Genomic DNA, 119,013 nt, shown 5'->3' with positions numbered 1-119,013 from the left:
TAGGGAGTCGAATGCTTTTTTAACGTCGATAGCTACCACTAGACGGGGATCACATGAGGAGGTGCTACCTATAACATCTTCGGACAGCATTATAAGCTGTCTAGAGTAGAAAGGCGCCTCCGGAACCCAGTTTTACGTGGATGCAGTTGGCCTGTTGTTTCTAAATGTCATTGAATTTGTGCGAGAACCATTCTCTCCATAAGTTTCATTATAATAGAAATAAAAAACTCCGTCTCAGATTCTTTATTTGCCTGAGTGGCTTGCCAGGCTTTGGAATGGGTACCACCCACGATGCCTTCCACTCACTAGGCAGCACAGAAGATTTTCAGATAGCATTGAGCCAGTCGAGGTTCTCCTTGTGCACTTCAGGCAAGTTGCGATAGGCCGCATAAGTGATCCCATCCGGACAAGGTGCGCTGGTTATTTTGGTTTCCTGAAGAGCTGATAGAAGTTCGGCCATTGTAAATGGGTCATTTAGACTGGTTTTCATTTCAGTAGGCCTCATGCGTGGGATAACCGGCGCTCTTGGCTTCACCTTAAGCGGGGGTTGTTGAAAGAAAAGTTGGCCGCAAGATCACAAGATTGGTCTCTGTGATGCCCAGTCGAAGAGCTATGTTCTGGCTCGCCGTTTTGTTCTTTCTTTTGTCCTGCATGCCGCGATATGTTGTTCAGACTTTGCTGAGCCCGGTCTGCGCATTGAAGGAGGCACAGTGCCGATGCCAGTTATCCCGGGAGAGCTGCAAGGAGCGTTGACGTGACTTCGCAGTCGCTTGGGTAAGGCGCCATCTACGCAGAGGTGTCCGCCCTGCTTTGTGAAATTTCTGGAACGCTTCCTCACGGCTTGCACATAGATTTAGCATATGTAGGTCGGGGGTGGGTGCACCGTATCTGGATAGAACAGATTTTTTTTTGGCTTCCCGTAGAGCACTACCAAAGCGCCTGTAGATAGGATCTGCCGGATCGGTTTCATTTAGAATGGTGCGAAACTTATCCCATTTTACGAAAGTGGTCTATCGTTTCTCTGGTATCGCTTGCAATGCTTGAAGTTTTATCCATATTGGCAGTTGCTCAATTCTCAGTGGGTCTTGTCTGGTCTGCAAATGCCTCCAAGGTTGGGAGAAGCCCAAGTGAAGTCCGGTGTCGTGTCTCGCTGCGACACGAACACTGATATGTGCGTAGGGACTTCAGGGACGTTGAAGAGTTTTAGGCGTGTATGCCGCATAGCAGCAAGCAGCTGGGTTCCTCTGATTTTGTTGCGGGGATATCCCCATGCGGTGAGCCAAGCGTTAAAGTCTCCACCAATAAGTACTGAGTGACCTTGCAGGGTCTGCATGAGGGAGTTCACGCATGTTACGTCTTGCTGCTGTGCCCCATTGGTCTCCAGTATTCCGAAACAAATGTAACCGTCTGCCCCTGGAGATGACACCATTAATCTTTGTGGGCGTTTCGACCGGAGCGGTGTAGCATCAAAAGCCATATTCATCTAACACGAAACACCTAACCCCTTTGCCTCTTCAGTCCCGAAATATCTGCAATAAAATCAGCGATTACGACAGCAGCGTAGTGCCATCGCCACAAACGCGCTGTCGCAGGACAGTGCGAGGGAACCTGAGCCTTTCTGAAAGGCTGCAAAGCAAAGGCATTAATCTCTAGTTCAATCACTGACACGCTTTCTTCCACATCGCTTTTTCTGAGAGCTTCGTAATCTTGCCGCTTGACACTGTTTGGCGATTCGCTCCCGCCTTACGTTTCGAATGTCTTCGCCCGATCTGTCTCCTAGAACCTGCGCCGCAGCCGGTCCCTTTTTAAAGTGCCTGTTATAGATAAAACGCGAGTTCTATAAGGTCTAGCACTTCGTAATGTATTTTCGAAAGCACATAGACCATTGGGACGCTTCATTTGAGGTCATAAAAAGAAATTAACACACACGTACGTCTCGCTCTTGGAACGATCGCGCCCTAAAGACATGGCATAGAAAAATTATTAGCCATTCCACTCTGCAAATTTTGAATGACCAGAAAATCTTTTAAGCTAAGCCAATTGCTCAAGATAAGGCTGGACTGGCAATGATATTATTTCAATACAACCAACATTGCGCTGGAGTCTGTTACCACACTGCCCGCCATGGCCCACCGTCGCACTAGCCCCTTTGCGGAGCCCGTGCCTTTAGAGCGGAATAAAGACCGGCTGGATGGCCCGCGCTTGATCTGCCTTGTTAGTTGACTCGATGGCTCTTTGGAGTACTGAAGGTAATTCTTCGAAATTTGCGCCGTCTGGGTGTCGCCGGTTCGGCCCTTTCTCATATACGCTGCATTGGGCATATTGGTATTCGCTTGGGTACATATGGTTTAGCGCGGCCGGTGACGTGACCGACGCCATTTGTAGTCTTCTGAGAGCCGTTGCCTCTTCGTGACCAAGCGCTCGGTGGGGCGGCGGATACCCTCTTCTCGTCAGCCGCATGTTCTTAAGCGCTTCGTTAACCCCTGGCTCTGTCTCTAATCTCCACCCACCATGCCAACTCGGGACGACACCCCACGCTAGGGTCGCGGTGTGTTATTGTGCGCGCCTCCCTTTGGGCCGTTTTGCTGTGGTTCGGTGCGTACGGGGAGAATTCGCCAGCGTGACCCGGGAGACATCTGATGTTTACTATTCTTTTTTCCTGGACACCTGTTTCTTCGATGACCTTGGCTGCCTTACCGTTCACTCCGCCATTCGCCAGGTTGCGGATGGCCTCTTGCTAGTCGCTCGGGATCCTGTCCCAACCAGCTTAGGCATCGCCAAGGCTATGACGATCGCTTCTGCCTTCGTGGCGTTCACGCACGTTGCGCTAGCTGAATTGGCCACCCTTCCCGTTCTTCCGTTTATACTTGCCATCGCATACTTGCCTTGGCCATAGTCTGCCGCATCGACGTACCGTGTTTGCGGGTCGTTACTGCACTGTTCGATTATGTATTTGGCCTTTGCGCGCCTTCGTTCTTGATTGAGTTCTGGGTGCTTGTTCTTTGGGATAGGACTCACAAGGACGTTCTTCGGCCCCTTCTAGTCTAGGTCTCCGAGTTGTCTTGCCGTGATCTGGAAGTCGTAGCCTAGGATCTCGGGGATGGCTCTAGCCATCTTGGTCGCTGCCAGTCGTTCTGAGTGTGTTTCTAGCTGGCCTCGATGAGCTCATCCATCGTATTGTGGACGCCCAGTTTTGGCAGTCGTTCTGTGTTCGTCGATTCGTTCAGTCCTAGTGCCCGTTTATGCATTCTTCGGATCAGGATGTCGATCTTGGCCTTGACGGTCTTCGTCCACATGTGGTACGCCGCCGTGTATGCCACGTGGCTGATTGCGAAAGACTGCACCAGTCTCGTGAGCCCCTCTTCGCGCATGCCGTCTTTTTGTCGATACGCGCTGGAGTAGGCGCAGGTACTTGCCGTTTTGGTCGCCAATTTCTTCACAGGTTCTTTTTGTTCCCATTGCCGTTGATCACTATGCCCAGCATCCTAGTCTCTGACACTTCGGGGATTCGCTGTCCCGTCTTTGTGGTCAGCTCCAGGCGATCGCACTCCCTCGGGGGCAGCGCTGCCAACCCACCTTGTGAGGCGAGTATACCATGAGCTCTGACTTTGCGTCCAACCGGTCTTCCATGGCCGAGATCGCCTTCTACAACCTTATCTCGATGCTTTGTCTGGGCTCCGGCCATCCATAGGTTGATGTCGTCTGCATAAATGGTGTGTCATACGCCTTCGACGCTCGACACTGCTTCGTCGACTCGGATCATGACAATATCAAACAGCTGCGGCGAGATCACCGACCCTTGAGGCATGCCCACGCTGCCTACGTCTCGTTCTGGTAAATCGATCTCTCCCGCGTGTAGCTCGATCTTGGGACACCACAGGAAGTCCTTGATGTACTTGTAACCTCGCTCTCCTATGTTGAGCCGTGACATTTGCGCCAGGATGGCCGAGTGTCTCACTCGGTCGAAGGCGCTCTGGAGGTCGAGGCCCAGTATCACCCTGGTGTCCCTTAAATCGTCCTGCATGATTTTTTTGCTTCAGGTATAGCATCGCGTCGTGGGTGATCAAGCCTCTCTCCGTGTCCGATCATCCCTATCATCGTGTCCGGGTCATCGTTTTCGGATACAGCCCCTATTCTTCGAGGTAGCCCTGCCACCTGTTCCTCAGCACGCGCTAGAGGACCTTCCCCACGGACGACGTTAGCAAAATGGGCCGCAGGTTCTCGATGCTCGGTTACATAAGCTGGCTGGTTGGTTGAACATACTGAATAATATGAGGCGCTAAACAACGGGGACCAGCAGAAACACGTAGACGCAGACAAGGCGCCCCTTCCAACAAACCTTTATTAGTGAAAGACCTTCGGTTAAATGCACAGTTCTGACGTCATGAAAACGGAACACCAACAACGTGTGCAATCCTACACGTGTCCATCTAAGAACTGAAATTATTGAAGTGATAATGCGACCGACGGTGTACTGTTGCACTTGTTTCCCGCCTTGTGAATGAATTAAGTCTCCGCAATCTACCTTTCTTGCCTATCTCTGACCCATTTTAAAATCGTGGCCTGTTTGAAGAGCGGAGTGCACCCTGGTGCACTCTGCAGGGTACAAAGGTGCACTCTGCACGGTACAAACTGCATTCCGCTCATCCGCCTGATCTTTGCCCCATCCTTTTGCTCGCCTCGCTAAGCACATTGCCCACGTGCGTAGCCCTGACACATTTGGAATACCAGCCTGAACGTATTCCAGGCCCCCCGGAACCCCATTTTAAGGCAGCCCGGACATTGGCCGCTTCAAATAAAGTTTGATATCTCTCTCTCTCTATCTCTCTCTCTCTCTAGCTTCTTTGACGCTTCTTAATATTTTTTTCCTCTCTTGCCATTTCCATTGCCGTTGCTTCTTGCTATGTTTGTGGTTCTACTTGTTCTTGCTACTGTTGCTGCTTCTGCTGACTTGGTTGCTACTGCTGCGTCGGTGGCTGCTATGGTGCCGAAGTGGTTTCTACCGTCACGGTTGTTGGCCCAGTTTGACTTCTACACTCCGACAACAGCAGAAGAATTCTGCTGTGGTTGCTGCTGCTGTTGCTGCTGTAGGTGCGTTTGTAGACTCCCCAGCTTCGTTTCCATTTCTGCCAGATTTTTCGCCATTTCCTCTTTGGCTACTCTCAGTTCCTAGCAGCATTGGTTGCCGCAGTACTTGCACCTGTTCGTAGCGATCTTGTCTCCTTTGATTGCTTTAGCCCAGCGCTGTCCTTCTCGTGGTTGTTGACCGCCGTGCGAGGCGCTGCGGGATGATTGACGTGGCTGTGACGTCGGTCATCGTGACGCACTTCGTGACGCACGGCGGTGGGACCAACTTCGCGACGCTTGCGGTGATGCGCTGCGCGATGCGTGGCGTGATCCGCCCGTGCAACATCACGTCACGTCACCCTGCTGGGTGAAAGAGCCTGCCGAAAGCACGCGCACCCTCCGTTGTTCCTCGCCGTTTCTTCTCTCCCATCTTCGTATTCGAAACACGAACGCGATCACTGATCTCACTCTGCATGCCTTGTAACCAGTGGGGTGGCCCTTGTCACATAGCGTGCTAATGGGGACGCATTTCTCATCATCTCTTGGTTGCTTGCACCGCACGCCAGGCAGTCTCTTGCGTTCGGAGTCCGACATGCGTCACTGCGATGGCCGACCTTGCTACAGAGTCTGCACGCCTCGATTTGTTTCTTGTACAGGCTACACTAGTAGAGCGTTGACCCGTACCTCACGTACCTTGGTACCTTTTCGCTTTCGAAGGCGACGATGACCTCATCGACGGGCCGATACGCTTGGCGACCCCCGACGTTGGGTTGTGCTTAGTCAACCCTGCTCAAGGATCTCGGCCTCGCTGTCTTCCTTCGGTATTCCCTTGATGACTTCTTTGACCAGGCCGTGTGCGGCCGTCCCGTACACGTGGACCTCGTACTTGGTTCCCTGTACCTCGATCTCTCGAGCTCGGATGTACTTCTCTGCTCGTTTTACGTTCGGTGTACTGATCTCAATGATGCTCTTCTGGCAGTTGGGGCTCGCCATGTCTTCGGCCCGCTCCGTCATTTCGATGCCTGTGGCCTAAATGATAGCCGCCGCGACGCAAGCTGCGCCTCTTCTTGTGATGTCTAGCCTGCCGCGGGGACAATGGAGGATCTCGATCTCTTCTGCAGGGATATCCGGCACGCGGGCGGTCCGAATTACCTGCTTCCTCACGCTCTTGCCTCGCGTAGCTGTGCTGATAAGCTTAGAATTATCAGTGACGGTAATGGCGGTCGGCTCACCTTCCGCGTCTTGTTGGTCCGGCTCCTGGTTTTCCTGGTGATCTCGTGAACTCCGCTGGCGTCATTTCCTCCCCTTCCACATGTAGGCACATCCGGGTCGTTGACCCCGTCCTTGATGACGCAGTAGCTGCGTCTTCTTCCATCATGTTCGGAAGCACGCCGGCGGCCACACTTAGCAAATGCTCAATGCGTTAGGCTTACCTTCACCATGCAAACGGCAAAAAATTGCGAGTTCCATAAACGAAGCTTGCAAGGACTGAGGCTTGGGCATGTTGGTTCATGACTAAAAGAAGGGGAACAGCGCAAATTTGACAGACACGAATCTGTCAAATTTGCGCTGTTCCCCTTCTTTTAGAGTTCCATAAAGTGGCGAAAAGCGCACCTTTTGTCGAAAGTCCGCTATCGATGACCGCTACCTTCGCGCACACACTGGTAACAAAAGCGCCGTGATTAAACCAACCAGCACTTCGTAATTGGAGAGTAAAAACGGATCCGACGTCGGCATGTTCGCAGTACTCGGCGACCGCCTTCCTCATGTTACAAACCCTCGAAACTTCTGGTAGCGTTCCTCTGGCCGTCTACTGCATCCGTGCTGTGACTTCGCAGCCCCGATGGCAGTGCCAGCAACCACGGTTCGACAACTGACGTTTACCCAATTCCTGGCGCCGACGACTTCTACTGCGAAAGCTTATAATCTGTAGTTTTTCACAAGCGGAGGAGTGCAGAAAGGGGGATAGGAGACAAAGCAAGGCAAAGCAAAACCGACGCTAAGTCAGCACTTTGTGCATTCCCGCAGGGAAAGCGTGTAATAGCTTCTACGTTACAAGAGAATGGGTGGAGAGAGGGGCATAGTGTTAAAGAATAATGGACAGAGCCTTCAAAAAATACCAGTACACGCAGGATACATCAAAGTTCAGTTCCAACTCATCCCTACAACGGCGCTTGCTTCAAGCAGCACCTTTTTTTTTTCTTTCAGGCCAGTTGTGTTTCCGTTAGCTACGCGCTGTCGCCTCAAAATCGAGTTTCGCCCGACAAACTAGGTTTAGCCGCGTTCAGCCAAAGCAATCTGTATATGCATGGCTGCTGTGGTATTTATGTATCTCTACCGATGCGCAAAAAACTTCAGTTGGAGTGGCCGCCGTTTACACCCTAAAAAAATAAAATTGCTCATACTTTTCGCTATATTTTCCTACGTCGCGTGTTACAAAGCTTCGCTGGTCGTTTTTCTGCACGGAGTAGAATGACTCCTAATTGTTTATAGCAGGAATAAAAGATGAAAAAACAGGTGAAACGTTCAAGCAACTTTTATTTATCTTGAACATTAAAAGCAGGTAACCCTATGAAACATACACACACTCACCCACTGTAGTTTTCGCACTACTGAGGTTGAAAATGGGCCCAAGTAATGCCTAATCAACTCAAAATTCGTATTTATGCTATGGAACTGCTTGGCTTCGGGTCAAAGTCAGTTTTGTACTGCGTGCCACTGTGTTGGTGGCAGCGAGCTGTTCCGATGCCTCGTGGTACAGAACGCGTCACAATTTAAACGCACGTGGTATTGCTGGGGGGCGGGCGTGTTGTAGGATCCGAAGAATACGTGGTGCCGCATCTGAAAAGCTTTGGTTGCAATGTATGGCAGACTACATAAAAACCTATAAATGTATGCGAGCGAGCGCATACGCACACACACAAAGACACACAGACACACACACACACACGCGCACACGCGCACACACACGCACACACGTGCATACGCACACCCACACGCATACGCGCAGACGCACACACACACACACATGGCTACGTACAAGCACACGCACCCGCGCACGAAGACACACACACATGCAGATACATGTCAATACGCGGTAACGTGCACACAGACGAGCGCACGTCCACATGCACCCACAGCACGGCGGGAGCTTTGCCTCAATAAACCCCTTTTCCGAAGACCCCTATTTCATAACTGCGCCCGCGGAATGCTACACATTGCTTTGAAGTATACACACTGACAATATAGTCCCCACTTCGATAAAGTGGTAGTACCAAGTAATTGAATAGGCCCGGGGAATGCAGGCAAGAGAAGGGACACGAAGTGTATCGCTACACCAAGGACCTGAGTTACACAACATGCGACGAATGCACAGGCCGGGGTAGTACGGCTTTTGGGTGTGCCTTGGTGCCTACGCGAGGGCTTCAGAACCCGTGTAGGTACAATACAAATGTCTGAAAACTATCGTAGGTTGAGTATTTACAATGCAAACCCCATTGTGGGGTGCCGCGACCAGCCCGCGTGCAAACCTAATGTGGGCATCGATGCCTTTACTGGAACAACGTATCTTTGCGTAGGATAACATTCAGTTTTCAGAATGAATAAAACTAACCTGTAAACTTCTACAACCTTCTCAAAAGCTGCCGTTTTTTTCTGTGTATCTCTAAACTTATATTGTAGAAGATATTTAAAAATATTCTTTGAAACAAATATTTATACCATTTCATATTTCCTTCGAGTTTTCTTCGAGCAAATGAAGCACTGTTCGCAGAACAGTGTATAAGAGACAAGAGAAACATGTTTAGTGGCTAAGGTGGTCGACTGCTGAACCAGAAGACGTACTTTCGATCGCAGTCGCGGAGGCCATTTTTCTGACGAAGACGCAAACAAAATAACAGAAGTCTCAAAAGGACAGATGTCCGTTGAAACTGCGGTGCATGCTAAGTTTCCCGGTATGCTTGAATTCCCCCGTGGACCCCCAATACCGGCGACCTCGTAGCCCAGGTGTAGCGCGGGTGCATCAAACGCCCCAATTTCAATATGTCAATTCAGATACTTGTCGCTCTACTTGAATTTCTCTCTCAAACAATATGCTGGAATCCGCAAATTTCAAATAAACCGGCTCCGCCAGCTACTTCAGCGTGAAGCCGTGGTCATGAACGCTAGCTGTGAGGGCATGAGAACATACGTGAAAACAGGTCAGAAGCAGCGGAAAAAAATTACTGCCCTTCCACTCTGCGAAGAAGGATGACCTGCAAAGCTGGACGCAGTCCACGGAGTGCACTAAACAAAACATGTTTATCGCAATTTGCGATGGAGCATACTTACTAGCTAATTATTTGAATGAACCTTTGAACGATCGAAGCTTTGTTCTTGGATATAAACATGGAACTGCCTGTGTCCCTCCCGCGACGTAAGCATCTTACTGTTTGTGTAAGGCCGGGTGCAGAGTGTTGCCGCAAATGTCGAATGAACTTTAAAGAATTACGTCATTTCACGTCTCAGCAAACCGAACTGCGTAAAATGCCATTTTTTACGTCCATAGATCACGATTCCGCTTTTGAGTTGGTACAACAAGGTCGAGAACTGGGCCAGTTGGTATACATTCATTCTGAGGGATCAGCGCAAACTAGACAGGACAAAGGGTAGGACACACACGAGCACTTACTAACAACTGAAGTTTTTATTAGAAAACGGGAGAACATATAAAGAAGCCTGCGTACTAACACACCGTGACATAAGCCATGCGCACAACACTCTTGCTCACACTGAAGTTTGTAGCTCATGCGCGGTCAAGGTAATCAACTTCACAATCCAGCAAGCACACCGAGGGGGAACTAATGCAGTCATCACCATTCTTTTTGATAAAGAAGGCTTCGGATATCTCCCTTGTGCGCGCGTCTTTGTGTGAAAACAAAATACTTGTCCCGTTAGGTTTCGGATAACATCCATGCTTAGAACAATGTGACGAGAGCTGGGAAGAAGGCTTGCCCTTTACATCTGAAAGCTTGCCCTTTACAGCGTTGCGATGTTCCCGCAGACGTTCATTTATACATCTCCCCGTCTGTCCAATGTATATCTTATCGCCCGACAAGGGAATGCAGTACACGACGTTACTTCTGCGCTCAACAAACGGTGATCGGTGATTTACGCCACACCCCTTTTGCACAGCCTTACTTTTTCTTTCCGCCTTCTTGTCAATTGCGGGACAAAGATTTTCTAGCTTATTTTTGGCGGAAAAAACAACGTCAACGTTAAATCTCCCGGCTATCTTTTTAACCCTGTGCGAAAGAGCGTGAATGTACGGAATAACCGCAAACCACTGGGGCTTTTCCTTTGCCTGAGTGCACCTTCCAGAATTTTTCTGTTTTGAAAGCACCTTCCTAGCAGCACAATCAATAAAATGATCCGGGAAACCAGCCTGCCTTAGTCTATTAACCTGGGACGCAAAACGGGCCCCCATACTGTGCACACATGACTTCGTTACGGACGAGTTCAAGCTGTTTACAGCTATTCCCAATTTTACCACCTTGGAGTGGCAAGAAGAAAAACATAATAGAGGTTTTTTTGACCTAGGCAGGTAAGTCCAACACACATGCTTATCCTGGAACGAGAGTGACAACTCTAAAAACTGAATAACGCCTTCTTTGGAACACTCAGTGGTGAAGGCCAACCCATGACCGTTATCCTCAAACGCACTCATGATACGAGACATTTTTTAGATGCAGAGCATCTGATTCACTCGCCTTGTCCCTCCGGCGTCGTCGTCGTTGTCGTCGTCGGCGTTGTCAACCCCTCCCCCATTCTCCTCGCCTCGCCAGCTGCGCTCTCCGCCGCTCACCCCCTCTCCTCTCCGATAGCGAACACTCTCTCGCGAGGGGCATTGGATTGGATTGGAATGGATTGGATTCGCTTGGCTTGCCTTGGCTGAGATCGGATTGGATTCAGATTGGATTGGATTGTGTTGGATTGTGTTGCCTCATAGCCGCGGCACGTTGCGTCATAGCCACGGCAGACGACGCGCTGGGGCCCGCGCATGTGCAGTACTCTGTTCCGCGGTTTCGTCTCCTTCGGGCGTGCTGCGCATATAACCGGTGTGCCGTTCTCCGGCGAAGCAACATCCACGCTTGGCTCAAACACCTAGAGTCCACGCCGCTTTACAAGTACGCCAACGTCGTCATCGACTGGGACCGGCTTACGCATTCCCCTCAACGTTATGCGCGCTATAAAACGCGGAACCTTCGCCGCTCCGCCTATGCGTCGCATCTACACAGGGGTTCCCGCGAGGGGAGGTGGGAGTTTTTGCTTAAAGTTACTGTCCCGGACAACCAAAAGGTAATCATCGACATAGCTAATTAGGTATGTCGATGATTACCTTTTTGTAACGGTCATGGGTCATGGGTTGGCCTTCACCACTGAGTGTTCCAAAGAAGGCGTTATTCAGTTTTTAGACTTGTCACTCTCGTTCCAGGATAAGCATGTGTGTTGGACTTACCTGCCTAGGTAAAAAAAACCTCTATTATGTTTTTCTTCTTGCCACTCCAAGGTGGTAAAATTGGGAAAAGCTGTAAACAGCTTGAACTCGTCCATAACGAAGTGATGTGTGCACAGTATGGGTGCCAGTTTTGCGTCCCAGGTTAATAGACTAAGGCAGGCTGGTTTCCCGGATCATTTTATTGATTGTGCTTCTAGGAAGGTGCTTTCAAAACTGAAAAATTCTGGAAGATGCACTCAGGCAAAGGAAAAGCCCCAGCTGTTTGCGGTTATTCCGTACATTCACGCTCTTTCGCACAGGGTTAAAAAGATAGCCGGGAGATTTAACGTTGACGTTGTTTTTTCCGCCAAAAATAAGCTAGAAAATCTTTGTCCCGCAATTGACAAGAAGGCGGAAAGAAAAAGTAAGGCTGTGCAAAAGGGGTGTGGCGTAAATCACCGATCACAGTTTGTTGAGTGCAGAAGTAACGTCGTGTACTGCATTCCCTTGTCGTGCGATAAGATATACATTGGACAGACGGGGAGATGCATAAATGAACGTCTGCGGGAACATCGCAACGCTGTGAAGGGCAAGCCTTCCGATGTAAAGGGCAAGCTTTCAGATGTAAAGGGCAAGCCTTCTTCCCAGCTCTCGTCACATTGTTCTAAGCATGGATGTTATCCGAAACTTAACGGGACAAGTATTTTGTTTTCACACAAAGACGCGCGCACAAGGGAGATTTCCGAAGCCTTCTTTATCAAAAAAAAAATGGTGATGACTGCATTAGTTCCCCCTCGGTGTGCTTGCTGGATTGTGAAGTTTATTACCTTGACCGCGCATGAGCTACCAACTTCAGTGTGAGCAAGAGTGTTGTGCGCATGGCTTATGTCACGGTGTGTTAGTACGCAGGCTTCTTTATATGTTCTTCCGTTTTCTAATAAAAACTTCAGTTGTTAGTAAGCGCTCGTGTGTGTCCTACCCTTTGTCCTGTCTAGTTTGCGCTGATCCCTCAGTTTGAGTTGGTAGTCTGAACATAGCCTAACACACAAACCCAATCCGCTCGACCGCTAAGGACTGCGGACAGGTCCCATCGGCCGCTTAACGTCCGCGTTTATACGTCGCACCAGCACAACAGACATGCCATCAATCAGTACGGGCCTCCAACCTATAGCTGCGTGTGTACGCCGCCCACCTCCCTACCACTATTCTCCCCTACAAACCTGCCCACTCATAAACCAGCCACTGGTCATGTGCGCGTGCTTAGAACTGACAAACGCTGTCGAAAATATCCCCTGAAAGCCCTCTGGAGCGGTGATATTGGCGCGTGCCCGCGTGCGTGAGCCAAGAGGACAAGTTGCTGTTTATCAAGGAGGGGTTCGCCGCTACTCGATGAGCTGAACTTGACGCGGTAACGGCAGTGCCATCAACCTTCAGTTGTTTTTGCGCCCATTCGCGCGTGTGTTCAGGCCAACGTTTGAATTCTTGCTCTTCTTCCTCCAAACGAACGGCATCCATTTGTCCCATAACGATTTAAAATCTGGAAGCCCTTGAGCTCTATTCTCGCGTACAAACATGTGGCTGTCCGTTTTCCTTCCCCCTCGTATGAATCTTACTGTATGTGTAAGATGGATGTGCAACACATCAGCCGACAGCCAAACCACTAGATTAAGGAGGACAGCCGACTAACCGCATTCAACCATGTAATTTGGACATTTAAATCTCCCACCAGCACAATCGGCTTTTCATCGGTAGTGGCATGAAGCCTAGCTGTGGTGCACGCCCCCCTTTTTCAACCCGCAAACCGTGCACGCATAAACCGGCAACCGTTGATGGCGCATACTTAGGCGTGAAATACACTGACGAAAATGTCGCTCGGAAGGCCTTCCAAGCTGAAAAAGAAATGTGGGCTCATGCAGGCGTTCCAACTGGGGAAGTTTCTCTTCTACCGGGAGAAATGCACAGCTACTTGGCGAAGTGAATTTTAGCGGAAACGGCGACGGCGGGTTTGGTCGTTTTAGGAGACAGCCCTTTGGCAGCCGTTACCTGGGCTTCGCTTCGCAGGAGTGGCGTCTGTTTGTCCGCGTAATTGAGTAAGCGAACGCAGCAGTGACGAAAGAAGGAAAACGGACAGCAGCGTCTAGCGAAGGGTGAAGTGGAGTACGACACGTGCGGGTGCGGTGTCGTCTCTCTCACTGCCTTTTCCTCACACATGTCTCATGCGTCACCACTCAGGAGCGCCCTCCCCCTGACACTTTCCCCAGACGCTGTTCCATTCTCCGCTAATCCAAACCACGTGACGTTTCCACGGAAGGCTCAAACACGATATGCAAGAACATGCTCACTGCTCTCTTGTGCGGGGCTGATCCGAACCACGTGACGTTCGCGCGGGAGGTTCAAACACGATTTGCAACATGCTTGCCGGTGGTGACGACGCTCTGCGAGGTACCAGAAGAGTAGAGCACGCCACCGTACGTTCGCTGATCATGGAAAAACTGCCTGAGACGCGGCAGAAATGCGCCGTGACCGAGAGAACTGCAGCTCGCACCCGCGCACAAATTCAATATTAGGAAGTGTAGTAATCGACAGTTGATTTTTTACGTCCATCCGGGAATCTGCTTATTTTTCGCAATCATCTCATAATCGCACTACCACCGTTAGCTGCCGATTGCGCAGCTTGCCGAAGGGGCATCGGTGGAGGCGAGGGGGAAAATTGTTGTGAAAGAGGTGTCAGTGGTGGTGAGGAGGAGCCCCGGAGCAGTGCCGAGTAAACCGATGACACCGGAATGAAATCTGGGGGGGGGGGGTTAGACATAGACTGCTTTGCAGTAAAATAAATACCCCTTCCTATCAGGCAAACCACGCGTGTCAGACAGTTAACAATAGTCCACCAATATCATGCACCCAGCCTTTCCCACCTTCAGCACCCGTGTGTCGGAAACACTTTTTGAAATTGTGAGAAAACCCTCACCCAGACAACTCCCCACATGGTCTGTAATCTGGACAACAGGGCACAGCGTTCGGATCGAAAAGGGCCAATGCGGGAGTCACTTCGAGCTAAACTATTCGGGCCTTACACTACAGGAGACCAGTCCGCCGTTTTAGTCGGAGTCCCTCTTACCTACGGGGAGGTACTGTAAAGCCAGTGTTCAACCCCGCTCTTCAAGCCGTAGCAAACAAACTTAACTAAAAAGGACGCAATAAAATGTAGCCTACTGCAAACAGCCTCCTCATATCATTCTACACACTGTCCACTGGATATGAATCCATACACGCACGATATTCCCCATATGCGGCCAAGACAAGAAGAGCTGCCCACAGAATGTCACACGCTGATATCCGTTCCTCAGAGACTCTCCTGGAATTCGATATCAACAACCGAACACTGGGCCGCCGTATTGTCCAGTACGGCCGCAGACGTCGAGCGCGGTCTTTTTGAGAGTGCTGAAAGATAGCCAATCCTTTGGCGCACTAAAATTAGGCTTAATGTTACCTGTGAGCACAAGGTTGTACTTCTACCACCAACACAGCTCAAGCGCTTAACCCTGGCATAAATACAGAAGAGGTTAGAGTTCCGGTGCGTCACACGGTTACATTACAAAACGGTATGCTAGATTACAAGCGGGATAACAAGCGGATAATTTGTTGATCAGATGTTAGATACAGGAAAACGCTTCAGGCACCAAGATCACTGCTACATTTCAATGCCATTGTCTTGCCACCTTTGATTACTTGTTTCAGGGCACCGCCGAAGTGGGTATACCGTTATTTAGTTAAAATAAGCTGTAATCAACGTTAGTCCCATTCATAGAGGCTCCGTCGGCTACAGCGTATTTTAACGCGCGACGAATAAGCCCCCATTGTTCCCAAAAACGACCTGTTTAAACTAGAGTAATAACTACAAACAAAATGTCAGCATTTACCAAAGTGCGTATGAAGCATTGATTGATTGATTGATTGATTGATTGATTGATTGATTGATTGATTGATTGATTGATTGATTGATTGATTGATTGATTGATTGATTGATTGATTGATTGATTGATTGATTGATTGATTGATTTAACGCGCCGACGCTACGCAGGCCATGAGGCGCGCCGTAGTGGGGCGCTCGGGATTAATTTTGAGTACCTCGGAATTCTAAACGTGCGCCGCAATTTCGAACACACGAGCGGTTTCGCTTCTCGCGTCCATCAGAAAAGAGGCTGCCGCAGCCGCGAATTGAACCCGCTTCCTTGGACTCAGCCGCGCAACGGGATAGCCACTAAGCCACCGCGGCGGGTGCGTATGAAGAAGTACGTCAATATGGTAATTCAACTAGCTGCAGAAGAACGTAAATTACACTCGTAAATTACACTCTAATTTTTTTAACGCGTAGCAAGCGTGAGTGTCGGCGATTTTTTGCACGCTTGTTCCAAGGGAGATGTGCTTTCACGCTGAAAAATCACGCTTCCTAAGCGTGATTCGCGCGATATGTAACGCTTCCGAAGCGTGAGTTAAGGATATTTTTTGCACGCTTGTTTCAGGCGTGGGGCACAATCACGCAGAGCGCTCACGCTTGCCATTCGTTACTCGCGACGTCATAACGCTTACTGAAGGTGAAAAGAGGATTCGTATATACCCTATGCGGCATTCGCTAGCTTTGTATAACACGCCTCTCTGACCAACAGGAATCATTTAAAATAAAGCTGAAAGAAGACAATAGTTGCTGTGCCGTATTTAAGGTCTGTGTAGCTTCGATCACCCACCAAACCCATAAATACGACAGAGAAAACGTTAGATCCTTTTAGCTCTCTTTCTAAGTGATTTCTGATGGTCAGAGAAGCGACCTATACACAGCTGGAGAATGCTGCATCAGGCATGTAGAAATCCTGTTTTTTCGCCTTCACTAAACGTTAGGAAGGTCGGCAGTCACGAATCGACAAGCCTCGCATTACGATTGCGGCGTTAATTCTTTATTATACACGGCCCCAATCTCAGTAGGCTAAGTAGAACAAGCGGGCTTAAGATTGCCTATGAATTTCGGTTCTCATAAAGACTAAGCACCGTTGAAGGCGGTGGAACACAAACGTTCATTAAGTATTTTGAACAAGTGTACCAAGCGAATCCCATCAATTAAGCTTGTGGTGCGTGCAGTGTGTCAGCGTCATTACCTACATGTAGGTGAAGAAAATTAAGTGAGAACGTCGGTGAGGATTGCTGCGAAGGTCGAGGTTTTGAATCAAAGCTAAGGGACGACACAGAACAAGGAATTTAAACAAATTTGAAATGTGGCTGAAACCCTTTATTCACAATAACTTACAAGAACGCTTCCATACAGAGAAATCCGACAAATAAAGACAGGGACTATAAAATGGATCAACTCTTCATGCCGCTTTATAGCAGCGTGTGAGCGTTGCTACGACCTTAACTCAGACGAAGTGTAATTACATCAGCAAATCACGCACCATTGTGAGCGCCCATGGAATTTCGTCGATGCCATCATGTCTAATTGCTACCGGAAGGAATCCTTGCAACTGCCCAAAAGCAGACGGATACGTCACGTCCTCTATGTAATACACACACAAACACAGCAGCAAAACTTTTTCCAGTGACGTGCCCAGTTGCAACCTCATGATTTCTCTGGGTTCTGCAGCGTACCAGCTGCTTGTAGTCGCCTCATACAGCGCACTGGCAGGCAAACGATGTCGACGGGTGAAACCTGGAAAAGATAAAAAGCCGCTTCAATATAATAGTTATACACGGTGTCCCTGCTGCCATGTACCAAGATTTTAAAAAAGCAATGGCGTAACTGGAAGAAAACCTAGTGCTTAATGTTTCCAGGGCAGTGGAGGTGCGGCCAGTAATTTTTACGTTAGTGATATTTAATACGCTGATTGTAATGTATTGTTGAACTTGAGAAGTGCTGTCCCAATCCAGAAAGTGTCAATGAGACACTTGAAGGTGCCCACGAGGAACATCTAACTGCAGCACTTTCCGCGATTTACTAATTCTGTACTCATTTATTTTGACTGGTAAAGAAACCCTGCGAAACATGAAAAATACCAAGTGACTGCGGTGCAGTCCTCCTTAAAGCAACTGCTTCGCGTGTCACCCGCGCGAAGAGATAGCGCATTACCTTGATAATGACAAGCACAGAAGGAGCAGCAACAGCAAGTTTCAAGGGGCGCCGTGGCAGATAAGGCACAGACAAGGTCGCGATTTCTTGTTTCTTTCTCTCTTTTATTACATTATAACTGAGAGGAAGCCTGTTTGAGGGCAATGCTTTATGATGCGGGCTGAAGCACAGTCACGTGGTATTTTTCATTTTTCGCGGGCTTTCGTTATCCGTCCGAATAAATTAGTACGCAATAAGCACGTCGCTTAAAATGCCGCAGTGAGATGTCTCTAGTGGGCATCTACAAGTGCATCATTGACACTTTAACGTTTCGGACAGTAGTACTCAAGTTCTAAGATTACTTACAAATTATAATTAAATTTCATTAACAAATAAATTACTGGCCGCTACTCCACTGTACTGGAAACATTATGCACTAGGCTTTCTTCGCGTTAAGCCGTTCCTCTTTTTTAAAAATCTTGGTGCATGACGGCTGGGACACCCTGTAGAATGATGCTTTCGAACTGCCATACAGCACACAAACTGGTGCCGTGATACGCAGCATAAACGCGCCCGGTTCTGTAAAATTGGACGCGATTTTCAACGCTTCGTAATGTGCACGTCGATTGTGTGAACCGTTACCGTTCATTTCTGCTATGGGGCCGCTGTGGTTTGGGCGGGTTAAGTTTCGAAGTGTCGGCGGCGGGCGGACGTACCGTTACTAAGGGCTGTACATGAAAATGTAGATAAGTCTCAGGCGCGACATCATACGATTACTGAAGTGATAACAGGTTCGATTTTTCTTTTAGTACAGTGGCGCTGATAGCTTTAGAGTACTGGTTTCAGATAGAACCCATGGCGCGGCATCCGATACTTTCAAACTTATTTTCAGAAAAAGACAGGAGGGGCATCTTTATAACAAATTAAAACTAAGAGAGGCTTGCAAAACATGGCTTCGATGACATGCCCGTCAGCGGGGAAGGAAGACACAGAAAATGCAGTAGAGGTAGAAATAAGAGGAGTACAGAAGGAAACAATGAACCATGAAACTCGCGTGCAGTTCTGTTTCGGTTACGGAAGTAAACGGTTGACTATGTGTGAAGAGTCTCGTATGCGTTGTCGTAGCGATCAGAATGTCCTCGAGGTACGGATATAACTAGGGGAGAATATTGCGCTGTCAGGAGGGAGAGTGCCATGGTTTAAGTTCCAGGGTTAGTGGTAATGGTCCTTGGAGGAAAAATTAACTTTTCTGCTATGAACAGCACTTTGGTTTGGCGTTAGTGGCGCAGTCCACCAATAAATATTCCACAGTTTCGGGCAGGCCATAATTGTCACAATATGAGGTTGAAGCCTGATGTTTACGATGTGGGTGAGGGATTGTAAACCCTGCGATAATGCGTAATCTTTGACACAAAGTCTCTGTGCAACGGAGTAGTAATTCTTGCAGTTTCATCTATGTTTATGCGTCTGTACAATGCAAAACATCCGGACGCTGCACCTAAAAGAACCTTTAGCGGTTCTGTTAGGGCGGACTAGTGCATTGTTCATTGCTGAGGCGTAATTTTTTCTCAAGAAGTCTTCCTTCTGCTCATATGTCGGCACCGGCGAGCATCCTCATCCGCTTTATGGTTTCCCACGATGCCCATGTGGCCTGGGAGTCACTGGAGTGTCACAGCACGGCAAGTGAAGTACGCCAGATGAACCAGATACTTCCTTTCGCGGTGTACATGATCGTGAAAGCTGAAAGAGCTAGTGCAATTCAGCGTCTGAAGAGCTGATTTTGAAGCGAAGAACATGGTCCACCATGTCGGCAGCAGTCAAAAAATGGATCGGATGCCTTCTTTGATTTCATAAGACAGAGCTGAAGTCAACAAAGTTTGTCCTTCCAGATGATACGACCGTGCTTTGTCAGCTGATTGAAAAAAAAATTGTTCATGAACCATCTTTTGATGCTGCCGATTTTTGTGTAAAAATGTCACTCGTTTCAGAGTAAAATGTGCTATTGTACGAGCGTGTCATATGTAGGCCATCGTAAAGTACGCGCTTTATGTATTCCATTTATGGAGAGGGGAATTCTTTTAGATGCGACGCATCTCTTTCACTCGCCTTGTCCCTCCGGCGTCGTCCGGCGTAGTCCGCATCCCTCCCCCATCTGCGTGTTAGCGCTCGCCGGCGCTCGCTCCGTTGCCGTGCCAGCTGTGCGTGGGTGTGGGTGCGGGTTAGCGCGCAGCTTGCGCTGGGTTAACACATGCGCATGCGCTGCTATGCGCTGCTCTCTCTCATTCCGCTGCATACAAACGTGGTAACTGCTCCGCTCCGCTCAGTCGTTCCGCCGCCGCTCCGCCGATGACACCCTCCAATGACCACCGAAGATTTGAATGGAGACTAACAGGCCAGCTATCGCGATGGTCGGCACAACCGTAAAAAATTTACACCACCTTCCCGCGAGGGGAACCAAGAGGTAGATGCGACGCATTGGGGGTGAACATGCTGCGTAAAATATGGACTCACAACAACAATGGATACGCTAACATAACGGAAACGCAACGGAGACCCCCCATGCGTCGCATCTACCCCATGGTTCTCCTCGCGGGAAGATGGTGTAAATTTTTTTTATTTGGGCCCATGACAGAGTCAAGTGTGGGAATCCAAGCGGAAATATCTGTGGTGCTTCAGTTCTGATAAAATGGCAATATTAGTCCTTATAGCTTGTCAAAAGTTGGAGTTTTCTTCATCTGCAATGCGTGCCAATAGAATGGGTTCTTGCCTACAACGTGTGCCTCAGGTGAATCTGGAGGATTTCTTGAACATGTGACACATCGAAGGCTAGGTAATCGGCCTTAGCAATTATTTGAGAACACCCCGAGACTTTAGTAAGGCCGAGGCACCCTGCAAGGTCGTTATGCATCGCCGCTTCAAGCATACCCCTTCACAGCAGAATAGACCTGAAACAATCGTTTTCCGAGAGTTGCCAGCAAGATGTGGAATATTTTGTATGCAGCGGAAACTTGCAGTAGTTTTCTGGTCACTTCCGGGGTCACAAGATATTTCGTTGCAATACGTTCCCAACGCACCTTTGGGTCTGTACAAACTGCACAGCTCTGCCCCTGATGGACTTGTTTTGGTGCTTTTCCTTGTAGGAATGAGGTCACTATTGAAGGCACGTTTCTTAATGGGCGTTTCTGGTGCCCGTACACGGTTTCAAACACGGAACATTCCAGTCTCGATATCGCTATCCCGATATTGTCGCAAATGGATGAGGCAGGACGTTCCAGTTTTGCCACTCCAGTTATCGCAAACATGTGTTGATCTGTCCCACGGCGCTGTTCGTGAGTTGACAACGACCGAAAGGCTTCAAGAATTGGTGGGTTCAGATTAGTGCCGGAAATATACTGGTTGGTATGGCTGCATGCCCAGAGTGTGAAACATTGTCGGCACTGCGCGAAATTGTGAGACAAAGTAGCATAAAAGTAGACGAACTTTCTGGTTGTGTATATATACAACGCAACATTATCAGCAACATAGGCGTGAAACGAATTCAAGTGGTATTTTGTTTAATTATACAAGGTGGGGATGCCCTCAAGGATAGCTCGTGTCTCCAGTATTTGTGCTCCCAGTCAGTGCTACATTTGCGAAGTTCCATTTAATTACTTAGATTCCAAATTTGGTGTTCGAGGCGCTAAAATAAATGTGACGTACCAGGAGCCCTTTACTTTTGAAATGATTCTGACCACCAAATAACCTTTACCGTGCGGCAAAATATCCACACACAGACGTTTTAGTTTTCCCACTCACCCATAAAACCTTCTGTCGCTGGCGGGGTTGAACCCGCGTCCACAGGCTTGGCAGCGGAATACCTTAGCCATTGAAAACAGCGGAGTGTAATTTTGCTATTTAAAACAGAAGGCACTCGACAAAGTTATCAAACAAGAACTCCGGGCCTACTGTACACTCTTTAGAGCCCTGTCCTCTTAAGAGTTCGGATTCCTTTCGCCTCCTCTGGAAAGAGCGGGGCAGTGCCGCCTTTTTCTGTATAATATATTTTTTGTAGTTATTCACATAGTGCTGGACTAGTGCTGTTTTCTTTCCTACCTAAGTGTATCAATTATTTCTGTGTATAGCCGTCAGGTGCGAGCAAGGCCTAGTACGGTAAATTTATTCCACTCGGAGTTTTTGTAAAACGAACATTCACACGACGCCGTATGTCATCAGCCACAGACAGCGGCAGAAGCAGCTACGGACGGAGTACATTCGAGACTAGACTCCAAGCCGTGGGCGGCGGGACCAGTCGGCAATGCCAAGCAGGGGTGGGAGAAGCATCCCCATGCATCCCAACGTGTACGGTAGCCAAAAACGGTAGCAGCCGGATACGGTAGCAGCCGAATACGGTTGCAGCCGATACGGTAGCTACCGCATATGGTAGCTGCCAAATACGGTAGCAGCCGGAAACGGTGATAATCAAGACCAAGTTTGAGAGTCGACGCAGCTGAAGATAATCGCAACCACCCTCGAAGCAATTCGGCAACCCGCCCACAAGACCAGAACGAGCCCGAACAAGTAATCTGGGCCCAACGGCTCTCTCCCACAGCTCATGCCCAAACTACCCCTCCGAAACCCCCAATGTTACCCCAAAACCGCAGTTATTCTGTGCAGTGCAAACATGTGTCTCAACTACGTGAGCCACAAAACACGTTATAAGGGCCATTCCGGGCTCGCTTATAAATACTTGAGCAAACAGAAGTAACAACCAATACAAAATCTAAGAAACCGATTCCACTCACAATACAGGCCCCTCCCTTTCTACTCTATGACGGAAACACAACCACTACCCCTTCCATCACCCAAAAACTTCAAAACATCCACCAAGAAAATCAGTTTCTACAGCAAGAATACTGGTCACTATGTCCGATCACACTTTCCTCCGACAGGATACCGCCACGGCCGAAAAGTCCAGCACAGCAATCGATCACTACGAACTGGGAACCACACGTCAAGAGAAGTCTTCTAAAGGGCCCATTAGAGCCCACAGCCGAAGCGTCCCATACTCCCGCACTCCTGACAACTTCATCACCGCAATCCTTTAGATGGCCGGGCCCAGTCTAGTATTATGACCTTTCTTCGAAGGAACTGCCGTGGTCATAAGCAGAAAGCAGATGCCTTAAATCAATTTATTTACACGCTTGACCCTAAACCTGTGAGTGCCACTTTGCAAGAGCCTAATTCATCTGTTAAACCTGTGGGCTACGCCCCTTACGCCTCCATCGACACGTCCCCTGAACTTACTCTGGTGCATAAATCCATCTCAGCAATTCATCCCTTCACCCCGCTACGGGGATGCAATGAAGTTCTCATAGAGGTCATCTCTCCTTCGACTAAAATTAAATGTAGCTTTTGTTCACTGAATGTATATTGCCGCCCTCCTCAAAATACCGTGTATAGTTCCACCACCATAAGAGATGCAAATCTCCTTGTGACACCGCTGATCACAGCCGCTAACTTCCACGTCGCCCACACGCCGTGAGGTTACACGTAACAAACAAAAACAGGCACCCTGCTGGCACAGGCCGCAGAAAATTTTCCACTTATCTTGCTCAATCATTACGAATCACCCACCCGGACCGGCGCAGGTACTGGCAGGGACACAACTCCGACTTATCCTTTTAGCAATGAATCTCGATGTCATCTGGGCTTACGAAAATGTGGGCTCTGATCACGACATAGTTCAACTCACCATCCGGAATAAGCATTACAACATCAAAACAGGTGTGGCCCGTAACACTAATTAGGACGCCTTCTGAAAGGCTACATCCTCCATCTCAATTGATAGCACTCAACCCTTTACACTTGGATTGACGAGGTCACCCAAACTGTACGGGCGCACACCAAAAGCATCTCCACGCCCCATCAAACACCCAGCGTCGACCACAAACCCCTTCACATTTGGGAAGCGTGTCGGAGCCTCACCAGGCAATGGAAACACCAACTCCACAAGCCGACTTCGCCATAAAATTACCGCACTAAATCAAAGCGTCAGTGTATGTGCCAAGCAACTATCGAAAGAGAATTGGCTTCAGCTACACGAGAGTCATGAAGGGATCTAACCACACATAAAACGTGGCACTTACTCTTGCATCTGATCGACGTGCTATCTAGCAAGAGTGAATCCCAACGAAGCATGACTCGGGCCATACATTTGTTTCAAGGTTCCCCAAAAGTTATTACACAAACCTTAGCAGATCGATTCCTCGACACCTGCAAGAACGCTTCCGCACCTCCACACACGGGCCTGCCGAATTACCTACTCGACAGGCACTTCTCAGAATGCAAGAATAACGCTCCCGGACCAGACTAATAACTTACGGGCTTCTGGCAAATCTGGACGGCGACCCTCTAGATCATCTACATCCCCTCATTGATACCAACTTCTCTTCTGGTGGCTTTCCTCCCCAATGGAAAAGCGGAGATACGCTTCATACTTAAGCCCAACAAATCACCTTGTCTGGACAACTTGCGACCGATATCCATCACGTCCCGTGTGAGTAAGCTGGTAGACCGCTTATACTGAGACGTCGTCAACAATTTCTTGACGACATAAGCCTCGTCCCCAATACAATGTATGGGTTCTGCAAACACCTCAGTACCCACGACATATTCCCTCGTTTGAAGGAAGAAGTCTTGGCGCCATCTACCCGTCGCTCTCCGAGGGCCACCCTAGCACTTGACCTTGAAGGCACCTTCGATAACGTTTTACACTCATCAATTCTCTCCCTGCTCAATCAGACTGGATGTGGCTATCGCGTCTACTCCTACATTTCAAATGATTTAACCAAAGGCCACACTATCCTCAAAGTTGGCGATCTCACGTCGTATCTTATATCCCTTGGTGATCGAGGCCCGTCGCAAAATTTTGTTATGTCTGCCCTTATGTTCAATTTTGCCTGACTTGACTTCCCCAAACAATGGATGCCATCCCCAGGATCATCATGCTCTCTATGCAGATATCACCATATGGACAGATACTGACTCTATAGGAACCATACAGGATGCTTCCCAAGGAGCCACGGAAATTGTACAGTCTTACGCGTCGTCTGTAGTTGTTCAATGTAAAACTCAGAAGTCAGAAATAATAGTTTTGTGCAAGCACCCACCACCTCTAAATATTGAGTTATTTGCTCACAGGACATCAAGCGCAGCTCTGCAATGAACATTCTTTGTTTCACCATAGAAGCAAACACACGCAACAATCTAAAAAAATCAAAACCATCAAAGACTTTCATTCAAGTCACTACCATCCTCCAACGCATCTCTAACCGCCATTGGGGCCTGAAAGAGCAATATATGATCAGACTGCTTCGAGTACTTCTAATCTCTAGAGTTACCTACGTTGCTCCATACTTCGCCTCACCAAAGGACACGTGGACTCCGTCCACAAGCTCATACGCAAGGCATTCTAACAAGCATTGTGCCTGCGTATGAACACCTCCACTTAGTGGCAGCGTCAAGTGGTGCTTCGTGAGCCCGGTCATCTTTATCTACTCTCAACCTGCCTGTCGGAGCCTCTCTTCTCGTAGGGTGGCCTCCCAACTTTCTGTGTGCTCTCGAAACATCAGCCACAAAGAAACCTTCCCTCGTCCGGACACTCTTCCACTGTACACTTACGGGCATACCCGTCACCAAGCCAGCGCACTCTCCTCGCAGACCCGAGAAGAACAAGCGAAGTGCATACCATTGGTCACAATTTAGGACCTTATACAGTACTATTGACTCGGCAGACATTTCCCTCAACCTCACTCCAAGCTTTTAAAATAGGAAGAAACGACTCTTCGTCGCATCTAAACGAATACCTTCGTCCATTCAGTTCGCTTACACCACATGTTTCCCACTCAGTTTCCCGCGCAATGCACTTTTTGCTCTTATCCTGGCACACTAGTCAACGTTTTATTAGGGTGTTTCGCATAACCCGGACCTCCCACTATTTTCTTCACCCCTCCCCTACCTTGAGCAGTGGGAGACCATCATTACCCGGACCACCTAGGCGTCGAGCAACTTCTGGAGTCTAAGGCATCGTTCGCCCGGCCTTCACTTGGTATCCCGGAGTAAGACGCCACTCCTACTTAATGGGTCTATAAAGTTTGCTAGTACAACTACTACTACACGTCACCTAGCTGGAGGTTTCCCACGAATCATGTTTTGTTTACCGGCGACTACTGTGGAGTGTTCCTAAAGATATTGACCTTGTGGTTTGAAGGGTAGGCAAAAGAAAGGATATGGAAAGGAAAGGATAGGAAACGATAAGGAATAGGTATATTATTAAGCATTGGAGGGAGCTCACCTCCATGCAACCCTTTGCGTGGTAGGTTGATATAGAGGGGAAATAAAGAGAGAGAGCCCAGTGTTAAGAAAGAGAGACAAGAGAAGAACTACAATTTCTAGAAATTCAGAGCATTGTGTACTAATGCGAAGCATTCTTATTTCGCTTCTCTAGAGTGAGTTCTTTATAGCGAAATATGGCTCTGACTAGTGAAAGTATTTGTATTATTTTCTTATTTTTAGGTGTTCCTTTGTTTTTTTCGCCAATAAGCGTGCAAGTGGTCTTACAGAGCTAATTAAAGTTTTCTTCGAAGATGAAAGGCGTACTGCAGAGTTTATTGGTGTACGCTATTTTTATTCGTATTTCCAACGCTGTTTTCCGAACGTTCTTGTTTAGTTTTTTTATTGGGGAGATGTGTAAGATGCGTAGTTTTCATTCGGTCACATCATTTTGTAGTAGTAGTAGTATAAACGTTTATTTGCCACAAATGGTGAAGGAGCGGAGGATAATCTCCTGCATTGGTCTTGAGGTGATCGTCCCCTTTGGTTGGCCTCCCTAGTTTGGGATGCCATGACCTGCCCGGGTCACCAGACCACGCTGGTTCTCCAGGACCACCCTGGTCAGCACGGCCTCCCACTGCTCCGGTGATGGCGCCAAGACCTCCGGTAGTTCCCTGACGCCCTTACACACCCACATCATGTGGTATAGGGAGTTGGGCGTTCCGATGCAGAACTGGCATTCGAAGCTGTATAATGTGGGGTACATTACATGCAATTGTGTGGCATGTGGAATGAATTGGTCTGAAGTCTTCGTAGTTGTTTAGATTCTTCTCTGGTGAGCTTTGGATGTGGAGGTGGGTATTTCGTTCTTTTAAGCCTGACATGTTCCAAGATGTATTTGCTTCGTTTGGCAACGGGATGGCTGTGCGGCATCCCGGGCAAGACGTGTGTTCCCGACAAGGCAACTGCCCGGATTGACAGGTCTCGGGCTACGGCGTCGGTCGCAACGTTACCTTCTAGTGATTCGTGCCCCGGTGTCTACACGATGTTTATGTCTATTGGGTTTCGGCGTGCTTGATTGCGCTTGCCATCACCACAGCGCCTGAAATCAAATAGCAAAAGTTCTCACAGAGTCTCAAGCAGCCTGCAGGGATCACCAAACATGACGAATTTCTTAAAAGGTGCTTCGAATATTATCCAAGACATCATTTTTGTGAATTTTTTTATTTTGCCTATTTTTATGTTTTTAGAATTTTTATCAGACAAATTATCTTCATTTACGCTGTTGTATATATTAGTTACTTTTGCGAAAAATTTATTGTTGTAAAAATGCAAGCGTTGCAATGCCGTGGCTGTGGGTGAAAAGAATGCTAGGCTATAAAATCAGAAGACCTCCTTGTAACGACGACGATGGTTGAAACGTGAAGCCTTGTTGCGTGCTAAAAGCAAACGGCAAAGTGCTAAATTCATGCCGCTGCAATAAAAGTCAGAGCTTTAGCGATCAATGTGCGAACCATCTTGGAGTCACGATTCAAGCGTCCGTGATCAAAGTGACAACTTGCTTGGTGTCAAAGTCCAAATTCAGAATACCCAAGCGAACCCTTCACGAGAAAGCTGCGCCCACCCACCCCACCCATCGTCGTTGTCCAAATTACAAACTGCCAAAATCCAAACCTGAAGTCTTCTTCACCTTAGCCAAAGTTCAGATCTCACCCCCACGCTACAGATGCAAAGGAAATGCTGAGCCTTCCTGGTGCAATTGATGTCGGCTTCAGAACGCGAGGGAACAACGTTCGATGCCCACAACCCGAAGAGTTTTTCTTGTTTAATTATCATCATCTTCACCATGTGCCCTTCCTTAGTGTAAAGCCGGCTTTCCCGCGGTGCATTTTACTGACAAAAGCACGAGCAGCGAGATGACACCTTTGCTTCAATGCAGCGCTTAAAATAAGGACTCATATTTCGGTGCTATCCCAAATTCTTTCTCAGAACGGTCGGTTTGTTAAAAAGATTGAAGATGTTATGAATTTGCAACGCTTCGTGAACATTGCATGGAAATTAAATCGAAACGAGGAGCAGGTTCAACCTCAAAATCGTTTATTTTTATTCAAGCTCCACAAATAAAATCGAATAAATTTGCTTTACCCGAGCGAAATTCCCCAATTGAAATTGTTTTATTTACTGCCTTTATCAGTACGTTGAACTTATTCAAGGATATTGTAACACTCACCCAGACCATGAACATGAGTAGGAAACCTAAGTCTTAGTCGAAGTCAAACTCCGTTTACACGTAGATAATACAAGCTGAAAAAAGGTATTTGCTTCGGTTGTGTGAGCGTAAATAACAGAACACTAGTACGTGAAAGTAGCTCTCCAAAAAAGACTGCCCTAAATGACTACACAGAGTGAAAAAGTCAGATAGATGGTTATCTATTACGCAATTAGGGCTTCTTTAAGGCAAGAAACTACCGTTATTAGCAACTGTATTTCTTAGGTGAAATCAGGAAGTACAACCAGTCTAACACTCACGAATTTGAAACATCACGGTACTCCCAACAAGCAAAAGCGTTGTTCCGCCATTCTGCAAGCTTGTGGTGTTATTACACTGATATTAGTAGCACCAACTGCGAGCACAAGCTTGCATAAATTCCTACCACACAACTGAACCCCCTAGGTACAGTCTTTGTGAAAATTTTGTGGGCCACGGCGACCGTGGCCGGAGCAAGCGAGCGGCCAAATAGGGGCGCCGCGCGTGCCGCTGTCGGCTGGTTGCGCGGCTAAAGAGAGCGAGGGGAACTTTTGCTTTTGCTTTTGTAGTGTGTCCGGCGCGACAAGGGCTGCGCAAAGTGCCTGCGCAGCGAAGTGCGCCGGCTTAGAAGAACCGGCCTCGCTGCACTTGCCGCGCTACGAAAGGAAGCGAGAAAGTTCCCCTCACTCTCTTTAGCCGCGTAACCAGCCGGCAGTGGCAAGCGCAGCGCCCCTGCTCAGCTGCGCGCCTGCTCCGGCCACGGTCGCCGTGGCCCACAAAATTTTGCCAAAGACTGTACGTACGCTTAGCTGCTCAGTACAAATTCACCGAACATATTCGCATCAAACTCAGAGTTGCAGAATTTCGCAGTTGGCGTAGAATACTTCTAGGTTGTTCCGGGTCCAAACTTTGAATCGGCACGCCACTAAATTTAAACAATAACCCCTCTGAATTACAGATATATTCACTATAAATGTTTGCTTTGCTCGCCGCAGTGGAAACAGCTTTATCTCAGCAATGATCTAACAATTTTTTAAAAAATACGACTGCAAGGCATTTTTGTGATATCTGTGAGCTCTTATGTTCTAAAGTTGAACATAAAATATCAATATGAAACATGTACATCACCTCCCTTGACGTTTAACTTAATGTGTAAATTTTTGGTGTATAAGAAGCATATTTTTATTTTGTCAGACAATTTTTTGGAACTTTAAATTTGTCTGTTCTTATTTTTTGTTTTCCCAAATTTATTCCGAGAAATTATGTCATCCAACCTGAAGGAGTAAAACTCTTGCTTCCCAAAAATTTGCATTTTTGCGTAAATACAGGGCGTCACATGGTCCAGGTTGTGGGGGTACTCTGCGAAGAATGCTACACATTAAAAGGTGGTGGTAAGTCAGGCTACCAAAGTGGTCAGTATCACGTCGGTCCGGGCTACAGCTGATCCGTGCGGCCGGTAGTCCCCAGATAAAGGAACATCTGGCCAAACACTTCCCACTGGCAGGCGGCGTGACCCCTAAGAAGTCGGTCCTCGATGCCGACACTGGGGAGGACTTGACGCTGGAGCACTCTATCAAGTCTGGTGTCGGCAGTGCGGGGTAAGGTAGAGTATAGCGCAGAGTATAGTGGCAGAGTATAGTGCTCCAGCGTCTCTCATTGCGGACAGTCGAGACATGTGGTGGAATATTTACCCCCCCACTGCTTCTGGTGCTCAGTGCCGTAACAGCAGTCGAGCTGAATTCCCAGCAGAGGGTTCTGCTGCTGATGCGCAAAGGCAGTGATCAGGGCGCCAGGCTATTTACAACCCGGGGGTTCGGACCAGCGGATGGGGGCCAGAACAGTGCGTGCCTCTTTGAAGTCGGTGACGACCCGGGAGGCTGAGGTGCGCTCTTCGCGGGCAACCATGGCCAGGGTTTCAGCATCCTTGTCGCCCCGGATGCTACAGTGGCACGATGGACCGGCATGTCGCAGCATCCGGGGGCCACCGTTAGCAGCTTGGCTGCAAGAGAGCGCTCCGGTTAGCCGCTGCTATTAGTGGATTGTTGGGCTGGTGCCTTGTGTCCGTGATGATGACCGCACTGGGGTGGCCTCAGCCCTCTCTCGAGCAGGAGGTCAGCCACCAGGCGCAGTCGGGCCCACTCCTCCCGTTCAGAGGATGCGGAAAAGCGCAAGGAGCAACCTCGGCTGGTGCCCGCCTAGGGCACCACGCGCACTGCCCCTAACGTGGTGAGAATACCATCTGAGACTTGAACCCAACTCCCAGCTATCCCTCGAGCACGTTTACTTAATGGGGACGCCCCTGTTAACATTCCTATGGACTGACTACTTCAAGACCGACGGGCCTAAAACCATCGGGCACCAATGCAAATAGTTTTGCAGATTCACGAAAACGCTTCAAACGGTCTAGTTTGCTTTTTTTGGAAATACGTCTCTACTGTACCGTAATAAAAACAAAACTCTCTGTTGGTACACAGCTAGCGCCATCTAGTGAAATCTGGATAAAACAAATGTGTTTTCTTTTTACTTGTTTATTTTTTTTTTAAATTGATGAATTTTTAAAGAAACAAGCTGTGCGCTTAGGGACATTTTCATGTATCTGTAAAACTTTCTGAATGGTCGCACGCTGATTTTTAGCATTCCGGTCATAAATCAATAAGTCCCATACGAATGTGGTCAGGTGAGTCCCCTTAAAGCCACCGACTTATGACTGCTTTGAAGACATCCTTTCTGGTGGTAGCCGTTCTGCCCTTAGCGGGAACCGGATATCAATGAACACTACACTAGGGTATATATTACCAACAAATTCGTTTATGAAAATTGTAGCTATGGTAGTTGTAAAAAGAGCAGGAACATTAACAGCCTTATCATCTGCGTAAAAGATTTGTATTGGCCACAGCATGCATTGCAAGACGTGTGGAGAAAATAACGCAGGTACTAGCCGCCGTCGGACGCTGATAGCAATCGAGCCGCATAGGAACAACGGCAGTGATTGGCATACCCATCGAGTGCCTATGTCATGGTCGAGTGCTCATGCCATGATATGAGTTAATAAATGATACGAGCAGATGGAGCAGGTGACAGGAGCAGCCAGTGAAGCCAGAGGACGTGGTGAGTGTGATAACATTCAGACAGTAAGACTTGTTAAAATGATGTTTCCTTCCATCTGGATTAGGATTCAGAGCGTCTCTGAGCTCTGAGTGTAGCATTGTTAGTTTTGACTTTTCAATAGAAAATCTACCATTATAACGGCTAATTGCCTCACAAAATGGCCACCCCCAAAAGTGAACGAAGAAAAGTATTTGAGGTAAAAAACAGGGTCAACTTGGGTCTTCGTCTCAAGCGGACCATGATACACCGTAATGAGGGAGGAGCACGCACCTCCGATCACGACACAGCTCGACGGAACGGTTTGAATAGTGGTGAAAACAATCAGTATATTCGGGGCCTAGGGTATGAGAGGTGTTAGAGAGGAGTTTTAGGTCAGTAGCTTCTGCGGAGTAATTACAGAAACAGCAATTAGCGAAACTACCAAATTACCTTCTCGCCAAATGTACACCTGACTTGGTGATGCGAACGCCGTTAATTCTTTGATAAATATGATAAGGATATTGATACTGATGATAATTATAAACAAACGCTTTCTTCTTGTAACGGGCATCGGTTGTCACCAATCGAATGGCTGTTTTAGTCCAAGTACTTACTTCTGTCTACGTTCGCTCCCTTCCTAGTGGTTCTAATTCCCGTTTTCCTGCATGCACTTGCATATTTTTTGTTCCTCCCTCCCACCCACTGTTCTATATTCTCATCTCGTTTATTACTCCGTGTGCGAAATCATGTCTTCCCTACTTTCTTCCCCCACCATTCCATCCACCTCTTTCCTGTGGCAAGGAACGCCATCACGAGGCATTTACTGAAAACTTGCGACACGCCAAACGTTAAACTTTCAACTTTAACATGACCACTCGGTACGCGCACCTCGGCGAAAATTTAATTTTGCTTGACGTGTTGTAAGACTCAGCGTTGCGGCTACGTAACGCCAAGCCTACGTGCAGGCCTATACAAGGTTGATTGGCCAAGGCCATGGCATGGGTCGGCGACTAAAACAGCCTTGCGAATGCTTGACCCAGCGCTTCACTTGGGGCTTCGTCTTGCATCGGGTGCTTTCCGCACTAGCCCTGTCGAGAGTCTGTATGTCGAGTGGGGCAAGTGGTGCCTTTACAACCAACAGACGTACATGGACTTGCTTCATGCTTTTAAAATTTCATCACTGAATAACCATCCTTTTTATCCTGTTTTTAACGATACATCCACATCTCTGCTGTTTGTAAATCGCCCATCCGTTCATCTGCCCTTCTCACTTAGAGTGAGAGAGCGAGCCTTGGATCTCAGCGCTTCGTTATTAGATGTGTACAGATCATCCTTTTCAGACATTTTACCGCCTTGGAAAGTTCGCCCTGTGTCTTGTGACCTTTATTTTATGAAACTTGACAAAAATCGGGTACCGCGAGCTGCAATACTGCAGCACTTTCTATCTTTGCAGTTTAAATACCCATGTGCAGAATTTTACAGTGACGCTTCTAAAACCTCCACTATGGTGTCCTGCACTGCTCATGGCCCGACTTTCAATGCAGCCAGAACCATGAGCTTCACACAACAATTTTTTCACCAGAAGCGTATAGAATTTTACTGATTGTACGACGCGTGCTTGAAAACCAAATTTCCAATTCCATCATCTATACATATTCCCTGAGTGTTTTTCGCGCACTATCATCACACAAGCCCCCCAAAACCACATAGTTAATCTTGTATTCAACACTATCATGTATGTGTATGCACACAAGCATGAGCTGCTCCTCTGCTGGGATCCAGGACACACTGGGATCGCTGGAAACGAGTTGCAGACGAGAGGGCCGCTGCTGCTGCCTGCACTCAGGAACACTGTAGACATAACAACCGTGCCCATATATAGACCTCAAGCCACACATAAGACAACACTTGCGTAGAACATGGCACACACACTGGAGTGAAGACAGATGACAAGTTACATGTTATAAAACCACGCTTGGGAGCATACACCACTGACACACGCAACAGACACACGGAAGTCGCCTTGGCTAGGCTACAGATAGGGCACACCCATGCAACGCACTCGTATGTACTCACAGGATCTTCAACACCCCAGTGCAGCAGATGCGCAGAACCCCTATCCGTAGTTCCCATGCTCATTCAATGCGCAGCACTTCACACAACGCGACGCGAACACTCCCACAAATTACACCGACTACACGTCCCACTACACCCACCGTTTTTCTTGTCTGACGATCCCATGTTTTCTATCATTGGTTTGTTTAAATACTTAGAAGAAGTTAAATTTTTAGACCTCATTTAATACCAGGCGTGATCACTCCGTGGCCCTATATACCAGCCATGCTCATTGTCGTTTTATGATTTTACTTGTGTTTTTTCTGACTTATCTTAGTGCTTATGGTTTCACATCTCATATACAACCATTGTTTTGGCGCTCTTTGGCCCAGTTGGCCTTGCGCCATTAACATCCAACCATCATCATCATTGGCCAAGGCCGTGAGCTATAGTGCAAGAAGAAAATACGCCAAAGATAAAGAGTGATGCGGATAACAACAGGACACGTTCAGCCGTATCAACACTATTGATTTCGGATACCCTACATCATAAAGAGGCCTTGGGTGTCCTTGTAAATTCTTCTTTTGTGCCTTCTACAAGTATGAACTCCGAGTGATTCGCTAGCTTAGTTCAAAAGGTAGATAATTGCTACCTCTCCGTACTAGGCTATGCAACTTTGGCAATTTAGGCCATTTTACTCTGAAAAAGCGATTTCAGCGTCAATTTCTTTTTATTTTAGAAATAAGCCAATGGATATTGCAAACATTCACAGCTGGACAAGTACAAAAGCATCAAAAAGGTAACTGAAACATTCACTTGTTTTCTTGCGTTTTTTTATTGCATGTTAAAATGCGCTCAAGCGTAACGGTAGTGCAAGGACATTACAGAGTCGAGCAGAAAGGAGAATGCACTAAATTTGCCGCGAGCGCGAATTGGCTAACCATTATAAATTTTTGGTTGCATGTAACACCCACAGTCTGGTTCGACCATATTTACGGCAGGCAACGTTTCTTTTTAAAATGAGTAAAAAATTTTAAATATACTCAAAGTTGGTAATCGGCGTTTACAAATTCTAGTTTACATACCTCTATATTAGCGCGTACACTCCAGCGCTGTCGCCTCCCTTCACTACGATGTCCACGGGGCTCGCAAAACACCTCAAATAAAGCAAACGTCCAATCACAATAACAGCACCCCCAGTTGGCGACAGGTTCCACTTCTTAATTTTGTTCAAAATATCAAACTTCGTTGCCAAGTCGAGCGTACGACAGGGGTTGTCATTATAGTTGACACAACGCTTAAAAAAAGCCTCTTGCGTCTACAACACATACTGCTCACGCGGCGCTCTTTTGAGAGCGCCTAGTGAACGGCGCTGTCAAACAAAAAACATTGAGGGCCTCAAAATAGAACAGATGCGTAAGCTTGCTCGCACCTCAACTGGCCCACCGCTTTGTAAACCATTCCCTGGCTCGGTTTTGATGACGCCGACATACTACAAAGCACGGTGCTGTTTCGGCGTTTGAAAATTGTGAATTTTATTATGAAAACGCAGTCATATCTCTACGCTTTTTATTCCTACTAACTTGCGATTAACCGATATAATGGGTTTTAGATCCAATTGTCGACCAATTGCGTCCAGTGAATTGCATGTTAACTGGGTGGGAATTGCCCATCACCACTAATTCACCTCAGTCCGAAATATGCGGCTTCAAATTATCAAAAGTCGATTGTTTCAGCTTTATCGTGCAGGTGAAGCACAAAAAGCCGCTTGGGCCACGATATTTTTAATTCAATTTCCCAAGGGATTGTTCACCCAAGGGTAGTTTTTGGGACACTGGGAGCATGTCCTCATGTAGCGCTCTCCTCCAGGTGGCGTGTTCTTGTACGAGCACGTAGTCGGCCTGGGACAGGTGCTCGGTCCACGGACGTTCCGTCCCGCACAGCTGCGCTTAGCGTAGGCACTCAGCGGCTTCGGGTCCTCCATGAAACGGAGGACTTCGGAGGCCGTCACCAGGTACACGTCATCCTTCTCCAGCAGCCAGTCGATGAACCGCAGGTAGCCCACCTTGCGCTCGGGGTGTCGCAGATACGCTTCGTGAAGAAACACAGGAAAAGGGGCCCGGTTGGTGGTGTAGAAGTACTCGAAGTTCGACCTGCGCGCAAGTAGACAATAAAAGCAGGAGCTAAGTTTACAATTACTACGTTGGGGTGTGTAGAATAAGCTTTGAATAGGCAAATCTCAAAATTATCAGCGCACGATCGCGACGTCTGCAGAAATCGCGCATGTCGTCGGCGAACCCGTGGCGTGACCCATCGTGCTTTGCGTTGCAGTTTAATTAAATAACCTAGTATGCAGCCTGCCCATGTTTAAATTCTACTACCTTCTTCTCTATGTGGACAAGTCAGTTTGAGAATAGCATTCGCCGGTAAATGAAGATTCTGCCGCAGGCCGCTAGATAACCTGCTCCTTTTTGACATAACAAAGGCCATATTTCACGGTGATTCTACCGCTTGTGATTCTTTGCGGAGTACCGCCACAACCAGGACCATGTTACTCCCTGCATTTTCACACACATGTAGATTTGTCGGAAGTCCCACCTTTATTCGTGAGAATAGCGTAATTCGAGATAACTGGTGGGACAGAATTTTCTAAAACCAGAAAAAAAGAAAAAAAAAAGACATATAGCGAAATTTGCGAACCGTAAACGGCCCTGCATATCCACAAAAAGATTATTAGGCTGAAATAACCCCATTATCGTTATAATAGCGTAAATGGCGATAACCTGTCTGAGAGAATTCTGAAAAACCAAAAAATAAGAAACATGGAAAAATATAGCCGCAATAACGAGCAGTGTAACGCCGCGCATTTCCACAAAAATGAAGATTTCGCTGAAGGAACACCTTTAATCGTTATTATAACGTAAGTGGATCCTGGTTCCCACAAAATTTTGAAATCAGAAAATTCAAAAAGTAGACAAAATATCAAAAATGGGTAAGAGTGTGACTTCCTGAAATCCCGCAAAAAAAAAACATATGGCCGATGCAGTATTTTTAATCGTTCTAATAACGTAATTGCAGATAATTGATCGGACAGACTATTGAAAAACCAAAAATAAGAAAAGTAGAAAAAAATGCGAAAAGGACGAACCGTGCATTTCCACAATAATGCACATTTGGCAGATCTGACACCTTTAATTGTTCTGCTTATATAATTAAGGATACTTGGTAGGACCGATTTCTGAAAAACCAAAAATAGTAAAAATAAAAAAATTGCGAATATTACGAATGGTGCAGCGCCCTCAATTTCCACAAAAGTGCGGATTTGGTAGATGTAGCCCGTTCAATCGTTATATTCGCGTAATTGGAGATAATTGTTCGGACTAAATTTTGAAAAACCTAAACATTTGACCGAAGAGAACTCACAGTGTAGGCATGCAGCGTAGGCATGCTACGCGTCAGTAGACAATTCTGCGAATTTCTGCAGGTATTTGAGTTCTAGCCTACTTTATCATTTCGAATGCAGCTTGCACAATATTTCCACATTCCTATTTATTTGGGAAGGGTTACAGGTTGGGTTGCAGCCGGAGAAGTTACATGCTTGACTAGCCACGAGTCACGCTGCTTCTGGATCTCTGTAATGGTATGCTTGCATCGCCGTCAGAGGCTTCGGAAGTGTTTTGAAGTAAGGCAACTCAGGGCAATCTGTGATGATTATGACGATGATGATGAATCTGTTCTTCAGGAATCCAAAGTGCGTTTTTTCGAGGTTTAAAATGGATAGCCTTTTCAGAGAGGTCCGGGTTGGCTTTTCCAATTGAATCGTTAATGAAGCGGCTTGTATTTTAGGTAACAGCTCCCTATTTACTTAACTTATCCTATTCAATGCAAAAGTCACTTGGTCTACCTAAATCTACATACGTAGTTTAAAAGCGAAAGCCTGGCAATGCTTATCAGTGATTCCTTTACTGGGTTTGGGCCTGTTGGATTTAACTTCTTTGCATTTCGACGCAAATTGGTGGTCTGGGTACACCAGAAAAACAGAGTTCTGCGTGGCTGGCCTGCACCTGTTCACGTCACTGCCGCAATGTTCACTTGTGACGCGGGACGCACTTTCTAAGTTTTCCTCCACGGCCGACAATTTTTAGAGGTTGAACTCTGAGGATCCACAGTTGGGCCTTGTGGCCCTACTGCGGATACCCGGCTTCAATTCCGATACGAAGTAATACGTGTTTTGCTTTCGTATTCACAGTGACGGCCATTTTCTGCACTATATGACAACTACAACAAGAATAATGATGGTTCTTCACACAAAATCACAGTTCAGGTTTTCGGGTGTGATGATTTAGGGTTTTGTGGCGCAAGGCCGACGAGGGCAAAGAGCGCCATTTCGGGTATATATTTAAGGTCATTCTTTGCTTTGCCGTGGCAAAGTTATCGTACTGTGTGCGTGGAACTCAAATTTCACTGGTAGGCACCATCACGTGCAATTCAATGAATATCCTAAAAAAAGTATGAGACGGAAATCATTTAGTCATTCTTACGGGAACATGCAATCTGTAATGATTGTAGCATGGAAGTGAGAGATACAGGAAGAATTTGGAATGACATAACCATTAGCCAAGGCAGACGGTTCGTACGCTATTACAAAATGGCTCAGTCGTACTGAGCCTTGTGCTTTGAACTAGTACAACTGGTTTTTTTCATGGGGCTGGTGTATTACAGCCATGATTTTTCTAATCATGCCTATATCGCGGATGATCGAGCCTCTTCTTTTAGACAACCGCAAATTATCGAGTCCACTCCCCCATACCCGCCCTTACGGAGACCCTCGTCACGGTTGTTGCTTGCGTTGTACCTGTTGCAACCGCTACGCAAGCCGATATTTATTTTCTATATACCAATACAAATTGTGCATTGGGTGAATAAGGGAGCGCATTGGTCCCACGGGTATTTCCACTAATGTGATCGCCTTGCTCGCAGCAAGGTTCATGTTTCTAAGAGACAATACGACGTCATTTTTATCGAGTACTACCTGAGAGACCCCTAAGGGACACCAAACGTTGATAGCACACGCAAACATTCTCAGTGCTTCATTCCAAAAGGATTTCTTGAGTACAAATGAGGCTACGCTACGTGCAAACAACAATACCAGAATGACTCATTCTAGTACCAACAGCTCTCTCGCATTAGTGCAGGATCCGGCCACCATAGCGCACTATTCTGCAGGAGCCTTCGCATGAGCCTACGACCAAACCCACGTTCCTCTCTTCAGCAGCTGTAAAGCTGCTGAAGGGGGCGCCAATTTGGTATATGTACAAAAAAAAGGGAGCTCAGAATCCCCGGAATGGTACAGGCCGCGGCTGGAACCTATACCTCGTCACGCTTTCAACTTCAACATTTTCAAGAAAGGGCAACCTATACCTTGGCGAGTAGGACTAAATGATTAGTTAACAAGTTCAGTGACCGGCGTTCCTTGCACACCTACGAAAGCCAGAAATGGCAAACTGTGCAATTATATATAGGCAAGACAACGATGGTATCGACACCAAATTGTTCAGAATACTTCCTGCAAAAAAAGTAGGTTAGAAACTCAACCGATTTCTGCTGGAATGCCAGGCGAACCTGCGCTCGATAAAAGTGCATAGCTCAGGGACTCTATCTGATAAAGGGGAAGCGCATGAATGCCTAGTGGTCTTTAGACTATTATGTTGTAGAGACGTTGGGCCCCTAGGTAATGGTAACTGCATAGCGGCAACCGACGTTTTCACCCAACACGCGAGCAGCCTGGATTTAGTAAACGCCATTCAACAATTATTAGCATCTACGCCATGAATTACACAGTACACAAATGTGCAGAGTGTTATATGTGTTGTTATGTAGCAGCTACATATTACTGAAGAGCCTTTGATGCCGGAGATACTTGACTTCAATAAACGAGCTCGTGCACAGAAACCCTGCTCGTTCCACCGAGATATAACGGGCAGCATCGGAGTCCGTGACGTGCAACAGAATGGCAACTTTTTGTAGCGAAAGCTACAGTACGCTACCTCGGGCAGTCTTCTCGGGGGGGGGGGGGGGGGTGACAAGTTTTGAATTGGGGAGCTAGAGGTAAGAGAGAGAGAGATGAACTTTATTTTGTGCCCGGTGGAAAAAGGAAGAGGTTGGAAATCCTCCTCGGTCTTCTTCCCCCTTTTAGGCGACAGCCCGGAGTCGGACCCCGGCGGCGTCTTCAGCCATCCGGACGAGTTCGACTTGCACTTCGGGATCGGAGCTGAGCAGCGCGGTCTCCCATTGCTCTAAACCACACCACCTTCCGCAAGCGCCCGAATTGGAGCAGCGCCCGATCGCGGGGAGAAATAGATGAGGAGGGCACGAATAAGCACGCGGAACCCGTGCCGCCACCTAGTGGAGGAAGGCGAGGACGCCGCCGGCGCAGCGATAAATTCGCGCGACGAAGGAAGGCGACGTGCGCGCAGAGCCGTGTGTGATAAGGCAGAACGAGCATCCAGTTGTGGTCGCTCGTACAGCGGCAACGCTTAATTACGCCGTGAGCCGAAAAAGAGGAAACACGCTACTGTTGCTTCCAGCTCCGCTTACTGTTCGCTTAGTGTTACGTCCAACTCTTACTCGTTAGTTTGAGCTTCCTTCATTGTTTGCATGGCACGCGCAAGATTTCCTTTCATAAGAACAGCCAAAAATACGTTGCCACAAAACGAACCATACATGAACATGCCACCTCTCCAAAATATATAAACGCCTGCCTGTACTGCTATTCCGAAAGCTTGGTTAGGAATGTCAACGATACGCTCGAACGTATAATGTGGTATTGTAAAAAGTGTGGATGAAACTTCTACAAAGCATTCTATAGAAGCTGTGAAATGAAGCTACGTAACAAGTTTGAGATAATTACGAAGAAATTGGGATTGCTTCAAATGCATAGTATGTCACCTGCAGTCTATACAATGAACTGCCTGAAAACATGGATGAAGATAACTTTCCTGGAAGATGGGGTTCATTATATGGGGTTCTTTATTTATAAGATGGGGTTCTTTGCAAGCCATCCTAAATATTTGGCCATTGCATATACCTGTTTTGAAAAAAAAATGGTAAATAATCCTTGCATATACTTCTCGTACTGAGTAAGGGTATACCTCTAAAAACGTGGGTGAATCCATCCAGATGAGCTGAAAATGATGACAGAAATCGCGCCTAACCACTGTTGACGAGCACAATAGTTTGGAAGACATATAACTCACACCCTAGGCGGCCATGGGCTGGGCATGTAGCGCAGAGAACTTCCAACAGGATGGTGACTACTTATAGACAACACGGCTGCCTGAAGAAGAAACTAAAAGACAGTGCTCAACGCCCTTGTCTATAACACAGAGTTCAACTTCAATTAGTCACCTTTCAAAACTGCGACTCAAACTTTTCACAAAAAACGTTGAGGTCAAAATATATGGTTAAGACTTCAGAATGACACAATAGTTTTCTTCAAATGGTTTCCTGCCGATGCAAGATAAGTCTATAAGTAGGAAACCTGTGATTAGACAAGTTTGTTGCCCTCTGTAGATGGCGGCCAGCATATCTTGCACCCCTCGGGTTAACGACGACTATGGTTGAAAGCGAAGCTTCATCGTGATGAATTCTTTGGTTGGCCAACCCCGCACTGCAAGTATGAACTGCTCTGAAGGTACCATATGTGTCCAGAAGCTCCTCCCAAGGGGCCAGGAGCTGCTGGACACACATAGGGTCTCAGAAGAAGGTTCCACACCGTCTGGTACCTTTGTGCGCTAACCTTTACTAAGGGCTACGTAAAATGTGATTCTCTCTCTCTCTCTCTCTCTCTCTCTCTCTCTCTCTCTCTCTCTCTCTCTCTCTCTCTCTCTCTATTCTGTAGGTCCGCAACACTTTTCTAGAATACCCACAGCAACTGTCGGCTGGGAGCACCGTAGGCCTAACGTTTGGGTTTGGGGTGTACTGCGCGAATCAGCACATGCTGCTTGGCGTTGGCTTCAACCATGTTGAAGTAGAGAGGTCGGATAGACGCCGACTTCGTAACGCGAGGGACCCAGGTTAGATTCCGGCCGCGGGAAGCGTTTTTTTTTCTGTCACTTCAACTACGGCCATCCATCTTCATCGTCACAGAAAGTTGGCTTTCCTGCACGGTGTATAGGCGTACAACGACATCAGTGAGGACAGTGAAGCTTCGCGTTAATAATACGATGTATGGATTAAACAGGAACGTTCCAGAACAACGAATGAGCTCAGAGAGCGCAGAGTATTAGCAGCACATAGTCCTGGGTTTGTTTTTGTTTTTATGCGCACTTCAGATTTTGTTCTAGCGTGCCCACAAACAAAGTTATTAGGTTGACGATGATGATGACGATGGCAATGATGGCGTTGACCATGACGGCGGCAGTAATAATTTTTGTGTACATTATGGTGTTGAATGTACACAAATACGTTAAAGGAGTACTGATACGAAATTTTCATGTTACGTTTTTTTCGCTGCTATGCGTGCCTACCAGCCCACTAATCATAGAATGACAGATTAGACGGTCGAGCGCAGCGTAAACATTCATTTACGGCGTGGTTTTTCCGTGCCAGTTTCGGTTTCGACAAAAAAACGCCTAGCGGCCGCCATGGCAGGATGTATCACATGGCGTCACCATTCTTGCCGTATCGCTGCCTCTCTGGAAGCGCGAGCGAGCGAGCGCACGCGCGCGCCCAGACCGGCCGAGGTCATCGCCGTCCCCACAGGCCCGGGCAGCATGACGTCAGTCCCAAAACTATGACGTGTACACACGCCTGAGCAGCGCGCGCCAACCACAGCCAGCGCGTCGGCTTCGTCACGGGAGCCCCGACGTTGGCAGTTTGAGGCAAGTAGCAGATGATGTCACGTCGGCCCGCTCTGGGCTTTCTCGTGCGAGCGAAGATTAAAATGGATTTTAAATACGTTTCGCTGAACGGTTGCTGTTGAAACTGCTGGGAGATATCTACTGATAAAAAGGAAGCGTTTAACATAGTTATCTCAGCTTTGAAATTTCGTGTCAGTACTCCTTTAAGGAAGTCCTGCCTTAAGGCCAAAGGCATACTAGAGAAGATTGTAAGCCGCTTGAGTACCAGCAGTGGTAATATTACGCAGCACTTCCTTAAGCTACTTACAAGTTTGACGATCTCAAGAACACTGCTGAGTTGGTTGCAAATCCCCAAGAGGGCACATTGATCATCCAGGATGAGCACCTTCTCACTTGCAGTTGTCCGCGCCTAACTGCTGCGTTTGCAAATTTATCGCACTATCCCATACAGGCAGAAAGACCACAACACGTTCATTGGGTGGAAGGTTATGGCTGGTCCAGCATGCCGCGTGTTCTTTTCTGCCCCTTCCGCGAACCACACTAACTCCCCAATCCGTGGAAAAGACCGCCATCAGTTATCAGGTACGAAGTTCTCTGTACTCAGGTCGATTCCTACTTCTGCCACTGGTTACAGCAAACTGGCGAAGCGGTTCCAACGTTTAGAGTATAATTACTGTACGCATAATTTTTAATCTATACACACCACTGGAAGATGGCTCGACTGCTAAGTTGCACAGAAGTCGTTAAAAATTTATACATTGTCAAGATTGCAACAAAAAATATAACGTAGCCCGTTTTTCCCACGCTATGATTGATGCGTACTTGAGGTATTCGAAGGTGTCGTTGGCGGTGTCAGGAGGCGGCGCGCAAGTGTCTGCCATCACGCAAGGGTGGTCTTCATTTGATGACTTCGCAAAGAACACGTTCATGGGCAGCACCCAGAGTCCCGGATAGGAGCCTTGGGGACAGGGCAGCACGTTGCAGCTTCTCCGGAAGCCGAAGTTCATCGTGTACGGGTAGAATGGGCGTTCCCCTCGGCCACGGTGGTGTGGAAGCGTGCTGTCGTACCTGCATCAGAATATATAAAGGTTGTCATCAAAAAGCGCGTGTTGTACAATTTTCCAAGTGCCTAAAAGTGTATACTCAACGAGAAAGCCTATCTGGTCGCCTTTAACGCTTGATATACACACCTTGGTCCCATAGGAAAGTAAGAACAATAAAAATCGACAGGCTCTTTATACATCCAGACCACTTCTTGTGCAACCCTTAAAAACCATCTTCATAGTAATGGGTTATTGTACAGTAGTAAAGCAAACATAAACATGTTTGGAGTACGACACTATATGCTGTTACAAGGGGGCCTATCGAGCTATTCAGGAAAACGTCAGTTTGGTTCATATTTTAAAGAAGATAGTGATCATTGGGCTATTTAAACGCAAAATGTTCGTCTGTGTGTCATGTTCCTTGATTCGGCCGCCCGGATAAAATAAAGGTGTTGTTGAACAAAACGTTTATATAGGCCCATTATTTCTAAATTTTTAAGTCTGGTGTAAATGGTCGTACTAGTCAAAATTGTGCAGAAAAAATCCTCATTAAGCATATCAGGGGTAAAACGTCTATAGTAGTGATATTTGCCGTGTTCTCCAAATTAAAAATACATGGCCCCTCAATTTTTGCAATAGCAAATAAAAAAATACGCTTTGCCCCGGACTCTAGCTAAACTATGGCTCCTGGCGGCATTCAAAAAATCTTTCTTATTTTTTTTAATTTTTATAATTTCGTCCGACCAATTATCTGATTTGCCTTATTATAACGTTTACATTTTGTGAAACTTTCGTTAAAATCTACATTATTGTGGAAATGCAGGGCGTTACACGGTTCGCCATTCTTCGTGAATATGTTACATCTTTCTTTTTTTTTAATTTTTCAAAATTTTGTTCGGCCAATTATCTCCATCTACGCTATTATAATGATTACATATATCCACAATATTTAGGAAATACAGGGCTACACGTTTCGCCATTTTTTTACAATTTTTTATATTTTTCTGATTTTTTAGTGTTTCAAAATTTCGTGCGCCCAGTTATCCCAATTTGGGCAATTATGGCAATTACAGGTGCAACTTCCTTGATATCTGCATTCTTGTGGAAATTCAGGTCGTTACACGGTCGTGGCTGTGGTGGTTCGGGGAAATGAATGCTACGCATTAAAAGTTCAACAGTAACAACATGTTTAGTATATTTTGTGTGGAAAGCGCGTGGAGAAGGGCCTTAGCGTGGAGTGTATAGCTGCGGCAATTTTGGATTGATTTACTAAGCAGGTGCTGGAGGCCACTATGGTAATTAGACAGCATTTGTGACGAATCCAGCAGACATGCGCGCATTTTTTTTATTTACAGTTTTAGATGAAATGGCAGACCTGAGGAAAGGAAGGCAAAAGGTGTTCCAACAACCAAATGAGGCCAATCGTCCATTTAAAAGCAATAAAGAGAAAAATAAAAAGTATGAAAAGTGATTAAAATGGAACAATTCTCTGCACATAATAGGATTTAAAGCGTGAAAGCAAAAGTCAAAGTATAACGGCAAACACCGCCTGCATTAAAAATAACAGAAATGGTACAAGTTAGATCCAGTAAGCATTTCGAGAGGATCCGTGTCGTCCCACTGGTTCGTCTTTCTAATCTAGCATTTCCTGTAAATATTTTAATAATTATAATTTTATGCGTCTTCCACAGCTAAAGAGAGAATTCCGAGGCATGAATTTAGACTGTGCGGTATTTCAAGCGCTGACATCTGAAAATCATAAGTGGAGCTTTAGAACATTAGAGTTCTGGACACTGAAAGTTGTTAACGGTGTATTTCCTCGGGTATTTTTTTTTTCAAATTATGCTTCAACGGCTTCACTTTGTCATGGTATGTAAACGTTTATTTGCTTCTGTGATTTGTTTGTATCCTGAGCAAGCAGTGTCTGTAAAAAGATTTCGGGTGGTGTAATTTATGAAGCAATATGTCATGTTTTACAGAATGGACGGATTTTTTGTCTTAAAGGATCCATGAAGACAAAACACAAGTTTGTGTTATTCGAAAGATTTCGTGTTTTTTAATGCCCCCAGTGCTTGTTCGAATGCAAACGATGCTTTATTCACTGATAAGTTAAAATTTTGATTTCCCCGCTAAATTGTGCGTGGTCTGCAATGACATCACAGGCCGTGTTTACCGTTAGTGAACCTATATGGCGCCACCACGCCGCGGCAAGCCGTTTTCTGCCTTTGGTTTGTTAGTGAACGTATTTTTACCGGGCTTGTTTTGTTCATGGAAACGTTTCGTAAAACATGGTGTTCGCTTCACAAATGCGGTCACGTACGACATCGTCGCTGGCGTCAATCGGTCAGTGTCGTCTAAAACAACCACAAAGCCCCGCAGCCCTGTGCAGCTAAACCAGTCATAGAGAGTGCGCGCAGTACCAACAGCAGCATGCGCATCGCTACTTGTATGTTTACGTGTGCTTTCTTAACTTCCACTATTTCTCCCCCCATTCTTAGGGCTTTCAAAAGAATGTGCCCTAAATGTAAGCGCAAATAGCTCGTTCGACAAGCTTGTAAGCTCTGCCTAATTGGCGTTCGCTTTTGCCGCCCTCCGCGAATCGCAGAGCTGTCTGGTGTGACATCATAAGTTCTGTGGCGGGAAATGAGCTTCTGGATCGCTAGGCCATTCCCTTTTTCCCTAAGTATGTAGCCTATTTAGGCGAAGGTTACGTTGAAAGTGCTGTCAGTATGATTGTAACGAGGCAATCTTTTGAATGAACCAAACTTGTGTTTTCTCTTCATGGCTCATTTAAAAGATTCCTAGTGGTAATAGTTGATTTCTGAGGTTGTCGATCAAGTTTTCTTATATGTTTAGTACGTATAGCATGTTTAGTTGTTTTCTCTGTTTAGAACCCGACATGTTGCTTTACAAGGATATTGTTTTCCAGGTACTGGCAGTGACGCCTGTTAATGGCATGTTCTGCCACTTTAACAAAAACTGAAGAGACCAAAATAGGCCTGTATTTAAAACGTTAACGTCCAGAGACATCCCCTACAAAATAGGCCTTCTCGGCAAGTGTAAACTATTGAACCGAACTTACGTTGCTCTTTATAAGGTGCTTGATGGCGAGAAACAGATATATTTAATGGAAGGCCCTATAGGGCCAAGAATGTAGCGCATCATGCGGATAAGGGCCAACCACTGATGGTGAGCTTTGCTGGGGCACGTGAACTTTCTAGCCTAATGCCGCCCTCGCTCTCTTGGTCGCTCACCGCCGCGGCGGAAAAAGTCGGAAGACAACTAATCGAGAAAATTAGTTGATTTGGCTAGTTTGTGCACATGTACGGTGAGCTTTCCAGGCGCGTTGTGAGGTTCAGAAAAAAAAGGTGGTTCGGAAAGGTTGAATGGCGCGAGTTGCGAAGTCTGCATCAGGGTAAGAAAAAAACATTCCTGGGAAGGCTCAAAGAGTGCTTCCAAAAAGGATTAAGAAGCGCATGCCGGTAAAGACAATGGCTAGAGACTGGAAGGTGCTTGGGACGGAGCTGTCCAGGTGACCCTTCTAGTGCTGACGGTTGCAGTCACAAAGTTCAACAAAAAGGTAAACACAAGATGAACTGACGGTCACCTAAGCTCTTGCGTACACAGTCCTAGAAAGTTCTTAGCACTCCCCAAGTTTTTTCTTTACTTTTCATTTGCAAAAAAAAGCTGGAAACGCTGATTTGAAAATTCCCGTTTGAAAATAGGCTGAAAAATGTCCGCAGCTTGATACGCTAACTACCACTTCTGCTTCAGTCATGTTCCGATGCCTCTAATGTGCCCTTACGTATTTTCTGCATTGCAATGTTATCCGAAATTGTCGTCTAATCATTCGACAATTTATGACCATGCTTATCAAATCAATTTACATTGGAAGATATACCCAACCGTTTCTGTTCACTTGCGATGTAATCGCTGAACCGAGTTTCGGCAAGAAGTTTCTGAAATTGCGATATGTGTAAAATGGTTCTGGAAAAAATAGTTTTTACTCTCCTGGAGAAAAATTTCAGGGTCGTGGATTTAAACTTCCGCATAGGCAGTGTCCCAAGAAATGATATTTTGCGTGACAGTCATGATTAAGTACGGCTTGCAGGGCTGGTCAGAGCCAGGCAGAACATGGCAAGGCGGTGTGCAAGCAGTTGTCCCCAGATTCCCGCAGGGACTGAGTGTCGTAAGCTCCGCTCTTGAAATGTGTGCGAAAACATGTTTGTCTTGTCAACTAAGGCATTCAAATATAAGAATTCTTCCCCATTTAGCTATTTGTCGAACTCTCAATATACACACTTTCGTCGGCGCTCTGCCAGCTCCAGCTATCAGACGTGGATTTCTCGCACCCTGAGAAATACCCTGACGCCCATACAATGGAGTTTTAAGTTTCCCTAATTCAGCGATGTTTTTTTTTTATGTGGAGGAAACCTCAATCCCGCGGTTGCTGATTTTAAGCCTTTACTTGACTCATAAAAGTGAGTCGCTATTCAGCAATCAATGTGCGGAACTGTGCACGAGCAACAGTACCCGGAAAACACAATGCGCTCTAATGAGGTTAGCCAACCCGTGACCTATATAACCGCCTGTCCCGTTATTATTTGCCGAATGGACCTACCGTAAGTGCTTGTGCAGCATGCTGAATCCCTGATCTCCACCGGTGAATAAAAACGGTCCCCTGAAACCCACGACGTCGGCGGCTGACACATTTGCGAAGGCCGTCAGCATGGTCCGCTGGTCGAGCACCTCACGTTCCCACTGGGTGCTGTTGATGGTCTGCCAGTAAGAAGGGTCCGTCCGGTGGCTAAAAACAGTGAACAAAAACGGTCTTACACAAATTATAAGCAAGCGGCACATCTAGTGGCGCCATTGGCAGGAAATTCTTGGGGTGAGGGATGCGTGTTCGGGCGCTTGGAAATGGAGTTAGGCAGGGCCTGCAGGCGATAATGAGATATCTGCCGCTGTCAGCAATGGTTAGGGGAAGTGTCTTAGCCTCTGTGCTGCGGCTGTCACGGTGGAAGACTGTTGTAATGTACTGCTGTCATTGCGGCAGGTGGGAACAGTGATACCTTTGAGCGAACCAGCGAACAAAACATAAGAGCCCGAGGTTCGCTCCTCTTACGCAAGTATTAAGGTTTAGTGGCACCGGAATTACGCTCGTATGCTATTGCGAGAGACTTCCGGGATTAATGTTGGGGGGGGGGGGGGGCAGAAAATTAGTGTGTCGCTTTCAGGAAGGGTTGCAGCTCTGCACTTTCACTAGCACTGCAAATTTCGGAAGGAAACTTCTGTGTTGCTTAAGAAAGTGGTGACTTCGTACGAGCAGGTACAATTCGTGTGCTAGAAATTACTGAAAAGTGGCGCTGCTGCTGAGGCTAACTTCGCTATAGGAGTTACAAGTCTGCCTCATCTCCCTCATTATTTACGCCATTCCATCTAACTCACTGGCTGATTGCACAAGCTATGCGGCAAACGCAGTTTTCCGAAAGAATAGATAACCTCGATTTGTCACTGCACATACAATATGACACTCTACCAGCTTTTTGACTTTCATTAGTACTGCAAATACAGATGATAGTAAAAGAGGTGGCGGAGCGTGAGGGCGCAACTTAACCAAATTTTATCGTCTCTACCTTTTGCCCAAGGTGGGGGGACATGCAAAATAGGCCGGTCCAGACGCTCGGTAGTCAGAGCCAGATTACAGTGCCGGGGGCCCAGTTCAAACAGAGCGAAAAAAACAAAACGAGGTAGGCCTCCGCCCTACTTCCCCTTCCCGCCAATCCCAGTCAGGCTGTTTTCTTTGTCCATCAGCTGGATCAGTTCAGTCGCTGCAGGCGATGCATGGTTTTGGACGAGTGCAAGGTTTTTACCTCAGGCTGAAGAACTGTGAGATGACTTCAGGATTATGCGCATCACGCAACGAACAGCCTTTTCGAAGCATTCATTCTCAAAATACATATTTCCAGTTTCAATCAGAGGAAATCAACAGGAGGCCTTAACGTTTTCTAACCAAACCACCAAGTCTGCCATTTTTTTTTCAGCCCTCGTAGGGGCCCCCTAGGCGCGGGGAGCCCGGTTCATTTGAGCCTTTGAACCATGGATAATCCGTCCCTGTCTGTAGTTGCCATCGCGGAAGAAAAGTGCTCATGCACATGGGCACACCGGCCTGCTATAGGCAAACATTATAACAGAATATTACGTGCAAAAGACACAGAAAGGCGCCCTGGGAATAATATGTGACCCACCAAGAATGCAACAACATAGCTACATTCCCGACCACTAAATCAGCTTCAATAAAAACAGTAATTTCGGCGCTGCCAGAAATCTGATAGACACAACTCTTTGTTGGCAACTGAGGAGTGTATTATTGGTAAGCACATATACGTATTCACGTGTCCTATATAAAGTTGGGCGACTGTACCCAGAAATGGTTTTGCGCCTTTAGAATTTTTTTATGTGAATACCAGTATGTCCAACCACCGTAATTTTTCTCATTGGATTATGTATTCGCCAACATTTTTCGAGAATGTATACCAATCATTGAAACTGAAAACATTGTGATGAACAAGCTCAGGGAGTTTATGAAAAAAAAATGGTTGGATACTAACTGGCCACCTCTACATGACGGATCAATCGGCATCGACTTCGAACCGAATGCTAAATAAAAGCTCCACGAGGAATAAATGCACGTCTTCCTAGGAGAAAGAACCTCCAATTGAACCTCGCGACGTAAAGCTGCTACTCTAGTATGACCCAGTGCACATTGAATAAATAATGCCGCAGGCTCGGTACTTTTGGTTCCCCAAAAGCGAATTCTGGGTGCAAAAAGTGGCTTTAAATTAAGAACCTTCCTTGAATGCGACATGCAGAGTAGGTGAGGGGAAATTCTTCTGTGCCTTTTTTGAAGGTATAAATGCAAGAATTCTGAAGAATCTTGTTCGCGCCGCCGTTGTTATGAAACTTTATCGATGTTATATCTAAGACCCAGTTTAGCATAGTAATCTAAGCAACCACTCTGTCTTCGCTATTAGGACTAATACTATCAGCTTCGTCATTGCAAAATTATCGTTTCATAATAAAATCGTGGGCTCCGGCACTGACCTAATGGAATGCAGGGCTATCTCATTGCCCCAGGAGTGTAGCTGGTTGACGGCTTCGTAGTCGAGGTATTCCCCGGACACGAAGAAAGTGGCTGCTATAGGGCATCCGTTCTGCTTGTTCGTTCGTTTGGAATTTTCGAGGAGTTCCCGGTAGAAGGCCATGTTGCCGACGTTTACAGCGTCGTCGAACGTCAGCATCACAAATTGGGGCATATCGTCGACTTGCAAACCGGCTGGAGGAGCATCGCTTGCGCACACGCAGCGAGGTCGTTTGCAGACCGTGTCGTCGCATTCTCCGGCTCCTGATGTAAATGGGCACAAAACGTTTAACGCACAAAAGAAACTTGGGTATTAGGCGGGAGTTCCAGCCTCCTGCCAGTGCTCAGTCGAGGGGGCACTGAAAAAAATGATTTTGTACGGCGCTTCAAACGAATCAGGTGCACGGCACTTTCGCTCACCTTGGAAAGAATTACTATTCCTTGTTAAACATTCAGCCTCTCCGCGGATGCTTCTGTGCAACACTCTTTGTTATAATTATAGACCGAGGTTCGATTGCTCACACCACTTACAACAACGAAAATGGTGGCATGACGAACGTTTGCTCTTGAGGGGAACTGAATCACTATCACAAATGTACGCGAATCCTGCTTTTGCGATATTGTGAAATCATGATGTGGCCTGACATGCATACTTGGGTGCGCAAGTGTTGACCTAAGTTGATCCTTATCCGCTTTGTGACCAGTCTTTACGTACGGTCTTAATGGCAACAACGGTGAAATGCGTTCAACTACGTATGTACGTATCCCAATGAAGTTGTATAGAAGTACTTGTAATCATAAGAGACATCCTGCGCTATACCTCGAGAATCCCAACGTTAAGATGATGAATATACGTTCGGTACACGCATAAAAAACTTTTGCTTCCTGCCTGACATACATAACGTTTCCTGACGAATTGGCATGGATAAAAAGCATAGAGAACGCTAGAAAATCGAAACACATAAACTTAGCCCAACTTCTATTTCAAAGTTTAGAGGCTGTTGCGTTACCTGTGAAATGTCATGAAGCAGATAACAGGTGGTTTTTGATGGCCTCGTTTGGATTGTTCCACAAATTGTTTATGGCTTATTGCGAATTCTCGCAGCGCCTGAACTTACCTTAGCGTGAACTATGTAGAAAATATTGGCATGGTAGCCGTTTTTTGACTGTCGCATGTGCCTTTACCTAATATGTAAGTCTGCTTCACGTTATAATAGACCAGTGGGGATTTAGTTTCATCCCCCAAAAAAATGCCACCATCTTCCGCGAGGGGAACCCTGGGGTGATGCAAGGCATCTAACGGGGTTCAATTCGCGTTTCCGTTATGGTTACCCAAATGTGGTTGAAGTGTAGCGAACCTTAAATGATGCTCAATCACACGTACATTTCCAATTACGCGGTAGCAGGCATGTTAGTGTCCATTTCAACTCATCGGAGCGGCAGTCGGAGCAGTAGCAGCAAGAGTGACTGACGGAGCGGCTGAGGAGCGCGCTGCAGATACCGCGGTTATATAGCTGCTCTGCGAGAGAGAGTGATGAGGGAGAGACACGCATGCACACTAACGCACAGCTGGCATGCAGAGGAGAACGTGCTAACGCAGCTGGCGGGCGAGGAGAAAGGAGGAAGGTTGAGGACGGGCTGAGAGAGAGACACGCATGCGCACTAACGCACAGCTAGCAAGGCGAGGAGAACGTGCTAACGCAGCTGGCGGGCGAGGGGAAAGGAGGAGGGTTGCGGATGGACGCCGGATGGAGGGACAGGCCGAGTGTAAGAGATGCATTGCATCTAATAATTTTGAATGAACGCAAGCCTTTCGGAGTGTAAATGCTACCACTAGGCTGGCTGGCAAATCAAGAAACATGCGTTACCAGCAAGCTGCCGACAATAACACTGTTGAATATTTAGGCTACCACGCAAGACACTAAGCCAGGGAAGAGGGCACTGCAGAGGCCCCTGCCCCGCTAACAAGCATATAGGCAACGCAAGAATGTTGTCCGCATTCTGACTATATACGCTGCTGATTCTAGAACCGGGGCAGTCACCTATATAGGGCGAAGCGAGTGTTGCACAGCCTGAAGCTATCCAGTGGAGCTCACGCATTGACCCTAATCTGCTACTAAACAAAGATGCAAAGTACAATTGGCTGCGTAGCTCTAAACTGCACTGCAAAGATCGTCAACTGACGAGGCTCTGATGCCACCCCGGCCATGCAATTTCATATCCTCTATCCTCTCCTGTTTCGCTTCTCTCGCTACAATCAAAATGGATTGACAGATTTGAAACGCTTTGCATCTAAGGATAAATGTATTTTGCAGGTCTTTTACTCGGAAAGGTATAGCTTGTTTCTGTGACAGAGATTTTGTTCCGGGCTGGCTCTCGGTTTTCGTAGTGCTACATTATGCGAACTTCACTCATGCTGTGATACGTATTTTTCCTGAAAAAGACCAGTTCACGCAAAAACTGCCTTGGGATTCACATTGTCCCCCCTGGGTTGTAAGGTACAATTTTTATGCGCACAAGCGTCCAATTCACTATCTGCAGGGGTAAGATTTCTGCGTATAGCTCTTTTTTCAAATCGTTTTCCACCATTTGAAGGCGCTGCTGGTGGCGTGGCAATGGAGACAAACACGATGAGAAATACCTATACGTGTCGGGAGCTCCGACATTAACAGCTACCAAATGAATTGTCGTTCCATGCCGATGACCTCACGCACGTCTTGGAGCGGCAGCAGTGACAATCAGATCGGTTGTTCGTTATTGCGGCGAGACCGTTGGCCACTGTGGTGCTTCCTCTCTGAGACAAACGTTTGAACTGCTTTATTTTAGATGCGACTGCTTCTCATTCACTTGCCTTGTCCTTCCATACGGCGTTGTTATCCGTCCACACCCCTCCCTCTACACTATAAAAAAAATACTATTTAGCGGCGCCCCGTTTCGATGCCACGACCCTGTGGGCGGAACGCGAGGTACATGGTGCTCTTCCCACTGCGCCACAAAAGCGAGACAGTATCAAATGCTACGAACGCGCGTTATATCCTTGACTCATTCAAAATACGTCGGGATGCTACTGATACAACACATGATGGGGCAATGATTAACACTTGCAATAAAAGAAAAAATTCCCGCATTTCTCCGAGGGGAAGAATGTGAAAGTGCGAATGCACGAGTTGAATTTGCGCGGTTCGGTAATGTTCGCGAAAGAGAGATCACACACACACACACAACTACAAAGAAAGAAAGATGCATTTATTCACAGACACCTATTTGTGTTGTCGTTGTAATTGATCGATAGAGCGGATCTCAGCTTTGAAATTTCATGTCAGTACTCCTTTAAGCAGGTGCATTAGCCCTTCTCACGCCCGATTCTTGGCCAATCCCCCACGTGGGTATGTGCCATGTCAGCGGCCAGGCAGCGCGCGCCCATCTTCCCCCGTTGCCAAGGAAGACGAGGAGATTCCTGGCCAATCCCCCACGTGGGTATGTGCCATGTCAGCGGCCAGGCTGCGCGCGCCCATCTCCACGTGCGCGGACATCGCCGGTGGACGCAGGTTCAGGGTCGCTTAAGAAGTGCATTCGCACTTAAAAAAAGCTCCCACTTACAGCAACAATGATAGAGTAAAGGTCGTTGCGACAGCGAAGCCCCAAGCATATCACTTAGAGAGATTGACCTAGATTGGCCAATAAAACATAATAATATTCATAAAACATAATCATCATACGCGTTCCCGACACGTTTCCCGCGATTTCAGATTCAATCCAACGGAAACACCGAGTGAACCCCACGATGCGTCGCATCTACACAGGGTTCCCCTCGCGGGGAGGTGGGCGCACTTTTTTTCACTCGGGAAGTTAAGGGTAGCTTCAGCGGTACAAACTGCTGTTAAGCTATACTGAGCTAAGGGATACGAACGTTACTGAAGTAACTATGTTGCTCAGCTTGACTCAAAGCGCTTACCTTAGGGAAAAACACGTATAAAATTCACATTGCGACAACAACACCGTAACACTACCATGACAAGAAAACGCGTTTATTGCAGTATCTGTAGGGCCAGAATATCTTCGAGCAACACTTTTCCCATATGGTTTTCACTATACAGCAGCGGCCACGATACAATGCCGACTGGGGCAATTACAATTTTAAATACTCCAATGTATAGCAATACCTCGCGTACCTGTTGGTGGAGGAGGTGTTTCAAACAGATCTGTGCTGGACTCTTTGGTGGACGTCCTCGGCAACTCTGTTGTTTCTGCACCTGTTGTAGTCTCATCTGTAAGCGAAGTTTCAGCTAGCTGATATACCTTCAACTCGCAAAGTGGTGATTATTTTTTGTTGCCAGGATTGGTTATACGCCATCCTTATCAAGTGATGCGAAAGTCACTACAGTTACTTTGACGCTCATTGTTCTTCAATAAAAGTTATTTTCGGTAAAACAACAAAGCCAGTTCCACGCATTTGAAATCTTCTGAAAGAGCAGACCTGACTTCTGCAACCTGGTGGCCACTTCAAGGAGGGGTAGGGGTCACTGAAAGCGCCACTCGCACGGTAAGTGCGTACTGGAAGTTGACCCACGGAGGTGGGGTATTTTATTGGCACGGATTGGGTGGTAGAGCGCTGCGCGCCCTAGCTCACGAATGAATGTCGCACAATAGACTGCCGTGGCATCGTGCTGGGAGCATATCTGGGACCGCGGTTAGAGTTCGAACGTGGCGGACGGGCGGTGAGCGAGTGCGAACGGAGGAGTGGCGTACCTGCACGGCAAACGTTTGTTTCACTGCGGCATTAAAATAAGGCGACCTCGTCACGCTCGCGGCCCCATCTCGACAGATGTGGCAGTCGCTCACAACGCCACTCGCCGCGGTGTGTATAGGACCCGTGTACTGGAGTTTATAGCGCGTTGGCAGGGCCGCCGAAAAGCAGCCCCGTCAAAAATCCTATGATTGTCAGACCGAAGGAGCGGCTGTACGAGCCAGAGATTCCGCTGCAATTGCGAAAACGTCGAGCAAGCTTTTCCACTGTATGGTTTGTTTTATGGCTCCCACAACATTTTCAAAAAGGTTGCGAACAGGCTGCCGAAAAAAAACTTTATTTCGGTTCCCTTGATATGGAGCGGAAAGGCGCGCAGTGCGACGTGGTCTGTAAACACACTGATCGATTTCTGGCCATAAACGTTCATTTTGCTGTTTAGTAGGATCTTGTTTCTGGGCAAGCCCGCTATCAGCTTTGGTGCGGACCTGTGACAGCCGGTGCCCGGCAAAACTGGTATAGGCAGGATGAACTTCGTCGGGAATGAAAACAGTGCACCAGCATATACCCCAGCAATCTTCCCTGAGTGCTACGGAATATGGCGCAGGGTAACGGTTGGCACAAAACTGGTGGGATTCCACAGGAATCCATCACAGCTAAATGAATGGGCCATAAATATGCGCGTCAATCATCATAAAGCAGAGAAGGTGTTTGTTGATGGTTTTGTTTTTGTCGCTGAGCTTGCACCTACCTAGGAATTGTAGTATTACATTTCGATTCTGCTTGAACAATCTGTACATGTGTATTTCATTTCTGTTCTGTATTACACTGCTCATCGGTACTTACCCCTTGCTAAGCGTAACTCCTGCTTGGACAGACTCGGCGGCTGCTTTGACGCAGATATCACGGCCAACATATACGACTGTATAACATATTGTGGACTGATACAAAAGGAACACCAGAGTTGATACCGGTGCGAAAATGACGAAGTAGCTGCTCGGTGTTCCAAGTTATGAGTTGACGAACATAGCAACTGCATCAGCATGTTTACACAAGCCCTGGAGCCTGCCCTTGCGCGTGCAAGTTTCCCCGACTGCTTCGCTTGGATTCACCGACCTCTTAATAAAGTACAGTAATGCTGAGCCACGTGTTTACAAGAGAAATCACAACCGTTTATCGTACCCGCCTTTAACTAAATGTAGTAGCCCAGCCGCCCCACCTATTCTGTGCCTAATGCCATTGCTGGAAACATCGGACGGCTCCATTGCGGTCGCTAGATCTTCCGGGACTAAGTAAACTTTGTTTGCGGCGTACAGCTGGCGACCACGTTTTACGGCTTTCTTTTTTAAAAACCGTTCCAATATTTCCCATCTCTCTAAAACCGTTAGAACCAGTGCGCTGGGTTGAGAAATCACTCATCGCAGCATAGCACGGCCAAGCGCGGCAGCGCGCAAGCGATGTGAACACCATCCGATCAATGTAGCGAGTGGCCGTAGGTGGCGCTAGTTGTTCAGGCGCCGGTGCCGCCACCATAGCAGTGCGCGCAATCTATACGCACTCGAAGCTGACCCATAGAGGTCTGGTAGTGTCTCGGTGCACGTTGCCTCGCGCCGCATGCTGAGCTTGCGCATGAAGGATCATCAAGGCGGTGGAGCCATCTGTCGGCACTGCGGGATACCTTCGCAAGCCATCATCTTCATCTGGCGCGAGGGCCGTCATCGCGGGGTATTGGGAACCCGTAAACAGTTCGGCTGCTGAAGTACGTATCAATTTGACATGGTCGCACCAAGATGGCATCCAAAATTCCGTTGTGTCCGCTCTGGTTGTACTCTCCTATGTAAAGACAGTTTCAGCTGTTATGTATTCTACTTGGGGAGGGATGTCTGGTTCCTGGGAAGTGGTTGTTACTAAGCCATTCTGAGCTAGTTGATGCGAATATAACTAAAGTTACTATGCTGCATGTTGACTAAAAAAATTATTTTGTGAAAAACGCGTATAACAGTCACATTGTCACAGCAGGATTGTAAGGAACACCACTCTGACGGAAAGCAGCGTCTGCTGGAGTATTTGTGCTGCAGAAAACGTGCGTGCAACTCTATTTTCTAATCGTTTTTCACCAACCCGTAACAGTGCCGGTGCCGTGGCGGTGAGCACAGACACTATTTGAAATATCCCAATCAATGCCAATAGATTGCGTTGCTGTTGGAAGGGAAGTTGTTACAAACAGATCTGTGCCTTGATTTCTGGCTAACACGATCAGGAACTCCGTGTTTCCGCAGTTGGTGTATTCTCTTCTGTAAGGAAGGTTTGAGCTGTCTTATCTTCCAGTTGGGAAAAAAATGTCTAGTTTCTACAGGCGAGATGGTTCTTAAGCAATCCTGTGTTAAGTCACGCGAAAATTACAACGTTACTATGTAGGGCAAGAATACCTGCTGCAACACTTTTTTTATGTCGTTTTCACTATAGAGCTGCGATCATGATACAATGCCGATTGGCACAAAGACAATTTTAAATACTCCAATGTATAGGAATACCTCGCGTACCTGTTGGTGGAGCAGTTGTTTCAAACAGATCTGTGCTGGACTCTTTGGTAGACACCCTCGGCAACTCTGTTGTTTCCGCACTTGTTGTAGTCTCATCTGTAAGGGAAGTTTCAGCTAGCTGTTATACCTTCAACTCGCAAAGTTGTGCATATTTTTTGTTGGAGACATTGGTTATAAGCCATCCTGATCAAGTGATGAGAAAGTCACTACAGTTACCATGGTGCTCATTTTTCTTCAATAAACGTTCTTTTCGGTAAAATAACAAAGCCAGTTCCGCGCATTTGAAATCTTCCGAAAGAGCAGAGCTCACTTCCTCTACCTGGTGGCCACTTCAAGGAGGGGCAGGTGTCACTGAAAGCGCCACTCGCACGGTAAGTACGTACTGAAAGTTGACCCGCGGAGATGTGGTATTTTATTGGTGCGGATTGGGTGGTAGGGCGCCGCGCGCCCCGGCTCACGAATGAATGTCGCACAATGGACTGCCGTGGCATCGTGCTGGGAGCGTTTCTGGGACCGCGGTTAGGGTCCAAAGGTTGCGGACGGGCGGTGAGCGAGTGCGACCAGAGTGGCGTACTTGTAAGGCAAACTTTTGTTTCACTACAGCATTAAAAGTAGGCGACCTCGTCACGCTGGCGGCCCTACCCCGACAGATGTGGCAGTCACTCACAACGCCAATCGTAGCGGTCTGTATACGAAATCAAATCTCACCCACGGAGCCCTTGTTGTTTATCGGTGTATGTGGCCCTGTGCCGCATGCCGAAATGGCGCATGAACGACCGTCAAGGCGGTGGAGCCATCTGTCGGCATAGCGAGGTATCTTCGCAAGCCATCACTCTGACCTGGCGTGAGAGGCATCATCGCGGAGTATTGCGAGCCCGTAAATATTTCGGCTGTTAAAACGCGTATCATATTGAAATGGATGCAACTAGATGGCAATAAAAACTTCGGTGTGACCACCCTGATCGTACTGTACTCTGTAAACACAATTTCAGCTTTTATATCTTCTATTTGGAGGGAGATATCTGTTTCCCGTGGAAGAGATTTTCTTAAACCATCCAGAGCTAGGTGATGCGAACATAACTTAAGTTACAATGTTGCATTTTGCCTCACAAAAATTATTTTTGATAAACGTGTATCACATTTACATGGTCACCACGGGATTGTGAGCAAAACCACCCTGACGGGAAACGGCGCCCGCTGGAGTATTTGTGCTCGCAGAAAACGTGTGTGCAACTCTATTTCCAAGTCGTTTTTCACCAACCCCCAACGACACCGGTGACGTGGAGGTGGGCACGGACACTATTTGAAATAACCCAATCAATGCCGACATTCTGCATACCTGTTGGCGGGGTAGCTGTTACAAACAGATCTGTGGTTTGATTTCTGCTGGGCACGCTCAGGAACTCTGTTGTTTCCGCAGTTGGTGTAGTCACCTCTGTAAGGAAAGTTTCAGCTATCTTATCTTCCACATGGCAAAAGATGTCTAGCTCCTAGTGGCGAAATTGGTCTTAAGCGAACCTCTGCTAAGTGCTCGAACATCACCAAAATATTTTGTTCTTCATTTCGCTCAGAATTTTAATTTTAGAAAAACACGCATCAGAACATCGTCACAACACAATTGTAAGCAACACCACTCTGACCGCGGGAAGCATGTACTGCACCCTCAGTAGTAGCAGGAATCTGCCTGGTGTTGCCAAATCGTTTTTGACCATGCGATACCAGTGTTGCTTACGTGGCAATAGGCATGAACAAAAATTTATATATCCCAATAAATACAGATAAGCTGTGTCCCTGTCTGGGAGCAGAGTGTAGAAATAGATATCTGCTGTTCTCTCTGGTTTACACGCAATGCTTTTTCTTATCACTTTCCTCACTCGCGGTAATGTCCTCTGTAAGGGAACTTTCAGCTGCCAAATCTCCTACTCAGGAAGTCATGTCCAGCTTCTGTGGAAAAGATTGTTCTTAAACTCTCCTGTGCTAACTATTGCGAACGGTTAACTGCTAACTGCCAACTGCTAACGGTTGCGAACAGGCAAGACGTAACTGGAGAGGTTTGCTAAATCTTAGAGCAAGACTTTCAAAATTTCAGTTGACCGCCTGCACATTACCAAGCAGGCTTACATCTATGACGTCAACACTGGTGGTGTCGTACTAGCTAGCAGATAGCTAAAGTGCAAGATTGGAATATCACGTCGCTCATTCAAGTCATCCCCATATTATCGCTATCCTCTACTGGCATCCGCAGCCTAATGCCAAAAGGGGATTTGTTATGTTCCTTCCTATACGATTGTGACTTCGATGTTCTTGCCCTCACCGAAACCTGGCTGTGTCCTGACGTAACCGATCACAAAGTTCTTCCTGATGGTAGCAATTTCAACATTTACCGAAATGACCGTACTAATAGGTGGGGCGGAAGAGTTCTCGCAGTAAAAAAAAACTTGGCAATCTTATGCATCAAAGTACACTCTAACATAGAAATTATCTGGGTAGCTTGCATAACCAAGTCCGCCACACAGCTCATCGGGAATTGTTACCGACCTCCTGAATGTAACCATTCATTTTTGGAAGAACTGCGCAGTAGCATCACTGAGGCCATCACCTCTGCCACACCGATTCTATCTATATGCTTGGCGATTTCAATTTCCCCGCGATCGACGGGAACCAGTTGTATTCTTGCCGCATGTCTACATAATTTATCAACCTAACCTTAGACTTTATCTCATCCGAAACTGTGAATCAGCCCACTTGCGTTTCTAACGCCTTCGACCTAATTCTCACCAGCGCTCCTGAAACAGTTAATACCGTACTGCACATAGATGGATTCAGCCATCATAGCCTGCGTGAAGTAACCCTTAGCATTCGACTACCTTTCACTGGAATTGAAAAGAAAAACAATTCGTGATTACACTAAAGCTAACTGCAGCAAAATCAACCCCGAACTAGAAACCTTCTACAATGACATATTCCTGCCATTCCTTTCTAGTCGTGACGTCACTGATAACTGGGTGATCTACAGAGACAAATTATGCGCGCTAGCAGATCGGTACATTCCCCTTGTTTCAGTGAAAAATGATAAAACTAACCCCTGATTTACTATATCCATCCGACCGCACAGAAATAAAAAGAAACGTCCATACCTTGCGGCAAAACGACTTGGTACGCCCTCGGCATGGCAGGTGTACAAAAATATGAAAACCCACCTGTTCCACGAGTAAATACGCTAAACAAAAGTATTTCTCTAATGATTTGCCTTCCCTTCGTAAATCAAAATCTAGGAAGTTTTGGAAAGTAATATACCCAGAACACGATGTTCAACCGATTTTCTTGCTAGATTATCACCATGCTCCCCTCTCAGATAGTCATTGCACCTCAGCATTTCACACATTCTTTTCATCTATTTCCACCCGGGAAGACCACACCGACGTTCCAAACGTTCCTGATCTCAACATATATTACACTCGACCAATCAAAATAACGCCTGAGGGTATCGCACTTCTTGTCAATAATCCTAAGCAATCTACTTCAGGGGAATTGACGATATAAATTACAAAGTTCAGAAAACACCCTTTCTGTTTCTGTTAACATCCTGTATCACCTTTTTGGACAATCGTTAGCTACAGGCGAGCTTCCCATTGAATGGCAGATTGGTAAAATAGTCCCCGTGTTTAAAAGCCGGCGATAAACGTTCACCCGAAAGTTACCACCCGATTTCTCAAACGTGCATCTCCCGCAAACTTCTGGAAAATATAATCGCTTCTCATGCATTCCGGCCCTTAGAATCTAACCAATTCCTTTTTAACAACCAGCATGGATTTGGGAAAGGTTTTTCGTTCGAAACACAGCTTCTGGAATTTACGTCAGAACTAAATTGCAACGTGAACAATAACCTTCAGACTGACTTTATTTTGCTCAATTTTTCAAAAGGATTTGATCGTGTGCCCCACTGTAGTCTGGTTTTTTTTAAATTATCTGCACTTCGATTAGACTCTCTCACTTTTTCTCTTGGCTTCGAAACATTTTTTCGCTCCGCCAGCAGTTCACGTAATAAACAATTTCCAATCCCCTCTTTCCCACGTAACCTTAGGTGTACCACGGGGGTGCGTCTTCGGCCCCTGGTATTCTTTAACAATGAGCAATGAACTTTATTGACATCATGTACATAGTACACAATGCCGGAGGCCGGCTGAAGAAGCCAGCTCAAGGACAGCTTGACGGAGCTGCGGGGCCCCGTTTTGGCACCAGCGTATAACAGCGTTCTACAATACAAAAAAAATAGGCCGCGTAGAAACATGGTATGCCTCGCGCCATTGAAAGAATGTAATAAAACACAACAACAAAAATAATAACAACCACAACAATAACAACAATAAGAGAAGGAAAAGTAAAAAAAGAAAAAGGAAGAAAGAAAAAAGAAGACAAGAGGAAAGAAAAAAGAAAAAAAGGAAAAAGAAAAACGAAAACAAGAAGAAAGAAGAAAGGAAAAGAAAACGAAAAACAAATAAAGGAGAAACAAGGAAGAAACAGAAAAACAAAAAGGAAAATGAAAGAGAAAAAAAAGAAAAAGAAAATGATTATTAACGATTGGCCAAACATCACCTAATGTCGCAGCGAATTTTCGCCTATGATTGCATTTTACATTTGTCAATAACCTCTGCCGACGACCACTTCAAACTGCAAAATCACCTGAAACAAAATAATGACTGGTGCAAAAAATGGCTGATATCGCTAAACAAGCAAAAATGCAAAATTATCTCTTTAACACGCAAGCACGATATTTCTAGTTATTCGTACAGCAACGATGATTACCCTCTGTCGCACACACCATCGCACAAGTACCTTGGTATTAATTTCACACCAAATCTTTCCTGGTAGCACCATATCACCACGACATGTGCAAAAGCTTCAAAATCATTGGGATATACTTACGCCGCAACTTGCATAGCTGTCTCTGCCATGTTCATCAGCTAGCTTATCAGACCTTTGTTCGCCCACAACTTGAATTCGCCGCATCCATCTGGTCCCCATACCAAAATTACCTAATCAACATGCTTGAAGCGAGTCAAAATAGGGAAACCCGATTAATATCACGAAATTACGACTACCATAGCGGCGTAACGGAAATTCAGCTCTGCCTTTCTCTTCAACTACTGAGTACTCGGCGCGATATTTCTCTTCTATGCCTGTTCTGTAAGCATGCTTACAGTAATACACCATTCCCACTTCACCTCGATATACCTTCCGTTACAGCTCGCATCTGCATAATAACTTGTTTCACCCGATTATATTGGTTAACCGTCGCCTTTAACCCATCGGCTCTTCCTCACGTCATCTGTTTGTGGAACGATCTCCCGAATGACATCGCATCTCACTGAGACCCCAAAAAATTCCGACAACTTGTGCACTCTTAAGTCATAGAAACTTAGACTGGTTTTTTTACAACTATTTGTGCCTCCGCCTGTATCGCTTTAATGTGATTATATTCATTTGTTATTATTTCATTTCCTCCCGGTTAGAGATTACCGTCATGTGTCGTTTGGTAACACAGCACGCATTCTTCTTTTTTTTACAACTTCACACTTTGTGACCATCTGCATTTTTGTACTGTATAATTCATTTATACCTACGAGATCAAACTCTGTCATCGCCCTTTACAATCCTGAGTTTTTTTAAACTAGAACAACTTGCTTCTGCGCCATACTAAAGATAATTTTTGGCTAGGTGTTTGCAAGGAGTTTTCTACTGAGCTGTATTGCGCATATCAGTATTTCTATCCACCAACAATGTTCCCATGTGCAACTTCAAATGACCTTTTTTGTACCTTGTCTTCCTTTTCTCTTTACTGACATATAACCTGTTATTTGTTGTTTCGTTTTTTGTTCATTCGATGTTTGATCTTATCTTATAATTCTGTCGCGACACTCACCGTTTGTTACCCCCTTAGACAATGTCCTAAAATAAGGGCCTTTAAGGTATTTTTAAATAAAATAAAATAACACACTGATGTTACTATACGTCATAAAGTGCCTCAAAAATTAATTTAGCCAGAAACGCGTATTGTAATCCCGGGCTCACAACAGGGTGTAAGTAACACCACTCTTACAGGAAGCAGCGTCTACTGCAGTATTAGTAGGGACAGAAAACGTGCGTGCAACATCGTTTTTTATCTTTTTTCACCATGCAGTTGTGGTCATGGTGACAGGGCGATGAACACGGACACAATGTGAAATAATTGTGTGAAACAGTGTGAAATAATTGCTTAAAATTATCAAGACATTTCTACCATTCCTTTTAACCATCTACGCAGCATCTTTACACTCAACTCATGATGTTGTTATTAGCATAAATATATTTCTCTTTCTTGCTATTGCATTTTGCAAGCTTACTACTTTTCGAAACCTTGCTCAGTATGTATTTTGAGTGCTGTTTATAGTCACTGCATATATTGTATATACGTTGCGTTTTTTGTTTGTGTGATTTTTGTTAATATTAGCCAATGCCGTTTGCCACCTGTCTGCACCGGGGGGCTGGGGCTCGTCAAGCTGTTATTACGGATTTTTTTCCGGCTCCCTTTGCGCGAAAGTGATTTGTTTGTTGTTTTTTCGCGCAAGAATAAAAATGAAATCAAATCAAATCAACTAACCCTCCCTCTGATCAAACGCTCTGGCATTCCCGGCTACCAAAATAAATTCTGGTTCAACGCCCATACCTTGCGTAAGTTTGGAGGCACCAGTAGTGATAAACAGATCTGCTGTTCTATCTTCTCCCGTGGACTCTTCCGGACTCTCGGTTGAACTCGCCCCGATTGTAGTCTCATCTGTAAGGACAAATTCAGCTGTTATATATTCCACTTTTGCATGAATGTAAAGTTTCCATGGAAGATACAGTTCTCAAGCCACCCGTATACTTTTTTAGTGTTCAATTCCGCGCAGGTTAATCTTTTGACTCCGTGAAATATTTTGCCTAAACTTTTTCAGTTTCGAAAAGTACCCAGGAGACTTGCATGGTCACCACGTCTTTCTAAACAAAACTGCTTTGACAGCCGGCAGCCGGTATTCAGTACCGCACGAAATCGCACGTGACCATGCGCACAGTTGCAATTTGGCATTCCCGTCGTTGTCAGGAGGCCTAACATCCTCGGCCACTAAATTCAATTCTTTTTCACCAAGGTAACGCCATAAAAAATGGGTCTCGAGTGGGGAAAAACACCTCTGTTCTACGTTCTCTCGTGGAGTCCCTATTCCATTTGAAAAATCCTTGGTTGTAATAAAAACCCGACATAAAAATTCTCTATTAGGAACATCTTACCTTCAGTGTGCAGAGCGGTATGCTCAAATTAGTATCCTCGGCTTCTACCCTAACTATTCGTGTCTGGAGGAGCACAGGGTACGGCGTCAGGAGCACTCTTATTCTAGTATTTATCATGAGTATGCCTACCTATATCTTGATGTCTTTGCACTTGTTTGCCAAGTACTGCGTCATTAATCATCAAATGCAACCAAAAAAAGACAAAAATTGCAATTGAAATCTACAAAAATCAAATAGTGTGACTATTTGAAAAGGACCCTACAATATTGAAAAGTTGGTCTGTATGCTTTTTTTGCCCACAAAGCGAACCCTCACTTACGCCTATTAAATTGCTGAAAAAAGACAGAAGATATTGAACAGCAGAAATGCTGCGATTTACTTCCAAACCGTATTTACGATTTAGTATACAGCTGACAATCCTCTGCGCTATATCACTTACAACCATCTCGTCTTCGATGCAGTATGTAGACCCGCAGCCCGAGGAATAAAAGGTCTTCCTTAGAAAACTTTACTAACACCAATTATTCAATATTCTAGAAGCGTTTGGGAACCACACATAAAAAAATACAGCTGTTATAAACTTGATGAAATACAGTGGTAACTGGCAGGTGTGTTAAAACGAATCCCCACACCTATTCCCTAAAGAAGTTATGCCAGTTTGAGAACCTAGCGCCACTTCAGCTGAGAACTTAATTCGAAGATTCAAATTGCTGTTTAACGTTACTCAAGGCCAAGTACATATTAACAGAGATGACTACTTCGTGCCTGCATGAACTCATGAACGACGGGCCCTCACAGGAGGCATATTCCCTCTCCAGTCGTGATCAATGACTGTGTCACGTTCAGTTTCTTTGCTGCGGCCATAAATTATTGGAATTCGCACACGACTCTCTTGTAACGTCGACATCGATAACCGCCATTACTGAAGGTGTAGACATCCCACATTTTGTAGTACCTCACCATGTATTGTCGAATACACATGCTTTTCTTATTTTAGGTGAAAACATTTGGTTTCTTGAGAGGCGATCCGGACCAGCTGGAATTGCGCCTCTGCTTGCAGAAACCATGTCGTCAGGTTGCGTTCACAAAATTGCTGCAGCCTAACGGTAGTGGCTGAGACTGCTTCGCCGGCTTCTTTTGAAGGGGTCGAGTCCTGGTTCTGGAGGGACATGCCTCTACATTACACTGTGTTTATGACGACGGAGTGCAAAATGATTTTTCATTGTTTTTTGTACTTTCTGGGATCAGCTGTGTTGATATGCCTTTTACAGCCTAAGACAGGTTTTGTGGGTCTGGACTTGTAACTCCGTCACATTATTTATTCCTTTTTGTTGTTGTGATTTTACACTTCTGTAACAGCCATAACAAGGGAAACAAACTAAATACTTGAATGTAGGCAAAAGTAAAGCAATGAATTAAGGCCTTTTAAGACACAGCAAGACCTCACACATTTTTCCTTTTGCGCTTCATTTTAGATGACATCAATTTTTTTTGCTTTGCAGAGGTTATATTTTGTGTAGTGAGAGCACATTTTTTGTCGACTGAGAGCAGAATACGTTACATATGTTTTAAAGTTTTAGTATATAAATTGGTTTATATAGTGTTGCTTATGTCTCCCATAAAAAGTAGTAGTTTATAACTAGAAGTGTGAAGCTTTTAACTATTAAAATACAGAGCCTTTCCAAATGAGAACAACACTTCTTTTTTTAAATAAAGCAACCTCTCGACAATCACGCCTTTGTACCCACTGAATGTTTCCTAACGCGAGCCGGCCCAAAACACTTCTAAATTGTCTCTCTTTCGGCATAAGATTACCGCCAATAAGTCCATTTGTTGAGCTCATCCGCAGCTTTGAACTCTGGCAAGACCCCCAACCTTTTCCCAACGAGCAAGCTTGCAGGAGACAGTGGACAGTAGTTTTAAAGATTTTCAGTGTAATACAGCATCCGTTTCGGATTGATGTGTGACCGACTCTGTGTAATCAAATAAGGCGCCTGGGCAACATCTTCTTAAAACAAACTTTCATAGACCACATTAGATCTTCTTGAGGCTATCCCGCCAAAGAACACTCGGCCAGATAAACTTCGGCTGTATTTTTAACGCGGCAAAACCGGCCCAGACGGGCAGTTGTCTTCTAAGACACATTTATTGAAATGCATAGGAACCTGCCAAAAAATTGTGCCATGTCGCCCTGGGACAGAAACGTGCGCCTGGCACAAGTACTGTTTTTTGTCTTTATGTAGGCAATTATGTCGAGATGAGCAGATTTTGTGGCCGGAAAAGTGAACAGTGCATCGTTTGTCTCTCTGCGAACATTGCTTTTTGACGTAGAGCTGTGCAGCAAAATCAACTCCTCTTACGGAGAAGGGAAAAGCTAAGGGCGTTGCAGTCTTTGGTCAGCCGAGGAGTGTCTTGCGATATAGGATTTGGCTGCCATCTTTGGTAGACAAAATATTGTCGTATGAAACGTGAAGACAAACATAACTTTGGAAAACTTATAAACACGCTATATCTGCTTACCTCCGTCTTTCCATGGAACAGACGATAACCGTTGTCGTGAAAGGTCGGCCGCCAACACGCTCGATCCAAGCCATGCATACAGCAACCAAACTACAGCGCAGCGCAATAAAAGACTTTTGCTGCAGACGAGAGGCATGATGCTGTCTCGGCAAGTTCTGAACGAAATCTCCTCGTGCAATGAACCTCCCTCTTATGCTGGCGAACCAGGCTGACGTAACGGCGTCGTGTTAAACGAAGTCACTGAACCTAAAATAGATCAAATAAATAAAACATTCTTGCGGACTTATCTCCGCCATTGAACAACTTGGTGCGACCGCTCGTGTTATCACCCTTACTGATAAAATTTCTATGCTCACGATTTTATCACATTGTCGTGTTAAACATACGTTGCAATCGAAAACACAAAGTGCAGTGGGTGGATGTTAAGCTATGCTCGGCTGTTCGAGAATCAATTATTAGTGCTAAAGCGTGCATTCAAACACGTGTATCACAGGCAGCAAGCGGGATCTGTGAAGGAGGCTTCCCCGCGTACCACTGTTTTCATTCAACAAGCAAATACTTCCGGGCCCCGCTAAAACGGCGGTGAACTGCGAAGCACGTGACCTACTTCTTTTATCAACGTTTGAGTAAGGATCAGTTGATAAGCCATCCACTTTAGCGGCTGTTGTTGCGGACGTCGACTGTAACATTCTAAGGCTTCCTTGTCATGTGTCACTGGGGAATTTAGAGGGTGTGTATGCAGTGTTGAGGTACGTCCTCGAACCAAAACCGTGAGCTGGTTATATCCGCAAGACTGACAAGACCATCCAGATGAAACTGGTAGGCAAATGTATATCGATTTCTGTGACTGCTGGCAAGCACCGAAGCTTTCACCGCATTTAGCGAAAAAATAGATACGAGAAGTAAAAACCTCAGTGGTTAGTTTCCTTAGTAACCAGAGTTCAATTCTCAGCCCTACATAGAATATAAAGTACTTCAGAAATACGACTGCTGTATTTTGTCTCCACATTTTTATAGAAGCGGAAGCGATTCACCGATTCGCAAGTGCTCGCAAGTGCTGTCGTGCCGGCGAGCCTCACGTATGAGGCTGAATATGATTATAGGATTAGCGGAGCGGAGTCATCTGCCATTAGCCAACCCAAAAGGATGCTCCGTAGTACATGCCTGTCTCTCGTTTTCAGCTGTTCTGTCACTACGGAGTAAAATACCATTTACTTACGTCATGAGTCAGTCTACTGGCCACGGAGGTCATGTTAGCCAACCACTGGTTAAATGATGGCAGTATACTGCCACCGATTGTATATGTAGTACAAAAGACGCTACACTACCAACCTACCCTACCACAGCCGCAGCAGCCAAAGAAGCAGCCATTGCGCTAGGAGCCACTGCTTCCAAACACAATGTTAATGTACTCGCTGACTATCAAAAGTCCTACTCCAAAAATTCAGTGCCGCTGTACTGCCAGCCGTATGTGTGTCTTTCAAGATCACCTCAACCTTCCGAGAATCCACCTCAAGTGGGCACTCGCCACTCTACTTCGATGAGCTCCTTGAGATATATTATCCGTGCAGTCTCCGACCGATAGCCTCTTCACCCAGACAACCTTCTAGCCCTCCTACCCTTCCAATTTCATCACTCACGGCCGCCACCGGCCGCACATACTTTTCGTTTTATCGTCGCCGAACTCACCATGATGCTATCAACCGCCGAACGCTACCAACAGGCCTACACTCATGCCACCACATTTCTACTTCCCAATAGCATTTCTTCTATGCCAACTAATTATCGTCTGACAGCCTGTACCACCTGGTATGAGCATACCAGTCACCCTAAGTTTTATTGCCCTACCGTACTTACGAGCAGTTGGTAGTCCGGCTGCCAAGACCGGAGTTTTTGTCCCCCAAGAGTCTAAGTGGTCAAGTTGACCAACCCAGTGGGTTTCCGGGGCGCAGTTGCCCGTACGTGTGAAGGGTCAATGGACCAATGATGCCCCCCTGCAAGATGCAAGAGTAAAGGGGTCCACCATCTTCCGTTTAGCACGAAATTATACCGATTGCGGCCGCTTTTCTGATGGAGGCCAAAAGTGACAACGCCCGTTCGTTCGCGATTTTGGCGTACGTTAAAGATCCCCAGTAGTCGAATTTATTCTGGAGCATTCTAATGCGGCGCGCCTCATCGCCTATGTAGCGTCACCGCGTTACACGTCATCATCGATCAATCAACAAAATTATACGTTTATTTCTGCTCCTGTTGTCGCAAGCCGCCGACCGAAGCGCTTCGACACTTAACATCTCCGTTTAGATGCTTTGGGCCTCACGCGCCGCCATGGCGTCTCTCATTCCTCCTGACCCTGTTGTAAGATTGCTTTTCGATAAAGGACAGTGTCTCAGCTCAACCTGATTTGCGCTGACTCCAAAGTGCTGTTTTAAACGGTGTTCGTCTTTTTGCAATGCTCACACTTATCTTTTCCCGAAAAGGGACGATCGGTCCAGTCAAACAGCTGGGTACACTTGTTTTTATTGCACCGCATCGGCCTTGTGTCCACACGCGCATAATTTTAGGGGGAATACGCTTCGTATTCATCCCTCGCCAGAACTAATCTCAACAAGGACATTTTGCTTCTCGGCCGACCTCTAGACTGGAAATGATCGCTGTTTTGACTACCTCGGAAGGCATTGGTGCAGTGGCTCAAATTGTTACAGTTCACCGAAACAGCATGCCGAAATTGAAGATCAAACAATTCTTACCAGCTGTGATACTCAACCAGCGGGCCTAATTGTGCTTCGCGGCTAAAATGTATGCCTTGTTGGAACGTGTGCTAAACACGAACTCCCCGCTTGCGTGTTAATCTACACTAATGGGCAAATGAAATGTGAATGCAAAAATATAAACCATAACACCCAAACCTGAAAATTACTGTTCGTCGATGTTTCTAATGGCACGCTATTAGCCCATTTGGAAAGCCACATTTCCTGAATTTTTTTTATAATTAAGCCATGCGTTATTGGGACTTACAGGGACAGAAGTAGCGCTATTTGTACGTTCAGGTTTATATTTTTCTATTAAAATTTATTTGTTTATGACTGTATCCTCGTTCATGCTTTTTATAAAAAACTGCTGCAAAAAGCTCCATCAGAGTTTTCATTGTACCATTCGCGATATGCAAGCTTACGAACCATGGTGGCGGGAGGGGTACTGGAAGGCAAAACCTGTTTTGGCGGTTACTGCTTTATCTGCATAACAAGCAGTTGCTGTTGTTGCGGGATCTACATTTGCATTTGCGGTACCGTAATCTACACGTAGAAGTCACCTTGTTTTTACACTATAGCTTTCGTGGAAGGCGAACCGAACTTTTCTTTTTGTAAACGTAAAATTACCCCGATGTGATAGCCAAAAAAACAGAGAAGGAGACAGAGAGAATCTCCGAACTTTTCTTCAATCCTGGGCAAAATAAAGTTTTTCTACTGTCACTACTAACCATACATATAGCTAAGGCTGAAAGTTGGGCTAGTTGGTGTTGACCAGGGAACCATTTTACCAGCGAAAAACGGACAGGGACCTAGAAAGAACTAGACGGGACACTCGCTGGACTAGCGAGTGTCCCGTTTAATTCTTTCTAGGTCCCTGTCCATTTTTTGCTGGTAAAATGGTTCCAAGTGCATATAGCAGCAGCGGTAAATGTAAAGCACTACGTTAAAAGCAGGGACGTGCACTTCGCAAACGCGTCGTGAAAACTGGCGTTTTTTGAACCTAAAATAAAAAAAAATTACGCCCACCTCCCCTCGCGGGAACCCTGGTGTAGTGCGACGCTGAGGGGGGTTCAAGCGCAAGCGGAGAGCAACCGTTGACCGAAAGGCCGCCGGAGAGCGGCACACCGGTTATATGCCGAGCGCGCCTAAAGAAGAGGAGACCGCGGAGAGAGAGAGTACCGCACATGCGCAGCACCGCGCGCAGCGCCGCCCACCGGCGGAGTGAGAGCGCGCTGGGCCGCACACGCTCTCACCTGGGCACGCGCCGGCGCCAGTGCGTCTGCCGCGGCACAATCCAACACAATCCACTTTAATCCAATCCAATCCAAATCCAATCCAATCCAATCCAATCCAATCCAAGTCAAGCCAAGCCAAGCCAAGTCAAGTCAAGCCAAGCCAAGCCAATCCAATCGAATCCAATCCAATGCCCCTCGCGAGAGAGAGTTCGCTATCGGAGAGGAGAGCGGGAGAGTGGCTGCGGACAACAACGGACGCACGCGGACAACAACAGACGCACGCAGGAAGGACAGGGCCGCCGACAAGAGATGCTCTGAGCGTCGCATCTAAAAAGGCGGCCATTACCGGCCGCCGAACGTGACGTATGGAAGGAAACGGAAGCGGACACGCGATTACCGGCGGCCTCTCGCAGGAGCGTCTGAATCCAGGTCGGAGGCGGCGCAGTTCGCATTGTTGTGTCCACAACGAAACGTCCAGCGCATACTTCCGTGGACATTGAAATTGTGGGCTGAGAGAACTGTGACATGGAGAAGATAGTAGCTACCAACCGAGACGCCGTAGACCGTCCACCAGTATATTTCCACTATTCTTCAGGGATTCATAGCCTTGGCGTGGAGAGCAAAAAAATGGTGTCCTGACTGAAAAAAGCTGTTTGCTCGTAACATATTGATGAATTCGATGATTGGTCGAGGTAGCTTTATAAAATAAACGCAGTTCCCTGACCATGTCAAACAATAAAAATAACGTTTCGGAAGCGCTGCAGCAGACTGTACCCAAAGGAGCCGTAAGGCTCCCGAAACGTGATTTGTATTGTTTAACATAACAAGAGGCCAGTTCTTAGTCTCATGAAAGATATTGAAAAGCAGCATTGATTATCCTAAACATTAATGATCATCTCGCTTTCTTTGAAGACCAACCTCGGTAGGGCGGTGCCGCATAACAATGTTCTTACTATCTCTCACGTGCGAGTAGGTTCCTCAATTAAAGCTCACTAACTCTCACCACTATCGCACAATAGTAATCGAATTCTAAAACGGGATGAAACCGTATGAAAGCTGAAAAAGCTAGATGGTGCACTAAATATAAAACGAAATGAAGATATCTACCTTCCGCTTTGTGCTGACATTATACGTGCTTTTAACACCTTCAACATCTTTATTGCATGTCAGCTTTTGAGATAACATTTTACTTTGGCGGAAAATAAATCAAACACCACGGAAAAAAAACTTCGGCATTTGCATGACTGGATACTTGGACAAATGAGAAACAACTAAGCTCCCGTTAGGTGTGCAGCTAAACAAATATCAAGAAAGCAAGAATGTTAGGGCAAAATCTGTTGTTGCTAGCATGCGTTAACATTTTGGCCAGCTGCCTTTCCTACTATTTACCTTTGCATGTACCGTTGCCCTACTGCATTCCGTTTCACACGTGCAGTATTCCCCTGGCTCCTCGCAAGTGGCGCCTACTCTATTGCAGGTGTTTTTTTTATTTCGTGCGGCCTGCAATTCATCAATGAACAAGATAAATCGGTGGCAATTGAAACCGCACATTAGAGAGTTGGTAACAAATTCTGGTCTTTGTGTGCAATGCACAGATAGAACATTTTTATGTTGCGATAGATGCACTCCCCACGAATGTTATAGATTTTACATTGGAGTAATTTTTTTTCTCGTTCAATCAAATCGCACTCAGTAATTCGCGAAGCAAGGCGGGTATAGAGTTCCAGCTTTTTATAAAAGGTCGAATTTCCTTTAAGATGCCTGCCTCAGAAGGCAATTGTAAAGTTAACTTTAAAAAGACCGTTCAACTTTCATTTCTAGCGGCAGTGCACGTTTTATGACTATGTTCCAACCTTACAAGTATAATTTGCTTGTATTTCGCAACTACCGCAATCAATAATTTGCAAACCAAGAAGGTTGTCGAGTTCCAGCTTTTTTTCTAAAAGTTCGACTTTCTTTTAAGATGCGTGCGTCAGAAGGCAATTATACAGTTGTTTTTTAAAAAGGTCTCAAGCTTCGACTTGTAATAGCTGTGCCCGTTTTATGACTATGTTCCAACTTTAGCCGCTATAATGCGCTTCTATTGCGCAACAAACATCAACTTGTAAACAAAGTGTGAGAAACATCTGACTGACCAAATAGGTTTATCGCCAATCATTTACTATAATATCCACAAAAATGAATAACGCCCGTTAGAGGCCAGGATGGGGAGGAAGCGTGGTTTCAATGGCAATAGAGTTTTTTTATGTTAAAATAATTCAGGTACACAAAGAAATTTGGCCAGGCTGATATTGCTTTCGAGATACACTGCACTTACTTTAACTGGCGCAAGACGTTTTTTTCATCCGACAGTACTTGTACAGACTGTGGTTACAGAATATAAGAAAAAGGTCACGCGAAAGGAGCTAAAATTTCTCATTATTATCAGCCGCATAAAATTTGGTGGAGATGGCAAAAGCGGTGTTCCATCTATTTCGAGGTTTCCCAAGGCTTCACAACCAGAAAACTTTCCTTAACCACGGCAATTTTTTGCAGGCTAGGGCACGCTGACACATTTACTATTTGTTCTACCCAAAGGAAATAAACCAGATACCTTCAGTGCTTATAAAAACACGTAAGCTTTGTAATCACTTTCAGTCCGGAAAATTGCCGGAAGAGACAGCAAAGTGGGGCAAGAGTGGTTTGACCCGGGAGGTTTTGCTGGCGAAAGTGCTTGAACTTTGTTAAGTTCGGCCAAGTAATCAGTTGAATGATGCAACAATCCAAGTTACCACTTTCTGAGACACAGTTTACAGTCATCGCGTACTACCTACATAACTACCTACATAACCCTACACTTACATTTTTCAGGTCACCAAGCTGCGCTCCTTAATGACAGCGGTACCTTTTGCTGTTCAAGACAGAGTGCAACAATAAAGTGGAACTTTGCCCAATTATGGGTGACTATACGCCCGGAGCTTCGCATTGGCTGCGCCGACTGCCGCCGCTTCTCCTTGGCGTCTACCGTATTTAACCAGGTATAGGTTTGGGCCAGTCGGTATATCATACTTGAACACTCAATGCGCAAACAGCACGAAGACGAAGAAAGAAGACGAGACAATGCGCAAAAATAGTTATCGTCACTTCATGCACGAAGAGTTATCGTACCACTGTGAAACGTCAATGTGATATTAACCGCAAGACCAAGTTCGTTAATTGCTGTGTCATCCCATTAGAATGTGGCAAGGAGTATATTGGGCAGACTGGGTGTTGCTTTAACGAACGATTGTGTAAGCATGCCAAGAACGTGCGTCACGGTGCAACTGGACATTTGGCCACCCGCTGTCGTGACCACTGTTGTACGCCTTTGTTTCATAAGAGCAGCATTATCGCCAAACGCAGGAGTCAACGGACTCGCTAGACTATTGAGGCACATGAGATCACTTGTGCTGGTGATAACTGTGTGTGTGTGCCCTCCTTCACGCTGACAGAGAAAAAATGTACTTTTTAAGACAAGGTGATTCTTTGTAATGATTTGACAGTCTGAACACATTCCCCAGTAGTGTTGTGTGGAAGATAGTTTAAGGTGACGGGAATACTGTGGTGTATGTAAAAACACGTTTCTTTCTAATAAAGTTAGTTGCAAGCTTGCGCATGGTCTCGTCTTCTTTCTTCGTTTTCGCGTTGTTTGCGCATTGAACGTTCAAGTCCACGGAATGAGTGCTGCGTGACTGATATGGGCTCATGCAATGTTTTGGCTACCTTTCGCTTCTTTCTGTACTTCGGAACACAAAACAACTGGTTATGGTCATATCTGTGAGCAAATAGTACGTTTAGGACACTTCAATAAACAGTTGCGGCTTGGTTGAGTGCTGGAACGCCTACAAAAAGCTAGGCAGTGACACGGTCTTTGTGCTCCCTGATCACTCTTACGAGCGTGACGCACAGCAGCAGCATATCACAACGGCTACCGCAGAATACGTCAGTCACAAGTGAATTCTATTGTAGCCTCCTATACACGTAGTACAGGCACAGTCGGAGGTTGGGATTGTCTTGCAGCCTGGACAACGAATGCGGCATCCTGTCTAAGTATACGTTGTAGACAAATCTTCCTCGGATATGTTATTGACCAATTACCTGACAACCACAATTGTGATTTTTAAGGGAGTATAAGCCACGCTAAAATGTTAAATATAGTGCAAGGTTATGCGTTGTTAATTATGGGCATATTTAAGCCTTATAGCAAGTCGGAGGCAAGTTAACGAAATCAAGGAGTAATGAATGTTCCGCAAGTCGGAAAGAAACAGAATAGCTCGTACGGGATTGAAAAAAAAATCCAGTGCAGCTTCGGAATTGATTCAGACGTTCGTCTAAGCAGTAGCCAGACAGGACTAACGAGACCCCACTAGATGCGAAATGCACCGCCTGTTCGCAGGTTCGCGGAGGGGGAAGCTTATCGCTGTGTCCGAATGCGGAATGAAGCCGAGACATGAACGTTTCCCTAATCTCACAGACAAGCTGTGCGTTCACTGACTTTGTGTTCTGCGACTTCAACGAACGTCTAATCATTCGGCCAATGCATTTTATAAAGTAGGTGGTATGCAGTTCACAAACGATAAAAGCTGTAGTTAGAAGAGTGTCAAATCTGAAGCAGCCCTCTGATTTTATTTTGGGGTGGTTTTTCCAGGCTCCCTGTGTCATATGGTGTCCTTTTGAAGAAGCGTGTAATCGCGGACCCGGCTTACTATGCAAGCCCGTCAACGCGCTGCTCGGGGAGGATGTATAAACGAGATGGTGAATGTTTACGAGCGCTTACCTAAGGAGAAGACGACCCAGCACAAAATTCTTTGTCGGGCGCCGATTCTTGGGTATAAGGTTGTACTATCCACCCAAACTTCTTTCGTAGAATGTTCGTGCAACCTATCTCACACTCTATGTCCATGGTGGGCATCAATATCCGAGGTATGATATCGGCAAGCGCAGCCCGTGCAGTCAGGTATGAGAGCCTACCGCTAGATTATGTAAGCGCATAAACCCATTTTGCATCATAGTATATAGGCGCAGCATGACCATTTGAGGAAATGTTGCTGACGGAGACACTGTATATTTATGGGCAGTGGAATTGCAATCAGCTCTATGCATAGCTGTCTTCGTGACGCTTTCTGGAATGCACACCTAGCGCATATACAGACCGAATGTAGCCCACTAAGATCGCGTGAGAAACGCTTAAACTCAAGTAAATATACCACATTTGCGAACACAGTAACTGCAACACATTATTATGTATTTAGATTAATATGTGCATTATATATTTTATGTATTTAATATATATTTACTGTTTGGATATGCATGAAAATGGAAAATCTCTGTCTTGAACGCGCCCCCAAAATCAGCGGAGATAGTCGGGTGTCCCGCGGCCACATTCGAAACGTGTCGCTAGGGGGATTTTAGTGGCTTCCCTTGAGCCAGCGCTCGAGCTATGTACTTGCTCTCAACTCTGGTATCATTGCCCAAACAAAGGTTTATTACAAGCAGTAATTTTTGGTATAATATAAAAGACAGTACTCTCTATTCCCTTGAGGCAGCGCAGATTGAAGGATTTCATGACGAGCCGCACCACTATTTCACTTCCACACCCACCTAATGTGCACGTAGAATGTGCAAATAATGGGCACCTAATTGTCCCCCAAGAAAACAGCGCTAGAAAGGGGACTACACAAAGGGCACACAGACGCGGGGCTTTCCTGTTTTGTAACGCCGTTATCTACCAACTCGCCCGCTTTCAATCTGTGTAGCACTTCACCTCTTTTCACCGGTTGTCGCGATTTCGCATCACACAAATGGTTAGCCGAGCAACCAGAATAAAGAATCGGTAGGTGCATCCCCCGCGCTTAGACGGAATCTACACACTGATGGCAACATATGAAGCAAGTGGCATCCTATACCTAACTTTAAGTAAAGTGATGATTGCCCCCATTCCAACGGTTTATGCCAATGATCACCGTTCCTCTGTGGCCGTCCATTTCCACCCATGTTTACTTAATGAATGTTGTATTTTGATTGCAATAAAAATGTCGCCACATAGGTTATTTGTTGAAAAACACATGAAGCTTCCGTAAATAATTGGTTTACGAAGAAATTTACCATGTACTGTTATCTATTATGACCTCTCGTTTTGCTTCTGTGCGATCGCCGTAACTTTCTTTCGAAAAGCCCGCAAGAGTAAAAGGTCTTCTGCGGCTTCTTGATAAGCAGACTAGCAAAGCGAAAGCAAAAATATTTTTTATGCCTCACCGAATATTTAGGCTAGAACAGGGTAATCTCGCATGATCGAATAATTGCACTAAAATTGTGTCGAGGCCAATAGGTTGACGAAGTATAATAAACTTCCCGTTGAACATCCCGTTGAACATATACGAACGTATATCCCGTTCAACATATACATAAACGTCCCATTGAACATATACGAATGAAGGCATTGTATCCGGTTTGTGATATATCAGTAGATTTATAAAGCCGTACAATATCTGAGATATCTGATTCGCTTAGAGGCACCACCTAAAGGATGTATTAAGGAGCTAAATTCAAGGATACACTTGTTGTAGGCCACATGCATATATTTGGAGGCGAGCTGAGGTCACAGCTGTTTACTTTTCGAACCCTCGACTGACATTGCTGACTTCAATCTCTTATTACTTATAGGTAGACGACGTCCAGATATCCTTAAAAGCACGTTAATGTCAATCTGCGAACGTCAAGTCCAGTTTGGTCTCAAAAACTTGCCGGCTGGGCAGACAAGGATGGTTTTAAACATAATCCTGGGAAAAGCTCTTTCGTTGTGGTTTCTAGGAAACATAGGGTTCATTCGGATCCAGACATCACTCTCAGCGGATTGTCGATTGCTGTGAGCAAACAGCGCGTTTTTGGGTAGTGTGTAGGACAGCAAATTCACATTCAATTCCCCCATCAAGGAACTTAAGCATAAATGTCAGAAAACAATCACTATCCTTAAGAGTCTTTCCCACCAATCCTATGGCGCCGACAAAGAACCCCTGCCGGCCTGTATACTGCATTGGTTGGCTCTCGTTTGGACTGTGGCAGTGGGTTGGATGGATCGGTAACTAACACAGCATTGCGAATTTTAAAACCACTGCTTAACACGAGGCTTCGTCTTGCGTCGGGTGCTTTCCGCACTAGCCCCGTCCAAAGTCTTTAATTAAGTTGAATGTACCAAGTCGTGCCTTGAGAAGTAACAAACGTACATGGACCTTCTTTATGCTTTTAAAATCTCGTCATAGTACAACCATCCTTTTAGTTCAGTCTTTGATACAGCCATTTCCAAGCATCTTTTAAACCGCTTATTCATCTCTTTCCCTTCTCATCCAGAGCCAGAGTGGATTCATCAAAACTCTCTGTCTCCTTCTTAGATGCCATAAAAACGTCTGTCACTAATTTTATATCCGCATGGCATTTTCCTCCTATATCGTGTACACTTATCTTTTATGCATATCGACAAAAACCGATAGCCAAGAAGTGCGATCCTGCAACGCTTCTTCTCTCTGCAGCACAAATACAAGTTAGCAGAATTTTGTACTGACGCCTCAAAAACTGACACCATGGTGTCAAGCACTGCGCATGGACCCAGCTGGAATGTTAGTAAAACCATCAATGTAATCACTAGTACCTTCACAGCATAGGCTTATGGTATACTTCTTGTATATATTCACATTCTCCGAACTAAAATTCCAACATCCATAATCTATACTGATTCAGTAAGTGTAGTGCGGCCGTTGCCATCACAGAAATTTTCTGTAAAGTATGTAGTCAATCTTCGCATTAACACCATTAGGTATTTATATGTGTTAGATTTAGAAGTGAGTGTTTGTGCTGGGTGCCAGACCACTGTGGAGTTGCGGGGAACGAGACCCCCGAATAAATGGCCATTGCTTTTGCCCATTGTACTACAACAGTTGACTTAAGAACACTACCCTACACCGACATGAAGCCCCACATTAGAGTACACACTTCTCAAAGCCTGGCAAACATACTGGATTGAACAGACAACAAGTACGCGTAATAAAACCGCGCTTGGGACGTTACACTACTGACTCACGTAAGAGATACACAGAAGTAGCTTTTGCTAGGCTACAGATAGGGCCCACATACACACACTCGTATCTGCTCACGGGGTCTTTAAAACCTCTGTGTAGCGGGTGCGGAGGGGCCCAATGCGCAGTTCACATACTCATTCAATGACACAACACGACACAAACACTTCCCACAGCTATACAGACTAGACATCCCCCTACACTCAGCGTTTTTCCTCTGTTTCGACCCCATGTTTTCTGACAAGCGCGTCTTTAAATATGTAGCAGAAGTAACAATTTTAAACCTTTCTTCATACCACGCATAATCACAGCCTGGCCTTGCATACCAGCCATCCTCAATGTCTTTTACTGATTTTATTTGTAGTATTATTGAGAGATTTTAGTGTTTACATACATAACCACGGCTTTTGCGCTCTTTGCCCCAGCTGACTTTGCGCCATTAACATCCAACCATCATCATCAAACAACTATGAAGTAGCGCAAGGTCAGAGATTCGCTGCCCAGTAGCCGTTTAGAAAACAATATTTCCTTGAGCTTGGTAGCTACTGTGGCACGGGGAAAGAATTTGAACGAAAACGAGTGCAAGAAAACGGGGTGTATGGTGTCAAAACTATTTCATTGAAAAAGGCAGGTGTAGAACTTCATGTTCCATTCCTGATATAATAGTTCGTGTAAACAGCCGCAGAACCTCTCACATGACTAATCGAGTTAAGCGCACAGTCTAATAGATCTGTAGAAACGCCGCATTAGAGGAAACACCTCGTTTTTGGCCTGCATAAATATTAACCAGGCTGTGGTTACAGCTGCTTACCTTTGCATGTGCCATCGACCATCTGTAGCCCAGAATTACCAATGCAGTCCCCTTCGGGCTCTTGGGCAGGCGACCATTTAGAGCAACAGTTTCCTGTCTAGCAGTGAATTTATTATGAGATAATCAAATTTTAATTTCTGCACGCAGGGAAACACTCTAGATACTTAGAAATGTTTACGGAATTTTTTGCCTAGAAAATTCAACTATAAAAATTGATCAGGGCAGCCGACTTTATTGCATAAGCATAAGAGGTATATGTACGCTAGAAGTTAGAGCCCAAAATAATGACGCCGTTAGAAGCCTCGATGCGTAGGACGACGACGATGGTTGAACACGAAGCTTTTTCGTGACCCGCCGTGGTGGCTGCGTGGCTAAGGCGTTGTGCTGCAGAGCCCATAGTAGCGGTTTCTTTTCCCGGTCGCGGCCGCCGCTTTTCCGATGGAGGCGACAAGCGAAAACGCCCGTGTGTTGGAGATTTTGGCGCACGGTAAATATCCACAGGTGGTCAAAATTAATCCGGAGTTTTCGTCTACGCCGCGCCTCATCGCCTGTGTAGCGTCGGTGCGTTAAACCCCACTGTCAACCAGTATAAGCTTTCTCGTAATGGATGTTTTTTTTAGTCCCCTAAGTTTTCCAAACCGCTTCGATCAGGTCAAAATTGAGTAATTGGATAGACGCCGGCTTTATAACACGAAGAACCCAGGATCAATTCCGCCCTCCGGTAGTGTTTTTTTCTTTCACTTCAGCGTTTTCGCGTTGCAGACACCAGCAGGGAGAACACTGAAGCTTCGCTTTAAAAGAACACCGGAACACTTTATATAAATGCTTTCACTCTTTACAGCGCGTCTGGAAGTACTGCGAAAGCTACAGTTATCGCCAAAACGGAGCAGCGCTGCGTGTTTTGCTCGTCACAGCTGCTCTGCTTTTGTGGCTTTTGTATTAAAGTGGCTATCGAATGCGTTCATCGCAGCAACTGAAGGAAACCTGGCCATTAGCGGCTACACAACTATTATGAAGTAATTAAAGCAGTCGAAGAATGCCAAGACGGGAATAGAGAGAAAATTAATTTATGCAAGTTTCAAAGATGTCTCATGGCCACAGGCTTGTAATTTTTGGCTAAGCTGCTTCGCTACCCCCTAAAACTAATTGCCAGATCTTCTGATTTACTACGTTTAGGACTTAGGATTTAGGAGTTACGTTCAGGATTTAGGATTATGAAAAGATTTGACAAAAGTGTTTAGGACCCTTTTATTATAATTAAAGTACGTACCAAAAACCAAAGTTTCCCTGTCAGGCAACGATTCCAGAAACAACAGCGCTCATTTGAAATGCCACGGCGCAAACCATATTTACATTTGTTGTTGTAAACCAAAAAGATGCTCACAGAATGATGTCCAATGGACATATATAACATTTAAAGTCACTTTCGGCCACAAAACGGTAGCCAAAGACAAGAGTGTCTTAGGTATGTCACGAAATATATTTTGATAAGATAGATGTTGACAAGGATGTTTTTATAACGTGGGCTTTGGTTTTGCTGCCATTGAAAAACTTATTAGGTGGACGATAACATATCTAACTCACTCGTATCAAAAGCTTACAAGGCTGTTTCGAAGCAGTACAAATGTAAAAAAAAAAAAAAGCTGGCTGCTCACTTTCCTGCGAATGCCGCCGAAAGACGATAGTTTTCTGTTGCCTACGCCGCGTAAATTGCTCTGTTGTCTCCGCTACTTTTCTTTTGTCTTGTTCTCCTCCCTTTCGATGCCCCCACAATAAACAGGTTGAGGCTTTCCAAAGTAACTTCAACTTTCCTCTCTTTAGACTGGTCGTGCCGCCTACTGGAAGTTTTTCTTATTGTGAAAATGTAACTTCGGTGGGCTGACCCCCGTATTAAGAAATCAATCACCTTATGCCTTAATGAGGACTTTTGTAAATGTCTGAAAAGGACCAGAACAAGAAAAGGCCGTTGCGTGATTAAAAAACTTTACTTAAGGCCTCCTTACTAAAGGTGCCCATTTTAGAGCACTCTAGGCCTCTGCGAACGAGGTTAGCGCTTGACGCGCTAGTCCGCGTACGCCGTGTGGGCGGTAGTTTGCTCTTGCACCAATGGAGTGGCGGCAGCTTCGAAGCGCTCGGTTGAGCCATCTACGTCCTTGGCCGTTTCACATAGAGAACGTTAGGCCTAACCTGGTGGCCCCTATTTGAATGCCGCTTGCACTACGGCCCCACATGGCCATCAAATGCCCAAATTTCCATCAAAGTAGCATTCCTTTTATCGCATAGGTAACTTGGTTTGCCCGATTGGTTGCATTCTGGTAAGCAGCGATAAACTGTAGCCGGCGTCATTCTGCGTGGAGCCACGCTGCCCGCATCGCCCGCCGGCCAGTCCGGTGTGCGGGTGTGGTGTCGGTCCGGGCATCAGGCGTGTGCGCGGATTGTTTTTGCTCCCGGAAATCTCTTCATTCTTTCCCTGTTAGGTCCGGATCCCATGAGTTACCCCCAGTAATGTTCAGTTGTCATTCTTTCCTGCTTTACAATTTTATCGCCAACGGATGGCGAAAAATGGCACCTCCGCTAATGTTCCGTGGAAGTCTGCAATATTCGTCGGCACAAGGCGCACGTAAAGTGGGTGCGGAGCTATCTTAAGTAGCCCTTATTTTTAGGACCAAAAACCTCGTGAAAACTCTCGCTTTCAGCGTAAGTTCAGTTCCTGGAACCCGTTAAGGTGCCGAAAACTTGCGGGAGGCAAAAGTACACTAAAGTTAGGTTTGTGAACATGTAGATAAGAAGGCACCACACTATCATGCAGAAAAAGAATACTCTAAAATTTGGCCAAGCAAAAATACATCAAAATTAGGGCTAACCGCCGTTCGTTTCCTAACGCTTCACGGTGCTTTATTGTTTTATATGTGCCACATCTGCTAACCATTATAATTTTTTAAGTTAAATGCAAGACCTGCAGCCCGCATTGACCACATTTACGACCAGCAACAGTAATATATAAAGACAATAAACACCAGTGAACATATTAAATATTTTTGATGGGCGCTTCGAAATTTCAGACTTCAAGCTTCCATATCAATGGGTATCTCTAAAATCAGCTTTCCGACGTCAGGTGAAACTCATAAAACCATCTTTGCAGCAATATTTTTATTTCAATTCCCCAAGGGGTTGTTCACCCAAGGGTAATTTTTAGGACACACGGAGCAGGTCCTCATGTAACGCTCTCCTCCTGGTGGCGTGTTCTTGTACGAGCAAGTTTTCGGCCTGGGGCAGGTAGTCCGTCCACGGACGTTCCGTCGCGAACAAGTGCGTTTAGCGTAGGCACTCAGCGGCTTCGGGTCCTCCATGAAACGGAGGACGTCAGATGCGGTCACCAAGTAGACGTCATCCTTCTCCAGTAGCCAGTCGACGAACTTCAGGTAGCCCGCTCTGCGCTCAGGGTGTCGCAGGAACGCCTCGTGAAGAAAGACCGGGAAGGGGGCCCGGTTGGTGTAGTAGAATTCTTCGAAGTTGGACCTGCGCACAGCAAGGAAACGAAGCAGGTGTCAGGTTGGGCTCACTGCAACGGGAGTTGAAGAAAGATTTAGCCGACTATTCCGCAAACGTAAACGTAGGGAGGATTATGAAATTTGCAGAGGTCGTGTGGTTCGGCGTCAGTCACGCAGCTTCTGTTGCGGGTAAAAGAAAGGCGCAATTCGGCGTGGCTACGAGCGTTCTAGTTTATTCTAAAGTTCCTAGTTTTCTTTCCTATCTCTATAGGTTCTATTTCGTCTTCTACTTGTAATAATAGGTTAGAGGGAGAATAGCGGCTTAGGGGTACTGTAATACTGATCGCGTGCCCGGCCGCTAGATACACGTGCTGCTCCATTTTCCGCAGAATAACAGGGTGTGACTCATTACGATTTCTGAAGTTTTCGAATATGTTGACGTTCTGAATGCTGCTCGCACTATATTTAGGTCCCACATCTTCTTCTATTTGCTACATGTCAGCGGCTGCGTTGCATCCTTCGAAGTTACTTGCGTGCTTTGCAGTGAGTCACTATGTTAAGTTACGATAAGTTACCTTAAATTATCGTCATAGGCTTGGGAAATTTTTTAACGTGCGGAAGCTTAGGGCAGTGGATGATAATGATCGTAATGATGATTTTGTGGTTTTAGAAAGCTAAGCTTGTTTTTTTTCTATGTTTAAAATGGAGACTTGTTTGTCACACAGGTAGGCCCTAACTTTTCCAAAAGAATCGGAGATCCAATGCAACATACTCTATGCAGCAGGACTTTTTTCACTTCAAATATTCTACTCAATGTAAACATTTCTCTGTGTACATAACTCTGCATACGTGTTTTGAAGCGTAAAGGCTGGCACTAGTTATCAGCGACTGTGTTACTGCGTTTGCACCTCTTCGCTTTCGTTTCTCCGTCTTTCGGTGCGAATTACGTCATAAAGAGAACTGGTTACAACCGCCACACCTTCTGTAGAATCACAGTTCTGCATTGGAAGCCTGCACCTGTTGAAGTCACGAGCCGTCATGTTCACTTTCACGCGGGATGCACTTGCTTAACTCTTCCTCCCCAGCTAGCAACTTATGGAGGTGGAACGCATTGGGGCCCTACTCCGGATTCCCGCCTTGAATTTCTACACGAACTAAAATTTGTTTAGGAGGAGCTGTCTGTGCCTCGCTGAGGGCGTTCGATTTCGCGCCAAAACGCATTACAAGAAAGCCAACTTTGCACAATTTGTTTCACACAACCATGATATTGATAAGAGAAGGCACATCAACCGCCTCAAGAAAAAATGGCTCCTACGGTCGGAATCAAACCTGGGTCCATCGCATTACGAAGCCGACGTCTATCCGATGGCGGCAACTCGACACAGTTGAAGCAGTTTGGCTTTTCGGCATCAACATTACTACGGTTTGCATGCGAGTAAGCTTCGCGTTCTAACCTACCTTCTCGTTAACAAGGGGCTTCCACTTACTGGTTTATTAACGCTTCACAGGGACAGCCATTTTCTGTACCTGGCAACAACTACAACAACCACAGACGCGAAGGTTTTTTACATAACAGCCCACTTCAGATATGTCGTATAAAACACCAAGGCCATTAATGGTTTTGTCAGGGTAAAGCTATCGTACTCATTACGTGGCACTCAAATAGCTCTGGCAAGCTCTCTCACGCCCAATACCATCGCTGTTTCGAAAAAATTATGGGAAGAAAATTATTTACTTTTCTTTACAGGAACAGAAAAACTCTAGAGATAGCACCATCACAGTAAAATTTAGAAGATGAAAAGAAAATGAATTGGTCTCCAACCCACTCTGCTAAAGTGGATTTCCAGCAAACTTGTAAACCAGTACAAATGGAGATGTACTAGGCTATGATATCTTTATCGTCGTTGATTGATTGGTTGAATAATTGATTTGTTGATTTAATTATTGATTTGTTGATTGATTGATTGATTATTTGGTTGATTGATTGATTGATTGATTGATTGAATGACTGACTGACTGATTGATTGATTGATTGATTGATTGATTGATTGATTGATTGATTGATTGATTGATTGATTGATTGATTGATTGATTGATTGATTGTGGGGCTTATTGCGCCAAAACTCTGGTTTTGAGGCGCGCCGTTTTGGAGTGCTCCGGAATAATGTTTACCATCTGGGGAACTTTAACGTGTGCCAAATGTTTCTAGTCGTCTCGGAGGGCTTGCTCCTTACGCTGGGGTAGTGTAACTAGGTAAGGGTACAGAGCGTCGGCTCTCTCTTCTAGTGTTTCGTTCAGCCGCAATGATCAATAATCAGTTCACATTACGTGAGATTTGTTTACACTGACATGGTTAATGGCCGCCGCCATTTTGCTGTTTATGCGTTTTTGTCAGCCAACTCTGTTATGCTGAGATTGTCCTCCATTCTCTCAATCAAAGATAACGCGTGTAACAGCATTTCAGCAGCAGAACTGTGTCCAAAGATGCGGCAAATCTTGGATCCTTCCTAGCCGGACGCATGCGATCGGGGAAGTTGGCAAGAACTGCTCTATTAAGTGGCGCTAGTCCTGCCTAGCCTTCAAAGATAATCTTCAAACATTATTTTTACTAGTAACACATGGTGGGGCGGTCCCATTGTTCCCAGGCGCCTTATCATTCATAATACGGTTTTGATGCTTTTGTTGTGGTTTCCTTAACGAATTCTCAGCTCCATAGAGGGCGATCGAGAGTTTTGAGTTCTGTATAGATGGCGACGGAGAAAGGTTATTTAAGAAAGTCAAGGACACGATTGAATGTAGAATATTTCAGTATCGCACTATCCCCGATCAGGCTATTACAAAAGGCTCAACAAACTGCTAGTCACGTCTCAAGATTAAAGATACTTATGCAGAAACCGAAACGATGGCTTGAAATTCAGAGTTTACCACCTATAGGCTACATCATAAAGTGCCTAAACAATTTATATAATTACCTTTCCTGGACTAGTCAGTTAGAATGATTCAAGTGGCTAGAAAAAGTTCGCGAATATAATTAGTGATATTGTGGGCAGCTTTTGGCAAGATATTTCAAAAACTTAGCCTTTTTATATCCCTACAATTAAAAAGCGATAAACAACCAATATAATACCCAAAATAACTCAGATCTGCGTAACCAGTCGAGGGAAGAATGATCGTTCAAATCACGCTTAGCCACTGTTGACAAGCGTGTTCGAATTCAAGATACATATCTCACAAACCAGGTGGATTTGGGTGACGCATTGAGTGCAGAAAACTGACAACAGGAGAATGGCTACGTAGACAAGGAACTGAAAGTACATGACGGCTGATAATATATGTATGGAAGACATAAGAACGTTCTGTGAAAATGAGTGACCTCAGACAGCGCAAACAGTAGCAGTGAAAGTGTGCGAATTCTGAGGGGGCTCCGTTCAGCAGTGCACATAAACAACCTGACTGTGATGATGTTGATGATGATGGTTGTGATCACGGCACTGGCTACACTGGCGATTGTAATGACTGTGATGCTGGTGATGGTGTTCTATATACCCATATATTTTCAGGCAGTCCTGCAATTATGCCAAAGTTGTTAGTATCAGAGAAGGGCGTAAGCAGCTACTATGGCAGGGGTTGTATTCGATATTACAGGGTGTTTCTTAATCTATTGATAAGTTTGACAATTTTAAAAGCACTACCAGGTTTTTTGCATATCCGGATGGGGGCACCTTACTTTGAGTAGGCCAGATTTAAGCCTGCGCAATTTGAGTTATTGGCGCCTAAAGGGACTCTGCAACACTTCTGATAAACGCTTTCTCTCTTTGCTTCGCGCATGGAAGAACAACGGAAGCTATAGTTTTCGCCAGCATGGTGCCGCACTGCGTGATTTGTTCATGCCATCAGATACACCTTTCGTTTTCGCTTTGCAGTTGTAGCTGTATTTCTTAATTCTCTCTAGGCTGCCTTATTGCTGCAACTGGAGGAAATCCGGATCTACGTTCTTGTGTGTTGGTTGACTACGTTCTGCCAGCTTAAAGGTTTTCGAAAATTGTTGGAAAAATGTTGTAGTGTCCCTTCGACTACAGTGATTGTAAAAATACCACACTATCCCTGAAAGCCAGAAAGATCACACCCCGTTCCTCGGATGGAAGATTATTCCTGGCCCAGCACGCCTGCATTTTGTTTCTCCCCTTCCGCGAACCGCACTAATTCGCTTATCTGCTGAAAACACCACCCTTCGTTATCGGTACGAAGTTCTCTGCAGTACGGTCAATTCCTATTTCTGCCAGTGGTTACAGCAAACTGACGCAGTGCGTCCGACGCTCTTGTTACTCCGAGTATAATGACCGCACGCGCAAATTTTGTATCCGGGTACATCCTTAGAGAATGGCTCTACTGCTGTGTTGCCGAGGCCTTATCCCAAACTTATGCAAAGGCACCATTGCAAAGACTTTCTACTGCAGCCTGTAATTTGCCACGCCATGATTGATGCGTACTTGAGGTATTCGAAGGTGCCGTTGGCGGTGACTGGCTGCGGCAGGCAGGCGTCAGCCATAGCGCAAGGCAAGGCTCCCTCCATACGCTTCGGGAAGAACACGTTCATGGGCAACACCCAGAGTCCCGGATAGGTGCCTTGTGGGCAGGGCCACACGTTGCAGCTTCGTCGGAAGCCAAAGTCCATGGTGTACGGATAGATTGGGCGCTCCCCTCGGAGGCGTTGGTGGACAAGCGTGCTGTCGTACCTGCAGGCCGGAACATAAAAATCGTGATGAGCTAGTGCATGCACAAGTTTTAAATGCGAAAACATGTCCATGCGAGTCCTACGAAGATATCCATCTTCCGTACGTAACACTTTGTTTGTCACACTGTCGCATAAGAAACTGAGAGTAATTAAAGTCCTCCGCGACTTCACCCTTTGACACATGACCTTGTGTAGGGCCCCTAAAGTAATGTATTCCCATTATCGCTTTTTTTGTATAATAATGAAACAAACTTTAAAAGGGCTCAGTGCATGTCGGTGTATGGCGATACGCTTTGGAGGTATTAATAAAATGTGGTTTGGATCTTCTACGTTGACAACATACTTCAAATATGTGCCCTAGAAAACCGCTTCCACAGCAAAAAATGTGAATTGTATCGGAACCAGCTGAAGGGGATTTGTGCGATGCGCTTTAAATGATACATGAATTCCTCTAAAGGTGCGTGTAATGAAAGCGACTAGGGCATGCGCACTTCAGCATCAAAAAGCGTTCGCGGTGTCGGGTAGAACGTCTGCAGCAAAACAGGCTATGTAGCAGTGAAGCCAGTTTTAAACAAGCTTGGTGGATATAAGAGTGGATGCAAAACTTATTCTACAATTGTCACCTGGTTTTCAGAAACTTCCCAGCGAATACAGTACTTCTCCATGGACTACGAGTTCATGCAGAGCAGCACAGTCGGTGCCAAGTCTAACGAGAATTGTTCAAGCTTCCGAGCACCTAATTTAGTGTGCATGCCTCAGCACGTCATGCGGAAGGCTTCTCAGCTGTGTAGGTGAGGTTTACAGAGCTATGTGAACTTTTGAGCTTAGTGCCCATATCGTTCTTATTGTTTTGGCACTCACTTCCGCCGTGTAAGAGTGGATAGAGAACTGCGACATAACATTTATTCATCTCCTTGGTTCCGGCACCAAACAAGGCGGGCTACTATCTGATGTGATTAATTTGTTTTTTTTAGATGAAAGCCGTTATTATTCGTTTCAAGCACAAGCGTCCTGATGTTAAAAACCAGGGGGTCCATAAACCTTTAATTTGTCCAGCTGCGGAGCATGAGCCTGGCATCATGCGCAGAAAAGGGCGCCTGCCGGGAAGCGTGAGCCCCGGAGCGGGCACCAGGAACGGAAAAAAAGCATTGGGGAGAATGCTTGAAAAACGCTCTCAGAAAGGACGACGCAGTGTGCACCGTAAAACCGCAATGTCTAAGTAGCGGACATGCTTTGGATGATGCTGTCCAGACGGCTGGTGAAGTTGGGATGATTGCGGTCGCAAAGTTAAGCATAAATTACACAACGTATCAACAGGTGAATCTAGGCTAAGGAGAGAATGCGGAACGAGCTTTGGGGGTTCTATGCAGGGGGTTTGTCAGGTAGTCATGTGCACAGCCACAAAGTTCAACAGACATTTCATCATCCCATCAATGCAAGATGCCTCTAAAATTTTGCCTACACAATCTTAGAGATGTTTTAAACGATACCCGAGTTTTGCGTCCCCTTTATTTTGAGTAATAACTCCGGGAGACTCCAGAGCTCGATACAGCAGCGACGTCATGTGGTTCAGCCACGCTCGATGGTTCTGGCAATGATATGCCCTTGCATATTCTGCTACGTTGGTTGCAATGTTACCCTGCATTGTCAGTCAATAAAAAAAGTATTTTATGGCACTGTTCCTAAATCATTTGATAATACAAGATACATCCGACCGTTAACGTTTACTTCAGATATGAATCCCGAACCAGGTTTCGAGGCGTTTTAGCAATTGCGCTATTTCTGCATGGTAATTTGAAACATATCGTTTGTTGTCATGAAAAAAACTCAGGGTCACGGATTTAGATTTCGTATAGGCACTGACGCGCACAATGATACTTTGCGTGACGGACACGAATAAGTGCAGCTTACAGTGTTGGAAAAAAACCCACTCAAGCAAGCAAGGCGTGTGCAAAGCAGTTTTCCCCATTTCCGGGGTCCAGTCTGGATCATAAGCTCCGCTCTTGAAGTTTGTGCGTGCACATGTTTCTTTGCAAACTGAGGTTTTAAATTATGCGGATTTCTTCGTATTTATCTCTGTGTTGAGTATTTAACACACCTATTTGAGTGGGCGCTTTGCTGACTCCAGGCATCAAGTGAGGTTGGCTCGCCCTCTGAAAAATATTCTCCCGCCGCCCGCGCAACAAAGCTTCAGAGTTCACTCTTTCAGGGTTGTTTTCTTTGTCCAGGGAAAGGTCCATTACCATAAGTGCTGACGTAAGCACTTATTTTGATCTTCGGTCTCCTGAAGCACTTCGTAACCACAAAGAAAGACTGGGAACATGCACTAGTACTGCAAGAACACCGTGTGCTTTAATGGGACATTCTGCTGATGCGGTATATACCCGTCTCTACAGGTTAGGTTTTGCATATCGAACCCACCGGAAGTGCTTGTGCAGCATCCTGAATCCCTGGTCTCCGCCTGTGAACAGGAATGGTCCCCTGAATCCGGTGACGTCAGAGGCTGGCACATTGGCGAATGCTGGGAGCATGGCTCGCTGGTCCAGTACCTCCCGCTCCCACTGAGTAGTGTTGATCGTCTGCCAGTAAGACGAGTCTGTCCGGTGGCTGTGAAAGGCGAACAGAAGAAGTTCTTACTGATCTCTTGTTCATTCCGAGACATGTTTCGATAGCTTGGCAAGGGTGTAACATTTAAGCCTGATCTTCTGAATATTTTGAAACTCTGTGAGTCCAAGTGACCATAAATTACGAAGACACTCTCGATTCACATCATTACAGCAGTCAACAGCTAGGGCCTCAGCTTTATAGCCTCACTAATGTTGCTAATATGTCCCAGTTCATACCAGTATAACTGTCACTGCCTGACCATAAAGCAATTTTGTAGAGTCTGGCAAGAGGTCCTGTCAACTTCTCTCCTGTAATCATGCGGAGAGTTAAGAGATTCTACCTGGTAGGTTTGTGTACTGAGGCTTTGATTGTGTAATTGGAGGACAAAGTGATTACAGTGGCAACTGAATCCACATTTGATTGCCCTTGTAAATGTTACAGTGCTTGGGTAGTTAACGTGATCGAGTTCGCAAGTTAAAATTATTGTGATTTGTTTTTAGTCAGCTGTACCGGTTTCACGGAATAAAATCATGTTATAAGCCTATGACAATTGTTGTAATTATGGAGGGACTTCACTTAATGGTTATGCGGAGACACTTTTCTGCCGCGGTGAGAAAGGGCAAGCCCAACTGGAAGTTTTTTTGCCCCTGCCGACTTTCGGTTGCCATTACAAGGTTGCCACGGAGGGGAAGTATTCTAATCTAGTGAAATTACGGCAAGTTTGTGATACCTTCGTGTAAACCCAGAAAGACAACAAAACGACACTGCGTGGGCTCCGTGCCTTTTACGATACTGTTACAACTTAAGTGTTTGGTTACGGTATTGTGAGGGAGATGCGGAACCTACGTAGGGGCGGCCAAAAAAAATAGTAGGCGTGCTTTCCGAAACACTTTCACAGCCGCAGTGCAGCGTGCTGTAAAAAGAAGCAAACTTAGAGCAACTTTCAATGAGTGCAGGAGAAGGGGAGGTAATGCTTTGTTGGTGGCGCAACAACGTCTTTATGTGGCCGCACTAGCACGTACATTTAGTTTGCTCGGATTTCCGTTTAGCTGAGCGCAGCACCATGAATACTTTTCCCGTTGCCGAGGCCAATTTCTGAACAGGCTTGACAGCGCCGACCTATTTCTTCCGTCTGATATTGCGCAATGGCTGGTCACAAAAGTTATGCGGCAACTACCACTTTTCGAGAGAGTACAACACTAAGATTTGCCCAACATCTACTCACTGGCACGATACCAGCTTTGTCGCTTTTCTTTCATTTGTGCCACTATGATAGTTGACAGCAAAGCAGGTGGCGGAGCGTGAGGGCGCAAGATTCGACAAATACTTTTAGCTCTCCCACTAAATAATAATGTACCCCCCCCCCTGTAGCCGCGATGATGTTTGAACACGAAGCTTTTTTTACGATGTATTCCTTGGTTGGCCAATACAACACTGCGAGCATGTTGGAACGTAGATGTATTCCCCACAGTTCTAGAATAACCGGAGAAGCAACCATCGGATACACTCTGTAGGCCTAACTATTGGATTAGGGGTCGACAGTTTCATCAGTTGTACAAAAATCGGTTTTCTTCCTCTTTACATTAGAACATAGCGTTAAACCTATATACGTCGTTCCGTAGCCCTCTTGTGTGACCTACTCCCCCTTCTGCACATCATCGTTTAGACGAGGGGGCCGAACGGAGGTGAACCCTAGCAGGAAAGCGTCCTAATTTTTCTACACTTTATCCACGAACATCTTCATAGTCAGGAAACATTGGCTTTCCTGCAGTGAGCTTTCGCGTACTGGCATCATTACTGGGAGGCTGAAAGCGTCGCTTTAAAAAGCGGACAAAATGCTGAATAGTTGCCATTTCATAAGCATAGTGGTGACGCACGCGGGGACATCGGTCTGCCGTAGGCGAGCAGTGTAAAAGAATAACAACAACGCCGTTACAGAAAAGCACCCCGCTAATAATACGCCGCACGTCAAAAATGACAAAATACGAAATTACAACCGCTGCTAACATTCGAGCTCCCATCCAAGCAATAGAAACAACTTCGGGGAAGAAATGCGATAGCCACAACGGTTTGTTGGCGACTGAAAAGCGTAAGGTTGGTACGCACTTACCTATGTTTAGGTGTCCCGGGTTAAGTTGGGCGACTGTACCGTTAAAACTCAGGACACCTTTAAAAATTTTCTTTCATGCGAACGCCTCTGTGCCCAACCTCAGTTATTTGGGCAAGAACGTTATGTATTCACCTCCCTGGTTTAGAAGTTCTATAAATCAAGAAAACTGAAAAACATTGTAACACACAATCTCCGTCTCCAGGGAAAAATAGTGGCTGGATACCAACCGGCAACCCTACGTTGACTGGCAGAATGGCAACGACTTCCAAACAAACTCTACCTCAATGAATAAACTCTCGTGCAATGAATAAATGCACGAAATGTTATCCCAAAGACCCGCATATCGAACCTGGGAACGTCAGGATAATGTTCTAGCAAGCCTCATTTTACATCGACGATATAATTCGGCAACTTCAAAACGTTTTCTGCGCCAAAAGCAAATGTCAGGATTAAACAAGGGCTAAGAAGTAGAAGCCTTACTTTAAAGCGACATGCGTAATAGATAATTTGATATGATTCGGTACCTTCATGAAAGGTGGAAAATATAAAAATCCTGCATCATGTACCACCTGGTATGGAAATGCCAACAATCCCTATCCCTCACACCCAATCCACGTCCACGTACGAGCAAGGAGGGGTACAGTTGTCCAGCTCGGAGCTCCTTACCCAGCGCATGCCTATAGATAGGGCAGGAGCAGACAACAAGGACCATAGCAAGCCGAACGAGAGCCCCCCCCCCCCCCCCCCCCCCCCTCTCGTCAGAGGGCTGGGGTCATCCCCGTCCTAAACCACTCTCGCGACTAAAAACGCTTATTGTCTATCCCTCCAAAACCTAGCTTGGTTTGCGGTTATTATGAAATTTAATTGATCAACGCCTTATCTACAACTGAAAACTAGCTTCGCACAGATGGTAAAATCACTATGTCCGCTTCCCCTGTTAGGCCGCACACTACCAACATCGCGTTTCTGAAATGAATCTCTGACATGAAACTGCTCAGCCTAGTAACTCACCTGATGGAATGCAGGGCAATCTCATTGCCCCAGGAGTGTAGCTGGTTGACGGCTTCGTAGTCGAGGTATTCCCCAGACACGAAGAAAGTGGCGGCGATGCTGCATCCATTCTGCTTGTGTTTCCTTCTTGTTATATTCAACAGTTCCCGGTAGAAGGCCATGTTGAGGACGGTGACCGCATCGTCGAATGTCAGCATCACAAACTGCGGCATCTCGTCGACTCGAAGACCGGCTGGAGGTGAATCACTCGCGCACACACACCGCGGCCGCTTGCAGACTTTGTCGTCGCATTTTCCAGTTCCTGGTAAACAGGAAAAACAATGTTGGCGACGCGCGCGTAAATTGTGTTAAAAGTGAAATTTCTAAGCTCCTTACGATAGACACCCTAAGCTACACAAAACTTGAGACTAGTTCTACGTTTTGAAAAAAAGTGGGTGCAACGCATAGTTTTACTTCCTTGAAACTGTGACTGGTGTTTCGTCAGAAACTGCTATGATGAACACACCCCGGTTCAATTCCTCGGAGCACCCCTGTGCCAGGCCAGCCTCTCTTTAGACAAACTGGACCAAGGTCACGTTTGTACGCAAGTAATGCTTTGGCAATAATGTTGAATCAGAACGCCGCATAACGTAGTCTTTAGGTACACAAGTCGGGACATATGGGCGTCCTTATCCGTGCAGAGCCCATTTTATGTATTGAATATCTAATGGCAGCAGTGATATTTGTTGATGTACATATGTACTTATCTGAAAGGAACCACGGCGCCTCGAAGTGGCTGGAAGCCTAAAAAACATTCTACATTACACGTCAAAGTGTTGATGACGAAGAGGATGGACATGCGTAGGTGCATACGGCCATACTTTTTCTTCATGGTGTGCATGCATAACGTTCAGCGACAAAATGAGTTCTGTAGAAACCACACAGGGCAGTAGAAAAAAGAAACACTCCGCTTTAGTCTAATTCCCGATTTGAAGTTTAAAGTAGGTTGAAGTTTAAAGTTGAAGTTTAAAGTTGAAGTTTTAAATTACTTAAATTCCCAGTTTAAATATGAACCAACTAGCCTAAACCCAAACTTTAGTTAAACTTGAAGTTTAAAGGCCGGTCGCGTAATTTATGAAGAGGTCTCTTTGGAGCCCTGACCTAGATTTTCAGCTACTTCTGATCTCAATGACAGAGCCAGATAATTCTTCACTGCGGCTCGTCGATTCAGGAACATAGGTTTTCTGCTACGCCATGTTTCTTACCACTGCTACAGCACCCTGTTTATTTTCACATGAGATAATTGAAAAATTTCGTCAACGTTGAAAACTACAACTGGTATTTCGCTTGTAGGCGTTTTTTAACATTAGACAGCGAACGGAAACTTTTCTTGGTAAGCGTAAATAGCGGAGGGAGAATTCTTATTCCCGAAAGACAGTTTAAGAGTGTTTTTGTGAAAAATAATGTGGTACGCCATGTTGGCGGTCAAGCAAGTAGATACGTTAAGCACAATTGTTATGTCACAGAGGTATTTTGCCCCTGCGCCGAACAACTCAGCCATTACTGGCTTTATACCAATAATTAGACAATTCAATTGATGTTCTAAAATGGGCGTGTAATATTTCAACACACTTGACCGTGTAGGTCGCGCTGCAATATTTAGAGAGTCGTTTGTCAAGCATATGGCCAAGGCGAATCCCGATATGTGTCTTGAGAATAACAGAATAAGTTGGTACATCAAATCTATAGCATAAAGGGGTGGTTGGACCCACTGCCGATTTATAATCGCTAGTTTCACCATAAGCTGGGGATTGTTGGTGATCAGACCTCAAAACGAGACAAAAAAGCGTGCTTGGAGAGGACATGCAATAGTTTACTGCGAAATTAACAGAAATGCATATAGGGGTCTCGGGTAATTTTATCGAGAAAGGGTTTTATGCCGGGGTGCGGCAAGACCTCACCGACATCATATCTGTAACGGAAGTGACATCGCCAGAAAAAGTTCAACTTAGGCGGGGGCGCTAGGTTTTGAGCCCACGATCACTCTGCCAACTAAACTATAACTCACGCCAGTTTAGCTCCACGAACGCGCCTTAAGTCCTTCCCTATAACAATCTCCATTCAGATGGAGCTGCCGCCTATGAGAGGTGAAGGGAAGTAGTGCATCGTGACGCTAATGAGCGCCGATAATTGGGGCTACTGTCGCGAGTGTGATGGCCCCACGTAAGAAAACTCTCAGCGACGCTGACTGGCGAATGTCGCGGTAATTACTGTTTTGGTGCGACGAGAGACGCCAGCGGAAAGCTGAATTCGTTCCCGCATTCACGGTGCAATCTGCAAACTTTGCTTCTCGCGTTTATAGGCTGGGCTTGTCGCAACGCAACCGCGTGCTATACACGCAACGGAAGAGGACCGCAGGGGTAGCACTTTTGCTGAAGTGACCGGCCAGAAGGGCTTCGGTCTCCAAGCACACCCACAAGACAGCAGCCGACCAGCAAATCATGCTCATGTCGCTGTAGCGGTCCGCGACTTCACCAAACGATTCACTGAAAACCAGTTCAATTTTGTCCGCTCAGTTTGCGAGCGCCTCTGGTTTCAGTCGGATTTACGCAATGCACCGGCGCCTCTAATCCGGTTTGTTATGTCGATGCGTCTTGCGGTGCCATACCGACGTAATATAAATAGCGATGTGCAAGTTGATATTGATGCACAATAAACATTCAACTGCTCCTGTGTAGGCACATGTCACTTTCTCGTTCTACCGATTCCTTTGAAAGAGGAATCAACCACATTTTTGTCTAGCTGTGCGCTGTCATCACATGGATCCGTACGTTGTACCCTAGATAGCACACTACCAATGATTGTGGTCACAGCCCCGCTTGTTGTTCCGCTAAAGAATCAAAGCACAACCACGTCATGCAGCTGCGAATGAAGGCTATTGCAAAATTCAAGGTTGACAAACAATAATGTTTTTTGTCCATTGTACAGCCTCACGTACAGGCCGAGTCGCCTAACGAGTCTGTGCACAACGCGTCTTTTGGCGATAAATTCCAAAACGTCTGCCTGTTTCGTATAACAGCGCTAACTAAACACGTCTTCGAGGTTCTAGAGCACTGGTCTTCTGCCTGGTATAACTTTCAAAATATATGCAGTTCAGGGTCTCCTGCCCGCTGATAACCAACACATCGGGAGATGGAAATGAGTTTGTTATATTCGCTTTTCTACGTATCTAGGCATTAAAATAAAGTCAAAATAAATACGATTATTAAAGCGACTAGTTGTACCGCCGTTGCCCGAGTCGATATATAGTGCACCCCTAATCGTAATAAACCCGACATTTCTGCACAAAAATAAAATTTAAATACAGCTTCAATATCCAATCACTTTTGCAGCCGCATTCGCCTTCTAATGCGCTCTTGAAAAGACACGACACCGCGCTCTCTTCGCCATCTATCAATTTCTTTCGCCACTTATCCGGAAAGCGTTTTCGTTTCAAGTCTATGAATATTGACACGGTCTTGATGGACGGAATGGGTTTATTTACAGTTGTGTGGACCGGGAAGGGCCAAGCGAACCGATCGGGAAGCGGCCGGCACAGTCACCACCTCAACCTCCTCTTCTACCAAACCACATTGGGCTTGGTCAATCCCTTTTCATTAGAAACCCCAAAACAATGTCCTTCGTAGAAACTGCGCTGTAACAATATCATCTGCCTAATGGGTTCAGAGCAGAGGAGGAGATAACGGAATGGCGAGCCAACCTCCTCTTCTACCAAACCACATGGGGCTTGGTCAATCCCTTTACATTAGAAACCCCAAAGACAATGTCCTTCGTAGAATCTGCGCTGTAACAATATCATCTCCCTAATGGGTTCAAAGCAGAGAAGGAGATAACGGAATGGCGAGCCCTTCGAGCCAAGTTTGCTCAATCAAAAAACGCGCTAGTTTCCCCCTCTTCTTCCGGAATGCATCGGCGGAAGTGAGTGCACTCGGAGTTCTCAATATATCTCCGCACATAGTCGAGAATGGCGGGTTTAAAGATAAAATGTTTCATCTGGCAGTCGATGTGCCGGCGCTCGACATGATTGTCTAGCAGGGGAGTGCTCAAAAGAAAAAGAGACAAAGGGCGTTGCGAACGCGGGAATTGGCGGTGAGATGTTTGAGTGGCGCCCCCTGGCTCTGACGTCGACTTAGAGACTCGCTCCGCTGCCGTCTGCTACATTCGCGCCGCTGCTGCACTCGCGCCGCCGTCGTCGCTTGTGACTGGAAGAAGTGCCTGTGCTAGAAATCGCCCGCCTTGATGCTTTCGAGCTTTAAAAAGCATGTTTCAGCCAGCTTCTGACACCTCTGAATATTTTCAAGCTGTACCCCCGCACGTTTGCAACACACGATAAGAGAGAACGACTTTCTTAGAACATTGCTCAGACAATTGTGTTTACCGCGTACCTTTTAGCGTAGTTGCGAGTTTCACTGCTCAGAGATCTCAGATAAGTACTCAAAATGCGTAGGCTTCCCTGAAATATTTTTGAGATGCTCCTATGAAGACTTAACAGTATAATGCTAGGCACCAAGCAGCCGGTATCACAACAGGAAACAAAACGGCTGTCGTCTATTTGTTCCGTTGTTGTTGACTTTTATCAGATGAATGTTTTTTTTGTGCGCAACGCATTACTTTTTATGCAACGTCACAAACGTCCCAGGAGGTTTGGGGATGTTTGCGATGCTCACAAAGTTTGTGTGGCTATTTTCTTCAGGCTGTAAAGCATACAGTAGCTTCTTCAGAACAGGGATTTCCTTATGGCTGCGTACAAGAGAACATACCGACAGCCTGCATTCTTTATGTACATGCAAATGCAATGAGAAGGTTTTTGCTACGGCACCGCGAAACGGCGCAGAAAACGTTGACCAGAGTACTCGAAGGCTTCTATTGTGCCCAGATTTTCTATCGCAGCTATCGTTAGCGGAACGAACTGAATCTCAACCCGAACAGTTATCACATTATTACGGTGTTGAAGGCTTGGTATTCTTGCTAACGAACGCAATAAATAGTATACGTGCCAGCTTTCACTATCACACAATTCGGATCCCATCAATACCTCCAAGCAGGTCCTTTTTGTTTTACAACCCCTTCAGGGGCAAAGAACGAATCTTCGCCTACTCGGGATGACGTTTGATTAATTAAAGAAACTTACTCTCACTCTCTGGTCCTTGACTGAGCAGCCCGCCCCAGTAACCAGCTCGCTTTTACTGTTAAATAAAGTTTTCTCGTCTTCCTTCTGGTAAGTGCAGTTTACTATAATGCCTATTAGAATACTTGGAAGATATGGCAGTAGGAAATGTACTAATATATCCCTCCAAGTCTGAACAAACATAGTGTTACTGTATGTTTACCATACAGGTCACTCGTTTAGTTCAGTATGCCTCCATACTGGTTAGAAGCCTCGCATAAAACTAGCGCCCGCCCATACACACAGTAGATTACTTGGAAATCAGCCTACATTTTTTGTACCCCATAGTGAAAGTCTGCACATTTGGATACCGTGACAACGTAGTGACGTGATACAATACTTTCGAACGTTAGGCAAAATTGCAAAACCTATTTCATCTTACATACGATTAGCTGGAATCGTAATGCCTTCTGCAACGCCGACAGCCCCGAAGGACTGGAATTGGTTTGTCCTGCATTTTCACAGTTTGCTGAATGCAGAGGCTGACGTCTAGCTCCGACTCTTCACTCTCCACGCCGGTTTTGCATCACAGTAATGGGAGGACACCGGCAATGTTTAGTCTGGTGCGGTATCAAAAACTATACTTTAAATAGCGCCTTGAGCTAGTGTGCGCGGTTTCAAGTGTTTTACCACGAAAAAACCTGCACAAACGCGACATCTGGTGCGGCCAAGCTTCAAAAGTTAACCGCCCGCAAAGAAACAGCAGAGCGAGCGAACCCGAGTGAAGCAGACGACAAACGCGAGAGTCCCTAAGCCGACGTACTGGAGGCGCGCTTCGCAGCCCCACCCGTGGTAGCGTTCACCGCCAATAGCGAGAGGCGAGTGCCGCCAACACGGAAATGGAGGCAGCTGTGGGCGGTATGATTGTCCGGCGGCGTTGCTCGGATCATCCCATGGAGCAACGCTGGGAGCTGGTTTTGCAGTGAAGCATCCCACTTCTACGCAGCGTGAACACGATCACTGGCGCGCTTTTCTCCGCTCCCAGGAGATGCTGTCTGCGTACCGTGGTTAAGCAGCACTGTTTATTTTACGTTTATTATAAATCTGTCCTACTTCTAACGGCCATTTTACAGAGGTGGATCATTTTGTCCGAGTTTATTTTGTAATATGCGAGCTCGCCATTCGAAATGTCTTTGTTAAAATTTGACTGACAGTGGATTGCAAGAATGCAAATGGTAACAGGAACAGAAAATTTCTTCTTGATAAACAAGAATAAGCTAAAAGACGTTTTGCTAGAAGTGGGCTATATATTGTATAGCAAGAACATCCCGACGCGAGAAGTCCCATATGTTTTCTTCATACCTCAGTCAACTCTCTTATTATGCACAGCCTTTGTGTTCAATCACCCGCGTAGTTTTCGAGGTGACGCAGGCATAAAAACTTGATTGAAATTTCAAGAAAAATGGTGCGAACATTACTCGTGGTTTTTGTTACACATTTAGCCTCAAAAAGCGTAGTTTCAGAAAAAAAGACGTGTACTAGATGTATGTCATCCACACGGGGTAGCAAGCACCAAAGTTCATGGGAAAAAGCGTCTACTCTAGTACTTTCCGAGATAAAAACACGTTCGTGCAACTGCTTTTGAAAATTGTTTGTTACCATGGAATGAAACTGCTGGTGGCGTTGTAATCGGAAATGGCGCCATTCGAATACCCCGACGTATTAATACTACTGACATTTCCGGCTACAAACGTTCCCTTGTTAGTGCTGATATCTTTTGTAACTCATGGAGCACCATTAGTGATAAACACATCTCGTATTTTGTGTTCACTCGTACAGTCAAACGACAGCTCATGCAGTAAACATGCGAAATTCTTGGCTCTCTCCACTCTGGTGGTTTCACCATGGTTGTGGTGAGAAGAGTTTAAGCTGTTACGCGGGGAAGCGGTGGCTAGTTTCTGATGTAGACAGTGTCCTTAAGCTGTGCCTGTCGTTTCCCAAAGCTAACTTATGCAAACGACACTCCATTTACTTTGTTACGTTTTCTCAGCAAAACGCCTAGTTTTGGTAAAACGCGCGTGAGAATAACATTGTCACCATGAAGTTCTAAGAAACAATTGTGATGCAAGACTGCTTGTACTATTTTTTCTGTACGACCTGGAAGCTGCGCGCCAGTCTCTCCAAATCGTTTTTCACGGCCGGGTGGCGGTTCTCGTCGCCTGTAGATGGGCATGAACGCAATTTTTAATTTGCAGCCGTAACAAGAGTCCCGCATTGCCAGATCTAATCGAAATCCTTGTTTAATGCCGATACCTTGCCTACCTCTTCATACAAATATAATGAAAAAAACACATCTGGGGTTCCATCTTCGCTCATGATACAGCCCGGCCACTTTCGTGTTCCGGTCCTGGTTGTAGCCTCCTCCGAATAGGAAACGTTCACTTCACAGACACCGAATCGGGAATGAATGGATCCTTTCTGTCAAGGATATCATTCGTATGCCGTTCCTGTGATTTCGGAGTGGTAAATAGTCGCAGCATGACTCCATTTACACCGTAGTATTTACTTTCGTTAGGCAGGCATAATTTTGTACAGAATAGAATGGTATTCAAATTGTCACGACCGAGTACTAAGAAAGAAATATAATTAGACGAGTGAATATATCACTCGGTGTAGAGAGTGGAAATGTGCACGCAATTCTTTCTCCTATTAGTTTACCCCCATCACCCATCCGGTGGCCAAGCCAGTAGCTTAGCGATAGCCCTGATGATAATTTTGAATTCCACCGGGTTTCAGTAGCAACAAAATTTTAGGCTACAAAAACAATTGCTAGTCCTATTCCGGTACCTTGCGATCCTCTCCGGGCCTCAGTAGTGACCAAAACATTTGGTGTTCTATCATCCCTTGTCGTCTTGGTTCGCCACTCTGCTTTTTCTGCGCTCACTGTTTGTGGCCTCCTGAATAAGGAATGTTTTATTTGTTTATTATCTTCAATTCAGGAAGTTTTTGTAGTGTCGGTGGAAGAGATTGTTGAGTGTCTGCAGAAGAGAGTGTCTGTGGAAAAGAACATTGTTAAGAGGGGGTTGTAAGGAATACTGTAGAGAGGTGCTCAGCAATGACGTAACTTTATGTTTACATAATTATCATCAAAAACCTCTCTTTCGACAAAAAGCATACGAGATTAACATTGCCACGACGGGTAGCAAGGAAGGAATATTACAGAGAGGTTACCAGTAACGTAAGTGTAAGGAAAGGTAATGGGCATGCAAATCTCTCTTCGAATTGTTCCAGCAATTGGAGTAGTGCCAGTGCAGAGGAAATGGGCCCGAACACAATTTTTAATTCCTCTACCTATCAGTAGCCCCATCATATCCAGCTACCACAAAGTGTACGGTTCTATCCCGTTAACTTGCGTATTTATTGATGTGCCCGTACTGACATCTGGTGCTCTATCCTTTCTCGTCATGTGGGATGGAGACTGGTATTCGCGGCCTGGTTGTGCCCTTCTCTGTAAGATACGTTACCGTTGTTTAGGATGTCCTATTTTGGACGTTTTTGTAGTATCTGTGCGGAAGATTGTGTAAAAGCATCATCCATATACACAGAGCGACATGATGCAAATGACACGTTAATTTTTAAATATTTTGATCAAAAACCTTACTTTGACAAAGAAGTGTACGAGATTACACTTGTGGGAGGGGGTCCTAAAAGAAATATTAAAGGCAGGTGCCTACTACCATAGTGGGAAATACAAGAAATATGCTTGCAACCCCTTATCATAAAATTTTAGGGGCAGTTGGTATGAACACAATTTTAAATTAAGCCTAGCATCACTACCCCATCGATTCCAGCTCCCGAAAATATACCGGTTCTCTGACGGTACCTTGCGTGCTTATTGTGGTGCCGATAGTGACCCGTGGTGTTGTATCGCGTGGCGTTGTGTCGGATGTCCACTCTCGTGTTTCCGTTGCAGTTGTGGCCTCCTCTGGAAGAAATGGTTCAATGTTTAATATCTTCTATTCGAAGAGATTTTGTAGTGTCTGCGGAAGATATTTTTCTAAAGCTTCCCTCTCTTTACACCGGGCAAAATGGCGGTAATGCCACCTACATTACGTTTATAAACAATTTTCGTCAGAACCCTTCGTTTACACAAAGAAGCGTGGAAGAATAAAATAGTCACGAGAGCTTGTAAGAAAAAACATTATAGGGAGGCGCCTTCTATGGTACCTAGAAGAACAGAAGATGTGCGTGCTTGTCTTTCACCTAAAAATTTCCCACCATTAAGAGCTGCGCCCGTTAGCTGGCAATGGTTGGGAGCACAGTTTTATATTCCACTACGTATCAGTAGCAGCCAATTTTTCAGCTACTACAAAAAATACTGGTTCGAGCTGTTAACGTACATCATTGTGCGCCATAAGCGACAATCTCACCTGCTGTTTTAACATCCCTTGTCGCCTCAGTTGGCAAATCTAATATTCCCCCACTGGATGTGGTCTTGTCTGTAGGGAACGTTTGAATTGTTTACTATCTTTTCTTCTGGAAGAGTTTGTAGAATTTGTGAAAGGGATTGTTCTAAAGCCTCCCTCACTTTACATAGTGCGAAATGAAACAAATGTCACCTACATTCGTGTTTGCACAATTTTTATAAAGACCTTAGTTTCCACATAGAAGACTAAGGGATCAACATTGTCATCAGGAGGTGGCAAGGAAAAAATATTAAAGAGAGGCGCCGACTACCGTAAGTAGAGGGGCAGGAAATGTGCGTGCATGTGTTCTCGTAATCGTTTCCCACCATCGTGGGTCCTGCTGGTGAAGTGGCCATGGTCATTAAAACAATTTTAAATTCCACCACGTAGAAGTAGCCCCATCATTTTCAGCTGCCAAAAGGAATACTGATTCTGCTCCGGTACCTGGTGTACCTATTGGGGTGGCAGTAGTGACAAACACATCGGGCGTTGTATCATCTTGCGTTTCGCCTTTTGGCCACTCTTGTATTTAAGGCCTGGCTGCGGCCTGGTGTATAAGGAAAGTTTGAATTGCTTTATCACGTCCATCCGGAAAGGTATTGTGGTGTGTCCGTAAGAGATTGTTCTAAAGCGTCCCTCCCTTTCTACCACGCGAAATGACGCAATTGTGACATTCGTTTTCGCCTAACTTTTATCAAAAACCTTAGTTTCGAAAAAGAAGACTGTGAGAGTAGCATTGTCATGAGAGGTCGGTGACAGAGTTATTATCGGGAGGCACCTACCTTCATCGACATATAATTCTTGGATAATTTTACAGCTAAGCTTTAGACCTCTACCTCCCAATGCCTTCACCTCGGTGGGCAAAACACCAAGGCGCCATCTCCTTAGACGCTGAGCGCATCCGTCAGATTAATCGGGCGTGCAATACAGAGCTCCTAATTTGTTTCAGGTAACTACAAAACAGGCATTGAAAGTGCATTACAAAATATAAAACGCCTGGGAAAAATGGGACCAACCCGCCCCATCGATGTGTTCCTGGCAAAGATTGTTTGCAGATTATTCGTTAATATGGGGCAGTGCTATTGGGACTAACTAGAGCAGTTCTTTATGCGAAGATCATCTAATTAGGTATGCGTGTGACCAGAATATAAGCGTGTAACCCTCTTTAGAGATACTTTTTTACCAGCCGGTAGCCATGCCGGGGTCGTGGCGATAGCCACGGCGATGGATTATTGGAAATACCCCAACGTATCAGAACTTCCCAAATTTCTGGCTCTGGCATTGAATCCCCGTTCGGAACCAATGCCATGTGTACCTCTTGGAGCGCTAGTAGTGACAAGCAGGTGTTTTGTTGTAGTACCTTTTGTGTTGTAGCTTGGCCACTCTGATGTTTCGTCCCTGGCTGTCGTCCCGTCTTTAAGAAGAGTCTCAACTGTTAAACCTCGCACTCAAAAAGTGTTGGATATTTTGCTGTGGAAGTGATTGTTAGTAAGCAGTTCCTGTGGTTTCGCAGTACTAAATGATGCTTGCGTACCTCAAATACTTCGTTACGCATTTAGCTTCAATGAGCTTTGTTTCAGGATTGTTACCCGGCATTGGATGCAATCGCTATAAAGAGGACACTAAATCCGCTGCGAAGAAGTGGAACCTTCATCAAGGAGGCAGTATGAGGATGACGCTGAGGGTGACGCGCGTGTAGTTATTACCCTGGCTTCCACGGCGCTTCCTTCCACCGGACCCTATTTAAAAAGTAACCTGTAAATGAGCACTGTAAGCACGCTTCTGGGAATGCCCCTCTGCGCCGTATGATTTACTTGAGAGTGCTGCATCAACCCCGTCCTGCACTACTTCAGCCTTCCATTGGCCCAGCGAGGCGTGGACATAGCATACTCAGAGGTGCTGATCCTTGATTTTCGATTCGGGCGTCATCTCCGACGGCCACCTTGGTACCACCTTTTGAACTAACATTACCATTACGCCGCTAGTCATCGTAAGCCAGCTACGAGAGGCATCTACCTTCTGCGGCACCGATAATATCGACGTGGATCCCACCCTCATGCTGGCTTACCTCAGGCTAAATTTCTATCTGAAAGCTACGACGAAGACGTGGTATGGTATAAGCGAAGCAACACTCACTGAGCTAGGATAGTTGCAAGGCAAATCTGATTGACTTCTTAGGAAATACGACTGAACGCGAGCTCGCAGCGAAAAAAGCTTGCGTCCCAATCATAGATGTCAAGGAGCCGTACATCACCTACATCCAAGACGAATGGGCGCAAAAGCCGCCGAAACAAGCAAGAATTCATACACCTTCCCAATACCGCCGCAATGTATTTGTGTGAGGCCGCATCCGACACCGCGTGATAGCGGCTGTAACTCCGGTCACCGTCCAACAGCCCGTAGCTGATGCCAATACGTAGACGCTCTCGGTCATAAAAGCATTTGAGCCGTCCCGCCGGTCGTCAATTTCCCGCGAACACAGCTTCGTGCAGTTGATATGGGCCAGCTCAGTCGTTCGCGGCACCTTTCCACACAAACTGCAGGCCACGGTCTTAGGGGAATCCGGCTCAATGGAGAACGTCTGATTACCGGAGGTTATCAAATAAGAGCAGGCGTGTTGGTCATGTAGCGCGCTGTTGCCAGGGCTGCTCGTTTTTTTCAGATGAGAACACATGAAACTACCGTAAACCGAACCCTGCGACGCACCGCTTGGCCTCCCGGTACCAGCAACACAATGCCGACGATACCGGTTATTCAGCTGAACAATTGGGCCGTTCATCGTCTTCTCAGAACCAACAGTCTCGCTTTCCGCAGCACCCACGAACGCCTCAACTCGAAAACTATCGAAACATGTCAAAATGCAGCATCACCCAAAGGTGATGCCGCATTCCTGACTACAACTGAAAATCCTCTTTTGACGCTGCCGACAAGTCAATTTGCTCGGCGTGAAGGTTGCCGCCGTGCCTGTTCGGGCTTTGGTTGATACAGAGGGGCATATTTTGTTGTGAGGGCTGATCTCCCGACCCGCTTGGCAATAATCCTCAATTCTGCAATTTCGCACGTTCAAGTTTCTGGCGGTGGTACAGCCACAGCTGGCATGTGAACCTGCCAGGCCAATATCGCCGGCCACTACACCACTGTTGTGTTCTTTGTTTTGGACAAATGCGTTTGCTACGTCATCATTCGCCTCGATTTTTTGACGGAGCACTTCCGCGCTCATCGATTGCGCCACAGGCCTCGTCCGCCTTGAGTTGCCGATTTCTGCTGATTCACCCCACCGCACCTGTTCTCATCTAAACACATTCGCTTGCCGAGTGATGCCACCACTTATGTCTGCCTGACTGCGTCTGCCGCCATTCCTTACGTCGACTGCTTTGCTGCTCCCATCGTGGATGTTTTATTGTCCGCGTTTCTTGCCCTATACCACACAGTCAGCACGATAAAGAGCCGCGTCTGCTTGCCTCTCCTTCGTTTTGCCTTCCATATAAATTCCTCACCGAACAAATTTCTATCGCTGCCCTCACCACTCTAGGGGAATATGAAATTTCTGCATTTTCTTTATCCCATGGCCACTCAAAGCGCGTTCTTCCAACACTCTACGTACCGCCCCAGAAAAAAATTCCACCCATGATAAGCCCGAACCTATCTCAGACTCGACTAAACTCACTGCGCTTACTGTTTTCACCATTTGCGGACATTTTTTTTTTACTTTCGGGACAAATCTTTGGGGCAAAGGAATACTGTGACGCATCCCAACCATCCATCAGCGACCGTACCGTGTCTCTCATGCCGAACGAGGCGTCATTCAGCAAGAGGTTGAGAAAATGCTCGCCAAAGACATAGATGAAACCTCGTATATTCCGTCGGCTTCACCCTTGGGTAGGTAAAAAAGAAAGATGGCATATGGCACTTCTCCGTCCACTCCCGCCTGCTGAACCGGGAGACTGATAAAGATGTGTACCCTCTCCCCAGCATTTACCATGCCCTAGATTGCCTTCGCGGGCCGAAATACTTCTGGCCAACCGAGCTTTACTCAGGTTGTTGGAAGATTGCAGTCGATGAGCTGGACAGAGAAAACACGGCTTTCCTTATCCCAACGGCGTACACATGTTCATTGTGAAGCCGTTCGGTCGGTGCAACGTGCCAGATACCCTTGAGCCCATAATGAACTCTCTCGTGCAAAAGTAAAAATTGTCCACTTGACTCAACGACATCAATGACTTCGCTACCTTTTCTCCCTCACGCGAGACTCATCTCCATCACTTATGTGAAATAGTTGCTCTTTTCCGCTATCCGAACCCTGCAGCTCAGCTCGGCGAAATTCCGGTGCGCAAGGCGTGAAGTAACTATCTTTGTCGACCTCGTCGATGCTCAGGGAGTGCAGCCCGATCCCGATCAGATCAATTCGGTTAAGGATTTCCTTGTGCGCCGCTCATAGAAAGACGGCCGGAGTTTCGTCGGCCCTTTCTCGTATTTCCTTCGTTTTCTGAGTATCTTTGTTGGTATCGGCTGGCATCTAACAGATCTTTTAAAAAGGGACACCATCTTTGTGTGGGGCCATGAACAGGCTAAAGGCTTCACAACACTAACAATCTCCTCTCGACTTCGCCCATTTTAGGCACCTTCTATGCGACCGCACCCACCGAAGTGTGGGCCGACGCTAGCGGCCAAGGTATTGGAGCCATTTCGGCTCAGTGCCAGTCCGGCAAGGATTTCGGCATTGCCTACGCCAGCCGCCTCCTGTCTCCAGCTGAACCAAATAATTATGTAACAGAACAGGAGTGCGTCGCTCTTGTGTGGGCTCTGGCACCTTTTCGTTCATATCTTTACGGCCGACAGCTCTCGGTCAAGATGAATCGTCACATTCTATGTTGGCTGGCATCACTAAAAGGACTATCCACCTACAGGAGTATCTTCAGTCTATTGCCTGGAGATCTGGCCGCCTGTACCAGTACTTCGACAGTCTGTCACGTTATATTATCGAACCTCGTAAGCCTATGTGCTCCGATTCATTTGCATTACTATTGGCGATTTCCTGTTTCATACAACTTGTTGAACAGCAACGCCGGGATGCATTCTTGCGTCCCATCACTGAACGCCTCAACAACGTCCCTTTGAACCCATAACGGCAATTCTTAGAACTTGAGGACGCTGTGCTTTTTAATAAGAGCGGCCGCTCTGAAAGTTTCGAGCTTCACTCTGTTGTACCTGTGCACCTTTATCGCACGTCCTCAAGCAGCTCCACAACCTTCCAACAGCCGGCTATTTAGGAGTTACGAAAACATACGACCGCGTCCGATGGCATTTCGTCTTGCCAAGGCTTTAGCGCCCTAATCGACGTTGCGTAGGTGCATGTGAAAAGTGGTAACGTCGGAAAGCACCAACAACGCCGCCCGCCGGCCCTAGTCAGCCACTGTATATACCTGTCGAATCAGTTCGCCGCATTTGTTTGCATCAGCTTGCAGTCTTTACTCCGTCTACAGTAGGCAACAGGATGATTGCAGTGACCACTGACTTTGTGATATCCTACGCAATAACACAAGTCCTTCTAACCAGCTAGGTTACCAATGTTGCATATTTTCTCCTGTACCACGTGATCATCCACCATGGTGCTCCTTGCCAGCTATTGGCTGACCGCGGAACAAACTTCCTGTCGGGAGTAATCTACGACATTTCCCGCCCTTGCGAAATCTTGCGCAAACTTACGACTTCCTTCCATACTCAAACCAACGGGCCTTATGGAACGCCCTAACCGGACTTTAATCCATATGCTCTCAATGTACGTCTCGTATAACCATGAGGACTGGGACATTGAATTGGCTTACAATACATTCACATATACCTCCTACCGCCACGACACTGCAGATTTTCTCGTTCGTACCCCCTCTTCGGTCGTGAACTGACCTTACCAATGGACACCTTACTCGGGCACACCATGCCTCGTTCAGGATTTGCACAGGATGCAGTCGCCCAGGCTGACTTATCGCGACACAGAGCGCGCCAGGCTCATTTTATACCACAATTCTAACACTTCCGTTTACCATCGACGACACAGCAGATTCAACTTCATGCCCTCATCTCTGGTGCTGTTCTAGCGTCCTTCATGCAAAGTACGGTGTTATGAGAAGCTTGTCGCCCGTTACTACGGCTCCTACCCTGTCCTGCGCCCAAGGAGGTTTAAAAAAATTGCTGCAGTGGAGGGGGCGCCCGTAAAGTGAAGCCGCTGCGACGCCATCGTGCTAGGGGAGAAGTCGCGTAGTCGTTGCAGCACGCGTTCCGTGCGTGTGCGGAAAGGTGTTGTTGATTCGCGTACGTGCCATGTAACGCGATCAAAACAAGTATGGTTGGTTCGTGCGTGGCTTACGGTTGTGCAAACAGTGTAAATGTGACGCCGGGAGATAAATTTCCCACGTACGTTGCACGCGGGCAAGCTTATTCTAAACTGGTCATGCTGGTTGCATTGCGACCCGCAGTATTTGCGCCTTCAACGTTTAATTTCTTTGCTGCTAGGTTTCCGAACGATGCTCAGTCAGTGTCTTTTGTTTGCCATTTCATAGTATGTTTTATCAATGGGATGTCATGGATCATAAGTCTCTCCTCTTTCAAACAATAAACACTTCGTTTACAAAACTACAAACTAGTTCGTCCTTTTTCATTAGTTCATGTCACTGGCAATGTATTCTGATGGTGTAATGTATTAGAAAAGTTGTTGGTTTTTTTTGCAGTTAATTGCACCAATGCAGTGAACGTAATAGCATTGGTTACTGTCATACTCAGGAAACTTTTCTTTGTCGGTTTTTCGTCACTCAATTATGTCTATTATCACAATACTGGAATTGGGTGTTTCCTGTTGTTTTTCTAAAAATGCTGCGTTTTACTGTAACTTAGTTTCTTGCATAACTGTTGTTTTTCACACAACAGCGGCAACTCTCAATTGCTTTTGTTGTTACCACTTTCATGATGAATTTCTGCATTTCAACAGTTTTTAATAAAGAACATACGTGTGAATGACTTTGCGAGTTCTTATGTATTTGTTTTTACTTTGTGGCAGCTGCTTATCCAAGCTTATAAGGTGAAAAAAAAACACGTCCGTGTACTCGGAGATACAAGTTTTAATGAAATTCCTTTGGTAAAAATCAATACGGAGACGTCCTACATCGCTCGCAGTATTGAATTATAGCTTGAGAATCCATTAAGTAATTTAGAACCACTGGGAAAGTCCGGAAAGACCGCTGCAAAACACTTGGCATGGGGTTTCTTGCCCCCAGCAAGATGGCCGCCGTCGGCTTCAGCCGAGCCCATTGGTTGGTAAAGGAGACTTCCACTCAAACAATTTTTTTAACCTCCTTGCGTGCGCCAAGTTACTTAGGTGAAGTACTAAAAAACCCCTGTCGTTCGGTAAGACTCATCCAGGCCATCTAAAAATACACATCTTCCATGACGTCCTTTTTCACCCTACTGTTCACAGCCTACACATGTACACTGACCGGAACCGACACGGCGCTGTCAAGGGGGGGGGGGGGTTGAAACGAGGCGCTTGAGGCATTTGCTATAAAGGGGGCGGTGTTAATTGATTGATTGTAGAGTTTAACTCGCTGACGCAACGCAGGCGATAAAAAAGACGCTGAAAGTGACGCGCGTGTAGTTTATTTCCTGCCTTGCGAGGTGCCCTCTTCTATTATGCCTTCAATACACATCAACCAGTAAATGAGTACTGTAAATACACTTCTGTGATTACCGCTCTACTTGGTATCTGAATAAACACTTATGAGATTACCATTTCACTAAGGAGGTGTAAGAAGAAATTTTCTGGGTTACGGCGCCTATTGCAGTATTTGTATAGGCCGGAAATGTGCGTCAACTCTTTCCTAATCGTTTTAAAGCAAAGCTTTCTACTTCTACCAGCCACCGTTTTCGTCATGGTGGGCACAAAAACAACTGCCGGGAAGAAATAAAACGAATTACTAGCCCTGCCAGAAATCGAAGGAGAAACGTAGCGAGAGCCCGCTGTCTTACCAATTCAGCTACGAGTCATGATCAGGCGGGGGAGACAGACAGTGTACTCAACGAGCACAGGTGCGGGTTTACCCTTTGCGTTCTCGCTGAATTCCACGTGATAAAATCACGCGACCTCTCACGCCGCTGTGCGCTCCGCCAACGGCACGTGTCGCGGCCGTGCGCGCGCCTTTCGCATGCGCTAGAAGTTATAAAACATTACAAAAAGCTCACACCAACGCATGGGATCTCACTTCTCGTCTATCTGTTCCGCCGATTTCGTCGCCTCCATCGGCTGCGGCAGAGACGGACAAGTCAGATAGTCTAACACCGGGTTTGAGATTCCTTTAGCTTTATAAAAAAATAGTTTTCACCTATGCGCTCCACGAATGCCACTCCACCAATCACAATTTACGGATTATACATTGATTTACCTGAGCAAAGAATATCTATGAAGTAATAAAGGGTGTGGTTTCACTTGTCTCTGGTTTCATTCTTTCTAGAGCGACGTGTGCAAATTCAAGTCACGTCGCTGGCGAAATTATTGCGGGTGTCGTAACAGCTTTGCTTTCAAACCGAATTCACAGGGTGAATTGGCGCGCATTCATTTTCTTAGGATGTGGTGGGCGCGCTGGTCACGTGGCCATGTTGTCGGACATGATTTGAAATACCCTCGCGTACCAGAAGTGCAAACAATTATGGACACCAAAGTTTTTTTCCATTTTAACGTCGATATCTCTGGTACCTGCTGGAGCGCCGCTAATAACGACTGTATCTCTACTGTTGTTGTCTACCGTGTGGACTCTTGGTCACCCGGATGTTTCCGCCGAGTGTAGCACCCTCTGTGAGGAGATTTTCGGCTGGTATGTCTCCCACTCGGGACGTAATGCGTGGTTTCTACGAGTAAATATTGTATTTCAACCGTCCCTTAGTTTTCGAGTGCTCATTGATAATAACGTTCAATAAGTTACGTTTTACAAGTGTGTCCTCAAAAACATGTTCTGGCATAAACGCGTATGAGAGTCATATTATCCTGACGGGCTCAAAAAAAGACATTTGCTACAGGGTCTGCTGCAGTATCAGAAGGGGCAGCAAATGAAAAGAAAAGAATAATAAAGTACATTTCTCCATGATTGTGAACAGGGCTTCCATGCTGAAAGCCGAAACGTCAAGAACGATTTTTCGACTGGTCGGCGTCTCGTGTGTTTGAAGTGTATTCTCCTGCCCAGACGGGATTCCGTCACTGTCTCGACTTCATTTCTCAATGATGTGGCGATGTCGGTGACATAGTGACGGACACGACCACGTTTCGAAATTCCCCCGCGTGTCAGAAGTAAAGACATTTCTGGGCACCAAACTGAATTCTCGTTACGCCAGACTTCTTGCATAACGCTTGTAGCGCCATTACAAAAAAATACATGTTGCATGTTATCTCGTGGAGTCTCTTGGCATGTTCATGCCTTCGTCCCGGTGGTTGCAATTACTGCAAGGAATTTGAAGTTTGCAGGTCTTCCTCGCGGAGAGATTTGGCGAGTCTCAGTGGAAGTACTTGTTGCTGGGCGCCCTTGCGCTTTCTTAACAGTGAAGGATAAGACTGTCACTCTAGTTTGTACCTTGTATATTTGGCCTCAAAAAGTCCAGTCTCGTCAAAAACTCAAATGAAATTCACACTGGGACCTCCGAATCATTAGCAACACCGCTCACGAGGGACGGCATGTACTATTCCTTCTGTTCGAACGACATATCTGAGTGCAATTCTTTCTATAAAGCGCGTTTCGCAATCGAGTTCCGGCAGTGGTGGAGGTGACCGTGCACACGAACAAAATTTGTATCCCCCCAGTTCAGGAGCTCCCTACATTTCCGCCTACGAAAGTGAATTATTGTTCGGTACCTTTTGGTGCGCTGGTTGTCCTGAACACATCTGGGGCCCTGTCTTTTCTTGTGAACTCGCTTGACCACGGTGATATTTCCGTTGCTGCTGTAGACACATCTGGAAGGAGCGTTGTAGTTGCTCGGGCTTCCACGCGTAAAGCTTTGGCTAATTTCAGGGAAAGTGCTTGTTCAGGAATGAGGGAGGGATAGACTTTGAGGCGGTATTTAATAGTCCCGCTAAATATGCGTGAACATTCTCCCATTATGCAGTACTATTCACTGTGGACAATGGTAAACATTCAATGAGGGCTTATAAAACTTTCACATTTTTGGGATGTCATTACAGCTGTAGTCGCCAGACGGCTTACGCATGCCGCAGCTTATAAATAAGAGGTTTTTAAAATATTATATAGCCTGCATTTTAAAACTACAGTTACCAAGGTGTGGGCCTAAGATTGTTCGTACTATATATAACCCACCTTTCGGGTCACAAAAATTCAGTGTAATTATAGGGAACACAATGACAGGCGCTTGTGTGTGCCTGTCCTGTACTTCTTCTGGTTTTACCTGGGCTTTACGGTGATTTGAGGAGTTATACAGTGTGGCTCAAAATTATTTTCCAATGAGAACAGTGGTCCTGGTATATGCGTTTATTTTTAAAACTGAAAATATAAAATGCCCTGTTAAACAAAAAGGATGCAACTTTAAAATGAGCACCGTTTTATTTGCTTATAGGTTCCTTTTCACATTGGAAGTTTAAAATATCTTTTTAAACAAAGCAAATGAAGTTCACTTTTTATCATTTCACTTGTTGCTGGCATCATCTGGTGCTCAGTATTTCACACCTCTTTCTTTGCTGAATGCTGTGTTTAACAAGCGCCTGGAAACGCGGTATGTGACAACAACTGCAGCTTACGTAAATTTTTAGGCTAGCCGTCCTCAGGGCTACTTACATTGACAGCTGCCGTTGATCATCTTCTTCCATGATATGCACACGCATTCACCTTTCGGCTGCATACAAGCCGCTCCTATTCTGGTGCATTCGACTAGTCTTTCTTTCGTGCAGCCTGGTTCATCTGTGGAAATAAATGGAGCGTTGTACATTGTGGAAATGCCTCTCGAATTTCGCTATAACTTTGGTGTGTACTTTTGGATTGAAAGTAGGCAGCGTTGTGTCAGGGACCGAAAGTTGCGTCTACCAGCACTTTGTTTTCATATCTACGGCAGCAATTCGCTCCTGCCCCGCGGAAAAGTGAAGTGGTAACAGCATTGCGATAACCGTGAGGTTAACTGGCTGTTTCTTTCTCTTGCGTTGAACAGGTAACTTCGGAAAGGTGGGACCTGAAAAAAAACACAATTTGAAGCCCCGACGCAAAGCACGCTCGCTTTCAGGGGTTTGTTTTGTTAGGATGACCATCGTGCCGCAAAATAAAATTTGTTTGGACTGACTATTTTTTCCGGGGATGAACGCAACTATATAAACACTAGCGGAGGATCGCGCATAAAACATTCGTTTTGTAATTTATGGAATCCTACTGAGAGTACGCAGCTAAAGTTAAGGGTCACTGCCATACTCTACAACGCAGCTCAACACAATATACAAGGATATATATGAGTTCCTACGTGAATTTGCAAACCGATCATGTCCCTGCCGTTCCTATCATTAAACCTACAAACCAACAAACCACCAGTCGAATTAATAAAGGACCTAATTATAGAATGTTCCGGACCCATTACGCCGATGCTCAATGGAGCATTAGACTTTCTATCTGTTAACTCGTTTGGCTACCACCTTCAGCTCCCCTTGTTATGAGGTGTAGTGGACTGGACGGTCACCTTTTGCAACTGCCGAATTAAACAACGTGATATGAATCCCATGGCACTTCGGAATGTTTCGAACACACGTTTTAAATGGACTGACAACCTATTTTGGTTGCGTGCATGTCCTCTAGATTATATGAAAACCACCGTTTTGTATGGTGGGGTAGTTACAGGAAATTTGTAGAGAAATTGGTAGAAATACTTCTTCGAATTCGAAATTCGAAAATTCGAAAAACCTTTGTTAAACAATTTTTCAATCGAAACTTCACAATTTTAAAGTTCAAATTCCAGCCCTCTGCTCCCCAAAAAGAACACAGTTTCACTGTACTTTCCTTTTTAGTGTATGTGCGAGCCTGGAGTTGTTTTAAAACCTGTCTAGGAATCTTGGAAGTTAGGTACTGATTGTAGGGTTTTACGCACCGACGAAACACAGGGTATGAGGCGCGCTGTAGTGGAGGGCTCCAGAATAATTTAGACCACCTGGGAATCTTTAACATACGCCGAAATCTCGTACACACGGGCATTTTTGCTTTTCGCCTCTATCAGTAAAGCGGCCGCCGCGGCCGGAAATCGAATTCGCGACCTCGTGCTCTGCAGCGCAACGCCTTAGCCACTGAGCCACCGCGGCGGGTTTGAAAATTAGGTAACGTCTGTGTTTCCGGATGCTGTAAATGTACACTCCTAAATGGGTGACTATTGATGAGTACTTTGAAGTGCTTTTTTCCTTGTCTGGCACGTTGACAGCCTTGTGCCTCCACGTAACGGCCGGGACTATATTATTGAGTATTGTTGAAAAGTGTTTCACGCGTAAAGAACAATGCATTTCTAAATGTGGATGTGTGCTTCTTTCTTCAATGTATGAGTTTTCGAAGAGTCTGTTTTTGAAGGTGTACTCATTTGTCCAGCTGTATATCCCTGTGTTGTTTACTTTCTGCACCTGGTATCGGCCCTCACGGGCTTACAGTATGAATAAAAAAATCATTAAAAAGTGTATTGGTGCACGGCTTTCTGTTATGGTAGCCAGCACTCCTTACTGTAACATGTCTAATGATGGGTGATCTAAAAACCTTCTTTCGAGCGTCCGACAGCCCTATCAGGCAAATCGTTCCACTTCGAGGTGTTTTATGGGGTGCCCTATTATTTGGTATAGGGGTCATATGTTCCCCGAAAATCGGTTATGTGGTCCTTTAAAGAGAACATTCTAACGATCGTTGCAACAATTGTAAACGGGATTGTAACGGTCATTAGGAGGCTCGGAGGCCACGTTTCAGGCCTCTGCTGACGAGTTCTTGTGTAAAGTTTACCCGTTCGTGTTAATCTTAGGCTCTCCTAGGTGAGGTAAGCTGCTCCTTAGGACCTTGTTTTTATTTTTGGTGTAATAGCAGGAGCTGTAACGAAAACCATGGATTTATCTGTTATTTGCGGGTATTGATAGTTTTGCACTGTCAACATAAAAGTGAAAAGGTTGTTTCACCATATCCGCGAACATTCGCCTAGCTTGAGTTTGGAGTGTCTCAGCCTGCGATTGTTGGAGTAAGGTTTTGGAGCTGCCGTGTAAGTTTAAGTTTCCTGCTCGTAGTTGGCTGGTAGATTAGCCGTTCCGTTGTTTTTATAAGCTCCGCTTTTACAAGCCAACGCCGGCTTATAAAAGCGGAGCCATTTAAGCTTTCAGTTTGGACGGGGAGCGTTATCAGAATCCTCCGCGCAGCTTCCGCGAGGGCTTGTGCCACGTCAGCAGCTCGAAAAAAAAAACTCGCCAAAAATACCCGCCGCACGAGAGCCTGCGCCTTCTAAGCAGCGCCGGCGTCGTCCTATTGTTAGTGCCACGATCTCTTTTCCCCGTGTTTGTGGCATGATCTGTCACGTGCTCTGCCCCCCACCACTTCACATGTGTTCACGCCTCAAGTGGGAAGCACACAAAAGCCTGCGCTAGAGAAGCCAATTTCGCGAAGCCAGTTGCCGCTGGTTCTAGCGCATGTAACGCGGTCTACTTTGGGAGGCACGTGAAAGCCTGCACACAAACGATCCGGGCTTCCCAGTTCCTAGTACAACCTCGCAAACCCTACAAACAAGATACCCAAGCCACGTAAAAGCTATGGGATCACAAGCTCCGCTGTTGACTCCAGCCTTGTACCGCTGGAGCCAAGTTTTTTTACATTTTCGCACAAAAAATTGAAGGATGCATAGGCACTTCTTATGAGTTGCGAGCGCGAAAGTATTGATGTTCAATTGAACTCCACCGAGTCTACCCAAATTATCAGCTGCGGGAGTCTTGCAGTGAAAATCTGCTGCATATTGGCGTGTGGGGTCACCTTTAACAACTGCCGCGATTGCGGCCACCGATGATGTAGGTTGTTCAGACCCTATACCGGTATGTTGCGTACTCTTCCGCAAAGCGGCCTGGCTCGCTGGTGGCTATTGAGCCTCTGGGCGGCGTCAGCACTGTACGTGCTCCTCGGCGTGCCACTGACGCGGGATGACAAAATTCCGCAGCCTCAACCACAGCATCCTATGGTTTTCCTCACGAAATATGGCATGCATCACAGCCAAAAGGTTGTTGATGAACCGTTTCGCTGATTCAGGTGTTGGCTCTTTCGGTCAATGGTACACGTATGCCTTCGCACATTCGGAAAAGTACGCCTCTGTGGATGTACTAGTTACTACGAGCGCCATAGAACAGTAGATTTAGTAGCCGTTTTACTGATACACACTCAAGACAGTGGGAGGTGGCTTAACCTCTCAATGAGCCAATTAGTCCTCTCTGGTAACACATAACGAAGGGAAAATAATAAACACGCTCCATCTGCTTACCCCCGTCTCTCCGTTGGAAGGACGACAAATGTTGCCGTGAAATGTCGGCCGCCATAACGCTCGAGCCAAGCCATCGAAGCAGCGACAATATTACAGCACAGTGAAATAAACTTCTTTTGAAGCCGACGAAACGCATGTTGTTTTCTCGTCGAGTTCTAAGCGTCGTCTGCTCGTGTAATCGATTCTTGCGACCGACCTCGTTATTTTTCTGGACGTTCGCCAGGCAGGCGAAAGTGCGTCGGTAGGCAAAGAAGCAACTGAACCTAAAATTGATCAAATAGGTCAAACCCTTTGTTGCGTACTTATCTCCGCCATCGCACAACTAGGTGTGACAGCCCGGGCTGTCAGCCTTGGTGATAATACTGAAATGCTCCATTTTCTACTGTTAGATATGTACGCAGTCGATTATGAGCTACGGAGTGCTGTTAGGCAATATATTAATAGCGTGCATTCAAACACGCGATCAGCGGCGCCCAATGGGAGGTGCGAAGAAGGTTTGCACGCGTACTCCTGTTTCAGCTCATAAAATCGAAAAAAACACGTAGGCGCTGTACAAAAGTGCGGAACTGCCG

At 46.0% G+C, this 119,013-nt stretch overlaps 1 protein-coding gene across 5 annotated transcripts; it reads right to left on the bottom strand.

Moving 5' to 3' along the window:
• Window positions 1–34,151: 34,151 nt before the first annotated feature.
• Window positions 34,152–118,642, bottom strand: LOC144158800 (chitin deacetylase 7-like). 5 transcript variants are annotated; one of them, XM_077689943.1, is made up of 8 exons: window positions 118,442–118,641; window positions 114,763–114,885; window positions 113,829–113,927; window positions 103,360–103,461; window positions 94,331–94,631; window positions 47,862–48,047; window positions 43,020–43,265; window positions 34,152–35,489 (listed from the first exon to the last, which is right to left on the bottom strand). In XM_077689943.1, the coding sequence occupies exons 1-8, from the start codon at window positions 118,575–118,577 to the stop codon at window positions 35,126–35,128; spliced, it is 1,557 nt and encodes a 518-aa protein (XP_077546069.1). In that variant the 5' UTR covers window positions 118,578–118,641; the 3' UTR covers window positions 34,152–35,125. The 5 variants fall into 5 exon arrangements, with proteins under 5 accessions (XP_077546069.1, XP_077546070.1, XP_077546068.1 ...); XM_077689944.1 differs by lacking the exons at window positions 34,152–35,489; window positions 43,020–43,265; window positions 47,862–48,047 and adding exons at window positions 83,512–83,895; window positions 88,358–88,603; window positions 91,024–91,209 and having other exon boundaries at window positions 113,829–113,915; XM_077689942.1 differs by lacking the exons at window positions 34,152–35,489; window positions 43,020–43,265; window positions 47,862–48,047 and adding exons at window positions 83,512–83,895; window positions 88,358–88,603; window positions 91,024–91,209 and having other exon boundaries at window positions 118,442–118,639.
• Window positions 118,643–119,013: the final 371 nt, after the last annotated feature.

Source organism: Haemaphysalis longicornis, unplaced genomic scaffold (genome assembly GCF_048455015.1).
Source record: "Haemaphysalis longicornis isolate Haplotype H1 unplaced genomic scaffold, Haemaphysalis longicornis Haplotype H1 scaffold_10, whole genome shotgun sequence".
Lineage (NCBI taxonomy): Eukaryota > Metazoa > Arthropoda > Arachnida > Ixodida > Ixodidae > Haemaphysalis > Haemaphysalis longicornis.
Note: the sequence above shows the minus strand (reverse complement) of the source record. Positions and strands in the feature narration are given on the sequence as shown.

Coding starts and splice junctions, on each gene's coding strand:
- LOC144158800 (XM_077689943.1), bottom strand. CDS start 118,577: ATGCGTTTCGTCGGCTTCAAAAGAAGTTTATTTCACTGTGCTGTAATA. Junction 114,886..118,441: donor CTTCCAACGGAGAGACGGGG/GTAAGCAGATGG, acceptor TTATTTCCACAG/ATGAACCAGGCTGCACGAAA. Junction 103,462..113,828: donor GACAACCAGCGCACCAAAAG/GTACCGAACAAT, acceptor CATTTCTTCCAG/AGGAGGCCACAACTGCAACG.